Source organism: Gorilla gorilla, chromosome 6 (assembly GCF_029281585.2).
Source record: "Gorilla gorilla gorilla isolate KB3781 chromosome 6, NHGRI_mGorGor1-v2.1_pri, whole genome shotgun sequence".
Lineage (NCBI taxonomy): Eukaryota > Metazoa > Chordata > Mammalia > Primates > Hominidae > Gorilla > Gorilla gorilla.
Window position 1 is genome coordinate 75,674,397 of NC_073230.2, and position 121,896 is coordinate 75,796,292.

A 121,896-nucleotide genomic window follows, 5' to 3' on the forward strand; every position below is an offset into this window, starting at 1 on the left:
TAAGGACACAGTGGTGGCCAAGGGCTGTCCCCTAACCCCAGTTCCGAAAGACAGTGTGGAAGTCCGTCAGCGCGGCAGCCCTGGAAGCGCTCTGCTGGTCCGGCCGCGGCCCCTCCCCTGTGCACCCCCACCTGCTGTGAAGCTCCCCAAGCTCCTTCTTGCCCAAATGCTTCGGAAACTGCCAAAGGACACTCAGAGGCCAGGGAATGTGACAGGCAAGCATAAATATGCAGAAGAGATGGCACCAACATAGCAGGCACGCAGGGCCGGCGCTCGTAGGGGTCGGGGATCTGGAGCCAGGCCTCCTACGCAGCGGCCGCGCCAGCGGTGCCAAGACCGAGCAGGCGGAGCCGACGCACACCGGGTACCAAGTCTGCAAAAGGGGCCCTGAGCGGACTGCCGGACATCTCGCAGACTTCGGGCAGCGATCGTGGCGGCCGCCTCCCCGGGGCTCCACGGCCGACCTGCCGCCTGCCGCGGCCATCCCCGGCCCGCTCCTGCCAGGCCCCGGAACGGAGCCCCGGAGGCACCCGCTCTGAGTGGCCGCGCAGCCGGGCTGCATGGAGCCCAGCGCGGTGCCCCGGCTGGCCAAGCCAGACACGGCGCAGGAAACCGCCACCCACCAAGGCAAGGGCAGGAAGAAGATGGCGGCGGCTGTGGCGGCCGCGACAGCGGTGGCCTCAGCTCAATATTTTTTTCTCAAAGGCATATCATAGTTTTAGCTTTGCTGCAGCCATTTCATCCATAATCACTTGCTGTGGCTGGGTAAAGTGATACACACATACTGGTTTAGAGAAATACATGCGCACACTGGTTTAGAGAAATACAAAACACAATGCCTAGACCTGAAATGTATTTATTTAGATTTGTTAGATGGTGCAATCAAGTAAATATTTGTGTTATGCTTTAAGCTTTTAAGAAATCTCTTGTATCTAAGATATAAGACACATATGTAAATGACATCCAACTAAGCTGGATCAGGCCAATGTACTGAAAAAGGGCTACCATATGTTGCTACAGGGCCTCACCTGTTGGCCAGGCTGGTCTCCAACTCCTGAGCTCATGTGATCCACCCACCATGGCCTTCCAAATTGCTGGGATTACAGGTGTTAGCCACCACGCCCGGTCTAAATTCTCAACATAAATAATAAAAGCCAGAAGATAATTTGACAGTGCTGAAAGATTCTAAAGTATGATGGCTTTTAAAAAAAAAAAAAAAAAAGGTGAAAGAAGAAACCTGCCCACCTAGCATCCAGTGCTCAGTAGCTGTTTCCTTTAAAAACTGATGGCAAAGGTCTGGCGCAGTGGCTCACACCTGTAATCCCATCACTTTGGGAGCCCCAGGTGAACAGATCACAAGGTCAGGAGATTGAGACCAACCTGGTTAACATGGTGAAACCCTGTGTCTACTAAAAATACAAAAAATTAGCCGGGCATCGTGGCGCGCGCATGTAATCCTAGCTACACGGAGGCTGAGGCAGGAGAACCGCTTGAACCCAGGAGGCGGAGGTTGCAGTGAGCTGAGCTCGTGCCACTGCACTCCAGCCTGGGAAACAGAGTTACACTCCATCTCAAAAAAAAAGAAAAAAAGAAAAACATAGCCCAGCGCAGTGGCTCACGCCTGCAATCCCAGAACTTTGGGAGGCAGAAGAGGGTGGAAATGAGGTCAGGAGTTCGACCAACCTGGCCAACATAGTGAAAACCCCAACTCTACTAAAAAGACAAAAATTAGATGGGCGTGGTGGCGCACGCTTGTAGTCCCAGGTACTCGGGAGGCTAAGGCAGGAGAATCACTTGAACCCAGGAGGTGGGGAGGTGGAGGTTGTAGCGAGCCAAGATTGCGCCACGGCATACCAGCCCAGGCGACAGCGGGAGACTCCGTCTCAAAAAAAAAAAAAAAAAAAAAAAAGATGGCAAAATAGACATTTTCAGATGAGAAAAAAAAAATTGTTATGCGAAGACATCCACTGGAAGAAATACCAGGGGGAGCTCTTCAAACTGAACGGAAAATTACCCTACCCCAACTGAAACACAGAGATGCAGAGGGAGTCTGGCCCAAAATACAACTTTTATATCCACTGGGTAACACAAAAATTTGTGTGACTCACTTTATTGCAGTGGTGTGGAACCAAACCCGTAATATCTCCAAAGTATGCCTGTAATATTTTACAGCAGCCCTAGGGAAAAAAATATACCTTCCAGTAAGAATTGTTGAAAACTCTACAAATAATTAGAAGTAATGAGTTTTCCACAAATTTACATCGAACTCTGGGTTCACAGCATCATTCATTCTTTACAAATAGGGCAATCGTACATCCCAGTTAGCAAGCAACAGTCCTGGCCTATAAAAGCACCCCCTTTGATTCTCAAAAGTGACCTCCTTTGGATAATAAGTTGCATGGTCATCCTATGTATGAACCCATTTAGAATACCCTTCTGTCTGTTCACCTTCAAATCCTACCCTGTTCAAGGATCAAGGGACACCTGACTCCCTCTTCCCCACTCACAGGATAATTTTCTCTCCAGTACCTGTAGCTTTTTATAAATACAGCCATTATAATACTCATGTCCTATTACAATTACTTGCTTACATGTCCACCCCATGCTCTTAGCCACTTAGCACAGTGCCAGGAACTGAGCAGGTGCTCAACAGATGTTTTCTAGGTTTCTCAAACGATTCATCAGAAGACTGACAAAGTACCTGCAGAGACAGTGTTCTCTCACTTTTGTCCCTTCCACACTCTCCAGGGCCCAGTGAAGGTGGGAGTAAAAAATTAGCGAACAACTAACTTGACAAGCAGTAGTTCTCAGACTTGAATGCACATCAATATCACTTGGAAGACTAGTTAAAACACAGAGTACTGGGTCCCACCCCAGAGTTTCTGATTCAGCTGGCCTGGGATAGGGCCTGAGAATTCAAATTTAACAAGTTTCCAGGTGATACTGCTAGGAATTACCTTTGAGAACCACTGCTATAAAGAAAACACCACAATTATGAAAATGCCCATTTCTTCTCATGACTTTATTCCTAATGGGAGACTCCCTTTTCTGAATATGAGGGAATATCATCCCATGACAGAAAAAGATCATCCCATGGCAGAAGGCAGAAGGACAAGAGAGTGCCAGAAAGCAAGAGGGCAACAGGGGCTGAACTCTCTTTTACAATAAGCCCACTCTTGTGATTACTAATCTATTACCAAAATAACAACATTAATTCATTAATGAGGGCTCTCTTATTAGGCCCCACATTCCAATTGTTGCATTGAGGATTGAGTTTCCAGCACATAAACTTTAGGGGACACATTTAAACTACAGCAGAGCTTTTATGTAAATTCAACCAACAGGAGATGGGAAAATCAAAGGCATGAGAAAGACAGCAAGGGTGAGCAGAGAAGTATGTGCAGGTTAAGGGAGAAAGTCACAATGAATCCTCTAGTGCAGACTACTTTATCAAAAGCACCTAAAAAAGATCTCATTAACTCCCCGAACTCACCTCCACCCACATCTAAAGAGCCACACACAGCACCACCAAAGGCAGCACAATGAGAACAGCGTTCTCCTCAACAGATAGGCTGTGAGTATCCAGACAGACACCCGACCTCAACAGCTCCAGAACAGCCCCAAGACAGCTCCTCCCTAACCACCACTCAAGTAACCAGCTGGAAAAGTATTCAGAAAACCCGCATCCTGACACACCACTACCAAACAACTTAAACAGCAAAGAACAACCCATTTAAACAGCAATGCCAGCTGCCAGGAAAAGTAGGGACAATAAGTAGAGGAAAAGCAGACTCCTTGGGGTCCGCCAAGACACAGTCTCTCAGCATCAGCACTTTCAAATGTAGAATCCACACACCCCTGGGGCCTGCGGAGCTCCACAAGGCATGCTGTCCTCAAAGATAAATGAGCAGGCAAACTGGACAGAAAACCACTCAGGGTATTACTCTTTAAAATATCTTTACAGGGTCAAAGACGAATGGGTCTACAGGCTATGTGTATTCCCAACAGATTCTGAGAATGATGTCACTATCCCTTTCAAGACGTGTTTAACATATCTTATGTTAAACAAGATGTGGACACTTGTATTCCTGCCACTGAACACCACTGCTTTGCTAATTTGAACTGATTCCAGCTAACGCTGACCCCAGCTCCCTGGATCTGGTTACCATTAGCCAAGATTGTCATCCATATTGTACCCTTTTAAAGAGTCCTAAAAACTACTCTTCCAAGACAAGTAAAAATATCTGCCAAAGAAATGAAGAAAAAAGATTCAGAGAGAGAACAGAATTAACATACTACCAAGAGAGCAAAAAGTGAAGGAAGAGGAAAAACTAGGAAAATCATATGTGGACTCACACCTATTTCCAAAGTGGGCTAATATCCTTTTGCTTGTGTCTAAATGAGGTACCAATTTTAAACTGCTACTGAAAAAAAAAAAAAAAAGAGAGAGAGAGAGAGAAAGAAGCAGGCCCAGGCTCAGGCCCAGGCCCAGTGGCTCACACCTGTAATCCCAGCACTTTGGGAGGCCAAGGCAGGTGGATCACCCAAGGTCAGGAGTTAAAGACCAGCTTGTCCAACACAGTGAAACCCCATCTCTACTAAAAATTTTAAAAAACTAGCCAGACGTGGTGGTGCATGCCTATAATCTCAGCTATTTGGGAAGCTGAGGCAGGAGAATCATTTGAACCCGGTAGGCGGAGGTTGCAGTGAGCCAAGACAGTGCCACTGCACTCCAGCCTGGGCACCAAGAATGAAACCCCATTTCAAAAAAAAAAAAAAAAAAGAAGCAGGCCCAAATCGTAAAGTAAAACTTTTAGCATAGAAAATAAGAATTGGTGAGAATTCCATTCCCTGGTTACTTACCCCATAGGCTGAAGAGCTGCCTCTGCATCTAAGGATCAGGGCATTCTGTGTTCGATGGCAGAATCCAAGTCAGAATGCAGCACAATCCCTGAAAAGTGAGAACATCAGGGTGAGTTATCCTGACCTTGAGATTGCTTCTCTAGCTCTTTCATTTAAAAAAAATATAAGAACCAAGAAGGAGATCCCCTCTTGCCACCTCAGTTATTTGAACTCAGCTACTCAAGTTCTATTTTGTCAAGATCAAGGGCTCCCGTGAGTGACTGTGAGGGAAATCTGATCACTCAGAGGGCTAAAGCTAACCTTATGAAACCTGAAGATGTGAAAGGAGAACGTAGCTGCTGCTCAGAAACTCCACTAGCCCATCTTGAAAAGAAATCATCTACAAACAGAGTAATTCCCAGTTTCCAATTCTAGTTTTGTTGGGTGTCCCTAAACTTTTCTGCCTTTTTGTGTTTTTTTTTTTTTGGAGACAGTCTTGCTCTATCCCCCAGGCTACAGTGTAATGGTGCAATCTCGGCTCACTGCAACCTCCGCCTCCTGGGTTCAAGCGATTCTCATGCCTCAGCCTCCCAAGTAGTTGGGATTACAGGTACACACCATCACACCCAGCTGATTTTTGTATTTTTAGTAGAAATGGGGTTTCACCGTATTGGCCAGGCTGCTCTTGAACTTCTGATCTCAGGTGATCTGCCTGCCTCAGCTGCCCAAAGTGCTGGGATTACAGGCATGAGCCTCCGTGCCCAGCCTTCTGCTCATTCTTATTTCGCCCACCTAATGTAAGAAAACTAAGCTAAAATACATTTTGTAACCAAACCAAAAGGAAGCTCTCTAGGAGGTATGGCTACTAAGGAGATTTGAACTTTCCTTGACCCAAAAATGGCTATCTGGAAGTCAGCATCCTCAGAGTACATTAATGCCGGGTGCGGTGACTCACACCTGTAATCCCAGCACTTTGAGAGGCTCAGGCAGAAGGATCACCAGAGCGAAGGAGTTTGAGACCAGCCTGGCCAAAACACAAAATACAAAATTTGGCCAGGCATGGTGGTGCGCGCCTGTAATCCCAGCTACTCAGGAGACTGAGGCTGAGGCAGGAGAATTGCTTAAGCCTGGTGGCAGTTAGCCAAGATTGCACCACTGCACTCCAGCCTGGATGACAGAGTGAGACTCTGTATCAAAAAAAGGAAGAAAGAAAAAAAAAGCTTGAGTGATCCCTACACTGCACATGTTCATATTGATAAATCAAGGAGTGCCTGTATTGAGCTTCAGCAAAAGATTTTTTGGGGAGGTGAAGGAAGGAGCAGTTCCATCAAATTAAAAGATTAATTTTTAAAAGCTTAAAGATTAATCTGTGCTTTTAAAAAGGATTTCACAACTATGTTACCTGTTGTATTTGTTCTAGGCTGAGTAACGTCAGTTGTATTGTAAGAAGTTCTGATCTGTAAAAACACAGTTGATATTAGTATTATAATAAAGCATTTAGAAGAAATTTATAGGCCTTTCTCACACAGCTGTGCACTGCTAATAATAATTATTATTATTATTATTGAGATGGAGTCTCATTCTGTCACCCAGGCTGGAGTGCAATGGCACAATCTCGACTCCCTGCAACCTCTGTCTCCCAGGTTCAAGCAATTCTCCTGCCTCAGACTCCCGAGTAGCTGGGACCACAAGTGTGCCCCACCACACCCAGCTAATTTTTGTATTTTTAGTAGACACAGGGTTTTGCCATGTTGGCCAGGCTGGTCTCGAACTCCTGACCTCAGGTGATCTACCTGCCTCAGCCTCCCAAAGTGCTGGGATTACAAGCATGAGTCACTGTGCCCAGCCAATTTTTAAACATGGTCCACTCTGCCTTCATTTTACAGTGAAAAAACTCATTCTGGTGACTTGAATTTTGAAAATAGCAATTTTCAGACACTCAGGTGAGACCATCTAGATGTCTCCAAAGTCATCTTTTTTATAAGATAAATATGCAAAAGTCACTTTTCCCCCAAACCAGCTCAATTCTGTTTCTGAATCTTGGATGAACTGTCCCACAGCACAGCCAGAAGCAGCTTGCATCATCTTAAACCTTTCCTCTCCCTTATAACTCAGTCCCAACAAATATACACAGATACACAACCCCAATCAGTATACAAGACTCTTCCCACTTCAACATTCCTTCCATGAGTAGAGAGAGGCCTTCTGTTCCTACCCCCCACACTCAAACTACCCACTGTGTTATCCTTCAAAATCAACCCAGAATAATCTTTCTAAAGGACAGATCCACATTATTTTAAGAGAAAAGTGCTATGAGACCATTTAATGACTGCCACTGCTTTTGTAGGATCTAAGGCCTTCCTCCACTTGGCCAGCCAAGTCTATCTATGCAATCCTACAATGCCCACGTGGCACTCCTCACTCCACACAGAATAGGTGAGGTATGTGAACATGTGAGCATACCTGACACCTCCCTACCTTTACTCATATTTGAAACACGTTCCCTCCCTTCTGGATGCACAAGTGACTGATTGGGGTGTGCCACCTACCTCCTGAATCTGGTTTATCAAGTTGTAAATCTTCATGTGTTGAATTCATAAGATCATGTCTGAAAGGTGAGAATAAATAATATTCACTAGGCAATATTCAGCAAATATCCGCTAGTATTTATTTAACATTTAATCACATTTAACATTTCATCACCAAGGGTGGTTTTGAAAAGAAAAGACAGGCTGGGCATGGTGGCTCACGCCTGTAATCCCAGCACTTTGGAAAGTAGAGGCTGGCAGATCACAAGGTCAGGAGTTCGAGACCAGCCTGGCCAACATGGTGAAACCCCATCTCTACTAAAAATACAAAACTTAGCCAGCCATGGTGGCAGGTGCCTGTAATCCCAGCTACTTGGGAGGCTGAGGCAGGAGAATTGCCTGAACCCAGGAGACAGAGGTTGCAGTGTGTCAAGACCATGCCACTGCACTACATCCTGGGTGACAGAGCAAGACTCCAAATCGGGGAAAAAAAAAATTAAGAAAAGAAAAGACAATCTGGATGCTTGAGCACCACTAAATCTTCATTTGAGGTTTCTACAAAGTAACAAAACAAAGTAATAATTGCAAATTGTCTCATAACGTGCTTCACAGAGCATGTGTCCTCAAAAGTAAAGTGGTAACTTTGCAACCCACAGGTATTTGAAGCACATTACAAAAATCTTAAATGGGATCCTTTAATATCACACTGCATTCAAGACTATCTTCCTCTACACATCTAGAAAAACAATCATATATTCCCACATATGCTTTAAAAATCTCAGGCCTAAAAACAAGACATGGATACTATTCTATTTTTAGCAAAAGTAACAGAAAATTGTGAAAGAAAATGTCAGTTGCACGCCAGTCAGGTGCGGGCAGTGTTCATGTTTCGAAAGGTAACACTGGCATGACTGACTCAATGTTGGACCCAGGTAAATTAAAAAGTGGTACATAAAAATACATAAAATAGGCTGGACGCAGTGGCTCTCACCTGTAATCCCAGGACTTTGGGAGGCCGAGGCAGGCGGATCACCTGAGATCGCAAGTTAGAGACCAACCTGACCAACATAGAGAAGCTCTGTTCCTAATAAAAATACAAAATTAGCCAGGCTTGGAGGCGCACACCTGTAATCCCAGGTACTCAGGAGGCTGAGGCAGGAGAATCTCTTGAACCCAGGAGGCAGAGGTTGCAGTGAGCCAAGATGGCGCCATGGCACTCCAGCCTCGGCAACAAGAGTAAAAACTCCGTCACAAAAAAAAAAAAAAAAAAAAAAAAAAAAAAAAAAAATTCCTGTGGGAAGGCCTTCTACATAAAGATCTTCAACATGAGACTGGAAAAAAGGGGTGGACCTTTGGCTTTTACAGCTTGAGCTATAAGGGCAAAAAGAAAAAAGGATATCATTTAAACACAATATGTAGAAAAAAATATTAAATCTGTATTGCTCTTTAATTTTTATAATCTGAACTTTACTTCTGTTTTTGTAATTGAGTCAAAAGAAAAATATTATGAGTAAAATAAAAACACCACCAAAAATGCTAATATTCTGTTTATCAAAGTCTGCAGTGAAATATCCCATTACAGATGGGTGCAGTGACTCACACCTGTAATCCCGGCACTTTAGGAGGCCAAGATGGGTGAATCAACTGAGATCGGGAGTTCGAGACCAGCCTGGCAAACATGGTGAATCCCCGTCTCTACTAAAAATACAAAATTTAGTCAGGCAAGGTGGCAGGCACCTGTAATCCCAGCTACACGGGAAGCTAAGGCAGGAGAATTGCTTGAACCCAGGAGGCACAGGCTGCAGTGAGCTGAGATCACAGCACTGCACTCCAGCCTAGGCAACAACAGTGAAACTCCATCTCAAAAAACAACAACAACAACAACCACAACAAAAAAAACAGTTAAGAGAATCGTGGAGCTGTGTCCTACTCATTGTATTAACTTTCCTAAAATAAAACAACATTATAGAAAACATTATGACCAGGCGCAGTGGCTCAAACCTGTAATCCCAACTCTTTGGGAGGACGAGGCAGACGGATCATAATATCAGGAGTTTCAGACCAGCCTGGCCAACACGGTGAAACCCCATCTCTACTAAAAAATTACAAAAATTAGGGCCGGGCGCAGTGGCTCACGTCTGTAATTCCAGCACTTTGGGAGGCCAAGGCAGGTGGATCATGAAGTCAGGAGATCAAGACCATTCTCGCTAACATGGTGAAACCCCATCTCTACTAAAAATACAAAAAATTCGCCGGGTGTGGTCACAGGTGCCTGTAGTCCCAGCTACTTGGGAGGCTGAGGCAGGAGAATGGTATGAACCCGGGAGGCGGAGCTTGTAGTGAGCCAAGATCGCACCACTGCATTCCAGCCTGGGCAACACGGCAAGACTCCATCTCAAAAAAAAAAAAAAAAAAAAAGTACAAAAATTAGCCAAGCATGGTGGCGTGCACCTGTAATCCCAGCTACTCAGGAGACTGAGGCAAGAGAATTGCTTGATCCTGGGAGGCAGAGGTTCCAATGAGCCAAGATAGCAGCTCTGCACTCCAGCCTTGGTGACAGAGGAAGACTCCGTTTCAAAAAAAAAAGAACAGCTAGCAGGTGCCATTTGCTATGGGGAGACTAGGGATATGATCTTGCTGCAATCCTTCCATTTTAGTAAATCTTAACAGTGTGATTCCATTGTTTTGTCCCCATTTCACTCCAGAAGCAAAACAAGTATGAAAACCAATTCTACTTCTATTTCTTTCAAAACACATCTAACGAGAGATGAAAAAAAGAAAATGAGTTCACTGTTTTAGAGAGTATTCGAATTTTGACAACGTGAGGCCAGGCGGAGTAGCTCTCGCCTGTAATCCCAGCACTTTGGAAGGCCGAGATGGATCACCTGAGGTTGGGAGTTCGAGACTAGCCTGATAAACACGGAGAAACCCCGTCTCTATTAAAAATACAAAATTATCCGGGTGTGGTAGTGCATGCCTGTAATCTCAGCCACTCGGGAAGCTGAGGCAGGAGAATTGCTTGAACCCAGGAGGCAGAGGTTGCAGTGAGCCAAGATTGTGCCATTGCACTCTAGCCTGGGCAACAAGAGCAAAACTCCATCTCAAAAAAAAAAAGAATTTTGACAACATGAATTCTCCTATCCTGGAACATAATTAATAGTTACAGGCATATTATTTCATGTGGAAGGTACCATTTTAAAAAAAAAACAATGTTAAGCATTAAATAATTATTGCACATAATCTTTTTTTTTTTTTTTTTTTTTTGAGACAGAGTCTTGCTCTGTCGCCCAGGCTGGAGTGCAGTGGCGGGATCTCGGCTCACTGCAAGCTCCGCCTCCTGGGTTCATGCCATTCTCCTGCCTCAGCCTCCCGAGTAGATGGGACTACAGGTGCCCGCCACCACACCCATCTAATTTTTTGTATTTTTAGTAGAGATGGGGTTTCATCCTGTCAGTCAGGATGGTCTCCATCTCCTGACTTCGTGATCCACCCGCCTCGGCCTCCCAGAGTGCTGGGATTACAGACGTGAGTCACCGTGGCCGGCCTGCATATAATCTTCCAATCTGACTTAAGATTGAAGACCTACCTCCTGAAGCTGGTTTATCAAGCTGTAAATCTTCACATCTTAAATTCATAACTTCATGTCTGAAAGGTGAGAATACTTAATATTCACTAGGCAATATTCAGCAAAGTAACATCCACTAGTACATATTTAACATTGAATCACCAAGGATGGTTTTGAAAAGACAAGACAGGCTGGGCACGATCACTCACACCTGTAATCCCAGCACTTTGGGAGGCCGAGACTGGCAGATCACAAAATCAGGAGATCTAGACCAGCCTCGCCGACATGATGAAACACTCTCTCTACTAAAAATACAAAAATTAGCCGTGTGTGGTGGCAGGTGCCTGTAATCCCAACTACTCGGGAGGCTGAAGCAAGAGAATTGCTTGAACCCAGGAGGCGGAGGTTGCAGTGAGCCAAGGTCATGCCACTGCACTCCAACCTGGGTGACAGAGCAAGACTCCATCTTGGGAAAAGAAAAAAAAATAAGAAGAGAAAAGATAATCTGGATGCTTGAGCCCAACTACACCTTCATTTGAGGTTTCTACAGAGTAACAAAACAAAACAATAATTGTAAATTGTCACATAAAGTGCTTCATGGAGCATGTATCCTCAAAAGTGGTAACTTTGCAACCCACAGGTCTTTGAAGCATATTACAAAAATCTTAAATGGGATCCTTTAATATCACACTGCATTCAAAACTATCTTCCTCTACACATCTAGAAAAACAATCATATATTCCCACATATGCTATAAAAATCTTAGGCCTAAAAGCAAGACATGGATATTATTATTTTTAGCAAAAGTAGCAGAAAATTGTGAAAGAAAATGTCAGTTGCACGCCAGTCAGGTGCGGGCAGTGTTCATGTTTCAAAAGGTAACACTGGCATGACTGACTCAATGTTGGACCCAGATAAATTAAAAAGTGATACATAAAAATACATATAATAGGCCGGACGCGGTGGCTCAAGTCTGTAATCCCAGCACTTTGGGAGTCCAAGGCGGGCAGATCACAAGCTCAGGAGTTCAAGACCAGCCTGGCCAATAATGGTAAAACCCCGTCTCTACTAAAAATGCAAAAATCAGCGGGGCGTGTTGGTGGACACCTGTACTCCCAGCTACTCGGGAGGCTGAGGCAGGAGAATTGCTTAAAGCCGGGAGGTGGAGGTTGCAATGAGCCAAGATCATGCCACTGCCCTCCAGCCTGGGCGACAGAGCAACACTCCATCTCAAAACAACAACAACAACAACAAAAAACATAAAATAACTCAAACTTAATTAAATATAACCCTAATGGTGAATGAATATTTGTCAACAATAACAAAGATATAGTACTCAGAACAGAGATAAGAGTCCAACAAGAATCCAAGAGTCTTACTTTTTAATCACAAAACGAATCCTTTCCTTTCCAAGTAATATCCTCTCAAGGCCAGGAATTCTGTAAGTAGATAGCCTTCTTAAAAAACATTCCTGGCGGGGCAAGGTGGTTCATGCCTGTAATCCCAGCATTTTGGGAGGCTGAAGCGGGAGGATCACCTGAGGTCAGGAGTTCAAGACCCACCTGGCCAACATGGTGAAACCCCAAATCTACTAAAAATACAAAAATTAGGAGGGTGTGGTGGCGGGTGCCTGTAATCACAGCTACTCAGGAGGCTGAGCTAGGAGAATTGCTTGAATCTGGGAGGCAGATGTTGCAGTGAGCCGAGATCACACCACTGCACTCCACCATGGGTAACAGGAGCGAAACTCTAGCTCAAAAAAAACAAACAAATAAATAAATAAAGAGAAATAGCCTATTGCTTTAAGGCAATGTAGACACAGCCAGACTTTCTAAAAAAATCTGAACCACATTATAAAGCCAAAAAAAAAAAAACCGTCTACTTTTATTTAACACATATAGTACTAAATGGAAGAGGTAATATTTTCAAAACATAAACATTAGTGTAACCTTATTGGACTTTTACAAATAATTTTTTAAATAACAGAAGAAGATTCTCATGAACTGCAACATTTCAGCGAGCATTTATTTACTCAAGATTAAAATAATACAACAGCTATAAAGAGTCAAGAGCTCACCAGGTGTGGTGGCTCATGCCTGTAACCCCAGCACTTTGCGAGGCCAAGGCAGGTTGATCACCTGAGGTCAGCAGTTTGAGACCAGCCTGGCCAACATGGTGAAACCCCATATCTACTAAAAATACAAAAATTAGCCAGGCGAGGTGGCACTCGCCAGTAGTTCCAGCTACTGGGGAGGCTGAGGTGAGAGGATCGCTTGAACCTGAGAAGTGGAGGTTGCAGTGAGCTGAGATGGTGCCACTGCACTCCAGCCTGGGTGACAGAGCAAGACTCTCTCTCAAAGAAAAAAAAAAAAAGTCAAGAGCATGAGAAGTATTAAAATCAAACATAATCAACGGTCTCCCATCAGAACAGCTCCATTTTTTGCTATCATTATGTGTCAATGTGTATTTGCTAAACATCGATATCTATACTAAAGTTTCAAGTGTACTATAACACATTAGTGCTGACTTAGGTTTAATATCCTTTGCTGTACACTAAACTTCAGTATCATACTTATATATCACAACAAAACTATCTTTCTCTAAGGTAATTACCATTAATATTGCTTTAAAATTATGAAATGTGAAGATGGTTTTGGAATTTCACAACAGCTGAACATTATTGTCTTTAAACAAAATAATCTAATAAATCACCATCACAACAAAAGCCCCACAACATTAATGTTTCACCTTACAAAAAGCATTGACATTTATAAAATTGTCATAGTCAATTTATAAGACTGTAATAGCAAATTATTTTTACTCAGAATAGTACTAAATTAACAATATAATAAAAACATAGGCCAGGTGTGGTGGCTCACATCTGTAATCCCACTTTGGGAGGCAGGTGGATCACTTGAGGTCAGGAGTTTGAGGCCAGCCTGGCCTACATGGAAAAACTCTGTCTCTACTAAAAATACAAAAATTAGCTGGTATTAGCTGGGCGTAGTGATGCACGCCTGTAATCACAGCTACTTGGGAGGCTGAGGCAGCAGAATTTCTCGAACCAGGGAGGCAGAGGTTGTAGAGAGCTGAGATAGTGCCACTGCACTCCAGCCTGGGTGACAGAGCAAGATTCTGTCTCAATCAATCAATCAATCAACCAATAAAAACATAAGAAGGAAGCATTTACTATGTATTTATATGCCTGGTATTATGTGAAGCACTTTACTATCTTATCAAATCTTCGGGATAGATCTTCAGTTCTCATGAACACAAAAGAGGATACTAAGGCTCAGGAGATGTGGCCAGGCTGTGTCCCCAGAGCCTATGATCTCACCACTAGGTTACAGTGCTTCCAAATAACACGTTATGAGGTTTTTGCTTTAAAATGAACCAATAAAAAACAAAGGCAAAAAAGGCATAAGCTATTAAAAAGTAGGAGAAACACTAAAAGAGCCTTAAGCACATAACTAAAAATATTATGGAAAAGTTATTAATTAGCAAATTTACTCTAATTCTAGACTTTCATTGAGGGGTACGTTATATTACTCATGATGAAGAGAAAATGTTCACTTCAAGTATATTAACATAAACACCATTAATATGGTTTATCATGTTTAAATGTTCACTTAAAGCACTTCAGTTAAAATTCTGAGTATCACACAATTCTATAGCTTGCTAGTAGACTGCAAAGTAAATAGTCATTCAAATAAAAACGGCAAAACACATGATGTTTTTCGCCAGTTGTTGCTATTTTTAGGTAAGCATTTGCTATATACCATCAAAGAGATAACAACAAATTGCTAATTTCTTTCATCATTATATAAAGGTGGCTTTAGGATAGAATAGTATAAGGGCAAAGAAGAATTTGAAATCTAATGTCAACTCGGCAATGCATCAAGATAAAAGTAGAGACAATAGGGGCATCTTGATGAATATCGAATTTTTTTTTTTTTAGACAGAATTTTGCTCTTGTTGCCCAGACTAAGAGTGCAATGGCGTGATCTTGGCTCACCACAACCGCCACCTCCCAGGTTCAAGCAATTCTCCTGCCTTGGCCTCCTGCGTAGCTGGGACTACAGGCATGCGCCACCACACCCGGATAATTTTGTGTTTTTAGTAGAGATAGGGTTTCTCCATGTTGGTTAGTTTGGTCTCGAACTCCCATCTCAGGTGATCCGCCCACCTCGGCCTCCCACAGTGCTGGGATCACAGGCATGAGCCACCATGCCTGGCCAAATAACAAATTTAACAAAGCAGATTGAGAGAAACAGTTAGTTTAAAAAAATAAAAAATGGCCTGGCGAGTTGGCTCACGCCTATAATCCCAGCACTTTGGGAGGCCAAGGTGGGTGGATCACAAGGTCCAGAGTTCAAGACCAGCCTGGCCAAGATCGTGAAACCCCACCTCACCTAAAAAACAAAATTAGTGGGGCGTGGTGGTGGGCACCTGTAATCCCACCTGCTGAGTAGGCTGAGGCAGAGAATTGCTTGAACCTGGCAGATGGAGGTTGCGGTGATCTGAGATCGCACCACTGCACTCCAGCCTCGGCGACAGAGTGAGACTCCATCTCAAAAAAAAAAAAAAAATATATATATATATATTTATATATATATATATGTTCAATTAAATCCCTAAGATCCAGGGATTTGCAATAAATATGTAAATAAATCCCAAATATCTATGCTGAAAGTTTAAAAGAATTGCTAATTGATAATTAGAGAAATACAACTTTTCCTTAGCTTTCTAGTAATCTAGAAACAAAGAATGTTTCTAATATTTAGACAGACACTACAAAGTACCTTACAAGGAGAGACGTGTAAGGATGACGTGACTCACCAGCAGCCCTGGGCTTGTCCACAGTACCCCCATGATGAACAGTAACTCCATTGTGTAAATGCTCATGAACAAACTATTACAGGACTTTTCCAGTTTAGACACACTGTATTTTCTTTCAGACAATTCTTCAACTTGTTTACATAGATCAGCAATAAGATTATTCCATTTCTCTGAAAATTGACCAAAAGTTGATTCTCAATACTTCCTATGTCAAAGCAGCAATAACATATAATGACTTATTTTCTATATTTTACATCCTAACAGACCATATCATTTTACTGCTTTCGAAAAAAATTTTCCCCTTTTTGGTGGTTCTTAGAATTACTTTAAAGGGAGACTATAAGAGAAGTTTCAAAGTTCAGTACCTCTTTTTAGTCTTTTAATTCTGAAAAGCAGAAGGGCAGAGAAGATCAATCAAATTAAACACAACAGCAGGGAGGCCACAATGAGGTCTCCAGGGGTCTTTTAGCAAACTTCCTAAAACATGTCTCAGCTGTGTGGAAATAAGATTTTACAGTGGTGGTGGTGCAGGCCTGTAATCCTAGGACTTCGGAAGCAGAGGCAGGGCAGATCCTTTGAGCTAAGGTCAACACAGCAGAAACCCCCCTCCCCTCCCCCACCCCCCAGTCCCACCCCCGTCTCCACCAAAAATACAAAAGTTAGCCAGGTGTGGTGGCAGACAGCTGCAGTCCCAGCTACTTGGGAGGCTGAGGCAGGAGAATTGCTTGAACCCAGGAGGCAGATGTTACAGTGGGCCGAGACGGTGCCACTACCAGCCTGGATGACAGAGCAATACTCCGTCTCAAAAAACAAAAACAAAAACACCGGGTTAAGAGAGACCCCAGACCTTACAGATACAAGTTTAACAGGGACCCCAAAGCAAAAAATCCCAACCCTTTTTCTCCCAATCATTGAAACACCAGGAGGGTGTAACAGTTTTGCAGCCTAGCTGTAGCAGGCTGATGCCCCCAAGATACCCACATCATAATCACTGGAACCGGTGAACATGACCTTATATGGAAAAAGGGGCTTTGCAAGTATAATGAAGTTAAGAGTCTTTGGCCAGCTTGTCCCCACAGGGTTTATGTACTCACCTGGATCCTTATAAGAGCAGAGCAGGTGATGGAGAGCGGTGGGAGGTGTAGTGATGAAAGCAGGAAAACTCGAGTCATTCAAGAAGGGCAGCACAAGCTGAGGAGTACAGGCCGCCTCCAGGGCCAGGAAACGGATTCTCCCGCAGAGCCTGGGAAGGCACTGACCCTGCTCCCACCTTGACTCAGTGGGACTGACTTTAGAATTCTGGCCTTCAGAAATGTAAAGGAATACCTCTGTGCTGTTTTAAGCCACTAAGTGTGTGGTAATTTATTGCGGCAGCAACGGGGAACTAGTATTGTAGTGAAGCCTCAATACCCACCTGAAGGGGCCAGGCGCAGTGGCTCACGCCTGTAATCCCAGCACTTTGGGAAGCCCAGGTGGGCAGATCACTTCAAGTCAGGAGTTCCAGACCAGCCTGGCCAACATGGTAAAACCCCGTCTCTACAAAAATTAGACAGGTGTGGTGGCGCAAGCCTGTAATCTCAGCTACTCAGGAAGCTGAGACATGGGAATCACTTGAACCCGGTAGGGGGCAGGGGAGGGGGTGAAGGTTGAAGCGAGCCAAGATCATGCCACTGCACTCCAGTCTGGTAGACAGAATGAAACTGTGTCTCAAAAAAAAAAAAAGGAAAAAAGAAAATGGCTTTGGCAGAGGGGCTGGCCTGGCAGTGCCTTACCTTGGGTTTCTCCTGGGTAGGCCTCTGCCATGAGGAGGCGCTTCCTTCTGCCTGTCCATGGCCCACAGCAAAGGAATGTCTGCTTCTGGGGGTTGGGTGGGGGACTGCTGGCAGAACTGGAAACCTTCTTCAGGTGGGTTTTTTTTTTTTTTTTTTTTGAGACGGAGTCTCACTCTGTCACCCAGGCTGGAGGGCAGTGACACAATCTCAGCTCACTGCAACCTCTACCTCCCCAGTTCAAACGATTCTCCCGCCTCAACCTCCCGAGTAGCTGGGATTACAGGAGCATAGCATACCTAGCTAATTTTTGTATTTTTAGTAGAGACAGGGTTTTGCCATGTTGCCCAGGCGGGACTCGAACTCCTGGCCTCAAGTGATCCATCTGTCTCAGCCTCCCAAAGTGCTGGGATTACAGGCATGAGCCACCACCCCCAGCATTCGTCAAGGTCTTTGATGGCAGGTTTTTCCAGGTGATCAGTCCTTGTCTGGTCTGGCTCTGTCCCACTCTCCCTCTCACCAAGTTTGAACCCCTAGCTAGTTTTCAGAGGAGTAGAGTGTGTACCCCAATCCCAACTGGGTATGGTTCAGATCTGCATTTAACTCATGAAGCCTGGCTGCTCCGCAGGTCCTGGAGAAAAAGAGTCTCGCTGCAGGTATGATACAGGACAGGCTTGTCCCCAGGACCCGCCTGTCCCCAGGAAGAGGGAAGCCCAATGTCCCACCAGGTTGGCAGGGCTGGGGAAGGGAAAGTGTTATAGTAGCCCCAAGACTAAAAAGAGGCAGCAGAGGGAGCAGGACAGTGCTCCCATGGAACTCAAGCCGCTGCCTGAGTGAGGTGAGGGAAGAGTGCACCCACTGACGTCAGGGGGCAGAGAGGTGCGGTTCCAGCGCGGCTTTTCCCCTTGCGTCTTGCCATGTTACTCTGATCCCCTCTAGGTGAGCCTGCCCACTTTGGGCCCAGGGTTGCCGCTGGGGCCTGTATCCAAAAGCAGCCCCCCATGGCCATGGCCCCACTCCCAGGAGTGCGGCAGAGCAGGGAGGAGTCCTGGAAAGAGGAGACGCAGGGACAAGAAGGAATGGGCCTCAAACTCCAGGAGGGGGACCTTCTCATGGGTCCTGTTTTCTGGCCTCTCCTCGCTTAGCCCTGGGCTGATCACCCTGGGAAGAACTGAGCCAAGGTTTCTCACCCTCAGGTCCAAGGGGTTCAATTACCGGGCCCTTAGGGAGGTGCGAGCCCCCTAAAACGATGCAAAGTGCCTGGCCTAATTTTTATATTTTTAGTAGACATGGGGTTTCACCATGTTGGCCAGGCTGGCCTCGAGTTCCTGACTTCAAGTGATCGGAATGCCTCGAGCCCACAAAATGTTGGAATTTACAGGCGTGAGCCAACGTGCCCGGCCAGCCCTATTTATTTCAGCCTATACATTTTGCACTTGTTAAAAGTACTTGAACATACAATTATCATGTTTTCTTTAAGCAGTCCCTCCCTGTTGTACACTTGGATAGTTTATTTTTTTAGACAAGGTTTACCTCCGTCTCGCAGGCTGGAGTGCTGTGATGGGATCATAGCTCATTGCAGCCTTGAACCTTGGGGTTCAAGTATCTGGGAAGCTGAGCTGGGACTACAGAGATGGGGTCGCGCCATGTTGCCCAGGCTGCTCTTTAACTCCTGGCCTGAAGGGATCCTTCCGCCTCGGCCGAGCCCGGACATAGTTTTCTAGTTTTGACCCACAAAAACACTGTGCTGGGTCGGAGTTTGTCAACCACCCTTCTCCAGCCAGCAACACACAGAACAGGACGGGGAAGTCGCCGTTACCAGGCTCCACTACGAGGAGAAACCAGCCCAGCTCCAAGCACTGTAGCGTCACTGTGACGTCGCCGAAGGCCGATGCTATTACGACGCCGGAAGGCCCGCGCCCGTGACGTCAGCTGAGGCGCGCCCCTGTGACATCGCACAGGCCCGCCCCTTCTGTAGAACCAATCGGAACTCGAGGCGCGGCGGCTGGGTATTCCAGGAGAGCGCATGCGCAGACGCGTGGCCACAGACTGCCGGTAAGTGGCAGCAGGCGGTGGGTTACGGTCCGCAGGCTCAGACCAGGCCGCCGACACCAATAAGCTACAAGGAGGAGCTTTACCGCTGCCTGTACTACTACTACCTGCGCGACTTCCCAGTCTGCGGCGTAGGGCGCAGCAAGGGCATGACGCTTAGCGAGCAGGCGCTGCGCACCAAGCGGCTGTCGCCTGGAGGGCACGTTCAGGCAGAAGCTCCTCAGTGGCCACCACAAGTCCGCTAGCTCCGGCTACAGCCTTTGCCGCACACTCGAGTCACCTGAGCCTGTGTAGGTGCGCCCCCCAACTCCTCCCCCAGCCAGGTCCCGGGGACGCCGGCAGCGTCCCCCACCTCTGGCGCCGCTCATCCTGGGCAGGATCGGCCCCGTCTGAGGCTGCACCGCATTAGGGAGCTGCACCCCTCGGCTTGACCTCTGATGGCCGTTGCAACAACATCAAAGCCTTTGGAACTTTGTAGGGGGTACGAGGGGCTAGGAAACGAAGAAAACATCTTTTTAAAAATATAAGCGATCGGGCCGGGCGCGGTGGCTCACGCCTGTAATCCCAGCACTTTGGGAGGCCGAGGCGGGTGGATCACGAGGTCGGGAATTCAAGACCATCCTGGCCAGCATGGTGAATCCCGTCTCTACTAAAAATGCAAAAATTAGCCGGGCGTGGTGGCGGGCACATGTAATACCAGCTATTCGGGAGGTTGAGGCAGAGGCAGACAATTGCTTGAATCCGGGAGGCAGAGGCTGCAGTGAGCCGAGATCGTGCCACTGCACTCTAGCCTGGGCGACAGACCAAGACTCCGTCTAAAAAATAAAAAACTATATATATATATATATATATATATGCGTATATATATATACGTATATATATATATACGTATATATATATACGCATATATATATATATACGTATATATATATATATGCGATGGAGCCCGGGAGGTTGAGGTTACTGTGAGCCGAGATTACACCACTGCACTTCAGCCTGGGTGACAGAGGGAGACCCTGTCTCTAAAAAAAAATATATGCAAGTGAGAGCTTTTCTTCCAGTGCTCATGCTCAGACTGAAGAAAGTTATTGGGCCGGCCCAGTGGCTCACACCCGTAATCCCAGCACTTTGGGAGGCCTAGGTGGGCGGATCCCTTGAGCTCAGGCGTTCCAGACTAGCTTGGGCAACATGGTGAAATTCGGTCTCTACAAAAATACAAAAAATTAGCTGGGCGTCGTGATGGGCGCCTGTAGTCCCAGCTACTCAGGAGGCTGAGGCAGGAGAGTGGTGTGAACCCGTGAGGCGGAGCTTGCAGTGAGCCGAGATCGCGCCACTGCACTCCAGCCTGGGCCACAGAGCGAGACTCCATCAGACACACACACAAAAAATTAGCTGGGCATGGTGGCACAGGCTTGTAGTCCCCTCTGCTTGGGGGACTGAGGTGGGAGGATCGCTTGAGCCCAGGAGGTGGAGGCTGCAGTGAGCGGTGATCTCGCCACTGCACTCCAGCCTGGTCGACAGAGTGAGACACTGTGTCAAAAAAAGAAAAAAGAAAAAGAAAGTAACTGATCTGTGTTTTTGTCTGTTTTCCTACAGGATACCGAAGGACCTGTTCAAAGTATTTTCTGTAACTCCAACTGTAACTTGGTTCTAGGAGGAGAGAATCCATGTTTGGTCAACAGAACTTTTCGCTGCCACTTAAGTTTACTGCTTCAATATCTTTTCCTTACTAATTGATTGTTAATTAAGTAGTGTCCAAGTGAGTTAGCCTTTTTAGGGTTTATTAATTAAAAGAGCAGCAAGAATGGCATTTTAACTCTTCTGGTTTTGGGGGATTTTTTTTCAGTTACTATGATAACTCTTTTCAAGTCCACAAATGATTTGTTCTTAGCTGTAAAGAAGAGGTCAGAAATGTAAGTGGGGAGAGAACAAAGATAGGAATATGTGTAAGATTTCTACCTAAATGTTGGCAGGGCACGGTAGCTTATGTCTGTAATCCCAGCACTTTGGGAGACCGAGGTGGTCGATCGCCTGGAGTCAGGAGTTCGAGACCAGCCTGGAAAACATGGCAAAACCCCATCTCTACTAAAAATACAAAAATTAGATGGGCGTGGTGGTGGGCGCCTTTAGTCCCAGCTACTTGGGAGGCTGAGGCAGGAGAATCGCTTGAACCTGTGAGGCCAATGTTGCGATGAGCCAAGATCATGCCTCTGCGCTACAGCCTGGGCGACAGAGCAAGACTCCATCTAAAAAAAAGACTTCTACCTAAATGTCACAGACTACTCTGAAGGTTAATATTTGGTATTGTGATGTATATTGCACAGTGTGTCAACCTCAAATAATCAAAAGGGTCAGAATCTAAAGGGAGTTTATTCAGGCACAGAGTTTAAGGAGAGCCACCCGGGAAGCACAGGTACCCAAGGGTGGAAGACAGTGTTCCAAGGCTTAGAAGTTTGGGATCACTTGCATAGACAAAGTTTAGGGAAGCTTAGCAGAATTTCAGCATCTCTCCGTTTAAGGCTTAATACATAGTTAAAACAATCTGATTGGTTCAGGTGGTCTTTCTTTGACTCTGTCACCCAGGCTGGAGTGCAGTGGTGCAATCGCAACTCATTACAGCCTCAGCCTCCTGGCTCAAGTGATCCTCCCACCTCAGCATCCCTAGTAGCTGGGACTACAGGTGTGCACCAACACACCTGACTAATTTTTGTATTTTTTGTAGAGACAGGGTTTCACCACATTGCCCAGGCCAGTCTCAAATTCCTGGGCTTAAGCAGTCCACTCACCTCGGCCTCCCAAAGTACCGGGATTACAGGCATGAGTGACCGCGCCCAGACTAGGTGGTCTTTTTTCTGGGAAAGGTGTATTTTACCTTCTACACTGAAGATGTAAGTCATGGGGTCTTTTGTGCCATCTGGTGTGAGGTACAGAACAATAAAGGAGGCAGTTAATGTGTAATAAAGATGAGTGATTGGAAGGAGAGTAGGACTAGTCTCTGGTCTCTCATAGTCATTTACCGAATGAAAATAGTAAGGAAGGAATAAATTATAATTTAAGAAGCAGAAGTGGCCGGGTGGGGTGGCTCACACCTGTAATCCCAGCACTTTGGGAGGCTGAGGCGGGTGGATCACGAGGTCAGGAGATCGAGACCAGCCTGGCTAACACGGCGAAACCCCGTCTCTACTAAAAACACAAAAAATTTGCTGGGCTTGGTGGCGGGCACCTGTAGTCCCAGCTACTTGGGAGGCTGAGGCAGGAGAATGGCGTGAACCCGGGAGGTGGAGCTTGCAGTGAGCTGAGATCCTGCCACTGCACTCTGACCCGGGTGACAGAGCGAGACTCCGTCTCAAAAAATAAAACAGAAGCAGAAGTTGCAAACATGCTATGTGACTCGGTCAGGGTGTAACTTCCCTCCTGGCATGATAAATTTATAGAGGGTCCTGAAACTTTTTTTATTTTATAGTTGCTAGGTTCTCTGCACTGTCAATCCCATAACAATTCTTCGAGGTAGATACTGCTATCCACTTTTTGTTTGTTTTTGAGACAGAGTCTTGTTCTGTCATCCAGGCTGGAGTGCAGTGGCATGATCTCGGCTCACTGCAACCTCTGCCTCCTGGGTTCAAGCAATTCTCCAACCTCAGCCTCCCCAGTAGCTGGGATTACAGGTGCCCACTACCACACCCGGCTAATTTTTGTGTTTTTAATAGAGACCACGTTTCACCTTGTTTACCAGGCTGGTCTCGAACTCCTGGCCTCAGATGATTCACCCGCCTTGGCCTCCCAAAGTGCTGGGATTACAAGCATGAGCCACCACACCCTGCCCACATTTTAGAAAATGAATTCTAAGGCACAGAGAGTTCAAGTACCTTTCCAAAGATGACACAGCTAATTAGACAGCAGACTAGGTGACCTGACCCCAGGACTTTTGCCCTTGACCTCTACACTACCTTGTTGAGCAGAGCAGTAAATATTTCATACATAGCTTTATCCAGAATTTTCCTGTTGGTTGTGGTAAACCATGTTTTGTTGTTTTGAGACAGGGTCTTCTTCTGTTGCCCAGGCTGCTGGTGTGCAGCGACACAAACACTGCTCACTGCAGCCTTAACCTCCTGGGCTCAGGCTATCCATTTCAGCTTCCGGAAGTGCTGGGATTACAGGAATGTGCCATCATGCCTGGCCTCACACTACATTTTAATGCTTTTTTTGAAAATGAAAACTTTTGGCCAGGCACAGTGACTCTCGCCTGTAATCCCAGCACTTTGGGAGGCTGAGGCGGGCGGATCACAAGGTCAGGAGATTGAGACCATCCTGGCTAACATGGTGAAACCCCATCTCTACTAAAAAATACAAAAAATTGGCCAGGCATGGTGGCAGGTGCATGTAGTCCCAGCTACTCGGGAGGCTGAGGCAGGAGAATGGTGTGAACCCGGGAGGTGGAGCTTGCAGTGAACCAAGATCGTGCCACTGCACTCCAGCCTGGGCAACAGAGTGAGACTCCATCTCAAAAAAAAGAAAATGGAAACTTTTACCAGTGATTCCCTTCCTTCAAACTAATGATAAGGAAATGATGCTGTTCTGTTTTGTTTTCTTTTTGCATGTTTTTTTTTCTTTTTTGAGAGAGGGTCTTGCTCTGTTGCCCAGGCTGGAGTGAGGTGGCGCAATCATGGCTCACTGCAGCCTCGACCTCCCAGACTCAAGCAATCCTTCCCCCAGCCTCCTAAGTAGCTGAGACTACAGGTTGTGCTACCACAGTTGGCTAATTTTTGTATTTTTTGTAGAGACAGGGTTTCACCATGTTGCCCAGGGTGGTCTCAAACTCCTGGGCTCAGCTATCCTCCACCCTCAGCCTCCCAAAGTGCTGGGATTACAGGCATGAGCCACTGTACCTGGCTGATGCTGTTCTTTTCAAACGCATCTTTACTTTTTTTTTTTCTTTTTTTTTTTTTTTGAGATGGAGTCTCACTCTGTCTCCCCGGCTGGAGTGCAGTGGTGCAATCTTGACTCACTGCAGCCTGGTCTTGAACTCCTGACCTCAGATGATCCATGTGCCTTGGCATCCCAAAGTGCTGGGATTACAGGTGTGATCCACCACACATGACGATTTTGCTCATTTTAGATACTAGAACTTGTTTTTTTTTTTTTTGAGCTGGAGTGCAGTGGTGTGATCTCGGCTCACTGCCACCTCCGCCTCCTGGGTTCAAGCGATTCTCCTGCCTCAGCCTCTCGAGTAGCTGGGACTACAGGCACATGCCACCATGCCCAGCTAATTTTTGTATTTTTAGTAGACAGGGTTTCACCATGTTGGCCAGGATGGTCTTGATCTCTTGACCTCGTGATCCGCCTGCCTCGGCCTCCCAAAATGCATGAGCCACTGCGCCCGGCCAAAAAAAATTTTTTTTGAGGCAAAATCTTACTCTGTCATGCAGGCTGGAGTACAGTGGCACAGTCACAGCTCACCGCAGCCTCGACTTCCTTGACTCAGGTGATTCTCCCACCATAGTCTCCAAGTATCTGGGACTACAGGTGCACGCCGCCACCACACCCAGCTAATTTTTGTTTGTTTATTTTGTTTTTTGAGATAGAATCTCACTCTGTTGCCCAGGGTGGAGTGCAGTGGCGCGATCTCGGCTCACTGCAAGCTCTGCCTCCTGGGTTCATGCCATTCTCCTGCGTCCACCTCCTGAGTAGCTGGGACTACAGGCGCCTGCCACCACGTCTGGCTTAATTTTTTGTATTTTTAATAGAGACGAGGTTTCACCATCTATTAAAGCCAAAATGGTCTTGATCTCCTGACCTCGTGATCTGCCAACCTCAGCCTCCCAAAGTACTGGGATTACAGGCGTGAGCCACCGCGCCCGGCCCACACCCAGCTAATTTTTTTTTGTATTTTGTAGAGAAAGTGTTTTGCCATATTGCCCAGGCTGGTCTCAAACTCATGGGCTCAAGCGATCTTCCAGCCTCAGCCTCCTAAAGTGCTAGGATTACAGGCATGAGCCACTGCTCCCAACCTTTTTAATTCAATTTAAATTATAAATGTGATCGCTATAGAAAATACGTGTATTATTTATCTGCTACTATGTAACAAATTACTCCAGACCTAGTGGCTGAAAATAAATACTTAGGGCCAGGCACAGTGGCTCATGCCTGTAATCCCAACACTTTGGGAGGCCGAGGTGGGAAGATCACTTGCGTCCAGCAGTTTAAGATCAACCTGGGCAACATAGTGAGACTCCATCTCTACAGAAAATGCAAACATTAGCCAGGTGTGATGGTGCACACCTGTGGTCCCAGCTACTTAGGAGGCTGATGTGGGAGAATCACTTGAGCCAGGGAGGGAGAGGTTACAGTGAGCCAAGATCACACCACCACACTCCAGCCTGGGTGACAGAGTGAGACTCTGTCTCAAAAATAAATAAATAAATAAATAAATAAAATACTTACTTAGGAACTCCATTTCTGTGAGTCAGGAATTCAGGAGTGGCATAGCTGGGTCATCTGGGCTCAGGGTGTCTCGTGACATTGCAGTCGAGCTGTCCTCTGAGACTGCAGTCACCTAAAGCCTGTTTCCAAGATGGCTCACTCATGTGACTGCTGACCGGAGGCCTCAGTTCCTGTCACATGAGCCTCCCTACAGGCTGCTTAGGTGTCATGGTGTGACAGCTGGCTTTCCCAAGTGAGTAATCAAAGAGTGAGCAAGGAGGAAGCCGTAGTACCTTTTCTGATGTAGTTTGCAAAGTTGCAAGCCATCACTTTTGCTTTTTCCTATCTGTCAGAAGGGAATCATGTAACCCAGCCCACACTAAAAGGGATAGGAACTGGGCTCTGCCTTTTGAAGAGAGTATCAGAGAATTTGGGGACATATTTTAAATGACCATACTATGTTTAATTATTGCAAGTACGGTCACTGTAGAAAAATTGGAAAATAGGGACAAGCAAAAAAAACAGTCACTTGTAATTCCATGAATCAATGGATAACATTACTAGTTGGATGTATATAATTCCAATATTCAAAATATATATTTTCTCAAAATATAAATACACTATATGTACTGTGGTGTAATCTGCTCTTTCACTTAATGTATGTATTATAAAAAATACCTTTCATGTCAAATATTCTTTCCTTTTTTTTTTTATTGAGACGGAACTTCATTCTTGTCACCCAGGCTAGAGTGCAATGGTGCGATCTCTGCTCACTGCAACCTCTGCCTCACGGGTTGAAGTGATTCTCCTGCCTCAGCCTCCCTAGTAGCTGGGATTACAAGCATGAGCCACCAAGCGGAGCTAATTTTTTTTTTTTTTTTTTTTTTTTTGAGACGGAGTCTCACTCTGTCAGCCAGGCTGGAGTGCAGTGGCGCAATCTCGGCTCATGGCAAGCTCCGCCTCCTGGGTTCACCCCATTCTCCTGCCTCAGCCTCCCGAGTAGCTGGGACTACAGGCGCCTGCCACCACGCCCAGCTAATTTTTTGTATTTTTTAGTAGAGACGGGGTTTCACCATGTTAGCCAGGATGGTCTTGATCTCCTGACCTTGTGATCCACCTGCCTCGGCCTCCCAAAGTGCTGGGATTACAGGCGTGAGCCACCGTGCCCAGCCAAGCTAATTTTTTTGTATTTTTAATAGAGACAGGGTTTCACCATGTTGACTAGGCTAGTCTCAGACTCTTGACCTCAAGTGATCACCCACCTCGGCCTCCCAAAGTGCTGGGATTACAGGCATGAGCCACCGCACTTAGCCCCTCATAACATTTTTTAATGGTTGCATACATTTCATCATATGTATGTATCATAACTTATTTAATGAATTCTATTATAGGACACTTAGGTTGTTTACAGGTTTTCCCTGTTTTATACATTTTGTTAAATGAACATCCCTACAGCACATTTATGTGTACAATCATGACTGTTTCTTAAATCCCTAGAAGTGAAATTTTTGGAACACAGTTTGCATAATTTTAAAACTTCAAATGCCTGTTACCTAATTTGAGCAGAATTTTTACTGCAATAATCAAGAGTCCATTTGGCCAAATTTCTTATCTATGACAACACCTGCAAAAGTTCAAATACTGATAACTATAAGTGAATTTGTTGAGAGTGACTGAAATCACTATGGAATGAGAAATTGCTATAAAAATTTTACTAAAGAGTGAACTGGCTGGGCACAGTGGCTCACGCCTGTAATCCTAGCACTTTGGGAGGCGAGGTGAGCGGATTGCCTGAGCTCAGAAGTTTGAGACCGCCCTGGACAACATGGTGAAATCCCATAAGTACTAAAAATACAAAATTAGCCAGGCGTGGTGGTGGGCACCTTTAATCCCAGCTACTCGGGAGGCTGAGGCAGGAGAATCACTTGAGCCCAGGAAGCAGAGGTTGCAGTGAGCCGAGATCACACCACTACATTCCAGCCTGGGCGACAGAGTGGGACTCTGCCTCAAAAAAATAAAATAGGGAGATCTGAGTGTGTTACCAACACCACCACACACTACCAAACAGTTTTCCAAAGTGGGTACACCAATGTAAACTCCCATTAGAGCTGTATGAATTTCTGTTACACCACATCCTCCTAATCTTTGGCATTGTTAGTGCTTTCAGCTTTAGGATTTTTGGTGACTCTATAGAGGGATCTATTAGTGGGTATTTTGTTTTTCGTTTTTGTTTTTGGGGTTTGGGGGTCTTTTTTTTTTAACAAAATATGTTCCAATTTAAAACAGTTCATTTCAGGAGAAAGATATGAAAAGTCAACTTCCATCGGTGTCTGGATTAAGGGTCAAGGCCAGTGGCCATGGGAATTGACACTGAGTCACTCCTCAGCCCCTCGCATCCCCCAACATGCACGACACATGCATTTCAAATGGTAAACGGTGTAAAAACAGCATGGTATAGAATATTCTTTCTTAAATAAGGTTGAAATTGTCTGAAATCAGGACAGTGTAATATATAACTATCACTGGATCCTGTCTGCCAGGCCAGCCGCAGGATCTGCTGCCACCACTGGGGGACATTGGCACAGGAATGCTCTTCTATGGGAGCCGGGGGGACCCAGGGTGTGGCTCTTGCGATGGCCAGGGGCTGCTGCTGCCTGGGCGTGACATGGTCAGAGAAGGTGGTCGGCGGTAACGAGAAAGCATTGGCAGGTGAGATTCACCAAGGTAAAAACACACACCCCACACGTGGCCCCACACATAAGGATGGGGGTCGGCTGCCGCTTCCCTGACATGAGGGTGTCACTGGCACGAGAACCACTGCCTGGGACTCTACTGGGACAGGCACCCCTGCCCCGGGCCTGCAACACCCACCTCTGCTTTTTTGAGGGGTCAAGGGATCAGGCAGTCAGACCCAGAGGACCCAGGCCAAGATGGTTTGGTGGCCTCAGCCTGGCTCTGGGATGCTTGGCACGGCCCCCTCCCCTGGAAGGGCTAATACTTAGCCCGGAAGCGCCCCAGCTTGCATGCTAGGCGATTCCATCCTCCAGCCGGGTTCGGGTCCCCTTGTGCGATCTGGGCCCTCAGAGATGCCGCAAGCCCAGGCCCCCTAGAGGGGTCCGCTGCCAGCAATGGATGCACCAGCCCCGCCAGGGGTGGCACCATGTGCTCCCCCAGGGCACCTCCGGGCCCCAGCACTCACCATGGGGGGCTTCTGGTACCAACCCTCTTAAGTAGACACTTGGCACAAAAAAAGGACGCTTCCAGGAGAGACAAAAGAGGAAAAGTGGCGTGGGGAAGCGAGGGGAGGGGGGGCACTGCCCCGTTTCCCAGTGGGGCTGATCACCAGAAATGTACCTGCCCTGACCAGCATGCGTCTCCCCTGCCCCCTCCACAGGGCTCCCCCTCTTCTCCCCCCAGAAGCCAGCAGACAGCCCCTGTGCACGAGGAGTCCGGGGCAGGCCTGACAGTGGCAGCTGGGAACTGCTGGTCCGGGTGGTCTTATTTGGGGGCTATTTCTTTTGTAATCTGTCAAGGCCAGAAGCAGCCGTGCAGGGTCCCGGAATGGCAGCAGGCGAGGGTAGCACGGGCGATCCATCCCTGGGACAGCTATGAGAAGCCCAGACCCACAGAGCGCCACAGTGTTCAGTCAACAGCAGATGAAAAAGCCACCTCCCCAAAAAGAGTCCCCTCGTTCCCCACCTTCCGAGTCTTTCGGGGAGAACCAGTCTGGGTACCTCAGTGCCTAAAGGGGTCCCGGGAGGCAGTCCCTGGGGCTGTGGCTCAGTGCGCAGCCGTGGCCTGGCGGGCTCCCCATCAGACCATGGCCATGGCCAGCCAGGCCTGGAAGCTGCCAGGGCCAGTGCCTGCCACCACCTTCCATGCGCCCCTGGCCCAAGTGCAAGTGCTGGCTTCCCGCTCCTCGGGGGCGGGCACAAGTGCATGGGACAAGGCCATGCACGGAGCTGCCTGCCATGTCCCTCTCTCTACCTCTCAGGTACACACCTGAGAATATTCTGTAAAAGTCCCCACCCCACCCTCACTGTTTCCAAATTGGGGACAACACAAAGCAGAACAAAACGAAAAGAAATGCCCCCATCCAAGTGGCCTTTCTCTGGGTGTTACTGGGGGACCGTCCCTCCAGCAGCTAAGCCCACGTGAGCTCCAGTGGGGTGCACTCCAGCCGGGACAGGGTGGCTGTGCAGCCCTCTGGAGCCCCCCGGCAGCCCCAAGCTGCCAGTGTTGCCCCTGGAGGCACAGCCCAGAGGAGCCTCGAGCCCCTGTAACTCCAGCCCAGGGACCCTTCCCAGCCTCTGCAGAGGGACGGGGTACCCGGCCATAAGACAGGACCCTGGGCATTTCTTGAACCTGTGCAGTGAGGCGTTCTTTTTACTAAAAAAAAAAAAAGTTTAGGCACTTCCCAGGGTGGGCGACTGAGGGAGTGCCCCACCCCCTCTTCAGGAGTCCAGTGGGCAAAACACAGCATTGAGTTGTGAAGAGGAGAGGCGCACTGGGCGTCAATAACTTAAAAAAGGGGGGAAAATATCAGTCCCTGAGTCTCCACGCCTTTCGTGTTGAAGAAGAAAAGAAGTGGGGAAGAGAAAGAAAAAGCATGTGGGGTTGGAAGGACAGCCACGGGAGGCTGCGGGGTGGGGACCCCCATGCTGGCTGGCAAGGGGCTCTGTGAGGCCCAGAGTCGCTGGGGACACGGGGCGCACGTGTGTTTTAGGTTTCGTTGGGTTTTTTCTTTTTCCTTTTTTTTTTTTTTAGAAAAAAGCGAACCGTAAGTCAAGGCCAGAAAAAGGCTCCCTTTGACGTTGACAAAAGGTGAGAAGGTGCGCGAAGTGTGCAGACAGATATACATCCCCTGATAACTGTGAAATAAAAACCATTTGTTAAAAATGTTAAAAAAAAAAATCCTCCGCGGGCAGAGGCCCCGCCCGGGCTCAGCAGCGCCGCCTGGCCGGCAGCCGCGGGTTGGGTGTGAAGGAAGGTTTGTCCCGGCCCTTGTCTCCGTCCCGTCTCCCTGGGCCTGGGCGCTTTCAGACCAGGTTGTACTCCTTGAGGCTGAGCTGCAGGATGGTGTCTTTCACGGCCGCGAACACGAAGCGGATGTTCTTCGTGTCGGTGGCGTACGTGAAGTGGGAGTCGATGATCTTGTCGCCGTCGGGGTTCATGTCCACTAACATCTTCAGGATGAACTTCCGCGCCGCCTGGGCGTCCTGCTGGGGCCCGTCGAACTCGGGGAAGTAGTCCACCACGTGTGAGTACAGGATATTGTCCTCCAGCAGGTCCTTCTTGTTGAGGAAGGGGATGACGGAGGAGTTCTGGAACCAGGGGTAGTCGATGATGGTCCGGAACAGGGCTTTGCTCTCCTCCATCCGGTTCTCGTTGTCCGACTCCACCAGGACTTGGTCGTATTCACTGAGGGCGACGAGAAACAGGATGGACGTCAGGTTCTCAAAGCAGTGGATCCACTTCCTCTGCGCCGACCGCTGTCCCCCAACATCCACCATCCTGAAGATGATGTTCTCCAGGTCGAAAGATGCCGGTGGTGGGCACGCGGACCCGCAGCACGTCCTGCTGGGTGGGCAGGTAGCTCGAGGTGGCGATGCAGTCTACGTCGGTAAAGCAGTACTTGGCCGAGTCCGAGAGCTGGTACTCGCGACTGCGGTCGTAGCACTCGTGGATGCCGGGGTCGTCCCACAGGGTCTTGATGGCGCTGACGTACGGATGCTCAAAGGTGGTCACCTTCTCCACGTCCACCTCTCGGATCTGGAGCGCATTGGCCTTGTTCTGCTCCTACTTGTAGAGGATCTTCAGCGTCTCCATGGCCCGGATCATGGCCTGCATGGCGGTGAAAATGTTCTAGCAGACGAGCTTGGTGAAGCCCCTTTTGTCCTCCTCCGAGTACCCGGCGCCATGGATGATGCGCATCTGCTTGATGAAGGTGCTCTTCCCGCTCTCGCCCGTGAGGAGCAGCAGCAGCTTGAGCTGGCGCCGGGCGTCGCGCTTGTCCCCCGCAGCTGCTTCTGGATCTCGGCGTTGATCCGCTTGGATTCCTTCACCTTATCGCTCAGGCAACACGCCATCATGGACTCCAGAGTCATCGTCCCGGCCACGGCCGCCACCCACCGGCCCCCGGCCCGACCCTGGCCGGAGCCGCCTCGGTCGCCGCCCGCCTCGGCCCTCAGGCTTCAGCCCCGGGCCCTTGGCCCCCGGCCGGCCCGCCCCGCCCCGCCTCGGCCGATGCATGAGAGCTCGAGGTGGCCGCCGCAGCCACCGCCAACCGCAGCCGCTGCAGCCGAGCGACAGCACCCGAGTTGGGTTTTTTTGTTGTTGTTTTTTGCTTTTTTTGAGACGGAGGCTGGAGTGCAGTGGCGCGGTCTCGGCTCACTGCAATCTCTGCCTCCTAGGTTCCAGCGATTCTCCTGCCTCAGCCTCCCAAGTAACTGGGATTACAGCCGCCCGCCACCACACCTGGCTAATTTTTTTGTATGTTTAGGAGAGACAGCGTTTCACCTTGTTAGCCAGGATGGTCTCGATCTCCTGACCTCGTGATCCACCCGCCTCGGCCTCCCAAAGTGCTGGGGTTACAGGCGTGAGCCACTGCACCTGGCCTAATTTTAGGATTTTTATTAGAAACTGGGTTTCACCGTGTTGGCCAGGCTGGTCTCAAAGTCCTGACCTCAAGTGATCTGCCCGCCTCAGCCTCCCAAAAAGCTGTGATTACAGGCATGAGTCACCACGCCTGCCAAAAGTTGCATTTCCCCACCCCCTGGAGAGGAGTCTCACTCTGTCCTCCAGGCTGGAGTGCAGTGGTGTGATCTCGACTCACTGCAACCTCTCCCTCCCGGGTTCAAGCAATTCTCCTGCCTCAGTCTCTCGAGTAGCTGGGATTACGGGCGCATGCCACCATGCCAGGCTAATTTTTTTGTATTTTTAGTAGACACGGGGTTTTGCCATGTTGGCCAGGCTTGTCTTGAACTCCTGACCTCAGGTGATCCGCCCGCCACAGCCCCCCAAAGTGCTGGGATTACAGGCATGAGCCACCACGCCTGGCCCCTTTTTCTATTTTTTTAAGAGAGGGAGTCTCACTATGTTGCCCAGGCTGGATTCAAACTCTCAGGCTCAAGCAATCCTCCTGTATCAGCCCCCACAGGAGCTGCGATGACATGCACATGCCACTGTGCTTGGCAACTTTTCATATTTTTTCATTTCCACTGAATTGTAAATAAACTGAAAGCAAGGTCCAGAACCTGTGTGTTCTTGCAGGCTCACCAGCACTATAGATATGTAGCCTGAGCTGGACATATATTTAGGGCATAGAACTTTATTTTCATTTTATTTTTTGTAGAGATGGGATCTCACTATGTTGCCCAGGCTGGTCTCAAACTCCTGGGCTTCCAGCCATCCTCCTGCCTCAGCCTCCCAAAGTGCTGGGATTACAGGTGTGAGCCACTGTGCCTGGCCTTAGGGCACAGAATTAATGTGGTGTGAAAGGAAGTGCATCTAGCCCAGTCCCCCACTGATGGATTCATCTACATTCACAAGGTAGGGAGTTTAGGATGAGTTGCTATTATTTTCAAAGTGATGATATTTCCACTTGAAATCATGGTCCTGTGCATTCATTCACCCCTCTAACTTTTCAAATCAGGAGACGGTGACTAGAGGCCCTGCCCACGGCCCCCACAGCAAATGTCATGAGAATTTCAGGTCCATCCTGACAACCATCCCCTCTCAGTGCCCGGGTGAGTTTCCCTGGCATTTAAGAATGCTAACCAGTCTTATGGCTTCCACCCTAAATCCAAGAAGTAGATTTCTTTCAGCTTTATTGACTTTTCATTAAGGGAGCAAGCAATTTTCTCTGGCAGTGAAAGCATTCTGCAGATGTGCAGTTCTATAGAGGAAATGTAACCAGACACGTACCCCGCAGACAACTCACATTTATTTATGTATTTATTTATTTATTTATTTATTTATTTATTTATTTTGAGATGGAGTCTGGCTCTGTCACCCAGGCTGGAGTGCAGTGGTGCAATCCCGGCTCACTGCAACCTCCACCTCTCAGGTTTCAGCGATTCTTCTACCTCAGCCTCCCGAGTAGCTGGGACTACAGGCGCATCCCACCACGCCTGGCTAATGTGTTTTTTTTGTATTTTTAGTAGAGATGGGTTTTCACCGTGTTAGCCAGGATAGTCTCAATCTCCTGACCTTGTGATCCACCTGCCTCAGCCTCCCAAAGTTCTAGGATTACAGGCATGGGCCACTGCATCCGGCCCAACTCATTATTCTATTAAGGAGGGACAAGTCTCAGAACCTGCCAAGAGGGGGTGATTCTACCCCTATAGCAAATTTAGAAAATATTAAAAAGGAAAATTAAAAGCACCTGTAACCTTCAAATCCAATAGTAACTACTGTTAAGATTTTGCTGTCTTTTTTCCCATTTTCTCTTTTCTTTCCTTCCTTCCTCCCTCCCTCCCTACTTTCCTATTTCTTTCCTTTTCTCTCCTTCCTACCTTCTCTGCTTCCTTTCTTTCATTTTTCTTTTTCCTTTCCTTTTTCCTTCCTTTCTTCTTTTTCTTTCTTCCCTCCCTCCCTCTCTGCCTCCCTCCCTTCCTTCCTCCCTCTTCCTTCCCCATGTTTCTTCCTTCCTTCCTCCTTTCTTTTCTTTCTTTTTTCTTTCTTTCTCTCTTTTCTTTCTTTCTTTCTCTTCCTTCCTTTTTCTCCTTTTCATTGTTCCTTTCTTTCTTTCCCCCATCCTTCCTTCCCATCTGCCTGCCTTCTGTTTGCTTTGCATCAGATTTTAAAACACATTGGGAATGATGCTTAACATTATGCTAGGACAGTTTTCTATATAGTTATACTTCAAAAATTTTTTTTAAAATAAATAACACAAATGGGTGTACCATAATTTAAACATTCACCTGTACAACTTAAATGCTGAAATTTTTTATTCTTATAGTCAATATTTGTATGTGCATTTTTATATGTTGATTATTATCTTAGGATAGATGTCTAGGGGTGGAGTTAGTGTGCCAAAAAGTAAATTTTTTTTCTTTTTTCTTTTTTTTTTTTTTTGAGGCAGAGTCACTCTGTCACTCAGACTGGAGTGCAGTGGTGTGACCAAAGCTCACTGTAGCTTCAATCTTCTGGGCTGTGCAAGCAATCCTCCAACCTCAGCCTCCTGAGTAGCTGAAACTACAGGTGTGTACCACCATGCCCAAATAATATTTTTTAAAACTTTCTGTAGAGATGAGGTCTCACTATATTGCCCAGGCTGGTCTTGAACTCCTGAGCTCAAGTGGTCCTCCTGCCTCAGCCTCCCAAAGTGCTGGGATTACAGGCATGAGCCACCACTGCTCCCAGCCTAAAAAGATTTTTAAGGCCTGTGACACATTGTACTGAATTGCTCCCTGGAAATGTTACAATTTTTGCTTATCAGGGAGGTACATTTTTCTGTACACTCATAGGCATAAAATACAATCCTAAATTTTTATCTTGGCCCCATGTGGTGGCTCACACCTATAATCCCAGCATTTTGGGAGACCAAGGTGGGAGGATTGTTTGAGCTCAGGAGTTTGAGACCAGCCCGGGCAACGCAAGACAGGGAGACCTCATTTCAAAAAAAAAAAAAACCCAAAACTAAATTTTTCATTTTTGACAACTTCACAAATCTCAAATGACATTTATTACTAATGAAGATGAATATTTGTCATCCCTTCTTGGCCCTTTGTATGTCTAAATGGTGAATTGTTCATTCATGTCCTTGGTGCATTATTTAATGTTTTAAATGTTTTTTCTTTTTCTTTTTCTTTTTTTTTTTTTTTGAGATGGAGTCTCGCTTTGTCACCTAGGCTGGAGTGCAGTGGGGAGATCTCAGCTCACTGCAAGCTCTGCCTCCCGGGTTCACACCATTCTCCTGCCTCAGCCTCCTGAGTAGCTGGGACTACAGGCACCCGCCACCATGCCCGGCTAATTTTTTGTATTTTTAGTAGAGATGGGGTTTCACCATGTTAGCCAGGATGGTCTCAATCTCCTGACCTCATGATCCGCCCACCTTGGCCTCCCAAAGTGCTGGGATTACAGGCATGAGCCAATGTGCCCAGCCTAAATTTTTTTTTTTTTTTATTTGAAGAAGTTCTTTATATGTGAAGCTCATTAACCTTTTATCTGCCACATGGAGTTTGTCATTTGTCTTCTTGTTTTTGATTTTAAAAACCTCTTCATTCCTAGATGGGCATTACCCTTATTAAACAACGAATAGAATATGATATCCAATGATACATTTAAAACAAGACAACCAATATCTTGATGTACATAAAGACAAACTTCAGAAGACAAATATTAAATGTTTTAACATACATTTGAATAAACTTTACTTACAAATTGTTTAATTGGAAAAGGAATTTGTGTTCAAAAAATGTTTTCACTGATGGAAAAATAAATCTAACAAAACCAGTATGTGAAAACATTGATTTACAAAGCCAAAATATATCATATCTTAGTTTCATTTGCTGTATACCTTTAATGAGGTCCCCTCTTTTTTTTTTTTTTTAACAGAGACGGAGGTCTCACTATGTTGTCCAGGATGGTCGTGAACTCCTGGCCTCAAGTGATCCTCCTGCCTCGGCTTCCCAAAGGGTTGGGATAACAGGGCTGAGCCACTGTGCCTCGCTGAGGTTCTCATTAAAAGAAAATAGGCCAGGTGCGGTGGCTCACACCTGTAATCCCAGCACTTTGGGAGGCCAAGGCGGGTGGATTACGAGGTCAAGAGATTGAGACCATCTTGGCCAGCATGGTGAAACCCCATCTCTACTAAAAATACAAAAAATAGCCGGGCATGGTGGCGGGTGTCTGTAGTCTCAGCTACTCAGGAGGCTGAGGCAGGAGAATGGCATGAACTCGGGAGGCAGAGCTTACAGTGAGCTGAGATCATGCCTCTGCACTCTAGCCTGGATGACAGAATGAGACTTCGTCTAAAAAAAAAAAAAAAAAAGGAAAAGAAAATAAAGGCCAGGAGCGGTGGCTTACACTTGTAATCCCAGCCCTTTGGGAGTCTGAGGCGGGTGGATCACCTGAGTTCAGGAGTTTGAGACCAGCCTGACCAACATGGTGAAACCCTGTCTCTACTAAAAATACAAAAATTAGCCAGGCGTGGTGGCTCACATCTGTAATCCCAGCTACTCAGGAGGCTGAGACAGGAGAATCGCTTGAACCCGGGAGGCAGAGGTTACAATGAGCCGAGATGGTGCCACTGCACTCCAGCTTGGGCGACAGTGTGAGACTCCATCTCGAACAAAAAAAAAAAGAAAGAAAAAGACCCTTGCCTGTGGGGAGAGTGGGCTGGGTGGGCCCTGAGGGACTGTGACAGGAGTATGACAGGCAGAAGACACCCATGTCATTTGGAGTTTTGTCTTCAGACCCCTCGCCAACCTCTGAGGAAATGACAGACTTGATGCCTGGGCACCTGCCATCGGAGGATTCTCATTATGGGATGGAGATGCTGACAGGTAAGAAATGGAGCTGGGATGGTGGTGCTTGGGACTCATCTCCCCAGGGAGCAAACGGAAAGCGGGGGACCAGGCAGGCCTCAGGCTTTTCTTGATTTTGACCGCCTCTAGTAGAGGAAACCCAATATATGCCTGACCCCAATCCAAGGCTGGGTTCCTTTTGGAAACCTCAAGTAGGCTCTATTTATTTATTTAAAGACCTTGGCGCGATCTCGGCTCATCGCAACCTCCACCTCCTGAGTTCAAGCAATTCTCCTGCCTCAGCCTCACCATGTTGGCCAGGCTGGTCTCAAACTCCTGACCTCTGGTGATCCACCTGCCTTGGCCTCCCAAAGTGCTGGGATTATAGACATGAGCCACTGTGCCCGGCCTTTTTTTTTTTTTTTTTTTTTGAGATAAGGTCTCCCTCTGTTGCCCAGGCTGGAGTGCAGTGGTGCGATCACAGCTCACTGCAGCCTCCAACTCTTGGGCTCTAGTGATCCTCCTGCCTCAGCCTCCTGAGAATCTACACTGACAGGCACACACTACAGGCACACATTACAGGCACGTGCCACCACGCCTGGCTAATTTTGTATTTTTAGTAGAGACAGGCTTTCGCCATGTTGGTCAGGCTGGTCTTGAACTCCTGACCTCAGGTAATCCACCTGCCTTGGCCTCCCAAAGTGCTGGGATTGCAGGCGTGAGCCACCACGCCCTACCATAGGCCCTATTTCTAACAAGGCCCAGCATGCTTCCCAGGAGCCACCTGTTGTGATTAATGTGTCCATTTATCCAACAACTATTTATTGAGCATCTATTGTGTACCAGGTCCTGTGTAAGGGGCTAGAGACAAAGCAGTGAACCAAGCAGAAGTCCCCACCTCCTGGGGTGCACATCCTCCTGTGAAGAGATAGATAAATAGTAATCAAATAAGTAAAATAGGCAGGCTAAGGTGGCTCATGCCTATAATCCCAACACTTTGGGAAGCCAAGACAAGGGGATTACTTGAGGCCGGGAGTTCAAGATCAGCCTGGGCAACACAGAGAGACCCATCTCTTAAATTTTTTGAGATGGAGCCTCACTCTGTTGCCCAGGCTGGAGTGCAGTGGTGCGATCTCAGCTCACTGTAACCTCCGCCTCCTGGGTTCAAGCAGTTCTCCTGCCTCAACCTCCTGAGTAGCTGGGATTACAGGTGCCCACCACCACGCCTGGCTAATTTTTTTGCATTTTTAGTAGAGACGGGGTTTCACCATGATGGCCAGGCAGGTCTCAAACTCCTGACCTCAAATGATCCTCCTGCCTCGGCCTCCCAAAGAGCTGGGATTACAGGCGTGAGCCAATGCACCCTGCCTCAACAAATATTTATTGAGCACCTACTGTGTACTAGGTCCTGTGCAAGGGGCTGGGGAAAAAGCAGTGGACCAAACAGATGTCCCCACCTCCTGGGGTACACATCCCCGTGTGGAGAGATAAGCAGTAAGCAAATAAGTAATATAGGCAGGGCAAGGTGGCTCACGCCTGGCTCACCTCCCAGGAAGGCCCTCAAAAGGACAGGCAGCTTTGCCCCCTACACAGGCATGGGACACAGGGGTTGAGATTCCTGGCCCTGTGGCACCGGCTGGACTTACAGCAGCCATGTCTCTGCAGCCAAGGCCACTGGCATCTCGGAACCCATCAAGGTGCTGTACTCCAAGTTTCTGATGCACCCGGAGGAGCTGTTTGTGGTGGGGCTGCCCGAAGGCATCTCCCTCCACAGACCCAACTGCTTCGGATCGCCAAGCTCTGGAAGATTCTGGAGGCCAGCAACAGCATCCAGTTTGTCATCAAGAGGTAAGGCCTGACCAGGCCCATGGGAGACAGCACCAGGCCTGCTCAGCACCCAGGGGCAGGAGCAGCACCAAATTGCCATCAAGCGATTCTTGTGCCTCAGCCACCCGAATAGCTGGGACCACGGGTGTGTGCCACCATGCCCAACTAATTTTTTGATTGATTGATTGAATCGATTGATTTTATTTTTTTAGAGATAGGGTCTGGCCATATTGCCCAGACTGTTCTCAAACTCCTGGACTCAAGCCATCTCCTGCCTGGGCCTCCCAAAGTGATTACAGGTGTGAGCCACCGCGCCTGGCCACTATTTCTTTCTTTTTTTTTTTTTTTTTCCTGTAGACAGAGTCTCACTCTGTCTCCCAGGCTGGAGTGCAGTGGTGCAATCTTGGCTCACTGCAACCACAGCCTCCTGGGTTCAAGCGATTCTCCTGACTCAGCCTCTCGAGTAGCTGAGACTACAGGTGCCCGCCACCACGCCCGGCTAATTTTTGTATTTTTAGCAGAGACGGGGTTTCACCATGTTGGCCAGGCTGGTCTTGAACTACTGACCTCAAGTGATCTGGCCACCTCAGCCTCCCAAAGTGCTGAGATTGCAGGCATGAGCCACCGCACCAGGCCTCCTTTCTTTTCTCCTTTTTTTTTTTTTTTCTTTGACAGCAAGGTGTTAGATGGGGTTTGGCTGCAGTTGGCAGACATGAGGCTCCCCAGGGCTGCCAGACCCAAAGCCACCGAGCTGACCCCTCTTGCAGTCTCAGGAGAGCAGTGTTCAGTTGGCCCAGATGCAGAATGGGAACGTCCCATCAGCTCACGGGTTCTCCAGGCTGGCGTGTTGGTGTCCTGGGCCAGGGACTGGGGGCAATGCCCCATCGTCCCAGGATGAGAAAGTCCAGCAGCGGCTTCTCCAGGCTCTTTCTGTTTCTTTGAGCATGTTGCGTTTTTGCCAGTGAGGTCCCGGGGCAGCACGCATGGATACACTCTGTGTGCCTAGCTGGGATAAAAAGTCCCTTTGGAGAAGGCGGTGGCAGTTATTGAGTAAAAATGTGGTTGGGGGATTTCAGGAACAGTGGTTCATGCCTATAATCCCAGCACTTTGGGAAGCTGAGGTGGGAGGACTGCTTGAGCCCAGACCAGCCTCGGCAACATAGCAAGACTGTGTCACTACAAATTTTTTTTTTAAGCTCTGGTGTGGCAGCACATGCCTGTAGTCTCAGCTACTCAGGAGGCTGAAACAGAAGGATCACTTGAGGCCAGGAGTTCAAGACTAGCATGGGCAACATAACGAGACCCCATCTCTACAAAACAAATTTAAATTAGCTGGGCATGGTGGTGCACACCTGTAATCACAGCTACTCAGGAGGCTGAGGTGGGAGGATCACTTAAGCCTAGGAGGGGTTTGGAGGCTAGAGTGAGCTATGATTGCACCACTGCACTCCAGCCTGGGTAACAGAGCAAGACCCCTCCTCAAAAAAATAAAAAACAAAACAGGGAACGGGAAGATGATATTTCCATTTTGTGTTTGTTACTTCTGTGTTACTGTAATTGCATACATTTAGGCTTGGTTTATGGTTGGGCACGATGGCTCACGCCTGTAATCCCAGCACTTTGGGAGGCCAAGGCGGGCAGATCACTTGAGGTCAGGAGTTCGAGACCAGCCTGGCCAACATGGCGAAATCCCATCTCTACTAAAAATACACAAATTAGCCAGGCGTGGTGGCTCACGCCTGTAATCCCAGCTGTAATCTCCCTGTCATCAGGAGACTGAGGCACGAGAATTACTTGAACCCGGCAGGCGGAGGTTGCATTGAGCTGAGATCGCTCCACTACACTCTAGCCTAGGCGACAGAGGGAGACTCTGTCTCAAAAAAAAAAAAAAAAAAAAAAAAATAGGCTTGGTTTGGTTGAAAGCGGCAAGAAAGAAGAAACTCTTAAGGGTTTGTTCCTCCAGGGGAATAGATGGTTCTCAAACTGGGAGCCTCACAGCGTCATTTTTGCATACAGTGGTGAGGAGATCCGCTGGGACAGGGAGTTCTTCTGCAGGGCCTGCTCTATGCCAGGAGGGAGTCTGCTGCAGATAGCAAAAAGCTACACAACAGGGCTGGAGAGCAAGAGTTGTGATCCTGCAGTAGAATCAAAGGCTTCAGCAGGCCAGGATGAAATGCAGCCACATGCCCGGTGTGTCTGGGCATATTAAAAGGAAGATTGAGCCAGGCATGGTGGCTCATGCCTGTAATCCTAGCACTTTGGGAGGCTGAGGTGGGCAGATCACTTGAGATCAGGACTACTGAAAATACAAAAATTAAGTCCGGGCGCGGTGGCTCACACCTGTAATCCCAGCACTTTGAAAGGCCAAGTTAGGCAGATCACCTGAGGTTGGGAGTTTGAGACCAGTCTGACCACTATGGAGAAACCCCATCCCTACTAAAAAATACAAAATTAGCCGGGCGTGGTAGCAGGTGCCTGTAATCCCAGCTACTCTGGAGGCTGAGGCAGGAGAATTGGTTTGAACCCAGGAGGCAGAAGTTGCAGTGAGCCGAGATCACGCTGTTGCACTCCAGCCTGGGCAACAAGAGCAAAACTCCATCTCAAAATAAATAAATAAAATTAAAAGGGAAGATCACATTTCAGGTGGTTTAAGGATAAACTCATGATAGACATATGGCCCATCAGATGTGTGAAAACATACAGAAATAAAGATTCACAAGAGATTATGTATAATTATAGTATAGTAATTGGCTCTACTGTATACATGTATAGTACTGTACTGATTGAAGGAACGCTTCATTCAACAAATTCCCAGCCTGAGCAATGTGGTGAAACCCCATCTCTGGGGGAAAAAAAAAAATTAGCCAGGCTTGGTGGTGAGCACCTATAGTCCCAGCTACTCAGGAGGCTGAGGTGGGAGGATCACTTGAGCCAGGAGGTCGAGGCTGCAGTGAGCCGTGATCGCACCACTGTACTCCAATCTGGGTGACAGGGTAAGACCCTGTCTCAAAAAAAAAAAAAAAAGTAAATACATTCTGGCCGGGCATGATGGCTCATGCCTGTAATCCCAACACCTTGGGAAGCCCAGACAGGAGGATCGCTTGAGCCCAGGAGTTTGAGACGAGCCTGGGCACTGTATTGAGACCCCATCTCTACAAAAAATTTTAAAAATTCTCACACCTGTAATCCCAACACTTTGGGAGGACAAAACAGGAGGGTCGCTTGAGGCCAGGAGTTCGAGACCAGCCTGGTCAACATAGCAACCCCATCTCTATTTGATTATTATTATTATTATTATTTTTTTGAGACAGAGTCTCGCTCTGATGCCCAGGCTGGAGTGCAGTGGCAAGATCTCAGCTCACTGCAAGCTCCTCCTCCCAAGTTCATGCCATTCTCCTGCCTCAGCCTCCCCAGTAGCTGGGACTACAGGCGCCTGCCACCACGCCTGGCTAATTTTTTGTATTTTTTAGTAGAGACGGGGTTTCACCGTGTTAGCCAGGATGGTCTCAATCTCCTGACCTCGTGATCCGCTCACCTCGGCCTCCCAAAGTGCTGAGATTACAGGCATGAGCCACTGCGCGCGGTCAATCCGAAGCTTTTTCTAGCTCCTGAGATTGTGGTTCAAGGCAGGGCTATACTTCCCCCTCCCAGCCCTGGCCCCGTGACCCCAGCTCTGTGCCTGGCTCTGTACAAAAGCCTAAGAGATGCCCACTGCCAGAGCGGGCACCAAATCCTCATCTACTGGGGACCCAGGGAGTACCCTCCCTGAGAGTTTGGCCTTTGGGCTCACTCCCGGGCAGAGACTCCTCAGTGCTGCTGCTTGATTACCCCTGTGACAGAGAGCTCATTACCTCTCCAGGCCCATTACCTCTCCAGAGAGCTAATTACCTCTCCACCCCATGGCTCACCCTGCCATCCCCTGACAGCCCCCTTCTGGCCAGCATGATTTTCCCAGTGTCCTCTGCCCACCACAAACCCCAGCCCCCCAACAGGCTTGCTCTAACAGGACAAGTTGTGCTGAAGATGGAGACTTTAGAAGCAGTGCGGTATGATAAAGAACGTTGACTCATGTCTGGACAGGGCTTTTTGGAGTCTGTGGAGCTAAAGACATTAGTATAACACAAAGCTGGGCTTGGTCACTGGCGCTTCCGACTGCAGTGACACAGCAGCTCTCATATGTGAGCCGTAGATCTCAGACCTTTCCAGAAGCTTGGAGTTCTTGCTATGTAGTGGGCCCCAACTGTTTCTACTCCTTTTCTTTTCTTTTCTTTCATTTTGAGACAGAGTCTTACTCTGTCACCCAGGGTGGAGTGCAGTGGCGCTATCTCAGCTCACTGCAACCTCCACCTCCTGGGTTCAAGTGATTCCCCTCCCTCAGCCTCCCGCGTAGGTGGGATTATAGGAGCCTGCCACCACATCCAGCTAATTTTTGTATTTTTAGTAGAGATGGGTTTCACCATGTTGGTCAGGCTGGTCTCAGACTCCTGACCTCAAGTGATCCGCCCTCCTCGGCCTCCCAAAGTGCTGGGATTACAGGCGTGAGCTACTGCACCAGACCTTGTTTCTACACTTTAAACCAGCTCCACGGGAGGCCCCCTGAGGCCGCCTGCTCCAATCCCAGGCAGTGACAATCATGCAATGTCCCTGGAGCAGGAGTGAGATAATCAGACAGACCTGTTCAGGACTGGGCAGGTCTCACTCCTGGCTGGATCCTTCAAGCCCAGGGCAGCCCCCCAGTTTCCACACGTGGGGCAGCAGGGACTCCAGGCCTAACTGTGCGGAGCCAGGAGGGTCCATTGCAGGGATGTGCAGACTGAGGCCCAGAGGGGAGGGCTGGGCAGTCCCAGAGATGCTTGGAGGCACCTCTGTGATAGCCCCGCTTGTGTTGTCCAGGCCCAAGCTGCTCACTGAGGGAGTCAAAGAGCCCATCGTGGATAGTCAAGGTACCCAGCATGGGGTCGCGGGCCATGGTACGGGTGGGCAAGGGAGGGCCCCAGGCCTCTGCCACCAGCCCCTCCTCCTGCTGCCTCTGTCCTGCTCCCACCCTGACCCTGGCATTCTGCCCCCACACCCGCATTAGGTTTCCCCTAATGATGCCATCTTGGGTCCCAGGAACTGCCTCATCACTTGGCTTCTCTCCCCCGGCCCTGCCCCCAGAGAGGGATTCCAGGGAGCCTCTGGTGGGCGAGAGCCTGAAGAGACAGGGCTTTCAAGGTAAAGTTGAGCTCAGGGGGAGGTCTGTTGTCCCAGCACCAGGACCTTGACCTGGTTTGGGTTTGGAGGGCCAGGCTGGAAGTGGGGAGGAGCTGGCCCCCAACTTCAGGGCCTAAGGGACCAGGCAAGCCAGGTTGGCAGCCCAGGCCCGGCTGTACCCTGTCAGCTCTGTGTTAGAGACTCCAGGGGAGAGGGGGTGCCTACAGGTGGACGGTGGGGGAAATTGGGGGTTGGGAGGCTACAGGGCGAAGGAGCCTGCCTGCCCCCCTCCAGGAAGGTAGCTGACATGCCCACTCCTTATTCAGCAATCAGCTGTGGTCTTAGTGCTTTGAAATCAGAATAAGAGCCAGGCGCGGCACCTCACGCCTGTAATCCCAGCACTTGGGGAGGTCAAGGCGGGAGGCTTGCTCAAGGCCAGAAGTTCGAGACCAGCCTGGGCAACATAGAACCCATCTCTAGGTCTATTTTTAAGAAAAGAAATCAGAGGCTGAGTGCAGTGGCTCACACCTGTAATCCTAGCTCTTTGGGAGGCCGAGATGGGTGGATCACTTGAGGCCAGGAGTTCAAGACCAGCCTGGCCAACATGGCGAAACCCCGTGTCTACCAAAAAAATACAAGAATTAGTCAGGCGAGGTGGCATGCACCTGTGATCCCAGCTACTTGGGAGGCTGAGGTGGGAGAATCACTTGAACCTGGGAGGCGGAGTTTGCAGTGAGCCAGGATCGTGTCACTGCACTCCAGCATGGGCAACAGAGCAAGACCCTGTCACCCTGTCTCAAAAAAAAAGAGTTGGGGGAGAGAGAAATGGTGGTCTAGGATCCCTCCGGCACATGCGGGCACTTGTCTTTTTTATTTGTTTGTTTGTTTGTTTGTTGAGATGGAGTTTTACTCTTGTTGCCCAGGCTGGAATGCAATGGCGCAATCTCAGCCCACTGCAACCTCTGCCTCCTGGGTTCAAGCGATTCTCCTGCCTCAGCCTCCTGAGTAGCTGGGATTACAGGTGCACGCCACCACACCCGGCTAATTTTTGTATTTTTTTTAGTATAGACGGGATTTCACCATGTTGGACAGGCTGGTCTCGAACTCTCGACCTCAGATGATCTGCCAGCCTCAGCCTCCCAAAGTGTTGGGATTACAGGCATGAGCCACTGCACCCAGCTTTTTGTTTTTTGTTGTTGTTGTTGTTGTTGTTGTTTCTGAGACAGAGTCTTGCTCTGTCATCCACGCTGGAATGCAGTGGTGTGATCTCGGCTCACTACAACCTCCACCTCCCAGGTTCAAGGGATTCTCTTGCCTCAGCCTCCCAAGTAGCTGGGATTACAGGTACACACCACCATGCCCGACTAATTTTTGTAGTTTTTTGGTAGACACGGGGTTGTAGAGATGGGGTTTCACCATGTTGGCCAGACTGGTCTCCAACTCCTTCCTTCAGGTGATCCTCCCGCCTCGGCCTTCCAAAGTGCTGGCATTACAGGCATGAGCTGCCGCGCCTGGCCACACTTGGGGGTTTTTAATGAACACTCTCTGGGTGAGGGTGGCTGGGTGGCTCATGCTTGTAATCCCAGCTGAGGCAGGTGGATCATTTGAGCTCAGGGGTTCACAGCCAGCCTGGGCAACATGGCGAAGCCCTATCTCTACCAAAAACACAAAGAAGAAATTAGCCAGGCATGATGGCACACAGCTGTGGTCCCAGCTACTCAGGAGGCTGAGGCAGGAGAATTGCTTGAGCCTGGGAGGTGGAGGTTGCATTGGGAGCTGCCAGGCGCGTCCCCTGTGTCTGTGGGGACTGCCCGTCCTCCACCATCTGCTGGATCAGCTGGGCTTCCGTTCCCTCCTTTGTCTCCAGCCCCCCAGTGACTTCATGAAGCCCATACCCCCTGCCTGCCAGCCCAGGGCACAGGACTCTGCACTCTATGGTGTCCCTCCCCTCCGGGCTTATTTATTGATTTGGTGGTTTTCAAATGTCAACAATTAACTGAATTTCCAACTCATCACTGTTGTGGCAACAGTGCGTGTCCTTCTGGAAAAAACACATCCCCATCAAGACGTTGGTGCTGAAGGACCTGAGGGGCCCACTCCAAAGATCCGTTAATTGCCAGAGAAGTTCCCCATAATTAGAAAATCATCTTCCTTAAAAGTCACCAAGTGCCTTTTCACTGAACAGCCCAAACCCATAATCATTTTGCGCTTCGCAGAAAATTACGACGCGAGGCTCTTACGGATTGATATTGCCAACACGCTAAGGGAGCAGGTCCAGGAGCTTTTCAATAAGACATACAGTAAGCAGCGCAGAACCCCTGGGGAGGGACATGTAGCTGCTGTGGACAGAGAAGTGGCAGGTTTCCCAGTTCCAGCCGAGGGGATTTCTGGGGAAACGATTCACCCCTTTACATGTATTTCTTGAGCATTTACTATGTGCCAGGCACTGTCTCAGGCACTGAGGATATTGCTGTGAATAAAACAGACAGTCCCTGTACTCATGAGCCTTGCAGACCAATGACGTGAGACACACTTTCAACAACTACACACAGAATTTAATAGACAGGGGCCCGGCTTGGTGGCTCATGCCTGTAATCCCAGCACTTTTGGAGGCTTGAGCTCAGGAGTTCAAGGCCAGCCTGGGCAACATGGTGAAACCCCATCTCTACCGAAAATACAAAAAAGAAATTAGCCAGGTGCAGTGGTGCACACCTGTGGTCCCAGCTACGCAGGAGGCTAAGGCAGGAGAATCGCTTGAGCCTGGCAGGCAGAGGTTGCAGTGAGCTGAGATTGTGCCATTCCACTCCAGCCAGGGCAACAAAAGCGAAAATCTGTCTCAAAAAAAAAAAAAAAAAGCTGTTCTTCGGTGGAGACTCCGGGAAAAACCTGCCTCCCAGTCTGCCCTCTCTCCGTCTATGAAAACTCTGAGTTTCAGAAGAATTAAATGACATCCTCCCAAAAGAGAGACAGTATAAGAATCCAAGTCAACCTGAGTCCAAAACCAGTGGCTCTTACACTGTGTGGCTTTATGGACGACATGGAGTTTAAGTTTACCTTCAAGGAGGAGCAACACTTTTCTTCAAGCAGAAAAAGAAGGGAATGGGTGAACAAGGTCCCAGGGTCTCACTCTGTCACCCAGGCTGGAGTGCAGTGGTGCGATCTCGGCTCACCGCAACTTCCGCCTCCCAGAGTCTTATTAAAACATCAGACCACCAGCCGACATCCCATCTAGGAAGTGAGGAGCACCTCTTCCCGGCCGCCATCACATCCTGGAAGTGAGGAGCGTCTCTGCCCGGCCGCCCATCGTCTGAGATGTGGGGAGCACCTCTGCCCTGCCGCCCCGTCCGGGATGTGAGGAGCGTCTCTGCCCGGCCGCCCCGTCTGAGAAGTGAGGAGCCCCTCCGCCCGGCAGCCGCCCCGTCTGAGAAGTGAGGGGCCCCTCTGCCCGGCAGCCACCCCGTCTGAGAAGTGAGGAGCGTCTCCGCCCGGCAGCCACCTCGTCCAGGAGGGAGGTGGGGGGGCCAGCCCCCCGCCCGGCCAGCCGCCCTGTCCAGGAGGTGAGGGGCGCCTCTGCCCGGCCGCCCCTACTGGGAAGTGAGGAGCCCCTCTGCCCGGCCAGCCGCTCCATCCGGGAGGGAGGTGGGGGGGTTAGCCCCCCGCCTGGCCAGCCGCCCCGTCCGGGAGGGAGGTGGGGGGGTCAGCACCCCCGCCCGGCCAGCCGCTCCGTCCGGGAGGGAGGTGGGGGGGTCAGCCCCCCGCCCGGCCAGCCGCCCCGTCCGGGAGGTGGGGGGCGCCTCTGCCCGGCCGCCCCTACTGGGAAGTGAGGAGCCCCTCTGCCCGGCCAGCCGCCCCGTCCAGGAGGGAGGTAGGGTGGGTCAGCCCCCCGCCCGGCCAGCCGCCCCGTCCGGGAGGTGAGGGGCGCCTCTGCCCGGCCGCCCCTACTGGGAAGTGAGGAGCCCCTCTGCCCGGCCAGCCGCCCTGTCCGGGAGGGAGGTAGGGGGGTCAGCCCCCCTGCCCGGCCAGCCGCCCCGTCCGGGAGGGAGGTGGGGGGGTCAGCCCCCCGCCCGGCCAGCCGCCCCGTCCGGGAGGTGGGGGGCGCCTCTGCCTGGCCGCCCCTACTGGGAAGTGAGGAGCCCCTCTGCCCGGCCAGCCGCCCCGTCCGGGAGGGAGGTGGGGGGGTCAGCCCCCCGCCTGGCCAGCCGCCCCGTCCGGGAGGTGAGGGGCGCCTCTGCCCGGCCGCCCCTACTGGGAAGTGAGGAGCCCCTCTGCCCGGCCACCACTTTGTCTGGGAGGTGTACCCAACAGCTCATTGAGAACGGGCCATGATGACAATGGCGGTTTTGTGGAATGGAAAGGGGGGGAAGGTGGGGAAAAGATTGAGAAATCGGATGGTTGCTGTGTCTGTGTAGAAAGAGGTAGACATGGGAGACTTTTCATTTTGTTCTGTACTAAGAAAAATTCTTCTGCCTTGGGATCCTGTTGATCTGTGACCTTGCCCCCAACCCTGTGCTCTCTGAAACATGTGCTGTATCCACTCAGGGTTGAATGGATTAAGGGCGGTGCAAGACGTGCTTTGTTAAACAGATGCTTGAAGGCAGCATGCTCGTTAAGAGTCATCACCACTCCCTAATCTCAAGTACCCAGGGACACAAACACTGCGGAAGGCCGCAGGGTCCTCTGCCTAGGAAAACCAGAGAACTTTGTTCACTTATCTGCTGACCTTCCCTCCACTATTGTCCTGTGACCCTGCCAAATCCCCCTCTGCGAGAAACACTCAAGAATGATCAATAAAAAATAAAAAATATATATAAAAAAATCATAAAAAAAAAAAAAAAAAAAAAAAAACACATCAGACCAAGCAGATTGGACAGGATCCAGCAACATCTTTGGAGAACAGCGTTTTGTCAAACCGTACCCTCAGCTCACCTCTCCGGATGGGCAAGGGACCTTAACTTCATTCGGAGAATCCTGAGCTTGTACCTTGGGCCTATTAGAGATCCTGTAGAGAACATCAAGGAAATTGCAGCCACTTTATCCAGATCTTGATTAAATCTTGCAAGTAGAAAAAAAAAAAAAAAAAAAAAAAAGGAGCATACGACATGGGAGCATATTGGTGTGGCTTTTTCTTTCTTCTCTTTTCTTTCTTTTTTTTTTTTTTGAGACAGGGTCTCACTCTGTCACACATGCTGGAGTACAGTGGCGTGATCATGGTTCACTACAGCCTCAAACTCCTGGGCTCAAGCAATCCTCCTGCCTCAGCCTCCTAAGTGGCTGGAACTACAGGCATGCACCACCATGTCCAGCTGTTTTTTAGAAATTTGTAGTAGAGACAGGATCTTGCTATGTTGCCCAGGCTGATCTTGAAATCTTAGACTTAAGTGATCCTCCTGCCTTGGCCTCCCAACATGCTGGGATTACGGGCATGAGCCACCATGCTGGCCTTTTTTTAATGTTCTGATCAAATAGCTTAGATTGTAATGCCTATACCTTTCCACAATGCTACATAAGAGCTTTCTCGTACCATTCACTCTCCTGCACGCATGTCTTTCCATCACACCCCCGCAATCCCATGTACACACACCCCATGCTGCCTCTCACTCCTGACGGGCAGGACCCTGCCTCTCACCCACAGGGGAAGCCTTGGGCATCAAGTACCCAGTTCAGGTCCCCTACAAGTGGATCAAGAGTAACCCTGGCTCCATGATCATCGAGGAGCTGCCACCAGGAATCCTGTTCCGAAAGCCCTTCGGCTCCCAGAACCTGGAGAGGATTCTTGCCATGGCCAGCAAGATCACGTTCACAGTCATCAGGTACTCAGGGGGAAGGGTGAGGGTGAAGAGGCAGGACTAGCTCAGATGGGGGCTTACACCTGCGAATCCTTAGCCTTTCCCTAGGTCCTGCCCTCCCCACTGGACAAGGTGGCTCTCCTGGCACCATCCTGGGTCCTGGGGGTGGCCAGAAAGGGACTGCAGGCCAGCCTGAGTGCAAGGTGTCCTTCAGAAGTGGGACTGGTCACCCCACCAATGCAAGGGCAGCCTTCGAGGGCATCTTCAACCTGTTCAGCAACACCTGCTCACTGTACCCCCAGCCCCCAGGAAATGCCTTTAGCCCCCATCAGAGGGATTTGCCCAAGGTCTTGGGGCCAGCCAGGGCAGAGCCTACCCAAGGCCCAGGTCTGCATCCTGCAGAGTGGCACTGCCAATGCCAGCACCCTGCCACATCGTGTCAGTGTCCCACGCACACAGAGCCCCAGGGCAGCTTATTAAAATGCAGATTCTGCTGCCGTAGGTCTGGGGTGCTCCCAGGGGAGACTGAGGCCACTGCATCCCAGGGGTGTCTTCCTCATCCCCAGGCCCTTCCCCCTGACACCCCTGCCTCTGTTTCTCTTCTAGGCCTTTCCAAGGACTCATCCCAAAGCCTGGTAAGAGGCACTGGCTGTGGAGGGGTCACTGGGAATAGGGCCAGGTCATGGTGCTGGGGGCTGGAGCTAAGCCTGCTGTGGGGCACAAGTTCTGGGGTCTGGGAACAGAAGCCAGGCCCCTGCCCTTCTTTTTTTTTTTTTATGAGGCAGAGTCCTTTTCGGTCACCCAGGCTGGAGTGCAGTGGTGTGATCTCAGTTCACTGCGACCTCCACCTCCTGGGTTCAAGTGATTCTCCTGCCTCAGCCTCCTGATGACAGGGAGATTACACGCAACTGCCACCATGCCTGGCTATTTTTTGTATTTTTAGTAGAGACAGGGTTTCACCATGTTGGCCAGGCTGGTCTCAAACTCCTGACCTCAAGTGATCCACCCACCTCGGCCTCCCAAAGTGTTGGGATTACAGGCGTGAGCCACCATGCCCAGCCTGGGCTCCTGCCTTTCTGTTTAGCCACCTCACCTGGGCACCTGCCCCAGATAGATGGAGGAAGGCTAAGCTTGAATGTGGCCCCACATCCTGGGGCAGAGAAAGGAGTGTTGGTGTCAGTGACTTCTAAGTTTTACCCAGTCTGGGTTCAGGAGGGAGGGACCCGGCCGGGTCAGTGCACCCCCTCCTCCTGATAAAGGGGGTGTGGTTGACCTCAGTGAATAGATGAGGTTGGAGGCGAGTGGGTTCCTAACCACAGAAGGAGGGGTGTCTGCATGGGAACCACAAGCGTGGTGGTAAGATGTGGGGGGTGTCTACCCCGCCTTAAACAGCGCAGTGCTTCTCCTGACCCTTTTTTTTACATTATATATATATAGAAAGAGAGAGAGACCAAGTCTCACTTTGTTGCCCAGGCTGGAATGCAGTGGCACGATCTCCGTTCACTGCAACCTCCACCTCCCAGGTTCAAGCGATTCTCCTGCCTCAGCCTCCCGAGTAGCTGGGATTATAAGCACATGCCACCATGCTTGGCTAATTTTTGTATTTCTAGTAGAGATGGGGTTCCACCATGTGGCTAGGCTGGTCTCAAACTCCTGGCATCAAGTGATCCTCCTGCCTCGGCCTCCCAAAATGCTGGGATGACAGGCATGAGCCACCTTGCCCGGCCTCCTGACCCCTTTTAAGCCACCCATCCACCTCCATCTCCACCAAGGGCTGTGTTCTGGCCTCCCAAACCCAGATTTGCAGGGGCTGTCCCTGCAGGGCGACATGCCACATGGTGAGCACTAAGGGCTGGCCAGAGCCTTCAGGGTGGGCCAGGCATGGTGGCTCACACCTGTAATCCCAGCACTTTGGGAGGCCAAGGTAGGAGGATCACTTGAAGTTGGGAGTTCAAGACCAGCCTGACCAACATGGTAAAACCCCGTGTCTACTTAAAATCCAAAAATTAGCCAGGCATGGTGGTACGCAGCTGTAATCCCAGCTACTTGGCAGGCTGAGGCAGGAGAATCACTTGAACCCGGGAGACAGAGGTTGCAGTGAGCCGAGATAGCACCACTGCACTCCAGCCTGGGCGACAGGGTGAGACTCTGTCTCAAAAAAAAAAGTACTTAGGGTACAGTGTTGTGGCAGCTGCCGACAGGCCACAGGAGCCCCCAAAAGGGGGATCAGGAGGGTGAGGGGTAGTTGGAGAGGGTTGCCTGGAGTAAGGAAGGCCCTGCTTGGGCCTCAGGGGAAGATGGGACTTTGAGAGGCAGAGAGGAGGGTGGGTTTGGCGGGGTGAACAGCAGGGGTTGGGGGGTCACTGGATGCCATAAGTGTGTTTCCAGAGCTCTCAGAGGGGCAGAATGGTCAGATGATGTTGGAAAGGTGGAGACAGTGGAAACTGCAGCAGCACAATGCAGTGAGTGTGCCTCCAGTGGACACCCGGCTGAGAGGTCACTGGGTTTCTGGCCCTGCACTGGGTGCTTTATGCAGGTGCCTTTCACACATATTTCGGGAGATCCTGCTGGGGCAAGGTGGTATTCTAGGAACTAGGGTTACAGCAGAGTGCAGACAGAGGAGGCATCTCATTTAGTCTTCACACCTAGGAGGTAGACGCTAGAGCTCACCTTACAGAGGGGGAAACTGAGGCTCAGTGTGAGTGACGTATTAATACTCTGTGTCCCAGGGCTAGCAGGTGGCCGTGGCCCCAGCCCTCAGGGATGGACCTGCCAGCCCCTTTCCAGGCGTTGGCACCCAAGCCAGGTATCCACCTGGAGAACCAGCTCCACACTTACTCATGCCACTAGTCATGCCGGGCTGGGAACATGTCCAGGCTCCTGGGAGTCTCGGAGGGTTCACCAGAAGTCTTTGAGTGTTATTCCTGCACCAGAATGGGCTTTTCTCAAACCCTCCCTCACACAGTGCCCAAAGCCTGGCCTGGGCCAGCACCAGCAGTTCCGAGGTGAATCGGAGTGGAAGCTGGGGTCTGCTGGGGGAGGCAGAGGCAATAGCAGGCCCCTTCATCTGGAGGCAGTTGTCCCAGGGCAGGTGGAGGGGTGGCAGATAGTTGCAGAGAGGCAGATGGCTGGGGACAGTGTCCAGGAGTCAGCCTTCAGGGTCTTAGGCAGCATGTGGGCCATGGGAAAGTGCCCTCTTGTTCAAGTCCCTGTACCTGCCTGACTAGCCATGGGAATCTGAGCCTTCACTTCCTTACCGCCAAGATGGACAAGCATACCTGCCTCGCCATGTGATCTGAATATGGAAAAAGATGGGCAGTGCTAGGTGAGCTGGAAGGACTGTTTTCCCCCAATTGCCTTTTTTTTTTTTTTTTTTTTTTTTTTGAGATGGAGTTTAGCTCTTATTGTCCAGGCTAGAGTGCAATGGCATGATCTCGGCTCACTGCAACCTCCACCTCCCAGGTTCAAATGATTCTCCTGCCTCAGCCTCCTGAGTAGCTGGGATTATAGGCGTGTGACACAGCATCCGGCTAATTTTTGTATTTTTAGGCACCCTAACATGGTGAAAGGCCAGGCTGGTCTCCAACTCCTGGCCAGCCTCAAGTGATCCACCCATCTTGACCTCCCAAAGTGCTGGGATTACAGGCGGGCGTGAGCCACCGCGCCCAGCCACCTTTCTTTTTGTCCTCCTTTGCAAATACAGAATGGACCTGAGTCTGCAAACTCAGAAGTGCGAGACATGTATTTTTATTTTTATAAAATTGAACTGGACTCCTACCAAAAGCCCCCAGTGCAGAGTGGCAGAAACTTTATCGGAGTCCATTTTGGATCATCATTTCCCTTGGGCTTGTACCAGGGCCTGGAACCTTCTGTGAGGCCCACCCAGTAGACACTTCCACACCACAGAGAGACTGAGCATGAGAAGGTCCGTGCTTGAAAAAGGCCTAACAGTGGGATCTCGGTGCAAGGATGGGAGAGTGGAAACCGAGTGGTGAAGAGATGACTGTGGCACTTAGCAGGGAATTCCTGGGAGGGTGAGGCTTTGGGAAGTTTCCAGGGGGACAAACCCTGTTAAGAATGGCTCTAGGGCCAGACGTGGTAGCTCATGCCTATAATCCCAGCACTTTGGGAGGCCGAGGCGGGCAGATCACGAGATCAGGAGTTCGAGACCGGCCTGCCCAACATGGTAAAACCCCGTCTCTACTAAAAATACAAAAAAATTAGCTGGGCATGATGGCGGATGCCTGTAATCCCAGCTACTCGGGAGGCTGAGGCAGGAGAATCACTTGAAACTGGAAGTCGGAGGTTGCAGTGAGCCGAGATCATGCCGTTGCACTCTAGCCTGGGCAACAAGAGTGAAACTCCGTCTCAAATCCACAAAGCAAAAAAAAAAAAAAGAATGGCTCTAAACCAGGAACAGTGGTTCACCCCTGTAATCCCAGCACTTTGGGAAGACAAGGTAGGAGGATCGCTTGAGGCCAAGAGTTTGAGGTCAGCCTGGGCAACATAACAAGACCCCGTTTCTACAAAAAATTTAAAAATTAGCCGGGCATGGTGGCATGCACCTGTAGTCTCAGCTACTCAGGAGGCCAAAGCAGAAGGAAGGCTTGAGCCCAGGAGGTGGAGGTTGCAGTGAGCTGAGATTGTGCAACTGCACTCCAGCCTGGGTGACAGAGCATGATGCTGTCTGAAAAAAAAAAAAAAAAGGAATTGCTCTGAGATTTTTTTTTAGGTCACTTATTGAAGGTTCCCATGGAAGCCTTTCCTAACAGAACCACACCAAGAAGGTAAAAATTCTGAAAGAGATTATGCTTTTTTGTTTTTATTTTGTTTTGTTTTGTTTGTTTTAAGATGGAGTTTCGCTTCTTGTTGCCCAGGCTGGAGTGCAATGGCACGATCTTGGCTCACTGCGATCACCACCTCCCGAGTTCAAGTGATTCGCCTGCCTCAGCCTCCCAAGTAGCTGGAATTACAGGTGTGCACCATGACACCTGGCTAATTTTTGTATTTTTAGTAGAGACAGGGTTTCACCCTGTTGGCCAGGCTGATCTCAAACTTCGGACCTCAGGTGATCAGCCCGCCTCAACCTCCCAAAGTGCTGGGATTACAGGCATGAGCCACCACGCCTGGCTGAGATTGTGCTTTTTTGAAGATGAATCAGTCATTAAATTGCAAGAGCCCCACTGCACCCTGGAGCTGTGGGCCTCCCCAATGTACGGTGAGAGTACAGCCACTCCTGGACTGGTTTTGTTCTGGGTCAAAAGAGATGACTCAGGCCAGACATGGTGGCTTATACGTATAATCCCAGTATTTTGGGAGGCCAAGATGGGAAAATCACTTGAGCCCAGGAGTTTGAGACCAGCCTGGGAAACATAGCAAGATCCCATCCTGCAAAGACATTTTTTTTAATTAGCCAGACATGGTGGGGACGAACACCTGTACTCCCAGCTACTCGGGAGGCTGAGGTGGGAGGATCCCTTGAGCCTAGGAGTTGGAGGCTGCAGTGAGCCATGATTCCAGCGTGCATGACAGAGTGAGATCTTGTCTCTAAAAAAAAAGAGAGAGAAGCCCAGAATGTCTTTAATGTTTTCCCAACTGGGGACATCACATCTGCCCTCAGTGCCTCAGTTTCCCCATTGAAATCTAGAGGCCCTGCCTGCTCTGACATGCTGAGTGGCAGGCAGGCATCTGGCTGGAGAGGAAGGCATACTTGGACTTGGACCAAGCCTCAGGGGGCAGTGGGTCAATTTCAGGCCTCAGGTCAAGGGAGCTGTGGGCCAGGGATTTCTGGGGGCCAGGGGTGCTGGAAGGCACCAGGCTGAACCAGAGGGGACCTGGTGGGGGGCCTGGGGTTGCAGAGGGATGGGGGAGCTGGGTCCCCTAACTCGTACCAGAAGGAACTCCAGCCCTGCCTGCAAGGGGCTGAGACAACCCATGCTCGACCCTGAGGGCTGAACACCATTGGTAGCTGGTAGCTCTATACTGCCCAACCAGGCCACACCCCACCTGCCCGCAGTGGCACTGAATTAAATTAGGGAGACTCTGCCAGGTGCAGTGGCTCACGCCTGTAATCCCAGCACTTTGGGAGGCCGAGGCGGGTGGATCACGTAAGGTCAGGAGTTCGAGACCAGCCTGGGCAACATGGTGAAACCCCGACTCTACTAAAAATACAAAAATTAGCCGGGTGTGGTGGCGGGCACCTGTAATCCCAGCTACTTGGGAGCCTGAGGCAGGAGAATCGCTTGAACCCAGGAGGTAGAGGTTGCAGTGAGCTGAGATTGCGCCACGGCATTCCAGCCTGGCAACAGAGGAGACTCTGTCTTCAAAAAAAAAAAAAAAAGGAGAGACAGGTGGAAAGCCCACAGGTGAAGAGGTGAAGCCCAGGGAGAAACTTACTAAAGGAGGTGATTGGTTGCACCAGCCTCTGCTGGGAAGTCAGTCCTAACGCCTGAGACTAGATGGAGGGGCTAAGCAACAGGTTGCAGTGCGACGGTTCAAAGCAGTTTTGGGGGAAGTGGTGGGGACCAGAGTGGAATAGTGGGCTCAGGAGAGAATGAGAAAGGCAAGTGATTGAATCTGCCAAAGACAGATCACCTTTTAGAGGGCAGGAGAGAATGAGCAAGAGTGGAGAGTGGAATGGATGCAGAGAGGGCTTTATTTTTTTGGTGGAGGGAGGGGACAGAGTCTTGCTCTATCACCTAGGCTGGAGTGCAGTGGCGCAATCTCGGCGCACTGCAACCTCCGCCTCCCGGGTTCAAGTGATTCTCCTGCCTCAGCCTCCCAAAGTGCTGGGATTATATATGTGACCCACCACACCCAGCCAAGAGAGGGTTTTAGAGGCAGGAACAGCAGCTGCATGATCTTCAGCAGATTCAGTAGAGAAGGAAGTGAGCTGTGGGAGAGAAAGGAGGATGGGGGGAATGGCAAGAAAAGGAGCACCCTGCTTAGAAAGGGAACGGAGCCGGGTGTGGTGGCTCACGCCTGTAATCCAGCACTTTGGGAGGCCGAGGCAGGAGGATCACTTGAGCCCAGGAGTTTGAGACCAGCCACATAGCAAGACCCCATCTCTATTTTTTTGAAAAAAAAAAAAAAAAAGAAGCAAGCAACAGGATGGGTGGAAGAGAGTTGCTGAAGGCTCTTGCAAGATCCTCTCTGCCTGCTCCTTCTCTCACAGAGGGACAGGGGAGGGTGATGAGTCAGTGGACTGAATGTCCCCATGGGGATGAAGGATGGTTGGGGTCAGGGTCCTAGGAGGAGGGCTGGAAGGAGGGAAGGAGATGGCCAGAGAAGGATGTAGGACACAGAGGTGCCGCCGTGGATCACCAAGAGGTTCAGGACTGGCCAGAGGAAGGAGAGGAGGTCAAGGCAAGCATGAGGCACTTGGGAGATGCATCTGTGCCTGAACACAGCTGAAATCCCCAGGAAATAAGACGGGAGCAGGGTGGGTTTCTGCAGCCGAGGTGAGACCAAAGTGCCAGCTCACTGCCACCAGTAAAGACTAACTTGCCCTTCCCCACAACTCCCCTCCCAGAAGTAGCTTGCTCTCCTCTGCCTGCCACACATCGGGGGGCTCAGAGAAAGCTCCCCCTCCCTGGACAGCTGGTGTTCTCTAGGCCAAGGCCAGTCCCTGCAGAGATGAGGAGCTGGGAAATCCCCTCCTCCCATCCCGCACGTCCACGCGTGCCAGATCCTGTGCTGCGGGCTTTTCACACACAGCCTCTTAGCCTGTGAGGCGGGTGCTGTTGTCCTTCCCATTTTGCAACTGAACAAACAGCCTGAAAGAGACAAAAACCAGGTAGTTAGCATGACCCCAAAACCACTCCCTGGTCTACGCTGTTCTGCAGCCTGAGCCTGGGGTGGCCAGGTGGGGTTGTGCAGTGGGGGGAAGGAGAATAGCCCCCAGAAATGCTGCCGGAATGGTAAAGGGCCTGGACTGCAAAGCTAGTGACTTGAGCTTTATTTTGTGGCACTGGAGGTTTTCCCAGTCATTGTAATGATACAATCAGATTTGCGTTGTCTTCAGGTTACCACGGTAACCGTACTTCCACCCACCAAGAGTGGATTGGAGAAGGCAAAACTAAGGGCAGAGAAGCCAGGGAGTGTTGAGAAGGTCTGAACCCAGACAGTGGGCAGCTGGGCCCCAAGATGGATGGGGGACTCCAGAAGCGTGGAGCTGGCAGAGAGAGACCTGCCCGGGGCATCAGAGAAAAGGGCGACTGTGCAGGAACAGAGTAGATGAGGTGGGGGAACCTTTGGGTAAGAAGAGCTGAATCAGGAGCATTGAGGCAGTGGTTTTCAAACCTCAGAAGCAACAGCAGGGCGGGTCGCAGTGGCTCAGCCTGTAATCCCAGGACTTTGGGAGGCTGAGGCGGGTAGATCACCTGAGGTCGGGAGTTCGAAACCAGCCTAGCCAACATGGTGAGACCCTGTCTCCACCAAAAAATACAAAAATTAGCCAGGCATGGTTGGCAGACACCTGTAATCCCAGCTACTCGGGGGGCTGAGGCAGGTGAACCCGGAAGGCGGAGGTTGCAATGAGCCGAGATCACGCCACTGCACTCCACCCTGGGTGACAGAGCGAGACTCTATCTCCAAAAAAAAAAAGGCCAGATGCAGTGGCTCACGCCTGTAATCCCAGCACTTTGGGAGGCCAAGGCAGGAGGATTGCTTGAAGCCAGACCAGCCTGGGCAACATAGTGAGATCCTGTCTCTACAAAAAATGAAAACAATGAGCCAGTGTGGTGGTGCACATCTGTAGTCTCAGGTACTCAGGAGGCTGAGGAGGGAGGATTGCTTGAGCCCAGGAAGTCAAAGCTGCAGTGAGCTATGATCACACCACTGCACTCTGGCCTGCGAGACAGAATGATGAGACCTTGTCTTTCAAAAAAAAAAAATTCTAGAATTGTTCTTGAATAGCAGTGGTTAACATCTTTTAAAAACTTTGGAAGGTAGTGAACTCCCCATCACTGGAGGCATTTAGCAGAGGTTGAGCTGCCACTCACCAGAGGCCTCTTCATATAGGGCTTGCTGCAGGAGAGGAGAAAGGGACAGGAGAGCCCCACCTGTTTGCGAGGGGCTGCGGGGAGGACTAGAACCAAGGAGGGGCCCCTCTACCCACCAAATCCACTTCTCTTTGCTGCCCCGCCACCAGCTCCCTGCAGCTCCTCCCTGCGTATGGGCCCAGCTGCCCCTCTCCAGCTCCCTTTTGGGCAAACACGAGGTCTCTCCCTGGACCCAGGCCAGCTTCTGCTCCTTTTAGTTCTCCTCTGACCCTGGGGGTACAGCCGTCCCTGCCAGCTTGAGGGGACTCTGGGAAGGCAGTGCCCCACCTCTCCTTCCCCAGACCAGGGGCTCCAGATCCCAGGGATGGAGCAGAGCTGCCAACTTCCTGTGTGACTCCAGCAAGTCAGGCTTGCCTACCTGGGCCTCAGTTTCCCTACTTGTGAAATAGGAAGAGGCTGAGGCAGGAGAATCGCTGGGACCCAGGAGATGGAGGATATTCTGTGTCAAAAAAAAAAAAAAAGGGTGTCAGCAGGGCTGGGTCCTTCTGGAGGCTCTAGGGGAAAATGTTTCCTTGTCTTTTTTTTTTTTTTTTTTTGAGACAGAGTCTTGCTGTGTCCTTCAGGCTGGAGTGCAGTGGTGCGATCTCGGCTCACTGCAACCTCTGCCTCCCAGGTTCAAGCAATTCTCCTGCCTCAGCTTCCTGAGTAGCTGGGATTACAGACACGTGGCACCATGCCTGGCTAATTTTTGTATTTGTAGTAGAGACGGGGTTTCACCATGTTGCCCAGGCTGGTCTCGAACTGCTGACCTCAAGTGATCTGCCCACCTTGGCCTTCCAAAGTGCTGGGATTACAGGCGTGAGCCACTGAGCACCGCCCCGTTTTAAGGATTAAATGAATCCATGCAAAGATCAAAGAGCAGTGCCTGGCACAGAAGAGCTCAGGTTCTCTGAGTTACCAAGTGCCCATGAGGGGTCGAGCATTTTTTTTTTTTCTGAGACGGAGTCTTGCTCTGTTGCCTAGGCTGGAGTGCAGTGGCACGATCTCAGCTCACTGCAAGCTCTGCCTACTGAGTTCAAGCGATTCTCCTGCCTCAGCCTCCTGAGCAGCTGTGACTACAGGCGCGCACCACCTCGCCCACCTAATTTTTTGTATTTTTAGTAGAGACGGGGTTTCGCCATGTTGGCCAGGCTGGTCGTGAACTCCCGGCCTCAAGCGATCCACCTGCCTCGGCCTCCCGAAGTGCTGGGATTACAGGTGTGAGCCACCGCGCCCAGCTGGGTTCAGTAATTCTTAGCATATTGCCATTTTCCCTGCTCTATCTCTGTCTCACACACACACACACATACACACACACACACACACACACACAAATAATTTCTTTTTCTCCATTTGAAGTTGCAAACATCTTGACTCTTCATGCCTAAATATTTCAATGCACATCTCCTAAGAAAAACACTATTATCTTACGTACTCACAACAGTATCATCACACTTATAAAACTGAGTAATTCCCTGTCATCTAATATATAGTCTTTATTCAAATTTCCAAAAACGTCTTTTGTGCCTGTTCTCATTCATGATATAATCATTTTTCACTGGTTGATTTTTTTTAATTTTTTTTTAAAGACAGTCTCCCTCTTGCCCAGGCTGGAGTGCAGTGGCACAGTCATAGTTTACTGCAGCCTGGACCTTCTAGGCTCAAGCCATCCTACCACCTTAGCCCCTCGAGTGGCTAGGACTACAAGCACACGTCCTACCATGTCCAGCTCATATTTTATTTTTTATTTTTGTAGAGATAGGCTGGAGTGCAGTGACACTATCACATAGCTCACTGTAGCCTCCAACTCCTAGGTTCAAGCAATCCTCCCGCATCAGCCTCCCGAGTAGCTGGGACTACAGCCGGGTGCCACTGCACCTGCTACTCTTAAATTTTTTGTAGACAGAGTCTATGTTGCCCAAGGCTCGTCTCCAACTCCTGTCCTCAAGTGATCCTCCTGCCTTGGCCTCCCAAAGTGGTAAGATTACAGGCGTGAGCCACCACACCAGGCTCACAGGTTAATTTTTTAAAATTATTTTACTGCGTATAATGTTTGCATAAACAAAAATTATTTCATTTTGCTTATAATTTTACTTTTTTTTTTTTTTTGAGACGGAGTCTCGCTCTGTCGCCCAGGCTGGAGTTGTGTGATCTCAGCTCACTGCAACCTCCACCTCCGGGGTTCAAGTGATTCTCTGGCCTCAGCCTCCCAAGCAGCTGGGACTATAGGCGCCTGTCACCATGCCCAGCTAATTTTTTGTATTTTTAGTAAAGACAGGGTTTCACCGTGTTAGCCAGGATGGTCTCCATCTCCTGAACTCATGATCCACCTGCCTCGGCCTCCCAAAATGCTGGGATTACAGGCGTGAGCCACCACGCCCAGCCTATAATTTTACTTTTATAACAAAGGCATGTTATTGAATAGAATCTGGGTCTTGCTGTTTACCACTTAGCTCTGGTTGACATAATGTCGAAGTGTGTAGCTGTAGCCTCTTAGTTCTCATGGCTCTATAATCTTCCATTGAGTGGAATTTTACCATGATGCAATTCCTCACTCTCCTCTACTTGGGGATTGGGCTGCTTCCATTGTTTTGCTGTTACTAAGAATGCAATTAACACTTATAGCCAGGCGTGACGGCTCATGCCTGTAAACCCAGCACTGTGGGAGGCCGCGACTGGAGGATCCCTTGAGCTCAGGAATTTGAGACCAGCCTGGGCAACATGGCAAGACCCCATCTCTACTAAAAATACAAAAAAATTAGCCAGGCATGGTGGCACGCTTGCTACTCAGGAGGCAGAGGTTGCAGTGAGCTGAGATCATGCCACTGCACTCCAGCCTGGGCAACAGAGCGAGATCCTGTCTCAGAGGAAAAAAAAAAAAAAAAAGCAGCGCAAGAGAAGCACAGATCCATTAAAAAGTTTAAGGCCCAGCCTGGTGGCTTACGCCTGTAATCCCAACACTTTGGGAGGCCGAGGGGGAAGGACTGCTTGAGGCCAGGAGTTTGAGATCAACCTGGGCAATGTAGCAAGATCCTGTCTCCACAAAAATTTTAGAATTAGCCAGACATGGTGGTGTGCACCTGTAGGCCCACATACTCAGGAGACTGAGGCAGGAGGATGAGGTCAAGGCTTCAGTGAGCTAGGATCGCACCACTCCATGGGTGACAAAATGAGACTACATCTCTAAAAACATAATTTTTGAAAAGCAGAGGAAGAAGGCCGGGTGCAGTGGTTCACGCCTATAATCCCAACACTTTGGGAGGCCGAGGTGGGTGGATTGCTTGAACCCAGGAGTTCAAGACCAGCCTGGGCAACATGGTGAAACCCCATCTCTACTAAAAATAGAAAAATTAGCCAGGCATGGTGGTGCACGCCTGTAATCCCAGCTACTCGGGAGGCTGAGGCAGGAGAACCGCTTGAACCCGGGAGGCAGAGGTTGCAGTGAACTGAGATAGTGCCACTGCACTCCAGCCTGGGCAACAGTGAGACTCCATCTGAAAAAAATAAAATAAAATGCAGAGGAAGAGAAGTGGAGATTCCCCCATTCCAGCAGCCTCCTTCCCACCCCCACTGGAGTTTTGGATTTGGGGGTTTGATGGCTCTGGCATGTCTAGGCCCTAGAGGGGTTCAGAAGGAGGGGTCTTGGGGACACAGAGAGTACTTCAACAATCCCACTTTAAGACAGTTCCCTTTGGGCCGGGCACAGTGGCTCACACCTGTAATCCTAGCACTTTGGGAGGCAGAGGCGGGCAGATCAACTGAGGTCAGGAGTTCGAGACCAGCCCAGCCAACATGGTGAAACCCCGTCTCTACAAAAAATACAAAAATTAGCTGAGTGTGGTGGCTTGTGCCTGTAGTCTCAGCTACTCGAGGGGCTAAGGCAAGAGAATTGCTGGAACCTGGGAGGCAGAGATTGCAGTGAGCCCAGATCATGCCGCTGCACTCCACCCTAAGCGACAGAGCAAGACTCCATCTCAAGAAAAAAAAAGACAGTTCCCTTTGTAAAATGGGTCAAGGCTTAAGGGCCCCTCCTGCACAGTGTCCAGGCTCAGCCAGGTCTGATGGCAGAAGCAGCACAGACTCATGATCACTGGCCTGGGCACAGGTCTCTGCCCCACTGCAGCTTGGCCCTCCTCTCTCCAGGCCTCAGTTACCTCATCCATGAAATGGAGCTGAAGGAATTCCTGCTAAACCTGTGCACAGGCCCTACAAGCAGTTAAATGCTGAACCTGAATGTACCTTTATTTTTTCAAGACTGAGTCTCACTCTGTCACCCAGGCTGGAATGCAGTGGTGCAATCGCTGCAGCCATGAACTCTGCCCCGGCCTGGCAGTGAGTTGGGGCTCTGTGAAGTGGTTCAGGAGGGGAGAGGAAGGCTATTATCCCACGCTTCTGCTACAGATCACAGTCTCTCCCCTCTAAACCGCCCTTGCCCTTCGCTGGCTGCGTCTCCCTGCTGTGAATGGTCATAATTACCAATATGAGATCGTCGGTCTGAGCTGAAGACCTCTAACTAGGCAGGGAGAGGCCAAGGCTGGCCAAGGCTCTTGCACTTTGCCCCAGGAGAGAGCCACAGAGCCAGCCCAGGCATCACCCCAGCCAGTTGGTTTAAAATTGTGTACATAGCATGGCTGTGATTCAGTGAGCTTGGTTGTCTTTTTTTTCCCCCTTCACAAAATTCAGTTACTCCTTGGGCTAACAGACAGCAGGTTGGAAAAGATAAGCTGAGAGTTGCCCAGGCAGTGTTAAAGAGAGAGGAGACCGAAGAACAGCATGAGCAGGAAGGGGCAGGAAAAATGTCAAGGGAAGGCCTGTCCACCAAAGGCGTCACTGTCCAGGGGCAGTGGGCAGGAGGTCACTGCTGCAGGGATGGGTTCTTTCAGCAGGACTTTCTGCACAGCACTAGGGGCAGACCATGAGGTGAACCCCCACATACGCTGAGTTCTAACTATGACATTTCCAAACAGAACACTCTGAAATGTTTGCAGCCGTGGGTGTCATTTACAGCCAGCCTGGGTTCAGGAAAGCTCAGGCAGGTGCCCCCAAGAATAGGTTTGCTGACTTGGCGTTCAGGACAGTAAACTAAACCCACTCCCCTGACCCCCCCCCTTTTTTTTTTTTTTGAGATGGAGTTTTGCTCTTGTTGCCCAGGCTGGAGCACAGTGGTGCAATCTCGGCTCACTGCAACCTCCGCCTCCCAGGTTCAAGTGATTCTCCTGCCTCGGCCTCCCGAGTAGCTGGGATTACAGGCACCCGCCACCACGCCCAGCTAATTTTTTTGTATTATTAGTAGAGATGAGGTTTCACCATGTTGGCCAGTCTGGTCTTAAACTCCTGATCTCTGGTGATATGCCCACCTCAGCCCCACAAAGTGCTGGGATGACAGGCATGAGCCACTGCGCGCCTGCCCATTGCTGCTCTACAGATGAGGACATCGAGTGGTTCAGGGACTTGCCCAGGGTCGCGAGCTGATAGCAGAGCTGGGATTTGAACCCAGGCAATCAGTCTTGGGTAGACCATTGGGCTTGTGGCCCTGGCCTTGCAGGGCCTGGTATTGCGCCTGCCCCCGCAGTGTTCTCAGCAGCTCTCTGAGGCGGTTCTCTGATCCGTGTTTTTCCCGTGAGCAGATTAGACTCAGAGGTGACCAGGCATGCTGGAGCTGCCCTGCCCCACCCGAGGCTGAGGCCACCACTGCCCACAGCAGTCCTTGGGGAGCTCCCTGGTGGTGACAAGATGAGGGTGGCAGGAGCCTGGCTCTGTTGGGAAAGGGGACTCATGACCCACCTGCAGCTCTCTGAGGTGCTCAGCTGGTCTGGGCATGGTGGCTCATGCCTGTACCTCAGCACTTTGGGAAGCCAAGATGGGTGGATTGCTTGAGCTTAGGAGTTGAAGATCAGCCTGGGCAACATAGTAAGACCTTGTCTCTACAAACAATACAAAAATAAGCCAGGTAGTGGCACACACCTGTAGCACCAGCTTACTCGGGAGACTGAGGATGGAGGATGGCTTCAGTCCAGGAGGCGGAGGTTACAGTGAGCTGAGATTGCTCCACTGCACTCCAGCCTGGGCAACAGAGCCAGATCATCTCAATTAACAAACAAACAAACAAACAAAAAACGCCTGGCTGGGGCATCTAGGTTAGCAAGGATCTTAGCATTCTCCCTCCCTCGGGGCTAACCAGAGTGTGTGGGCGAGCTGTCTCGGTTGCAGCGGTGGCCACGATTCCTGTCGGGAGAGACTGGCACCAGCCTGCACACCTCAGAGCCCCAACAGGAATAGCTGTTCAGATCGAGATGTTGCCCTTTCCCCTGCAGGGCACGGCTAGAGCACAGACACAAACCCAGTGTCAGGTCCCCAGACACGGCAGGGGACAGGGGAGTCGGTCTTCACCTGTGGTTCAGGTTCCCTCCCAGACAGTGAGTCACTTATGTGCCCAAGGAGCTGCCTCTGGTGCACTCACAGTTCCCAGAAGAGCTGGGATGGGACTACAGGTGTGCACCACCATGCCCAGGTTTTTTTTTTTTTTTTTTTTTTTTTTTTTGGTAGAAACAGGTTTTCCCTATGTTGCCCAGGCTGGTCTCAAACTCCTGGCCTCAAGCAATAGTCCCACTTCAGGCTTCCAAAGTGCTGGCATGACAGACATGAGCCACTATGCCCAGCCTGTAGTGCTTTTTGCTATGTGAGATTAGACCCAGCAGGCCCAGAGTCTCAAATTAGGAAACAGAGAGGTTGAGTGACTTTCCATACACCACACAGCATTAGGGGTTAGAATCAAGATTGCCTTCCTGTCTAATGAGCCAGGGACCTTCCCCATCCCTGGCCCTGGGGATCCCCCTTTTCCCCAGTGTATGCAGGAATTCAAGCAGGAGCTCGAACAATCCAGCCCCTACCAGAGCCTGCCCTACCCCATTTCCTTCAGAAACTCATGATTTAAAAAAATGTAACCTGGGCGACATGGCAAGATCCCATCTCTACAAAAAATGGAAAAATTAGCTGGGTGTGGTGGCCTGCACCTGTAGCCCCAGCTACTGCACTCCAGCCTGAATGACAGCAAGACCCTGTCTCTAACAAAAACAAAAAAGTAATCCTCTTTCCTCTAAATTAAATAAAGAGGTAGGAAAATGCAAGAGCAGCTACAGAGAAAAATCAGTGTTCTTCCAGAGCTTGTTGACTGAGCTAGAGAATCCCATGGACAAGGTATACTGTGGGCTTTGCACAGTGTCTGCACATAGTATGGCCAAGCTTGTTTTTTATTTTTTAATTTGTTTGTTGTTAGTTTGAGACAGGGTCTAGCTCAGTTGCCCAGGCTGGAGTGCAGTGGTGCAATCATGGCGTACTGCAACCTTGACTTTCCAGGCTCAAGCGATCCTCCCACCTCTGCCTCCCAAGTAGCTGGGATTACAGGCACACACTACCATGCCCAGCTAATTTTTGTTTGTTTTTTTGTAGAGACAGGGTCTTGCCATGTTCCCCAGACTGGTTTCAAACTCCTGGCCTCAGCCTCCCAAAGTGCTGGGATTACAGGCATGAGCCACTACATCTGGTCAGTTCCTGGTGTTATTGACAAAGGCATTTAGCCCCACTCCACCCCTCCCACACTCTGGAGGTGGTCAGGACGCCTCCCCAAACCGCCAGCCCCCTCAGCCAGCCCAGCCCCACTTTCCTGACATGTACACTCCCGCCACTTCTGGTTCACCGCCTGGGACCTGTGCCTCATGTAGAGCTGCCATAGTGTGCTATTGATTGCCCTGTAGTGTCACTGCTGGTTAGCCGCAGCCTGGTTTAGGGTTGCACTTCTCCCCAGACCAGGCAAGACTTGGAAGGAACAGGGGAAGTTTCCTGATTGGCTAATGAGTGTTAAGCACCTGAAACTACAGGATACTACAAGTTTCCTTGTGTCTTACTTGCCGCTCCCAACTGCCTTGGAGGTCTGTGTGATGAGCCCCAGAGTGCAGATGAGCCCACATCCTTGGAGCTTTGGGCCCCGTGTGGTGGTCACCTCCTCTGGGAAGCCCTCCCTGCTATAGGCTCCAATGGGCCATGTAAACCAGAAAGTGCCTGAAACAGGTCTCAATCGATTTAGAGATTTATTCTGCCATGGTGGAGGACACAGCCAAGAAAAAGAGACTCAAGCTGCAATAGGGTCTGTGGCCTGTGCTTTTTTCCAGAGAGGATTTTGAGGACTTTGGTATTTAAAGGGGAAAGAGGGGCTGGGCACAGTGGCTCACGCTTGTAATCCCAGCACTTTGGAAGGCCAAGGCAGGTGGATCACCTGAGGTCAGGAGCATAATGGGCAGCATAATGAAACCCCATCTCTACTAAAAATACAAAAAATTTGACACGCGTGGTGGCGGGTGCCTGTAATCCTGGCTACTCTGGAGGCTGAGGCACAAGAATCACTCGAACTCAGTAGGCGGAGGTTGCACGGTGAGCCAAAATCATGCCACTGCACTCCAGCCTGGAAAACAGTGAGACTCTGTCTCAAAAAAATAAAAAAATAAAAGGAGAAGAGGAATAGTTAATGATGTATTCATCCTGTGCTCAGTAAATCTGCATTTTACATAAGATAATGTAAACAGAATAGAGGAAGTTAAATACGTATTTGTCTTGGGTGGACAGAGCGATGATTTCTATTCTTGTCTTTGTCCCCTGCCTGTGAAGATAAGCTGTGAATTTACATGACCAGGGTGAAGGAAGCCACCCGGGAGATAGGTGACCTTCTGTCTTACAGCCATCTGCTTAGGGACAAAAGGCTATTGCATGACTCAGTTCCCAAGCTTAACATTTCCCTTTGGCATAGTGAGTTTGAGGTCCCATGTTTTTTGTTTTTTCTTGAGACAGAGTCTTGCTTTGTCACTCAGGCTGGAGTGCGGTGGCGCGATCTTAGCTCATGCAGCTTCCACCTCCCAGTTCAAGGGATTCTCCTGCCTCAGCCTCCTGAGTAACTGGGATTACAGGCACGCACCACCACACCCAGCTAATTTTTTGTATTTTTAGTAGAGACACGGTTTCACCACGTTGGCCAGGCTGGTCTGGAACTCCTGACCTCAAGTGATCCACCCACCTCGGCCTCTCCACCCGGCCTGGGCCTCATCTTTGAGGGGCCTGCTAAGCTTCTTTCTATCCTGCAGGCTTCGTAGAGCTCTGACTTTGAGTCTTGCTCTGTCCTGGCATAGGAGAAGACAGAGGCGTGGCACTGTGGGCTGAAAGCAACAGATTTAGGGGAAACTATCTTTAAGACTAAGCCTTCTTTCTATAGCTGCTGTCAGGGAGGCAGGCCGGGCATGGTGGTTCACATCTATAATCCCAGCACTTTGGGAGGCTGAGGCGGGCGGATCACCTGAGGCCAGGAGTTCAAGACCAGCCTGAGCAACATGGTGAAACCCTGTCTCTACTAAAAATACAAAAATTAGCCAGGCATGGTGGCAGGCACCTGTAATCCCAGATACTCGGGAGGCTGAGGCATGAGAATCAGTTGAACCCAGGAGGCAGAGGTTGCAGTGAGCCAAGATCATACCAATGTACTCCAGCCTGAGTGACAGAGCGAGAGTGAGAGAGAGAAAGAGAAAGAAAGAAAGAAAGAAAGAAAGAAAGAAAGAAAGAAAGAAAGAAAGAAAGAAAGAAAGAAAGAAAGAAAGAAAAGAAAGGAAGGAAGGAAGAAAGAAAGAAAAGAAAGAAAGAAAGATAAAAAAGAAAGAAAGAAAGAAGGAAGGAAGGAAGGAAGGAAGGAAGGAAGGAAAGAAAAGAAAGAAAAACTGTAGGGGAATCTGAGACACCAGGAAACCCAGGGCTCATGGTAGAGTGGAAAGGAAAGACCAGGGCTTTGGGGTCGACACAGAGTACTCTTGGTGCTTAGTGGCTGTGTGACCTTGGGCAAGTTTCTTTACCTCTCTGAGCCTCTGTGTCCTTGGCTGCAGTGTCTAGGAAAGCATCTGCACACAGTGATGTGTGTGGTCCAGGCCATCCTTTCTCTGTTCTGTGCACCCACGGCCATGCCTGCTGAGAATCCTGCCACCAAAGATTCCTCAGTGGCATGGGGAGAGATGGAACGTGCCGTTGCTTCCCTGCAGGTTCTAGGAGCTGGTCTTTGGGCCCAAGACTCCAACACCGTTGTCTGCACGGGATTTGGACAAGGGTGACCTTGATCCTTCCCACATCCCACTGCTGAAAGGAAGGGCCATGTTGGGCCACAGGAGATGAGGGTTCTAGGGGATGTGGAGCGTGGGGTCTTGGTGTGGCTGAATTAGAGGCATTACTCCATGAGACAGGGACATGGGAGGAGGACGTTGTCTGGAATGGCTGATATTTGCGGTGTCTCTGGGTACCCAGGGGGGCTGGCGGGCTGTGCCTGAAGACAGATGCAGCAACTCAGAGATGTGCGGAGATTCCTGAGTGTAGGTGTGGATGGACCAGGCCAGGGACCTGCAGGGTTTGGGAGGACCTGAGGGGGTGGGTGTTGGAGCCCTGGGAAAAGGAGGAACCAGGCCAAGCAGGTGCCCAGCCTCTGCCCTGTGGGAAGCTCCCTGCTCTTTGGGGCAGCCCCCACATTGAGAATGGGGCCTCCATTCTGGCAGCTTGTGCACGGGAGGCCAAGCCACCCAGATAGGGTCTGCAGACTCCAAGCAGCACAGAGCACCAGCCCAGGAGATGCAGTTCCCAAGGCAGCCTCCTAAACAGAAGTGAGCTCTTCCCAGAGTTTTCAAGATTAAAAGAGCCAGGCACAGTGACTCACAACTGTAATCCCAGCACTTTCGGAGGCTGAAGCAGGAGGATCACTTGAGCCTAGGAGTTCAAGAATAGCCTGTGCAACAGAGAGAGATTCTCTCTACAAATAATTTTTTAAAAACTTAGTCTGGCACGGTGATTCATGCCTGGAGCCCCAGCTACTAGAGAGGCTGAGTGGGGAGGACTGCTTGAGCCAAAGAGTTCAAGGCTGCAGTAAGTCATGATGGCACCACTATACTCCAACCTGGGAAACAGGGTGAAACCCTGTCTCAAAAAACAGGAGCCAGGCTGGGCACCGTGGCTCACGCCTGTAATCCCAGAACTTTGGGAGGCCGAGGTGGGCAGATCACCTGAGCTCAGGAGTTCAAGGCCAGCCTGGACAACATGGCAAAACCCCATCTCTACTAAAAATACAAAAATTAACCGGATGTGGTGGCAGGCGCCTGTAGTCCCAGCTCTCAGGAGGCTGATGCACGAGAATGGCTTGAACCTGAGAGGCAGAGGTTGCAGTGAACCGAGACTGCGCCACTGCACTCCAGACTGGGCAACAGAGTGAGACTGTGTCTTGGAAAAACAAAGAGAAAAAAAAAAAAAAGGAGTCATTTTGTTCCAACAACTCATCAGTCTGCTCTGCCCTGCCTCATCCGGCCCTAGCTCCCTGCCTGCTTCTAGCTTCACCCCCCTCAACATCTCACCCTTACCCAACCTGCCTGCCCCAGAGGCCCAGCCCATGTGACCCCATGCTTCTCAAGAGAGATTTCCTGTTGGACATGCAAGCCAGCCTTCCTGCAATCCCAGCCCCATCCTCAACCCTGGCACAAACCCACAGGCTGCTGCAGAGCTCTGCCCCAGACCCCATCTCCAGCCCAACCACCCCTCAGCCTTACAGCCCAGCTCAGGCCCCGTCTCCAGGGCTAACTGACCCCAGCAGCAACTCTAGGCTACAGGGAGGGGAGAGCGGAGCACGCCGGGGCTCAAGCAGCAGATAAGCCGTGACGGTTGCCAGGGCAGTGAGCAGGGAGAATGCATAGCCCCCACACTCCCAGACACAGTCTGTTTCCCATTCACAGACCTTGGCCAGCAAGCAGTCAGGGGATTTCCAACAGCCCGGCACAGTGACACCAGCCCCTGTGCACGGACCCCGCTAGGCCCATCAGTTGTCTCCCCTGTACCACCCCCAAGTTCAGCCACTTCCAGGACAAGGGATCTTTCTTTTTTTTTCTTTCCTTTTTTTTGTTTTTTGGAGATGGAGTTTCGCTCGTCGCCCAGGCTGGAGTGTAATGGCGTGATTTCGGCTCACTGCAACCTCTGCCTTCCAGGTTCAAGCAGTTCTCCTGTCTCAACCTCTTGAGTAGTTGGGATTACAGATGTCCGCCACCACACTCGGCTAACTGCTGTATTTTTAGTAGAGATGGGGTTTTGCCATGTTGGCCAGGGTGATCTGCCCGTCTCAGCCTCCCACAGTGCTGGGATTACAGGCGTGAGCCGCCACAACTGGCCAGCATAGGATCTTTCACCCTTGAGTGCCTGTGCATGGCTGGTCCTTCTGCCCCAGTGTCTTCGCACTGCCACTCCATCCTTCACAAACTCCTACCTGCCTTTTCAGAGCCCATTTTTTTTGTTGTTGTTTTCATTTTTATTTGAGACAGGTCTCTGTCTCCCAGGCTGGAGTGCAGTGACATGATCTCTGCTCACTGCAACCTCCACCTCCCAGGCTCAGGCGAGTCTCCTGCCTCACCCTCCCGAGTAGCTGGGACTACAGGTGCCTGCCACCACGCCCAGCTCATCTTTTTGTATTTTTAGTAGAGACGGGGTTTCACCATGTTGGCCAGGCTGGTTTTGAACTCTTGGCCTCAAGTGATCTGCCTGCCTCTGCCTCCCAAAGTGCTGAGATTATAGGCATGAGCCACCAATGTCAGGCCTTGAGAGCCCATTGAAGCATCCTGCTCTCCTGGGGGAGGTCTCCCCAGACTTCCCCAGACAGGATGGGCATCCTCATTCATGCCCCTTGTCTCCTAAGTGTGTCTGTTGTACTTTGGTGACCAGGTGACACCCCCTCTGGCTGGGAGACCCTTAGGGGAGCAGCCCTGCCTCTTTAGGTTGTTTTGTGCCCAACACAGGGCCTATGCTGGGGACACTGATAAGAAAATGTCGGATGGGCTGGCCACCGTGGCTCACACCTGTAATTCCCGAACTTTGGGAGGCCAAGACGAGGATCCCTTGCGGCCAGGAGTTCAAGATCAGCCTGGGCAACATAGTGAGACTCCATCTCTACCAAAAATTCAAAAAATTAGGCATGGTGGCACACATCTGTATTCCCAACCACTCAGGAGGCTGACGCAGTATGGATCACTTGAGCCTGGTATTTGGAGGCTGCCGTGAACTATCTGATTGCCTTCCAGCCTGGGTGACAGAGCAAAACCATGTCTCAAAGAAAGAAAAATGGATGGATGGACAGACCAACAACTGGGGCTAGAAACCAGCTACAGCCAGGCACAGTGGCTCACGCCTGTAATCCCAACACTTTGGGAGGCCAAGGCGGGTGGATCACCTGAGCCCAAGAGTTTGAGACCAGCCTGAGCAACATGATGAAAACCCGTCTCTACTAAAAAATACAAAAATTAGCTAGGCATGGTGGTGCAGTGCCTGTGATTCCAGCTACTTGGGGGGCTGACGCAGGAGAATCACTTGAACCTGGGAGGTGGAGGTTGCAGTAAGCTCAGATCACGCCGCTGCACTCCAGCATGGGCAACAGAGCGAGACTCTGTCTCAAAAAATAAATTAATTAATTAAATAAAATAAATACATAACTAAACAAACAAACAGCTGCATGGGAGTAGACAGGGACTGCAGAGAATGTTTTGGCAGGTCAGGGATGCCTGGTGGGAGAAGCAGCAGGTCTGGTGGCCAAGCCAGTGCCAACTCTCATGCCCCCTTGTCTTCCTCTTTAGATGAAGATGATACCAACAGACTTGGGGAGATGATCCTGCAGGAGCAGGTGAAGGAACTCTTCAACGAGAAATACAGTCAGTGTCTGTGGTCAGGGTCAGCACACCAAGCCCTCCTCCCGGGAAAAGGGGGAGGCCCTCCCTCCCTCTGCAGCCAGCCTAGCCTTCAGGAGCCCCCAGCTGGCCTGCCTGCTCCCTGGGGACACGGCTGCTCTACCCATGACCCACATTTTGTGTATGTTGGTTTTCTTTTTCTTTTTTTTAAACAGGGTCTCACTCTGTTGCCCAGGCTGGAGTACAGTGGTGCAATGTCTGCTCACTGCAGCCTCCACCTCATGGGCTTAGGCAATCCTCCTGCCCCAGCCTCCCAAGTAGCTGGGACTACAAGCGTGCGCCACCACTCCCGGCTAATTTTTCTATTTTTAGTAGAGACGAGATTTCACCATGTTGCCCAGACTGGTCTTGATCTTCTGGGCTCAAGCAATCCTCCCGCCTTGGCCTCCCAAAGTGCTGGGATCGCAGGTGTGAGCCACCACCTGACATCCCTTTCCGGAACCCCAACACGTACAACATCCACTGGCTGGAGAAGATCCTGAAGGCCCGAGAGCATGTCCACATGGTCATCATTAACCAGCTGCAGTGAGTGCCCAGCCTCTGGAACGGGGAACAGAGAGGGTGAGGCCATGGGGAGGGTGAAAGTCAAGGTCATGGTGGGTCAGCTGGGATCCAGACCCAGGTGTACTACAATAGTTCCTGCCTCTTTCTCCTGAAACATACAACCTCAACACTTATGGACATTTACTTATTTTTAAAGATTTTTTTTTTTTTTAGATATTATATTTGTTCTCTGGGGAAGAAACAAAAACATGTTTTAATTAAATGACTGTTTCTGACTATACAATTCTGATTTTTAACATTTAAATATAAATACGTTTGTATTTAAATATCAATGTTTAAATATAAATATGAATATTTATTATATTTTTAAAAATAATTATAATTCCATAGTCTCAGTGATTACTTTTTCTTTTTTTTTCAGACAGGGTCTTGCTCTGTCACCGAGGCTGGAGTGCAGTGGCACGATCTCAGCTCACTGCAACCTTCACCTCCTGGCTTCAACCCATTCTCATGCCTCAGCCTCCCAAGTAGCTGGGATTACAGGTGTGCACCACCACATCAGCTAATTTTTGTATTTTTTGGTAGAGATGGAGTTTCACCATGTTGGCCAGGCTGGTCTCGAGCTCCTGACCTGAAGTGATCTGCCTGCCTCAGCCTCCCAAAGTGCTGGGATTACAGGCGTGAGCCACTGCACCCAGCCTCCGTTATTACTACTATACCATATATCCTTACAGTCTTTTGGGTTTTGGTTTTTGTTTTGAGACAGGGTATCACTCTGTTGCCCAGGCAGGAGTACAGAGGTATGATCCTGACCCACTGCAGCCTCAACAGGGTCTCACTGTGTTGCCCAGGCTGGTCTTAAACTCTTAAGCTCAAGTGATCCTCCCACCTTGGCTTCCCAAAGTGCTGGGGTTACAGTCGTGAGCCACCACACCCAAACTGTGTGGCACAGTCTTTTTTTTTTTTAATACAATAGATGATTCGCTTATTTTCAGAAGAATACACAAAGCAACCTGGAAAATATGAAAAGATAGAAGAAAAGAAGATAGCTGTAAGTCTCCTACTGAAAGTCAACACTTTGATGATGCATTTCTTTATATTTTTAAATTATTATTTTATTAATATATTATTACTTTCTTTTTGAGATGGAGTCTCATTCTGTTGCACAGGCTGGAGTACAGTGGCGTGATCTCAGCTCACTGCAACCTCCACCTCCCAGGTTCAAGAATTCTCCTGTCTCAGCATCCTGAGTAGCTGGGACTACAGGCACATGCCACCACGCGTGGCTAATTTTTTTAAAATATTTTTAGTAGAGACGGGGTTTCACCATATTGGTCAGGCTGGTCTCGAACTCCTGACCTCAGGTGATCCACCCGCCTCGGCCTCCCAAAGTGCTGGGATTACGGGCATGAGTCACCGTGCCCAGACGCTTTTTTTTTTTTTTTTTTTTTTTTTTGTATTGCACAGGTTAGTCTCAAACTCCTGGGCTCAAGCCATCCTCCCACATCGGCCTTTCTTTTTTTTTTTTTTTTAAGATGGAGTTTGCTTTAGTTACCCAGGCTGGAGTGCAAAGGCACGATCTTGGCTCACTGCAACCTCCACCTCCCAGGTTCAAGCAATTCTCCTGCCTCAGCCTCCCGAGTAGCTGGGATTACAGGCATGCACTACCACCCAAGCTAATTTTGTATTTTTAAGAGATGGAGTTTCTCCACGTTGGTCAGGCTGGTCTCGAACTCCCAGCATCAGGTGATCTGCCTGCCTCAGCCTCCCAAAGTGCTGGGATTACAAGCTTGAGCCACTGCACCCAGCCCGCCTTCAATGTTATATTACATGTTTTGTTTCTTTGTTTTTTGAGATGAGGTCTTGCTCTATCACCCAGACTGGAGTGCAGTGGCACCATCTTGGCTCACTGCAACCTCTTCCTCCGGCATTCAAGCGATTCTTGTGCCTCAGCCTCCCAAATAGCTGGGATCACATGTGCCCGCCCCCACACCCGGATAATCTGTGTATTTTTGTAGAGATAGGGTTTCACCATGTTGGCCAGGCTGGTCTCGAACTCCTGACCTTAAGTGATCCACCTGCCTTGGCCTCCCAAAGTGCTGGGATTACAAACATGAGCCACTGTGCTGACCTACATGTTTTTTTAAATTAAGATAATATTTGCATGTGTCAAAAAAACCCAAATTGTTCAAAATCAAAAAGTGGAGGTTTCCCTTTCTCCCACAGATAGTTCACCCCCCGAAGTAACAACTAGAAAATGCAGGAAAACGGCCAGGTGTGGTGGCTCACGCCTGTAATCCCAGCTACTCAGGAGGCTAAGGCAGGACAATCGCTTGAACCTGGGAGGTGGAGGTTGCAGTGAGCTGAGACCACGCCGTAGCACAACAGCCTGGGCAAAAGAGCAAGACTCCGTCTCAAAAAAAAAAAAAATTAATTAATTAAAAAATAAATTAGATGGGCATGGTGGTGTGCACCTGCATTCCCAACTACTGGGAAGCTGAGGCAGAAGGATTGATTGAGCCCAGAACTTTGAGGCTGCCGTGAGCTAGGATGGCACCACTGAACTCCAGCCTGGGCAAAAGAGTAAGACTGTCTCAAAAATAGTAATTGATAATAATGCTGTGATGACTATCCACTTGCATAAATCTGGGCACACGTTTCTGATCCCTTGGTCAGACAATATCCTCGCTTTATAGATGAGGACAGCAGACCTGGAGGAATGATTTGCCAGCCCAGGTCCATCGTCCAGGGCCTATATGGGGAATGCTCTGTGGGGACGGCGTGTTCCCCATTTTTATTTCGGTGTTACCAGGCTCCTGCAGCAGCAGCAGCAGCAGCAGCAGCAGCACATCTCAGACAGCAGGTGAGAAGGTGGGGAAAACGGCCAAACGCAATGGCTCATGCCTGTAATCCCAGCACTTTGGGAGGCGGAGGCAGGCAGATCACCTGAGGTCAGGAGTTCAAGACCAGCCTGGCCAACACGGCGAAACCCCGTATCTACTAAAAATATAAAACTTAGCTGGGTGTGGTGGCGGGCACCTGTAGTCCCAGCTACTCAGGAGGCTGAGGCAGGAGAATGGTGTGAACCCAGGAGGTGGAGGCTGCCATCAGCCAAAATTGTGCCACTGCACTTCGGCCTGGGTGACCAAGCGAGACTCCATCTCAAAAAAAAAAAAAAAAAAAAAAGGAGGGGAAAACCTCATTTTCTAACTGCCACCTCATTTCTTTCTTTTTCAGACCCTTTGCAGAAATCTGCAATGATGCCAAGGTGCCAGGTGAGTCGGAGGTAAGGAAGCCACCCTTCTGCCCCGTGGGGACTAGACTGTTCCTTTTGAAAAAAGGTAGAGCCGGGTGCAGTGGCTCACGCCTATAATCCCAGCACTTTGGGAGGCAAGCAGATCACTTAAGGTCAGGAGTTCAAGACCAGCCTGAGCAACATGGTGAAACCCCATCTCTACTAAAAATACAACAATTAGCTGGGCGTGGTTGTGGGCACCTGTAATCCCAGCTACTTGGGGGACTGAGGCAGGAGAATTGCTGAACCCGGGAGGCGGAGGTTGCAGTGAACTGAGATCACGCCCCTGCACTCCAGCCTGGGAGACAGAGCAAGACTCCATCTCGAAAAAAAATGAAAAAGACAAGAGACACCAGGAGTTGGAGGCTGCAGTGAGCTATGATTGTACCACTGCACTCCAGCCTGAGCAACAGAGCAAGACCCTGTCTCTAAAAAAAAAAATTTTAATAAATTTTTTAAAGGCAGAGATAGATGTGGTCCAGGTGGGCATGCAATAGATGGCTTACCACCTTGAAAAAAATATAGCCCCTCTCCACCCTGGTGCCTCCCCAGGGAGCCTGAGGTCTCCATTAACAAGGACAGGTATCCCCAAGAGGCCCCCCGAAACCTGCAGGTGCCCTACAGAGGAAAGGCCCTGCCATAGCACCAATGAGTGTATGAGGTCAGCTAGAAGGACAAGAGGCAGGCTGGGCCTCAGGGAGGATCATGGGGGCCTCCTGGGTAGCAGAGGGGTAGCATGTGACCGACAGGGGTGAGGCAGGCGGGCACTGCCAGAGACTGGCTGGACCCCCTCCGTTCTGCTGGCATCTGCAGGGTATACAGAACCTTTCACCAGGCACCTGGGGGCCACCTGGCATGATGGTTCTGATTAAGGTGCATGAGAGGACTTGGGAGAAATTACTCACGGGTGACTATGATGTGCACCCGATTAAGAAACACTGTATCCCAGCACTTTGGGAGGCCGAGGCAGGCAGATCACTTGAGAACAGGAGTTTGAGTCCAGACTGGCCAACATGGTGAAACCCTGTCTCAACTAAAAATAGAAAAATTAGGGCCAGGCACGGTGGCTCACCCGTGTAATCCCAGCACTTTGGGAGGCCAAGGTGGGCGGATCACCTGAGGTCAGGAGTCGGAGACCAGCCTGGTAACATGGCAAAACCCCATCTCTACTGAAAATACAAAAATTAGCCAGGCATGGTGATGCATGCCTGTAATCCCAGCTACTAGGGGGGCTGAGACAGGAGGATCACTTGAACTTGGGAGGCAGAGGTTGCAGTGAGCCAAGACTGTACCACTGCACTCCAGCCTGGGAAACAGAGCAAGAATCTGTCTCAAAAAAAAAAAAAAAAGAAAAAAGAAAAAGAAAAATTAGCCGGCATGGTGGCGCACGCCTGTAGTCCTAGCTACTTGGGCGTTTGAGGTGGGAGGATCGCTTCAGCCCAGGAGGCAGAGGTTGCAGTGAGTCGAGATCACACCACTGCACTCCAAGCTGGATGACAGAGCAGGACTCTGTCTCAAAAAGAAAAAGAAAAAGAAACACTGATTGGCCAGGTGTGGTGGCTCACGTCTCTAATCCCAGCAGTTTGGGAGGCCTAAGTGGGAGGATTGCTTGAGTCCCGGAGTTTGAAACAAACCTGGGCAACATAGACCTTGTCTCTACAAAAAGTTTTTTCTCCCATCCAACTACTAACCAGGCCCAACCCTGCTTCGCTTCTGAGATCAGGCAAGATCAGGCGCATTCAGGGTGGTATGGCCATAGACCAAAAAGTTTTTTCTAAAAATTAGCCAGGCGTGGTAGTAGGCATTTGTAGTCCCAGCTACACAGGAGGCTGAGGCCGGAGGATCACTTGAGCCCAAGAGTTTAAGGATGCAGTGAGCTATGATTATGCCACTGTACTGCCTGGATGACAGAATGAGACCTCATCTCTTCTTTTTTTTTCCCCCAAGACAGAGTCTCGCTCTGTTGCCCAGGCTGGAGTGCAGTGGCACGATCTCGGCTCACTGCAACCTCTGCCTCCTGGGTTCAACTGACTCTCCTGCCTCAGCTTCCCAAGTAGCTGGGATTACACGCACCTGCCACCACGCCCAGCTGTTTTTTCTATTTTCAGTAGAGACAGGGTTTCCCCATGTTGGCCAGGCTGGTCTCGAACTCCTGACCTCATGATCCGCCCACCCTGGCTCCCCAAAGTGCTGGGATTGGAGGTGTGAGCCACTGCTCCTGGCCTTTTTTTTTTCCCAAGACAGAGACTCGCTCTGTCGCTCAGGCTGGAGTCAATCTTGCAATCTTGACTTACTGCAACCTCCGCCTCCTGAGTTCAAGCGATTCTCATGCCTTAGCCTCCCAAGTAGCTGAGACTTCAGGCATGCACCACCACACCCAGCTAATTCTTTGTATTTTTAGTAGAGGCGAGGTTTCACCATGTTGGCCAGGCTGGTCTCAAACTCCTGACGTCAAGTGATCCTCCCACCCCAGCATCCCAAAGTGCTGGGATTACAGGTGGGAGCCACTGTGCCTGGCTGAGACCCCATCTCCTAAGAAATAAAAAAGAAGAAGAAAGAAAAAATACTGATCTAATCTTACCCCACCTCATTGTACAGCTGGGAAGCTGAGGTGCAGAGATGCCAGGGACTTGCCCAGGCCACATAGTGAGTCAGACGCTGTGCAGACCGTGCTGTCAAGACCATCCATCTGAACCATAGACCACTGCGGCCACAGGCCCCAGTATGGCTGCTCAGCAGGGACAGTGATAGGATTCAGCAAGGCCACGCCACAACCTGGCCTGAGACCCTAGGCCCTGACTCCTGTCAGGACCAGGTTCACCTGGAACTCCACAGCCTGGGGTGGCATAGCCCAGCTAGAAGCCACCTCCTTCCATCAAGAGCTGATCACAAACCTGGGCCATGTAGTGAGACCGCCCCCGTCTCTGCAAAAACATTAAAAATTAGTCAGGCGTGGTGGCGCGTACCTATTGTCCCAGCTACTCAAGAGGATGATGCAGGAGGAGTGCTTGAGGCCGGCAGGTGGAGGCTGCAGTGAGCTATGACTGCGCCACTGTGCTCCAGCCTGGGCGACAGGGTGAGACACTGTTTCCCAAAAAAAAAGAGCCAGTTACAAGGGTCAGGCCTGGCACTGAACATACAGATCTGGAGGCGACCTGGTTTGCTCTCAGGTCAAAGGCAGAGACAGGCCGGGCGCGGTGGCTCACGCCTGTAATCCCAACGCTTTGGGAGGCTGAGGCAGGGAGGTGGGTGGATCACCTGAGGTCAGGAGTTCGAGACCAGCCTGGCCAACATGGTGAAGCCCCGTCTCTACTAAAATCCAAAAAAAAAAGATTAGCCGTGGTTGGTAGTGGGCACCTGTAATCTCAGCCACTCAGGAGGCTGAGGCAGGAAAATCAGTTGAACCCAGGAAGTGGAGGTTGCGATGAGCCGAGATCATGCTACTCTACTCCAGCCTGGGGAACAGAGCCAGGCTCTGTCTCAAAAAAAAAAAAAAAAAACAAACAAACAAAAAACAAAAAACATGGCAGAGACACAGAAGGCCACATAAATGCCTCAGGAAGATTTGGGACAGATGCCCAGAGGGTGGATACTGTCACCCACATCCACCACTCCCTCCAATATGGCCTCTCTCATGGTGACTCAAGGATGGCCACAGCCCATGGACCAGTCTGAGACAGAGGGTGGGGCAGCATCTGACTTCTTTTTCATGTTGAATATCCCACAAAAATCCCTCTGACTCATAGCCTGGGCTCCTCCTGCCTCCAGGGTCTTCTCTTTCCCAGGGTCTCTATGCCACATCACAGACCCCTAGTTTCTGACTTTTCTCCACCAATTGAAGAGACATTTGCCCCATGGACCGAGCCTGCCCTTACTCTGTGTCATTAAGACCCTTCTGGTGGGCTGAGTGCAGTGGCTCACGCCTGTAATCCCAGCACTTTGGGAGGCTGAAGCAGGAGAATTCTTTGAGCCCAGGAGTTCAAGACCAGACTGGGCAACATAGACCCCGTCTCTACAAAAAATTAGCCAGGCAGGGTGGTGTGCACCTGTAGTCCCAGCTACTCAGGAGGCTGAGGCAGGAGGATCGCTTGAGCTTGGGAGATGGAGGCTGCAGTGAGCCAAGACCACACCACTGCACCCCAGCATGGGTGACAGAGTGAGACCGTGTCTCAAAAAAGACAAAAAAAGCCCTTCTTTATCGGGCTGGGCGAGGTTTCCATGCAGCAACCCATCCAATCAGGATGTGCTGCTCAAAGTCTTACATCTTCACCTCAAGGAAATTCAGCAACCGCAAAACACCTGCTGACTCCTGCCGAGATCCCGCCACTGCACTACAGCCTGGGCGACAGAGCTAGACTCCGTCTCCAAAAAAAAGCATTCTTTTTTTTTTTTTTTTAAAGAAATGATCAATTAAAAAACCTTTAATGCTCAGTTTTCACAAACACAATCAAGTCTATCAAATTTCCGGATTTACAGCAAAATGTGCCAGCTAAAAAGGTGTACATTCTTCAGTTTCTCCTATACTTTTTTTTTTTTTGTGCCTATCTTTCAAAACTGAGCACTGGGTATTTTTAACATAAGCCATGTCATATGTACAGTTTAACTATGTTTCAGGAATAAACGAAATCCATGATATGAATTTTCAGTAACTCATAGTGTATTTATAAAATGAAAAGTTCTCTATCAAAATACACTTTTCACTGGGAAAAATAAATAAAATAGACAAATGGACCTACACAAAGTAAACATTAACTTTGGTAGAGTTCAGTGTAGTTCACAACAAGGATATTTGCCGTTATTCCCCCAGAGCTGCTCAACTACCAAGAATTTTTAAAATGTTTTAACAGAGATTTTATTATGTTGACATTTGTTTCTCATTCCACATCATCTTCAGCCAAGCTCTGAGCACTTAGAATTCTCTAATTGTTGGGAGCTTAGTCAAAAGCATCTGGAACACTGCTGGTGGAAGAGTTTGCTGTAAGGCCTGCAGTAACTGCTGTGGCTGTCCACACACAGCAATTGCATTTGTCAGATGGTCTACGCCCTTCTCATATTCACCTTGAGCTAGTAACTCTTCACCAAGCTGTATTTCTTCAAGGAAGAACTTCTGAACAGCTTCAGCATCTTTAAGGTCAGGTAACTTGGAAAGCCCAGCTCTCTCCTTGGCAAGCTTCTGTTTCTTTCTTCCATCTCAAAGCCTGTTCTTGAAGTTGGGGTCACTTCGTCTTTTGTGGTCGAAGTAGATGCAGTACCCAATAAAAAGGGCCCCAGCACTCATTCTTTAATTAAACTTCATTTAGCTGCCATCTGTCTCGGTTCGAAATGGCATTATTAACTTATATATAATTTGCCTTATTCATGGTTGAAAAAGCCCTGCCAAGTGAAGGACTCTTCTACCCAGGACCGTGGGGAGTGATGCCCAACACATGTCATCTGTTTCCGTAGGATAAACACAATCTCTGATCAAGTGCTGGGAGGCGGAGTGTCTGTACGGCCTGGTCCTTGTGCTCCCTGATGCAAAGTGAGCTTCCTCAGCCATGCTGCCTTCTCACACAGAAGCATTCACCTGTCATGGGCCTGAGTGACCTGTCACATCCCCAAAACCACCACCTTCCTAGTCCTTCTCCGCAACGCCAAGAACTCACTTACTCACCAGATTGGTGAAATAGTAGTCATCCTCTCCAGTCATCAGTCGGCTTGGATTGCAGAAGTGCGTGATATACTGGATATTAGACTGAAGGCGTGGGGGGTTGCCCTTCAAAACAATGTAGATGAGGGTGGGGAGGAAGTCATCTGCTGACGCCGGCTTGTTCTTGGTGATCTTGATGGCATTGAAGATGTGCTTGCTGCACTTGGTGATGCAGGCCAGCTTGTCTCGAGGCACACGCCTGGAATCCATTTCAATGATATCTACAAAGCAGAAAAGACAGTATTTCCCATGAGAAAAGAATTCACAAAAAAGAAGCAATAGGAAAATCATGTTTCATCTCTAAAGTTATGAAGGAATCCTCACTCACCCCCTTTCCAGCAGTTAACTTAGTGTATAATAACTTAGTAAATATGATCTCATACTCACGGAAAACAGACCCATAAGCCAAGTACTACACAGTGTACCCTACAAGCACATTTCTCTAATCCTAAGATTATGCAATAGATACTCTTATTTTTTCTTTCTTTTTTTTTTTTTTTGAGATGGAGTTTCGTTGTTTTTGCCCAGGCTGGAGTGCAATGGTGCAATCTTGGCTCGCCGCAACCTCCACCTACCAGGTTCAAGTGATTCTCCTGCCTCAGTCTCCCGAGTAGCTAGGATTACAGGCATGTGCCACCATGCCCAGCTAATTTTGTATTTTTAGTAGAGTTCGGGTTTCTCCATGTTGGGCCAGCTGGTCTCAAACTCCCGACCTCAGGTGATCCGCCTGCCTCAGGCGGCCTCCCAAATTGGGATTACAGGCGTGAGCCACCACGCCCGGCCACAATGGATACTCTTATTAATATTATCCATTTTAGTGATGAGGGGGCTGAAGTTCAGAGAAGTTAAATGATTTGCCCAAGATCATACAGACAGCAGGTAGCAGGGTGGGAATTTGAAACCATGTCTATCTGACTGTAAAGCCCACAGTCTTTTTTTTTTTTTTTTTTTTGGAGATGGAGTTTCACTCTTTGTTGCTCAGGCTGGAGTGCAGTGGCCTGATCTCTGCTCACTGCAACTTCTGCCTCCCAGGTTCAAGCGATTCTCCTGCCTCAGCCTTTCAAGTAGCTGTGATTACAGACGCCTACCACCACGCCCAGTTAATTTTTGTATTTTTAGTACAGACAGTGTTTCACCATGTTGGCCAGGCTGGTCTAGAACTCTTGACCTCAGGTGATCTGCCCACCTTGGCCTCCCAAAGTGCTGGGATTACAGGTGTAAGCCACTACGCCTGGCCAAGCCCACATTTCTAATCACAACGTAAGCTGCCTCTGAGCTCCACGGAGAAGGAAGAAGTTGTCTGATAAAAGAATCTTTGTATTGCTTCTGTGCCTCTGTTACATTTTAGAATGTTTTCGACAATCTCAATTTGCATACCGCTTTTTAGAAATGTGGGGGCCAGCCGCCCCGTCCGGGAGGGAGGTGGGGGGTTAGCCCCCCACCTGGCCAGCCGCCCCATCCCGGAGGTGAGGGGCGCCTCTGCCCGGCCGCCCCTACTGGGAAGTGAGGAGCCCCTCTGCCCGGCCACCACCCCGTCTGGGAGGTGTACCCACCAGCTCATTGAGAGCGGGCCATGATGACAATGGCGGTTTTGTGGAATGGAAAGGGGGGAAAGGTGGGGAAAGGATTGAGAAATCGGATGGTTGCCGTGTCTGTGTAGAAGGAGGTAGACATGGGAGACTTTTCATTTTGTTCTGTACTAAGAAAAAATTCTTCTGCCTTGGGATCCTGTCGATCTGTGACCCTACCCCCAACCCTGTGCTCTCTGAAACATGTGCTGTATCCACTCAGGGTTGAATGGATTAAGGGCGGTGCAAGATGTGCTTTGTTAAACAGATGCTTGAAGGCAGCATGCTCGTTAAGAGCCATCACCACTCCCTAATCTCAAGTACCCGGGGACACAAACACTGCGGAAGGCCGCAGGGTCCTCCGCCTAGGACGGGAAGTCGGAGGCTCACCATCACCAGCTGCGTGGACTGCGGCCTGCTGAAGCAGATGAAGGAGCTGGAGCAGGAGAAGGTGGTGCTGCCGCAGGGTTTGGAGATGATGGCGGGGCCGCGACTGGTACCAGCAGCGGCTGCAACCAGTGCAGGAGCGCCAGTGCCGCCTGGGCCAGAGCAGAGCCAGTGCCGACTTTGGGCCTGCGGGGAGCCCCCACCCACTGGGGCGGCTACTGCCTAAGGTACAGGAGGTGGCCCGGTGCGTGGGGGAGTTGCTGGCTGCCGCCTGTGCCAGCCGGGCCCTGCCTACGTCCTCGGCCCCTCTGCCCTGCCCTGACATTCACCTCCTTCCTGGGGTGGCAGCAGCAGACTATCCTTATGCTGGCAGCAGCAGACTATCCTTATGCTGAAGGAGCAGAACCGACGCCTCACCCAGGAGGTGACCGAGAAGAGTGGGCGCGTCATGCAGCTGGAGCAGAAGTCAGCGCTCATTAAGCAGCTGTTTGAGGCCCAGGCCCTCAGCCAGCAGGACGGGGAGGCCTCTGGACTCCACCTTCATCTAGCCCCTTTGGGCTGGGCGGACCCCCAGGGCAGTTCGGTCACTCAGCCCTTCGAGGGCGGACGCCCCGTCTCACCCAACGTCTCTGGCTGGAGACCCCCTGCAGGCCCAGGCAGTCCCGGAGTGGGCGCCTTCCTGCCCCACTTGCCATCCAGGCTTCCCAGGCCTGCCCCCGGCTGGTCCCCGCACCGAGCCCTTGACTCGGTTTTGGCTCCTGGTGCTGACATGGGCTGGGGCTCTCTTGAGTCTGCATGGTCCGCAATTACTACTGCCGCTGTCAGGAACAGTGGGGGGACTCCCTGTTTCCAGCGGTGCTGCTCTGGGTCCCATCTCCAGGGAAAGGCAATGCTCACGCCGGGCTGCACTTCCGACAATGGCCAGTAGAGGGGGGCCGGGCAGCTCTGATGCGGCGCTGAGGCTGCGCCCGAGACCAGGGGTGCAAGGACAGCTTCCTCCCCTCAACCAGGGCACCAGGACAAGGTGGCTGTCGCTAGGGCCTGGGCAACAACAGAGTTAGACTCTATCTGAGGAGTGTGGCTAGCAATAGACACTTAGTGCTATAACATTATAGAGTCTATAACATTATTGATTCTTTTTTGTTTTTGTTTTTGTTGTATAGCATAGTGTTATAGACTCTATCTCAAAAAAAAAAAAAGCCTAGGTACTACCTTTAATAAAGTTTAGATATTTCACTATATTAAGCCCTTATTTATATTCATGACTTCCCACTGTTGCCATCTACTTTATCTGATTTTTATTTTTTATCGCACAGACTTTTAAAAAGTTAATACTATTAAGCCTTTTACCCGGTCATTAAAAACAATTCTTTTGGCTGGGTGCAGTGGTTCACGCCTGTAACCCCAGCACTTTGGGAGGCTGAGGCAGATGGATCACCTGAGGTCAGGAGTTTCAGACCAGCCTGGCCAATAGGGTGAAACCCCATCTCTAATAAAAGTACAAAAATTAGCTGGGCGTGGTGGTGTGCACCTGTAGTCCTGGCTACTTGGGAGGCTGAGGCAGGAGAATTGCTTGAATCCAGGAGGCAGAGGTTACAGCGAGCCGAGATGGTGCCACTGCACTCCAGCCCGGACAACAGAGTGAGACTTCATCTCAAACAAAACAAAACAAAACAAAACAGAAACAAAAACCAACTTTTCAATTTTCTTTAAAAAAAGTAATAATAATAAGATAAGGTCTCACTGTGTTGCCCAGGCTGGTGTCAAACTCCTGGGCTCAAGTGATCCTTCTGCCCTGACTTCCCAAAGTGCTGGAATTACAGGTGTCAGCCACTGTACCAGAGCAAAACAATTTTTCGATAGTTCAATTTTAGCTCCTCTCCACTGCTGAAATACATGTTCTAATCTACTCCCCAACCCCCACACACAGTCTTGCTCTCTCACACAGGCTGGAGCGCAGTGAGTGGAGTGATCTCACTGCAACCTCTGCCTCCCAGGATCAAGCGATTATCCTGCCTCAGCCTCCCAAGTAGCTGGGATTACAGGCATGAACCACTACACCCAGCTAATTTTTGGTTTATTTTGTTTGTTTGTTTGTTTGTTTGTTTGAGACAGTCTCGTTCTGTCGCCAATGCTGGAGTGCAATGGTGGGATCTCGGCTAACTGCAATCTCCGCCTCCCGGTTCAAGTGATTCTCCTGCCTCAGTCTCCTGAGTAGCTAGGATTACAGGCACCTGCCACCACGCCCGGCTAATTTTTGTATTTTTAGTAGAGACGGGGTTTCACCATGCTGGCCAGGCTGGTCTTGAACTCCTGGCCCCAAGTAATCCGGCTGTCTTGGCCTCCCAAAGCTCTGGGAGTAAAGGCATATATCCTAACTATATACCCAGCCTATATCCTAACTACTTTCTTCTCAATTTTTTCATGTTTAGCTCTTTGATTTGGCTGGAATGTAAGGTGCATGGTACGAAACACAGAACTAAAATAAACTCTATACAGGTATCTGTCATCATCAACAGTAGTTAGTAAAGTGCGATCTTGTTCCCCCTCGTCCTCCCAGTTGTCATATAAATTGCTCCTCAGAAATTAAATCTATTTCTGAAATCTCTGGTTTATTTCACCATTCTATATTTTCATTTTTTACCCAAATCTCATCTAGGTGTGATGACTTTCATTTTAGAATATATTTAAAAGTCTGCTGAATTTAGAAGCCTCCCTGCTTCACAAATTCTTGCTTTTTACCCCTCACAAAAAGAATCATATGGTATTGTTTGTTTCCTTGTTTTCATAGAATAACGTAACATTATAACTTAAATGATATTTTAAGTGTTTATACTGACCTGCAAAGTACTTTTCGTATTTTTCTTTTCTTTTCTTTCTTTTTTTTTTTTTTTGAGATGGAGTCTCGCTCTGTCACCCCGGCTGGAGTGCAGTGGCATGATCTCAGCTCACTGAAACCTCTGCCTTCCAGGTTCAAGCGATTCTCCTGCCTCAGCCTCCTGAGTAGCTGGGACTACAGGTGTCCTCCACCATGCCTGGCTAATTTTTGTATTTTTAGTAGACACAGGGTTTCATCATGTTGGCCAGGCTGGTCTTGAACTCCTGACCCCAAGTGATCCACCCGCCTCAGCCTCCCAAAGAGCCAGGATCACAGGTGTGAGGCACCATGCCCCACCACCATCAAACTGTCTTTTAATTCTTTAGATGAACTTCTAATTTGCTACATTAAATTCTCAATATTTAACATTCTTTATTGCTGTTGTCTTTAAAAATTACTATTTTAAAAAAACATGCTAGGCTGTTTAATTTTCTTATCACTAGTATGTACACTGTAAGTAAATTTTTTAGACTTATCTTGCCATGTTGCTATATTTGTACTTTTATCACTGTTCTGTTTTCCCTTGGATTTTCCTAAGATTCTTTCTTTCCTGGATTTCCTAAAGATTACATTTGCATTCCTTCTAAAAGCACTCATTACTCATTACATGATTAGTAGAACTCAAGCCACTGTACGAATTCTATAAAAAGGTCAATAAAATGATCAGATAGCTTTCAATTTAAATGGGAAGACTGAATGCAATCATTATAATATTCTATAATTACAAACAAGAAGGACAAAGTACTGTGGGGCATACCGTCAGTCTCACTTTGTCTTACTGGAGCTGTCTCCTTCTCTAGATAGGTACTGTGGCAGCAGCAGTTAAGTGTGCTTATTTTATACTAACGCCTGTTGTGAGATGGTGGTGACCAGATCTTTCTAGCGATGCTCGCGAGAAAGATTGTTACCTTCCTGCTCTGCGGTGTGAACCCAAGTAGATCCAGAACTACTCTATGAGAAAAGTCCTGATGTTACCCACCCTACCACTACAGTTGACTGTGAAAGCAGGATGAGCCTCGATCTGAGCATGCTCTGTACGTCAAATGCACAGGTTTTCATTACCACCACCCCACATCTCTATTTCCAGTTCTCCAAAGAGACTTCCATCTACCCCTCATCTATGAATTAATGAAATACATTTACCTTATAAATTCTCTAAGTTTCATTTCTGACAAATACATCCATGGACTACACTTTAGATCTGCTGGAGATATTTTTTCAGAGAACTAGTTTTAGTTTTATGCCTGGGATTTTTTTGTATTTTTAGACAAGAGTCTTGCTGTGTTAACTAGGCTGGAGTGCAGTGGTGCCATCTCGGCTCACTGCAACTTCGCTTCCCAGGTTCATGTGCCTCAGCCTCCCTTGTAGCTGGGATTATAAGTGAGTACCATTGCACCAGCTAATTTTTGTATTCTTAGTAGACATGGGGTTTTGCCATGTTGAACAGGCTGGTCTCAAACTCCTGGCCTCAAGTGATCCTCCTGCCTTGGCCTCCCAAAGTGCTGGGATTATAGGCATGAGCCACCACGCCCAGCCTATGCCTGGACTTCTATGTAGGTAATCACAATAGTAGCTACATGAAGAACATGTCCATAAGAACATGTTTATCAACTCCAAGTACCATCAAATTATGACCCCGTTCTCTCACTCTTGTTTTAAATTCATTCTGTAAACCTCAAATCCTTTCAATAAGTAGAATGGGTCTGTATAACAAAAGGACTACCATTATGGAGTGTGACATTTTTTCTCTCTCTTTTTTTTTTTTTTTTTTTTTTTGAGGCAGAATTTCGCTCTTCTTGCCCAGGCTACTAGAGTGCAATGGTGCGATCTTGGCTACTGCAATCGTCACCTCCTGGGTTCAAGCAATTCCCCTGCCTCGGCCTCCTGAGTAGCTGGGATTACAGGTGCCTGCCGCCACGCCTGGCTAATTTCTGTATTTTTAGTAGAGATGGGGTTTTACCATGTTGGCCAGGCTGGTCTTCAACTCCTGACCTCAGGTGATCTGCCTGCCTCGGCCTCCCAAAGTGCTGGGATGACAGGTGTGAGCCATCACGCCCGGCCAAGATGAGCTTTTTTTTTTTTTTACTATTAAGACCTCAAGTCTAACTTTAATATGGGTGACAGCATTTCAACTGATATTTGAATTTTCCTTTATGGTGCTATAATTTAACTTCTTATTGTTTAATTTATTTATTTTTCTTTAGAAGTGGCATTTCACTACATTGCCTAGGATGGAATGTAGTAGCTGTTCACAGGCGTAACTGTAGCTCACTGCAGCCTCACATTCCTAGGCTCAAGCAATCCTCCTGCCTCAGCCGCCTCCTGGGTAGTGGGGACTACAAGTATACACTGCAGTGCCCAAATCTGTCCTTTTAGTTCATGTATTTTCTGCAAAACTTATGCATTCATTCAGTATTCTTAGGTAGTTTACAGATGGTTTTACACCTTTCTTTTGCACTGAATTTTAGCACTTAACTTAGAAGAAACTATATTCATTCTTGTGATTATTATTACAGGTTTGAGCATTCCTAACCCAAAAATAAAAAATCTGAAATGCTCAAAAATCCCAAATTTGTCAGTGTCGATATGACACCACAAGTAGGAAATTCCACACCTGGCCTCATGTGATCGGCTGTAGTCAAAAAGCAGCCAAAACTGTTTCATGCACAAAACTGCTTAAAATGTGGTATAAAATTACCTTCAGGCTATGTATGTAAGGTATATATACAACAAATGAATTCTGTGTTTGGACTTGGGTCCCAGTCCCAAGTTATCTTATATATGTGTAAATATTCCAAAATCTGGGAAAACTCCAAAATCTGAAACACTTCTGGTCCCAAGGCTCTCGGATAAGGGATACTCAACCTGTAGTGCTCGCTTCCAACTAGAAACCCTCTGAGCTCCTTTTAGAGACCCGAGAGGCCTGTCTTATTGGTGTCAAGGGATCATGTTCTCCTCCCCCAGCCCAGCACAACCCCTGTAATTTTACAATATAATGCAGAAAACTCCTTTTCTATTCCTACTGCAGTTTATGCTCCAGTACAGTATTGCTCTCATAATGTAAAAGAACTCCCCTGCCACTCTCTCATCCTGCTTTCCATTCTTATAGGACTTACCACTATGTAACAGATCTCTTTATTGTCCATTTCCCCAACTAAAATGTTAGCTCCACGAGGGCACTGTTCACCACCATATCCTCATGCCTAGAACAGGGCCAGGCACATGGTTAGTGCTCAGTATGGGTTGACTGAATGAATGTGGACATTTATTACCATTCCTCCCTTTATAAGATGCTGAAGACAATTCTCCATAGATTTCTTTCTACCTATCTGTGAGCAGAGGCAATGACTGCCTTTGTTTTGCAACATCTTTTCAAGGATATCTGTATAACAAACAGCTTTGGGAGACAGAGTGCCTCCCCTTCAAGAGAAAATGGTAGACTGCTTACTGTCCAATAAGGATCCCTAAGTCCAAGGTTCTTCTCCTCTAATACAACTTGTGTTGGTAAGTTATTTTAGGCTCTATAAAACTCCAAAAGGTTTGTCATAGTTTTCCAAGAAAAAAGGATAGTAGAGCAGTGAAAGTAAACCCTTTTCCTCAAGTACTCTCTAATCATTGTATGGGATCATCTTTTCTATAACATCTGAGGTAAAGCTGTCATTTTATATTTCTAAAATAAATTTTTTACTTTGTGATTACAACATTGACAGTTGGGTGTCTTTCTTTGACTATTATGCTGAGAGGCACTCCGTACACTTTCTTAATGGTCTGGCTGAGATCTTTGTTTTCACCTCCAGTTTTGAAAACCTTTGACTATTTTCCTTAACTATGTTTTCTGTGTATTTCATCTGGAACTCCTGTCATTTCAATGTGAATCACCACAATCGATTTTCTGGGTTCATTAAGTTTTGTCTGTACTGATGTTAACTGCTTCATCTATTTAGGTTTTAGTTTTGATGTCCTTTTTTTTTTTTTTTTTTTTTTACCAATTTGTGCTGCCTTAAGTAGTTTTTTAAAGGAAAATAAACATATGAGGGCTTTAATCCTCTTGAAAAATGAAACGCTAACATTTCAAGTGTGCCAGGCATGCAGTCCTCATATTCTGAGAAAGTCCATCTCACCAGGGAATATATCTTGAGGTCATCAGTACCTAGCAGAACACAGATTTAAACATTTCCACATTTAGATGAAGAAAACAGGGCAAAACTAACTGATTTTCTCAAATTAAATTACTGGCAAAATATAGGTGGTGGGAACCGTTAAGGTACATATGCTCATTCTGCATCTCCGAAAACAAACCAACCAAAAACCAGAAATCCGTCATTTTTAGCAGCTAGACAGTGTCTAAGGAACGCACATGTTCTTCACAAAGGTCATCATAAAATTATTTTTAGCGTAAGAAATGTTTCAACCCTTGCTTTCCCTTTACTGAATGAAATGTGTAGTGGGCTAAGAAATCCAGTAACTCCCATGTTACAAGTTGCACAAGAGACACACAGTGCAGACAGGAATGTCCAGATTGCTAAAAAGCAGAATTCCCAAAGACATTTTGTTCATTTAAAATACTTTGATGTCACTAGAGTCTGAGGAGATACAGCGTGATTCATGAAACCTGTAGTGTCCTATTGGCCATTTTTTACTAAGTAAGTGGAATTATTAAACATGTGGTACTAAAAATCAGAGGACACACTCCTGAATAGGAGTTCATTAATGCAACTGTGAGATCAGCTTACTTTGCTATTTACCTGCTGGTTACTTCAGGTTTCTAACCTTGGGGAAAGTCAAAAGTATTCATAGATGAGAAAAGATGAACCAGCTTTTCACGAATTATGGCAAGTGATTTAAAGAAAAAAAAATCTTGTAAGAGGCAGCTAAGCTTCCTTCACCACATCAACAAGGGCGGGGCTAAGGGGCTGCCCATGCTTGAACCTCACTTTTGTAATTAGAACCACTGGGCTCAGCTCTTTCCCCTAAACCAGCATGTGGAACAAGACCGCTTGCTGGATCTTTCTGTGGTTCATAAGTGTGATGACTGAGTTTTCACACTGGGTTTTCATGTGTGAGATATGCCTCCCTCAAACCTTGTTACAACCCTGGCACATTGCCTGTCGGATGTGAAGAAAAATGAAAAAAAGACTTCATGCTCATAAGGGTGGAATTTGCTCTGACAGGGTTCAGCTTGGCAGTGCTTGCCGAACACTTCCTGAATCTGGACTTCACTCATTGTGAGAGTCTCACAGAGGTTCTTCAGGTGAGGGTTATTGTCTTTAACTTCTTCTGGAACACACTGTGTTACTGTCTCCAAAACATCTGCAACCTCTAACGAGTACTTGCAGAAGCCCTGAATGCTATACATATTTGCCTCCTCCACCAATTTTTGGCTGCTCTGCTGCGAGCCCTCAATATCTGCCAATGCTTGCTTATCTTCTTCCACAGCCTCCTTCAGCTGCTCTTCTACTTGACTTCTTCCATGAGTATCTTGTCTGTAGAAGGACTATCTGTCCCCCATTTGGTTTGGATCCACGTCCTCTTCCAAGTGTTGGCAACTGTTCTTTTGTTTTGTAGCTGTGTGCAGAACTGAGGAGAAGGCCTGGAGACAATGCCAACACCGGGAGACTGCGTGGCACCAGCCTCACGCATGGAGCCACCACGGCTGCCCCGGGATGATGATTTAAGTTTCCCCTCGCCTATCACCATATCCTTCTATGACACGTTTTTAATTTTTTTATTCCTTCAACATAATTATCAAATACATCTTTCATCTACTTTTCTTCCTTATGACTTATAGATGCTGAGAGCTCAGAGCTATTTCCACTGCCTCACTTCTCATCCTCAGTGCTTCTAGTTTTAAAATTGGGTCCTGGGTTGCTACGCCTGCTGAAGTTCTCACAATAATTAAAGCCTATTTGCTGGTTAAAGTTGCTCTGTTTTGGATACATACTTCTGTTCTTCTAACAGTAATTACATAGTAGGGCAAACTACTCCTTGCATAAATATATAGTTTAGAACAGTGGAGTCATTATAAGGTATAGGAAGACACTTATCTTTCTACTTATTCTGGGAAAGAACATGGGAATGAAGACATAGCGGTGTCTTCAACTTGTATTTTTTGTCCTCATTCAGGTACAAAGTTTTAAGTCCATATAATATAATCAGTATCAGATTTTTTTTTTTTTTTTTGAGACAGCGTTTTTTCCTCCTGTTGCCCAGGCTGGAGTGCAATGGCACAATCTTGGCTAACTGCAACCTTCACCTCCCAGGTTCAAGCGATTCTCCTGCCTCAGCCTCCCTAGTAGCTGGGATTATAGGCGCCCGCCACCACGCCCAGCTAATTTTTTGTATTTTTAGTAGAGATGGGGTTTCACTATGCTTGCCGGGCTGGTCTCGAACTTGTGATCTCAGGCGATCCACCTGCCTCAGCCTCCCGAAGTGCTGGGATTACAGACATGAGCCACATAAATAAATCAGGTACAATCTAATTCAAAACAAAAAAGGCAACATCTCCTCTAAAATATTTTTTATCTCAATGGAAAACCAAAGATTGTGCTGGCATCGGTATGATTAGAAAAAAATTCTTTAGTGTTTGGAAGTGAATCCTGCTCTGTCTGATAATTCTGCTTCTAGTCATGATGGAATACTCTGATGGCATCAGGTTTACCCTACTATTTAAAAAATTTGAAGGTCAGACAAATATATGAACTAAAGATTTTCAGACACTGGATGACAGGCAAACAGCAGATTAACTCCTGAAAGAAGGGAAACAAACACAGTCTGTCCTAGAGTGTCCCAGCTCACTGCTGGGAGAGTTTTAAAGTCATGGCACAGGGAGAGGCCAGAGCCTAGCTGACTTGCTGAATTGAGGAGATAGCATTTGGAGTTCAGGGAGGCAATGTGACCTGAATTTGCATGGCAAAATATCATGCAAACGCTACGGAGGGGAGACGGCTACACAGAAAAAGCTCCAGTTATCTGTAGAGGGTTCCCTTGAGTGTGGCTGACTACTGCACATGCGTATGAGGAAACTACCCAAGATGAGAGAAGGAACCACTGAGGCGGGCGGATCACCTGAGGTCGGGAGTTTGAGACCAGCCTGACCAACATGGAGAAACCCCGTCTCTACTAAAAATACAATAAATTAGCCAGGCATGGTGGTGCATGCCCGTAATTCCACCTACTCGGGAGGCTGGGGCAGAAGAATTGCTTGAACCCGGGAAGCGGAGGTTGCGGTGAGCCGAGATCATGCCATTGCACTCCAGCCTGGGCAACAAGAGCAAAACTCTGTCTTTAAAAAAAAAAAAAAAAAATCGCATTAAATATAAGTGCTATAAACAGTCTGATTAAATGTCACAGATTATCATATTAGATTAAAAAACAAGACCCCACTTCATGTTGTCTGTAAGAAATTTACTTTAAATATGTAGATATATATATGTTAAAAACTAATGAAAGGAAGAAGATACCCTGAAACAATGAAAAAGAGCTTAAGTGGTTATACCAATGTTAGACAAAGTAAACTTAAGGACATGGACCATATTACCAAGAACGGAGAGGGATATTTCATCATAAAAAAGGGGTTAATTCCTCAAGAAGACACAGCAATCCTAAATATGTATATACTAATAACACTGCTTCAAACCACATAAAACAAAATTTCACAGAACTGAAAGGAGAAACAAATTCACAATGACACTTTGAGATTTCAGTATTCCTCACTTAGTAATTGATAGACAGGTGATTTTTAAAAAGTCAGTAAAGACAGAAGACTTGAATGATGCTATCAATCAACTTGACCTATCTGACTCTGATAGAACACTCAACCCAATAAAAACATAATACGTATTCCATCTGACAAAATAATAATGGTAGTAACTTACATATAGATAATTGCCTATTATGCACTAAGTACTTTTACAATGCTATTTTGTATAATCCTCACAAGTCTATCAGATAGTACACTTATGATATTTATAAATGAGGAAGCTGAGGCCTGAATATGTTAAGTAACTTGAATAATGTTGCAGTCACTTATAAAGACTGGAATTTGAACCTGGTGTACGCATAAATCCAAAGCCTGAGCTGTTGACTATGCTACAACTACCTCAGTAAGCCAAAGAGAGGACTGAAGACTGTTCAGAAGAACACCAGTTCCTCTGACTTTGGAGGTCTGTAGGCCGGTCAAAGACAAGAAAACCCTACTCATTTCCTTTATTGTTTTGCTTATGACATGCTTCCCTCCCACACATACTTATCCAAAGAGACAATTTGCTTTAAAAAAAAAAAAAAACCCTTTAAAAATATAAATGACACTTAATTCTACTAGCTAGTTATGATCATAGAAGTTACTAAAGTCAACACTTGGTTGTTTTTCTCTAAGTTTTCTAAAAATCAACCTCTGTGAAAAAGAAGGAAATATGGAAAAGGACAACCTCACCCACATTACAGTTTATAGTTCTGGCTAAGGCTCAAATGGCAAGTGCTTGCTCTTCAACTTAAAGTCACCTTGTGTTTGTATTTTTGTTTTGTTTTTGTTTTGTTTTGTCTTAATCAAGGTCTCACTCTGTCACCCAGGCTGGAGTACGGTGGCCAGATCACAACTCACTTCTGCCTCAACTGCTCAGGCTGAAATGATCCTCCAACCTCAGCCTCCAGAGTAGATGGGGCTACAGGCACTAGCCTAGTTAATTTTTTTTTTTTTAAGAGATGGGGTCTCAAAAAAAAAAAAAAAAGAGATGGGGTCTCACTATGTTGCCCGGGCTGGTCTTCAACTCTTGGGATCAAGCAATCCTCCTGCCTCATTTCAGTCTCCAAAATGCTGGGATTACAAGCATGAGCCAGTGGACTCAGCTTCACCTTATGTTTTTAATATAGAAACAAAGCTTGTGTTTCAGGTACAGCAAGTAGACCATGATTGTCAAGCCTTCCATTGCCCAGTATCTCTCTTTTTTTTTTTTTTTTTTTGAGAAGGAGTCTCACACTCCGCTGGCCAGATGGGAGTACACTGGTGCAATCTCGGCTCGCTGCAACACTGCCTTCCAGGTTCAAGCAATACTCCTGCCTCAGCCTCCTGAGTAGCTGGGATTACAGGAACAGGCCACCATGCCTGGCCAATTTTTGTATTTTCAGTAGAGACACGTTTTGCTATGTTGGCCAAGCTGGTCTTGAACTCCTGGCCTCAAGTGATCTGCCCGTCTCAGCCTCTGAAAGTGTTGGGATTACAGGCGTGAGCCACTGCACCTGGCCTGTCTCCATGCTTCTTCCACAGCCTGCAGAACGGTGAGCCAAATGAACCTGTTTCCTTTACAAGTGACCCAGCCTCAGGTATTCTTTTGTAGCAATGCAAAGGGATTAAGCCATTGTTTTATGTACCTTACAGGATAGTTACCAAATTCAGGAAAATTTACATTGATACGATACTTTTACTAAATTGAAAATCCATATTCCAATTTTCTCAATTGTTCACAATGCTCCCAGCCTTTGTTTCTCTCACATGACATTTCTGAAGAACACAGGCCAGGTATCTTGTTGAATGCCATTTAGATTGGGTTAGCCAGTTGTTTCCTCATGACTGGATTCAGGTTGTTAAAACTTTTCGGCTTAGATATTTCATAAATGATGTTGTGTTCTCAAAGTGTCATGTCTGAAGGCACATGACATCTATCCTTGCCTCACACATCCCCATTTTATAGTTACCATTTCTCTATTTATAATTAATAATCTGGCTGGGCATGGTGGCTCACACCTGTAATCCCAGAACTTTGAGGCTGCAGTGGTGGGATCACTTGAGGCCAGCAATTCAAGACCAGCCTGGGCAACATAGTGAGACCCACCTCCAGTCTCCACAAAAAAAAGGAAAAAAAGAAAAATAAATAAATGATTCATAGGCAGTTAATTTGAGATCACGTTCATAACTTGTTCCCTGGGAAACTCCCTCCCCTCATCCCAGATTTAGCACCCAGATAAACTTTACTTGAATCAATTTTTACTACTAACATGACAACTTTTTTTTTTTTTTGACATGGAGTCTCGCTCTTGTTGCCCAAGGTGGAGTGCAATGGGATGATCTCAGATCGCCGCAATCTCCGCCTCCTGGGTTAAAGCCATTCTCCTGACTCCGCCTCCCAAGTAGCTGGGATTACGGGCACGCACCTCCACACCTGACTAATTTGGTATTTTTGGTAGAGACGCGATTGTGCCATTTTGGCCAGGCTGGTCTCAAACTCCCGACCTTAGGTGATGTGCCCGCCTCGGCCTCCCAAAGTGCTGGGATTATAGGCCTGAGCCACCGTGCCCGGCCTTATTGTTCTTATTTTGCCACTCAAATTTATCCCAGACTTGGCCAGTGGAAACCCCTCCAAGCTGGCTTCTGGATCTTCTGAAATGTCCCCAAAATATTGAAGGGGCCCTTTTTTCCCTGGCCCAGCCCCAGAATCAGTCATTTCTCCAAAAAGCCCCGGTTCACTTTAATGAATAATAGTATTTAGAATCTAAGGTCTGGGTGGTATTGGTATTTTAACTCTAAAAAAGAAAAGATATGCTTTGGAGGATCACTGTTTTCAGATCCATTTGTGAAAGAAGTACACAAGATTCTACTTGGGATGACAAGATTATAGGAGTTCTGAAAGAAAAGGGCACTTTGGAATGTATAAGCAAGTATCTCAGCTTGGCCAACCACTATGACTTCCTCTATACAGCTCACTCACTCTGACAGTGGAGACTAAAACACTTTAAGTCTTTACAGTCAAGATAGTCCATTTACTTTCTCTGACGACATATCCCACTCTAAAAGAATGTAAAAATATTCTTCAAATTCCTTAGAAGGTTATTTGTATTTTGTCTGCTACCAAGCTGCTATGTATGGCATAAAAGCTTTCCTTTTTACTACTAACAGAAACAAGTAAAATACCAAGAGCAAGGGGATCACGGACTAAAGAAGACAAAGAATACAGAATCCAAAAAGTCTGTTTCTAATCTAGACCCAATACATTAAAACTGCACTGAGGCTAACCTTATCCAAACACAATGGCCAAACAAGTAATCAGTGTGAAATGCAAAATTTACCTGTCTAAGTTATATTAAGTGATCTGTGAAACAAAGACATAATGGAATCTTCTCTTCTAACATAAATTTTTAAATACTTTAAGGTCTTTATCCCCAAAAGCTTTCTACTGACAAAAAGCAACTAAAGAACAAAAAATCAAAAGTACAAATCTACCATTCAAAAAGATGGGGGGTGGGGAGAAACAAGAACAAAGGTAAAAACCATTCTGCATACATATTTTTAAAATAAAAGTCACTTGGCTATTTCTTTTTTAAATTAATTTTTTTAATGTTGGTGTCTCACTCTGCTGCCCAGGCTGGAATACAGTGGCACAATCACAGCTCACTGCAGCCACTAACTCCTGGGCTCATGTAATCCTCCTACCTTAGTCTTCCAAATAGCTTGGATTATAGGTAGGTAGAAACCACTGCACCCGGCCCCAGAATTGTTTCTTTTTAAAGTACAGACTGCACTAACTTGTATATCTTCTTTCCATAGTATCATGCACACCGTACAGAGGCTTTTGAGACACAGGTTTTTAAAACCACCAAGGAGAGTCAGTGAATATAAATGACAATTATGTACTTAAGTAACAGAAACGTATTTATATATATATATATATTTACTATTTATTATATACATTAAATAACCTACGTTTCTGAAGTATACACATTGAATAAAGGAATACAATGGAAAAATATTGACCCAGGAGTTAGGAGACCTGAGTTCTCATGTGCAAACTCATTGTGCAACCTTGGGTAAATTAGTTAACCTTTATGGACTTTCATATTGTCATCTGCAAAATGAGGCTATTAGAGCTGATAATTTGACAATTTTTTAAATATTTCATCTGTTATCATAAATACTTACCACTTCACTACATATCAGGAAGAAACAGACTTTAAGCTAAATAGGAATGAAGGATTTTAATAATAAATGGCCTTGAGCTCCCTGCAAGATTATTCTATCAGAAGAATAACTTGCATTTTAAAAAGCTAACACTTACTGGAGATCTACTGTGTGAGTCAGGCACTGTGCTAAGCTCTGTACATGTGTCAACTCATGAAATCCTCATCACATGTCTCTGATAGGTATTACTGTCCCTCAGTGTGGACAAGACTTGGAGTGGTTAGTCCACCCAGGGTCACAAAGCTGGTAAATGACAAAGCTAGGACTCAAACCAGGAATGACTCCAAAGTCACCTGACTAACCACCTGGAAATTTCACCTCCTAATAGATAAATCATGAGCTGAATACATTCTTATTTAATCTCTGGCAGGTACTAATTTTTCCCCCTTTTTAGTAGAGACAAAATAGCTACAACTGGCAGCCAACCAAGAAACAACTTTAAATTAATCATGTGAACAAAGATTTATTACTTAAAGCTAATCAATCTTTCTTTTTTCTTTTCTTTCCTTTTTATTTTATTATTTTTTTTTGTTTTTTTAATTTTGAGACAGGGTCTTGCTCTGTCACCCAGGCTGAGACTACAGGCACATGCCACTGTGCCTGGATAATTTTTTTATTTTTTGTAGAAACGGGGTTTCACCATGTTGCCCTGGCTGGTCTCAAACTCCTGAGCTCAGGTGATCCACCCGTCGCGGCCTCCCAAAGTGCTGAGATTATAGGTGTAAGCCACCACACCTGGTATCCATGTTTTAAAGAGAAGTATGTTTTTGGTTATATGCAATATTTCCTTTTAATTCCTTATAATAAACCAAAAGAAAACAGCAAAAGTCACAAAACCTAGAGGACTGGCAAGGATCTTAAGGGATAAAACTGTCTTATTATTCATTCCCCTGCCTCCAGCGGAGAAGATCTCATTACAATTACCCCAGGGTAAGAACTGGGGAGCAAGTGAGGGGGCTCCCAGAGAACAGGTTTTCTGACAGCATCAGTGTTGGTTCCCAGTCTCCCTCATTACTTCACATTCACTGCATAACTCAACATAAATTTTCAAAGACCGAGTACCAACATAAATTTTCAGAGACCAAGGCCTAACAACAGAGATTCTTTCTTGCTTCATATTGGGCCACTTCAACTGGGTTGTCTGCTCAATGGTAGAACAACTGTGACTTAAGTGACAATCCTCTTGATGGTTATATGGCATTTTAAGAAGCCGGGTGAATATGATCACCTACATACAAATCCATGCACTGGAAAATAGCTACTATGGCTCACTTTCATCCCTCCAGGAGCCCAATGTGGGCCTTTTCCTATATGTTCTCAATACAATTCCTCATGACACAAGCTGTCTCTCAAATAAGCTCTCAGGCAGAAAATCTCTCAGATGACTTTCAAGGCTAGAAATTGCCATTTCTGACAAGCTATGAACAATGAGGGTATTATACTACAGAACAAACCACGATCCACAAATAAAAGGCGCATTTGGATAGGGATGAATTTCATCCCTAGTCATTTGGATAGGGATGAATTTCATAAACAAAACTACCTATTTCAATTCTCTTTATTCCTCCTATAGAGTAAACAAATTTCTCTAAAACACAATATCTTTCAACCAAAGAGAGTATTGGTTTCATATACTGTCTGACCCTCAAACCCAATTTCAGTGTCAAATCTGAGCTGATGTTCTCAAAAAGTTGACAGAAATTACAAAGCTGAGCCTATGAGCATTGGGGATCTCCTCTGTGTCTCATTCAGGCAGAGAAGAAAAAAAAGAGTATCACAACATTACCCTTCTTTGATCCGACCCTGGAAGATGCACTGAAGATTTCTTCACTGTGGTAACCTTGCGGGTCTTCTCGTTGGTTTTCTTTCCTTCAAACTTGGAGAATGTGAGGGATTGGGCCCCTTGGCTGCTCTGACTGCTGGCAAAGGCCTCTTCTTCCTCCCGCTGGAGTCTGCAATTCAAGAGAGGATTAGAATGATCTAGATATTCTCCAAGATTTCTCTGTATCTGAAGGTTATTACTCCATTAATTCAGGAGGATCTAAAGATTTTAGACCTAGAGACTAAATATGCCAAATCAGTCAGAGGTCTCACATAGCTACAGGATGGATGGCTCTTCATGCACTACAGATTTCAAATGGGATCCTCTCATGCTCATTCAGCAACTGCTCTAGGTTACACGAAAGAAATCAAGTCTAGTCCTTTTCCCCAACAAGCTCAGTGAAATAAATAAAGTCTAGTCCTTTTCCCTAACAAGCTCAAGGCTGGAACAGACGAAAAGGTAAGTAAACAACTGCTACATAATGGGACAGCTGCTACATCAGAGAGTAAAAGTTGAGTGCTGTGAGAACACAGGAAAGAACAACTCAATCTGCTGGGGGGGCGGGGGGGGCGGGTGATAAGGCTTTACAACGGTGATGTTTGGGTGGGGTCTTAAAGGATAAATAGGATCCTTTTTTTTGTTGTTTTTTATTGAGACAGAGTGTCACTCCATCACCCAGGCTGGGGTGCAATAGTACGATCTCGGCTCACTACAACCTCTGCCTCCCAAGTTCAAGCAATTCTCATCCCTCAGCCTCCCAAGTTATTGAGACTACAGGTGCACACCACCACGTCTGAGTAATAAGGCTGACTAGGATTCTAAGTGAAAGGACATTCCAGAAAGAAGGAACTACAAATGTGCAAGCCTGTGGTTTGCTTCACAACAAGCTGAATGTAGCCAGAGCACTGGGCATGTGATGAACTGTGATGCTGGCTACACAGGAAGGCTCCAGAGGGTAGGGAATCTTGATTGCTGAACCCACTATTCTGGATTTCATCATGTGGTGGGGAAGCAAGAAAGACTGTAAATCCAAGAAGTTATCGTTGTCAGATCTGTACTTTAGAAAGATCATGCAGGTAGCTGTGTGAACAACTTGAAGGGCAGAGAAACTAGAGACAGGAACAAGAAGAGTACATTATAAAGGTTTAAGTAAAAGAAAATAAGCACCTGGAAAATAGGAGTACAAAAGGTAAAATTCAAAAGACTTTTCTGAGTTGGAAGAAACAGAACTTGGTCAAGTTGTAGGTAGCATGGGAGATGAAAGAGAAATCAACAATGAAACCAAGGTTTTTTAGCTAACTTGGTAAATAGTGATGCCATTAATTGACTCAGGAGAAGGGTTAGGAGGAAAATGTTCAGAATGCGGAGAATAATAAATAAAAGCAATAAATTTGGCTTTGGATTAGCTGCATTTGAACCATCTGTAATAATTCCCAAACACAGGCGGGGTACAGTAGCTCACGCCTGTAATCCCAGCACACTGGGAGGCCAAGGCAGCTGGATCACTTGAGCTCAGGAATTTGAGACCAGCCTGGGAAACATGGTGAAACCCTGTCTCTACATAAAATACAAAAATTAGCTGGGCGTGGTAGCATGCTCATGTAGTCCTAGCTACTTGGGAGGCTGAAGCAGGAGGATCACTTGAGCCCAGGAAGCAGAGGTTGCAGTGAGTCGAGACTATACCACTGCACTCCAGCAGGGATGACAGAGCAAGACCCTGTCTCAAAAAAACAAAAAACAAACAAAAAACTCAAGCACTATCTATAAGACAGTGGTTCTCCAAGTGTGATTCCCCAGACAGCAACAGCAGCAACACCAGGCAACTTGTTAGAAATGCAAATTCTCTAGTCTTACTCCCAAACTACTAAAATCAGAGATTCTGAGGGTAAAGTCCAACAATCACTGCTTTTACAAGCTTTCCGAGAGATTTAGCCGAGTCACAATTAAAAGCAGTAAGAAATAGAAACAAAAATCACAGGTGGAGGTGCTAAGTCTGAGGATGGAATCGGGACACCTCTTTCTCTGGGACAGACAAGAAGTTAATATAAAGGTATTAGTACATTTTTATGTGGCCAGGGGAGGAAGCTGAGAGAGTTTGTGCCTAGTGGCCTCTACTCTGTTTTCGAAACAGGGTCTCCTACTGACAGCATGAGGCATGCAGTCGGAAGCCTGAGGAGATCACTCACGTTCTGGGTTAAAATTTTCTCTCTTTGATTGACCACAGTCACTGAAAGCAATGTGTAATTTCTAATTCTCTGGGTTTACCACAGATACCAGCAAAGAAGTCAACTCAACAAATATTGGCTGACTGGATGGAAAAAAAAAAAAAAAAAAACTAGCAAGAGTTAGCAGAATTCCATTTGCCTTTCTTCTGTTGAAGCAGTTTTAGAATTTCTAGAATGCTCTGGCAAAGAATTAACATTATTTATGGCATTTTACTAGTTCCTATGCTCACTAGCCATCCCATCATTTAATTTTGTTTTTTTTTTTGAGACCAGAGTCTCACCTTGTTGCCCAGGCTGGACCGCAGTGGCATGATCTCAGCTCACTGCCATCTCCGATACCTGCATTCAAGGAATTCTCCTACCTCAGCCACCCAAGTAACTGGGATTACAAGCACGTACCACCACATCCGGCTAACTTTTTAAATATTTTTAGTAGAGATTGGGTTTCACCATGTTGGTCAGGCTGGTCTCGAACTCCTAACCTCAGGTAATCCAGCCGCCTCAGCCTCTCAAAGTGCTAGGATCACAGGCGTGAGCCACTGCGCCCGACCCATCATTTAATTTTTAACATCACTGTATATCCAGATAATACAAACTGCCTTTGAGTAACCTAATTTTTAAGGAATAAATTTCTATAATGCAAGGACTATGTATATGAGTCACCAGATTTCTACTACTGTTTTATCACTGAGCTACATGCCATGCTGAATATAGTAAAAGAACGAGAGAAATAATGCTTGATGAGTGCCATCTGCAAGCCCTGCGCTGGGTACATCATATTTATTAGCTCATTTAATCTTCACCATGAAATATGCCTGTCTCCATTCTCCCACTCCAAGGAATTTGTCTAAATTTGAGAACTAAGACTAACACAATCCAAAGAAAATAACCAGAAGTGAAGACAAACACAAAATAAAGAAACTACTGAAAGCTGTTCATTAAAGGTTGACTGAGAAGAAGAGGGGAAAACATCCTTTTCCTTAATATTAAACTGACTTGCTGATAGCTGAATGCAGAAGAGAAAAAATGTATTTGCACGGTGACAGAACTATGTATCCAGTCACATCACTGATCAACCGCCCCTAGTTAAGTCCTTTTACCGTTCCACCAGCTCCCAGTCCTCCTGAATCTGCTTCTGCCTGGCTTTGTACTACTCTTCCCTCCAGCACTTGGAGCAGAAACCCTGCCAGGTAGGGTTGCCATAGTAACCACATCCTTTCTTGCACAGGATCCACATGAATTCCTCGGCGTTCAGACTTAAGGCTCATCTTCTTCCTGCTAACCAATGAACAAACAAGAAAGTGCTGTTGAAAATGAATTATCATCCTGCTAACTAAAACCTTACCAGTTACGAACAAAACCTGAGTGATTCCATTATCTTCAAGCCGTAAGAGAGGGAAGGAGGGAATGAATGAGGAAGGGAAGGAGGGAGGGAAAGAGGGGAGGAAGGAAGAAGGAAAAAGTTAAATATAGTATATTCCTGACAGTTACATTAAAGAAAGACTTATTCCCTGCCCAAAATACAAAGAACTCATTAAGAAAGGGCTAACATTGGATTAAAGACCTAAATGTATAGGCTTGAAACTAGAAAACTCCTAGAGGAAAACTTAGGGGAAAAGCTTCCTGACACTGGATTTTGCAATGACTTCTAGGATATGACACCAAAAGCACAGGCAACAAAGGCAAAATCAGACAAATAAATTACATCAAATTTTAATATGTCTGCACAACATAGGAAGCAAATGACAGAGTAAGAAGGAACAATATACAGAATGGGAGAACATATCTGCAAACCACATATCTAATAAGGAGTTAATATCCAGAACATAAAGGAACTCTTACCACTCAGTAACAAAAAAACCAAGATAATCCGGTTTACAAACGGGAAAAGGACTGCAATAGACAATTCTCCAAAGACATACCAACAGCCAATAATCACGTGAAAAAGTGTTCAACATCATTAAATCAGGGAAATGCAAATCAAAACCACAATGAGATATCTCTTTGTACCCATTAGGATGGCTACTACAAAAAAAAATTTGCAGTTTTTGACGTGGTGGCAAATAAGCACATGAATAGTTGATCAACATTGTTCAATCATTAGAGAAATGCAAATTAAAACCACCATGAGATATCACTCAAACCTATTAGAATGGCTAAAATAAAACATACTGACACAGCCTGGGCAACATGGCAAAACCCAGTCTCTACCAAAAAAATACAAAACAAAAAATTAGGCAGCGATGGTGGTGCATGGCTGTGGTCCCAGCTACACAGTAGGCTGAGGTGGGAGGATCACTTGAGCCTGGGAGGTGGAAGTTGAAGCAAGCCAATATTACACCACTGCACTCCAGCCTGGGTGACAGAGTGAGACCCCACCTCAGAAAAAAAATAAATACTGACAATACCAAGGGGTGGCAGGGATGCAGAGCAACTAAAACCCTCATACCTTCCTAGTGGAATGCAAAATAGTACAGACACTACTAGAGAAAACACTTTCATAGTTTCTTAAAAATGTGTAACATACAATGACCATCCAACCATGCAATCCCTCTCCTGGGTATTTCCTCTAGAGAAATAAAAACTGCTATTTACAAAATTCTATACACAGTTATAGTAGCATTATTTGTGATGACAAAAAATGACAACTAAAATATCCTTCAACGGGTGAATGAATAAACAAACTATGGTACATCCATACAACAGAATGCTACTCAGGAAAACAACAACAACAGGTATCAGTACACCCAACAACTTTGATGAATCTCAGAGGCTTTATGCTGATAGAAACCAGCATCTTAGTTCCTTCTGGCTGCAGTAACAAAATACCATAAACTGGGTAGGTTATAAAAAACAGAAATTTATTTCTCACATTCAGGAAGCTGGCAAGTTCAAGACCAGGAAGTCAACAGATGTTGGTGTCTGGTGGTTCACTGAAGGTACCTTCTCCCTGTGTCCTCACATGGCTAGGCTCTCTGCGGTCTCTTATAGGTGCACTAATCCCAGTCATGAGGGCTCCACTTTCATGAACTAATCACCTCCGAAAGGCTCCACCTCCTAGTAGCATCACCTTGTGGATTAGAATTTCAACATATGAATTTGGAGGACACACAAAGATTCAGACCATAGCAGCCATCTTAAAAGTTTACATACTGTAAGATTCCATTTAAGAACTAGGGATAGGAAAGAATGTGACTTATAAAGGATTAGCACAAGAAAGTTTTTAGGGGTGATGAAACTGTTCTGTATTCTGATTGTGGAGGTGTTTACATAAATCTATTAAAATTTAGAAATTTGCAGAACATTATATTCCTCCCAAATGAATTTTACTCTATGATTAAAAAAAAAAAAAAAAAAAACCCAACCTCAGCCGGGAACAGTGGCTCACACCTATAGTCACAACACTTTGGGAGGCCGAGGCAGATGGATCACCTGAGGTTAGGAGTTCGAGACCAGCCTGGCCAACATGGCAAACCCCGTTTCTATTAAACATACAAAAATTAGCCAGGCGTGGTGGCAGACGCCTGTAATCCCAGCTACTCAGGAGGCTGAGACACGAGAATCACTTGAACCAGGGAGATAAAGGTTGCAGTGAGCCAAGATCACGCCACTGCATTCCAGCCTGGGCAACAAAGCGAGACACCATCTCAAAAAAACAAAAAACAAAACAAAACACTTGAGAGGCAATTTCTAGGTTGGATTAGAGAGAAGTACAGAACAGGAGACACGGATACTGACCAAGACACAACTACAATCAAGGACTAGAGGTAACACAGTGGGTAGCTAGGTGTGGTGGCGCTTGCCTGTAATCCCAGCTACTCGGGAGGCTCAGGCATGAGAATCACTTGGACCTGCAAGGCAGAGACTGCAGTAAGCCAAGATCCCACACCAGGGCACTCCAGCCTGGGCAACAGAGTAAAACTCCGTCTCAAAAATAAATAAATAAATAAATAAATAAATAAATAATCTTGCCATTATCATCCTGTGTCCCTTTTCTTCCCTTTCAAGAGAAATGGGCAAAAGGAAATACTTATTTTTTCGCATAGATCAATTATGTTTTTTAAATTTTGTACTGTTAAGTATGATAGTACTACTCAATGTTACTAAAATGAACATAAGTTTGGGGAGTCTGCCTAGCATGTGCAAATACCTCCTGTGTATCAGGAAACTGTCCTCTCAATCCACAAATATAAGCTGGCAGCAGCTATATTTGTATAAGGTGAATGGTCCCCCAATTCAGGGTCACAGCTGATTGCCTCCAAATGTGTTAGAGTCTGTTGCTTGGAGTTTTGGAAATGGGACTAAGTCACAGCTGTTCTCTTGAATGATGGAGCTGTGTGACATGATCATCTTCCATCCAGTGGTCTGAGAATCAGGACAGTCTACAGAATGAAATAGACATACCCCAAGAAGCAGAGAAAAGTAGAAGGTCCTGTACGTCCTGAGTGATTTCAATCTCCCAGTTCCAATCCCTGACTAAGGTTTAGGTGCATGCCCACCCTCAGATTCTGAGTCACACACCTGGTCCCCTGTTTTTTTTTTTTTCTTAAGCTGGTTCCAGTAGAGCCTATTACCTATCCAAAAGACTTCTACAGATGCTCTTTAAGAGCTAGAAAAACATAAAGGAGTACTCTGTGGATTACCTGGCATACATTAAAAGCTCAGTATTTATTAGACAGAAACAATAACAACAGCTCTGAGTCTAAGAAGACTGATTTGGTGTGGACCATGAAATCACAGAGATCAGTCCTATCTGCACTCCAACCCCAGCTCTGCCACGGACTGGAAATGTGACTTTAGGCAAACTATGTAACATTTCTGAAACTCCCTTTCCTATCTCCCTCTCCAACCTTACTGCTCCTATCATTCTCTACCTTTTCACCAAACTAGGCCTCATAGGACCTGTGCGCCCACGACCTTCACTCTCTGGTGCTACACCTGTGATTACGTCACCTTACACTGCAAAAAGGACTTTGCAGATATAATTAAGTTGACTAATCATTAAAATAAGGAGACTATGCTAGATATCTAGATGGGCCCAATGAAAGCACATGAACCCTAAAATGCAGAAGAGAACAAGGACCCAGAATGGCCAAAACAATCTTGAAAAAGAATGTAAGAAAACTGACATTTCCTGATTTCAAAACTTACTACAAAGCCATGGTAATTACTACAGTGTGGTACTGGCACAAGGACAGTCATAGAAATCAACGGAATAGAATTGAGATTCCAGAAATAAACCTACAATTCTTCTGTCAACTGATTTTCCACAAAAGTACCAAGACCATTCAATGGTGAAAAGAGTCTTTTCGGCCGGGCGCAGTGGCTCGCGCCTGTAATCTCAGCACTTTGGGAGACCGAGGCGGGCAGATCATGAGGTCAGGAGATCAACACCATCCTGGCAAACATGGTGAAACCCCGTCTCTACTAAAAATACAAAACAATTAGCCGGGCGTGGTGGTGGGCGCCTGTAGTCCCAGCTACTCGGGAGGCAACCACCTCAGACTCCCAAAGTGCTGGGATTACAGGCATGAGACACCACGCCCAGCCCCAGGCTTTTGTTATAAGGCTGAGTGTGTTAGGCCTCATGGGCAGCCTCTCTGACTTTCTCCTGCCCTCCTTTTACCTGCCCCAAGGCAGGACTCTACTCTGGATTGGTCTTAAACCCTCCCCAGAGAGGGTCCAGCTCTATACTCTGAGGGAGGAATGCTGATGTCAGGAAGCCTCCATAAAAACCCAAGAGAACTGGGCCCGGGAAGCTTTCAGATAGCTGCACAGTGGAGGTTCCTGGAGGGTGTGCGCCCAGCGAGGGCATGGAAGTTCTGCACCTTCCTCCATTCCTCGCCCCCATCATCTCCTTCACCTGGATCCTTTGCAATATCTGTTGTAATCAACCGGTAAACATAAGCATCTCCCTCAGTTCTGTAAACCACCTCAGCAAATTAATTGAACCTAAAAAAAAGGCAGCCATGGGAACCCCAACTTGAAGCTGGTCAGTTAGAAGTCCTAAAGGCCCGGAGTTGCAACTGATGGGGGTTAGGAGGGGCAGTCATGGGGACTGAGTCCTCACCCTGTGCAATCTGACCCTGTCTCCTGGTAAATAGTGCAGGAACTGAACTAAAAGACACCCAGTGCAGAAAGTGAACTAGAAGACACCCAGCTGGTGTGTTGTGTAGGGGAAGAATCCCCACACATATGGTCATGGAAGTCTTCTGTGTTGATGACTGCTGTGGCATGAGCAGAGGAAAAATACAGTTTGAGGAGTTTTTTCCCTGCACAAATGGGCGTATCATAGGTTCTCAAATCTTTGTTGCAAGAACAATAACTGAATGAATAAGGTTATTGTAGAGACTATAGAATAACATGGCTAAAAAGCAATGATACACACTAACTGCTTAATAAATACAAAAATCCCTTCCCCGGGGCCAGGTGCAATGGTTCACGCCTATAATCCCAGCACTTTGGGAGGCGAAGGTGGGAGGATGGCTTGAAACCAAGCGTTCAAGACCAGCCTGGGCAACATAGCAAGAACCTGTCTCTATTATTTAAAAATGTTCAAAAATCTCTTCCCCTCATGAGTGATTAGTCATTTCTTCCCCTCATGAGTGATTAGCCATTACGTTAAAATTATACATGCTGGATGGGCGCGTTGACTCACGCCTCTAATCCCAGAACTTTGGGAGGCCAAGGTGGGCAGATCACAAGGTCAGGAGTTTGAGACCAGCCTGGCCAACACAGTGAAACTCCGTCTCTATTAAAAATACAAAAATTAGCCGGGCATGGTGGTATGCGCCTGTAGTCCCAATTACTCAGGAGGCTGAGGCAGGAGAATCACCTGAAACCAGAAGGCAGAGGTTGTGGTGAGCTTAGGTCGTGCCACTGCACTCCAGCCTGGGCAACAGAGCAAGACACTATCTCAAAAAAAAAAAAAAAAATTATACATGCTAACCAACTTTACAAGGGAAAATAAACATCATCTATGGGATGGTTAAATAAACTGGGGCATGATCACACGAGAGAATACCTAACACCAAAAAGAACAAACTATTAACACATGTAAAGACCTGGATGCTCAAGAGCAAAATGTTGAGTTTTTTAAAAAGTGCATCTTAAAAGGTCACATACTCTAGGATTTCTACAACCTTTCCAAATGACAAAACCACAGATATGGAGGACAAATTAGTGCTTTTTCCAGGTTAAGAGTGGCGAAGGCAAGGGAGAGGAGGGGAAGGAAAATGGTGTAAGCAGTTAACCCAGCAGGCCTGAGTTGCTCAAATGATGCATTCTCAGACAGGCCTGCTTGGTCAGCTGGGTTAGACTGGCCCTTGGTCAGCTCCTAGAAACTAAGGTCTTGTACTAGCCCTATGCCCTAAATGATAAGGGTGTTTTGTATGGTTACGGTACTGAACCACACTGTCCAGCTTGTCTAGATATTTTGTGCAAACTGTATGATTTATGGTAAACATCTGCTTTCCTTCTGGAGTTGCTCTAAAAGTGATAGCCACAAAGGGACTATATTTATGTGATATGGTTTGGAACTGTGTCCCCACCCAAATGTCATGCTGAATTGTAATCCCCAATGTTGGAAGTGGGGCCTGTGAAAGGTGATCTGATCATGGGGCAGTTACTCATGAATGGTTTCGCACCATCCCCTGTGGTTCTGTGCTTGTGAGATCTGGTTGTTTAAACGTGTGTAGCACCTTCTCTCTTGCTCCTGCTCCCACCAGGGGAGATATTTTGCTCCCCCTTTGCTTTCCACTATGATTGGAAGCTTCCTGAGGCCTCCCTAGAAGCAGAAGCTGCAATGCTTCCTGTACAGCCTGTAGAACTGTGAGCTAATTAAATCTCCTTTCTTTATAAATTACTCAGTCTCGGGTATTTCTTTATAGCTATGTGAGAATGAACTAATATACTATGTGACCAGTCTCCAATAAAAACCCTGGATTCTGAGGCATACATGAGCTTTCACAATAAAAAACACTTCACACATGTTGTAGAGTTTAAGGCTGGGGAAGTAAGCACATCCTGGGTAACTCTGCTGGGAGAAGACTCTTCGAATCTTAACAATGCTGGTGTCCTGTATAATCTGCTGAATGCACAACCACCTTTTATTAATCCTGCTTTGCATCCCCTCACTGTAACAAACCACAGCAAGGAATAAATATGTCCTGTGAGAGCCTCAAGTGAATTACAAAACCTGGGGGCAGCCCTGGGGACTGCTGACACAGGATGTAACTAAAAGGGCACGAGGGAAGTCTTTAGGGTAATGGAATAGTTCTGTATTTTGACTATGGCGGTGGCTACAGGAATCTACGTATGAGATAAAATGTGCATGACACTATACACACACATTGCACAAATATCAATTTCCTGGTTTCACATTATATTATAGTTACGTAAGATGTAACCATGAAGCAAACTAGAAGAGTACACAGGACTTCTCTGTACTATATTTATAGCTTCCTTGGCTTTGAAGTTATTGATTATTCCAAATTTTAAAGTTTTGTTAAAAATCACACGAGGCCGGGCGCGGTGGCTCATGCCTGTAGTCTCAGCACTTTGGGAGGCCAAGGCAGGCAGATCACGAGGTCAGGAGATAGAGACCATCCTGGCTAACACGGTGAAACCCCGCCTCTACTAAAAATACAAAAAAAAAATTAGCCGGGCATGGTGGCAGGCGCCTGTAGTCCCAGCTACTCGGGAGGCTGAGGCAGGAGAATGGCGTGAACCTCGGAGGTGGAGCTTGCAGTGAGCCGAGATCGTGCCGCTGAACTCCAGTCTTGGCGACAGAGCGAGGCTCCATCTAAAAAAAAAAAAAAAAAAAAAAATTCACACGAACTTTTTAATAAAAATAAACACCTATCATGGGACCAATGTGTATCAGTTAAACACAACACTCAGATCATTCTGCTGCTTCTAAGTATAAAAAGAGAGCAAGGGTACCACCAAAAGAGAGTGCCATCATTTGAAAGGCTATGTGGTGGTGGTGGTGACAGCTGTAATGGTAGAAGGTAGGACAGTCGGCACACCCAGATTGGACATCAGAGCTACAGACAGCATATCCTGTAAACACAGGAAGAAACATGGGGGATCGACTGCATGAGACTCAACTCTTTCCTGGGCAGACAGACCTGTCCCTAGACAGGTAACCACCACCAGCACTGCTTCCAGGAGGGAGCTCCGAGGGGCCGCACATCGCTCCTGTTGGAGCACTGCACTGCAATAAATAGGAGCTTGATTGAGCAACCTGGACATAAAGAATGCACAATTCAATTGGTCCCACCTATGTCAGGGAAGACAGAGTAAAAATGATCTCTGCTGCTGGGACAGTTAGGATTCTAAATTATGCCCCAGGGCTGGGATTTATTCTGGGTCCATGTACCCTAAAAAGGACAGACAGGTACAAAGCGTACTTACAAAGCTCACAGAACTATTAGTGTTCTTTCTTAAGGCTCTGGATGCAAACCAGTTTCATCTCAGAAAAGCAAAACGAAAACACTTTGCAGATATGAGTATTTTCCCTCTATCCTTCTCGAGCGGGCCCTGCTTCCTATTCCTGGGTTCAATGTCATGCCCTCACAGGTCACTCCTATCTCCAGGCAACTCATCTGGGACTTACAGGAAACATCCAATCAATACTAGTAAAACAATAAGTTATCCATTGACCTCAGTTAAGGAATAAAACTTATGGGTGATTTTTTTCCCTTAAATTTTTTTTTCCAGTTAGAAAAGTAAAGAATACTCATTATTTACAAAACCTGATAATATATAGACAAGTAGAAAAAAAATGTGTTAATCATCATCCAGAGACAGTTACTATATGTAGTACATATTCCTACAGTGTTCCCTCTGCACTCATTCACCAAATATTTATATACTGATTGATTACTGTACGACAGGCACTTGGGACACAGGCACTTGGGACAGGCACTTGGGATACAAATGTAATTAAAAATAAATCGAACAGTTTGCTAGAAACAGAAACGGAATGCCAAAGGGTATGTGCATTTAAAATTTTGACATATACCAAACCGGTCTGACAAAATATACTATTTACATTCCCACCTACAGTGTATGAGAATCTGGTTTCCCATAACCTCATAAGCATAACATTATTGAACTTTAATTTGTCAATCTGACAGGCAAACAAAAAAAAATCATTTAACGTGCATTTCCCTAAGGTTAGCCATCTTTGCAGATATTTATTGGCATTAATATATTTTCTTTGAAGAAATTAACTGATTTTGCTCATTTTTCTATGTCATTACTATTTTCTTTCGATTTATAGGTACTCTTCTCATATATCTTTCAGTCCTCAACTTCATGGTATGAAGACGCCATCATTCTAATAAAAGACATAAATTAGCATCTGCAATCTGTAATCCAAGTTTCACCAACTTTCATATGATTAAGTATAATGCTTCCAAAATGAATGTGAATGTCAATGTCAGAGTTTTAATGCTAAATATAACAAAACATTATTTGTCCAAACATTAGCCTTGGAAAATAATTCCAAATGATAATCAACTCCCTAGAATACAACATAGAGTTGATTGCTGCTGGAATGAGCAGAGCAAGCAGGGGAGCATTCTCAAGGAATGAGTTCTAGCCAACAATCTTCTATTGTACTAGATCACACCCTCCTTGGTTAAGCAAAATTGTAACTCTAATCTGAGCATGTCATTCTCCAGACTAACAGCTCAAAATTACATACAAGATAATCTGGCTACTGCAGCCTACTTTGTACCATTCTCTATGCCCTCGCCCAGGGAAGTAGCACATATGGTCAATTTATTCACTAAGTCACTAACCAAAAATTATTTATCTTAACTCCACCTAAAGTAACAGCAACCTGCAATACATGAGATGGTCTCTGTTAAAGGCATTTATTTTCTTAAGTTTCTTTTCTTTTCTTTATTTGACATATGGTCTCGCTCTATAACCCAGGCTAGAGTGCAGTGGCATGATCACAGCTCACCATAACCGTGACTGCCCAGACTCAAGTGAACCTCCCCACTTTAGCCTCCCAAGTAGCTGGGACTATACGTATGCACCAACAACCCTGGATAATTTTTTTTTTTTTCAGACTGAGTCTCACTCTGTCGCCCAGGCTGGAGAACAGTGGCGCGATCTTGGCTCACTCCAAGCTCTGCCTCTGGGTTGATGCCATTCTGCCTCAGCCTCCAGAGCAGCCGGGACTACAGGCACCCGCCACCATGCCTGGCTAATCTTTTGTATTTTTATTAGAGACGGGGTTTCACCATGTTAACCAGGATGGTCTTGATCTCCTGACCTTGTGATCCGCCTGCCTTGGCCTCCCAAAGTGCTGGGATTACAGGTGTGAGCCACCGCACCTGGCCAACAGAGACAGGATCTAGCTATATTGCCCAGGCTGGTCTCAAACTCCTGGCCTCAAGCAATCCTCCCATCTTGGCCACACAAAGTGCTGGAATTACAGGCATGAGCCAATGCACTCAGCTCAGAATTTTTTTCTGAAAGGCATATCATAGTTTTAGCTTTGCTGTAGCCATTTCATCCATACTCACTTGCTGTGGCTGGGTAAAGTGATACACACATACACACACGCCCACACTAGTTTAGAGAAATACAAAACGCAACGCCTAGACCTGAAATGTATTTATTCAGATTTGTTAGATGGCGCAATCAAATATTTGTGTTATGCTCTAAGCTTTTAAGAAATCTCTTGTATCTAAAATATAAGACACATATGTAAATGACATCCAACTGAGCTGGACTAGCCAATGTACTGAAAAAGGGCTACCACATGCTGCTACAGGGCCCCACCCTGTTGGCCAGGCTGGTCTCCAACTCCTGGGCTCATGTGATCCGCCTGCTGTGGCTTTCCAAAGTGCTGGGATTACAGGTGTAAGCCACCATGCCCGGCTTAAATTCTAAACAGAAATAATAAAAGCCAGAAGATAATTTGACAGTGCTGAAACAATCTGAAGTATGATGGCTTTAAAAAAAAAAAAAAGCTGAAAGAAAAAACCTGCCCACCTAGGATACAGTTCTAAGTGACCACTTCCTTTAAAAGCTGATGGCAAAGGCCTGGTACAGTGGGTCACACCTGTACTCCCAGCACTTTGGGAGGCCAAGGTGGGCAGATCACGAGGTCAGGAGATGGAGACTGTCCTGGCTAACACGGTGAAACCCAGTCTCTACTAAAAATACAAAAAATTAGCCAGGCATGGTGGCATGCGCATGTAGTCCCAGCTACATGGGAGGCTGAGGCAGGAGAATCGCTTGAACCCAGGAGGCAGAGGTTGCAGTGAGATGAGATCGTGCCACTGCACTCCAGCTTGGGTGATGGAGCGAGACTCCGTCTCAAAAAAAAAATGGCCTGGTGAGTTGGCTCATGCCTGTAATCCCAGCACTTCAGGAAGCAGAGGCAGGTGGATCACAAGGTCAGGAGTTCAAGACCAGCCTGGCCAACATAGGGAAACCCCATCTCTACTAAAACTACAAAAATTAGCCGGGCGTGATGGCGTGCGCCTGTAGTCCCAGCTACACAGGAGACTGAAGCAGGAGAATCACTTGAACCAGGGAGGGGGAGGTTGCAGCAAGCCAAGATCTCGCCACTGCATACCAGCCCAGGTGACACTGTGAAACTCTGTCTCAAAAAAAAAAAAAAAAAAAAAAAAAGGCTAAATAGACATTTTCAGATGAGAAAAAAAAATTGTTATGCGAAGACATCCACTGGAAGAAATACCAGGGGGAGCTCTTCAAACTGAACGGAAAATTACCCTACCCCAACTGGAACACAGAGCTGCAGAGGGAGTCTGGCCCAAAATACAACTTTTATATCCACTGGGTAACACAAAAATTTGTGTGACTCACTTTATTGCAGTGATGGAGAACCAAACCCATAACATCTCCAAAGTATGCCTGTAATATTTTACAGCAGCCCTAGGGGAAAAAAACATACCATCCAATAAGGATTGTTGAAAACTCTACAAATAATTAGAAGAAATGAGTTTTCCACAAATTTACATCGAACTCTGGGTTCACAGCATCATTCATTCTTTACAAATAGGGCAACCATACACCCCAGTTAGCAAGCAACAGTCCTGGCCTAAAAGCACCCCCTTTGATTCTCAAAAGTGACCTCCTTTGGATAATAAATTGCATGGTCATCCTATGTACGAACCCACTTAGAATACCCTTCTGTCTGTTCACCTTCAAATCCTACCCTGTTCAAGGATCAAGGGACATCTGACTCCAACTTCCCCACTGACAGGGTAATTCTCTCTCCAGTTCCTGTAGCTTTTTATAAATACAGCCATTATAATACTCATGTCCTATTACAATTACTTGCTTACATGTCCACCCCATGCTCTTAGCCACTTAGCACAGTGCCAGGAACTGAGCAGGTGCTCAATAGATGTTTTCTAGGTTTCTCAAACGATTCATCAGAAGACTGGCACAATACCTGCAGAGACAGTGTTCTCTCACTTTTGTCCCTTCCACACTCTCCAGGGCCCAGTGAAGGTGGGAGCAAAAAATTAAACAGCAAACAACTAACCTGACAAGCAGTGTTTCTCAGACTTGAATGCACATCAATATCACTTGGAAGACTAGTTAAAACACAGAGTACTGGGTCCCACCCCAGAGTTTCTGATTCAGCTGGCCTGGGAAAGGGCCTGAGAATTCGAATTTAACAAGTTTCCAGGTGATACTGCTAGGAACTACCTTTGAGAACCACTACTATAAAGAAAACACCACAATTATGAAAATGTCCATTTCTTCTCATGACTTCATTCCCAATGGGAGACTCCCTTTTCTGAATATGAGGAACCATGAGAGAGCTTTTGGAAAATACGAAAATCAAGACTTTTTTTTTTTTTGAGACAGAGTTTCACTCTTCTTCCACAGGCTAGAGTGCAGTGGCGTGATCTCGGCTCACTGCAACCTCCACCTTCCGGTTTCAAGTGATTCTCCTGCCTCAGCCTCCCAGTAGCTGGGATTACAGGTGCCCACCACCACAACAGGGTTTCACCATGTTGGCAAGGCTGGGCTCGAACTCCTGACCTTGTGATCGGCCCGCCTCGGACTTCCAAAGTGCTGGGATTACTATAGATGCGCGCCTATAGTCCCAGCTACTCAGAAGGCTGAGGCAAGAGAAGCCCTTGAACCCAGGAGGCGGACCTTACAGTGAGCCCAGATCGCGCCACTGCACTCCAGCCTGGAGGACAGAGCGAAAATCCATCTCAAAAAAAAAAAAAAATCAACGAGGCAAGCTAAATTAGTAGGTGGCAGGCCTGTGGTCCCAGCTACTTGGGAGTCTGAGACAAGAGGATCGCTTAAGCCTGGGTGGTGGAGGCTGCAGTGAGCTGTGTTCCCGCCACTGCATTCGAGAGAGAGAGGGACCCATTTTTTTTTTTTTTTTTTTTTGAGACGAAGTCTCACTGTGTTGCCCAGGCTGGAGTGCATTGGTATGATCTCGGCTCACCACAAACTCCACCTCCTGGGTTCAAGCAATTCTCCTGCCTCAGCCTCCTGAGTAGCTAGGATTACAGGTAGGCGCCATCACACCTGGCTAATTTTTGTGTTTTTAGCAGAGGTGGGGTTTCATCATGTTGCTCAGGCTGGTCTCGAACTCCTGACCTCGTGATCCAACCGCCTCAGCCTCCCAAAGTGCTGGGATTACAGGCGTGAGCCACAGTGCCTGGCCAGAGAGACCCATTTTAACCATAAAAGGACCCAGCTAAAAACTCTTCCCTGGTTCTGTCACCATCAGATGAAACCTAAGCTCCTACATCTCTGTCCTGCACTTTTTCACTTTAATAACCACCCTCCAGGCTCGGTAGCCCATGCCTGTAATTTCAGCACTTTGGGACACTTGAGGCGGGAGGACTGCTTGAGTCCAGGAATTCAAGACCAGCCTGGGCAACATAGCAAGACCCCATCTTTACAAAATCTTTAAAAATCAGCTAGGTGTGGTGGCACGCATCTGCAGTCTTAGGTACTCAGGAGGTTGAGGTGGGAGGATCACTTGAGCCCAGGCAGTTGAGACTTCAGTGACTCGTGATCGTGTCACTGTACTCCAGCCTGGGTGACAAAGTGAGACCCTCTCTCTCAATAAATAAATAAATAAGCACCTCCTTGTAGTTACTGGCCTCCTCTCCTTTGGTTCCCCCCTCTCCGTCACCCCACCCTGTTAGTATGAATGTTACTCATTCTTTAAGACACATGCAGAAAGTATTCCCTGATCCCTTCTAGGCTCCACACCCAACAGCACGGCCTAAATGCCCGGCTCCTTCCTCGGTGCTCCATCTTAGCTCACACTCATTACCACACTGTTTTAAAAGTATCTTGACTGTCCCTTCTCCTCAACTGGCTAACTTCTAAAGAGCAGAAACATGACTGCTTGGAAAGTCATTAAAAATTCAAATCCTGAACACTTCTTAATCCTGCAGATATGAATCAGTAACTCTTAAAAGCAAAATGTTATTTATCATTAAATATTAACAATATAATCACATTTTCTTGCATCTCTGGCAAGTTTCTTGGTACAACAATTTTAAGGAGCAGACTCCAACAGCAGTTAAAGCCACGCGATGGCTCATGCCTATAATCCCAGCACTCTAGGAGGCCGAGGCGGGAGCATCGCTTAAGGCCAGGAGTTTGCCACCTGCCTGGGCAACACTGTGAGATCCCATGTCGAAAAATATAATAAATAAAAACAAAGCAGTTTTAGGTTTAGAGGGAGGAAAGTAGCTCTCCAAGCCAAAAACCAACTCCCAAGGTGCTCCGGTAAACTCGTCCTGGGAAAATCGCCTATTTAATCTCAAAGGCAAAACGAGCCCACGGGCGCCCACAACACATTTCCCAACCGCAAGGATTGGTCACCGGCGCTGAGACACCGCCAGCTGCCTATGACCTAGCCTCCAAAGCGGCAGAGTCCCCCCTTCTCTCTCCCTAAACTGCCGTGATGGGCACCCCTCGGCTCTCCTCCCAGACGGTTCGAAAGCAGGGACTTCTGCTCCTAACCCCAGCCCCGCAGCCTCGCCCTCAGCCACGGGGTGGAAATCAGGACCACAGGCTTCAAATCCCCTCCCAACTCCGGGACGCTTCTGTCCCCCAAGGGCAACGCGGGATCAAGTCCCGGCGCCCCTGCCGCGGCCGGGGTCTGTGGTTTGGGTCCGAGAGTCCCATCCCGGAGCGTTCCGGGGATGTTCTGTGGGAGGCCCCGCGCGACCACAAATGTTGCTTCGGAACCAGCGTCCTGGACGGGGAAGTGGGAGCCGGGCCGAGGGAAGCCGCCGGAGAGGGAGGCGGCCAGGAAATGCTCCGCCTCACGCCTTCGGGGCTTGGCCGGCCGCTGGAGATGCCGGCAACCAGCGCCTGAGACGGAGAAGCCGCGCACTGGGAGGATTAAGGGAGCCGAGGGCGGCCTGGAACGGGGCAGGCGGGGCTGACGGGGCTGGAATGTGGGACGAAGGACAGCGGGAGGCACCGACGAGCAACCGCCCCCGCCGCGCGGACGGCACAGACCAACCGCCCCCGCCACCCCGGCCCGAGACGCCCCGCCGCCCCGCTCCCGGAGCTGAGAGCCGCGCTGCTCTTGGCCCCAGTCCTTCCGCTCCGTACCTCGCCTGCGTCTCCACCGGCGTCCAAAGCCCCGCTCCCCCGCGTCGTTCGGGTAGGTCTCGGCTCCGCGGTCCGCTACCGCCTCATACCCACCCTCCTCCTCGCCCCGCTCCCGGCACCGCCAGAATGCACGTTACGCACGGCGTGCAAACGTCACTTCCGTGGCCTTTGGCTCAGGACGGGAGGAGGTACGGATCCAAAGGTGGCGCGTGCCTGTAACCCCACCTACTAGAAAGGCTGAGGCAGGAGGATCTGTTGAACCTGGGAGGCAGAGGTTGCGGTGAGCCGAGATCATGCCACTGCACTCCACCGTGGGTAAAAGAGAGAGATTCCCTCTAAAAAAACGAAAAAAAAAAAAAAAAAGAAATCCAAGATAAGATCACAGAACTGGCAGGTTTGGTTTCTCCTGAGGCCTCTCTTCTTGGCTTATAGATAGTCACTGTCAGGCCTCTGAGCCCAAGCTAAGCCATCATATCCCTTGTGACCTGCATGTATACATCCAGATGGCCTGAAGTAACTGAAGAATCACAAAAGAAGTGAAAATGGCCTGTTACTGCCTTAACTGATGACATTACCTTGTGAAATTCCTTTTCCTGGCTCATCCTGGCTCAAAAGCTTCCCCACTGAGCACCTTGTGTCCCCCGCCCCTACCTGCCAGAGAACAACCCCCTTTGACTGAAATTTTCCTTTACCCACCCAAATCCTATAAAACAGCCCCACCCCTATCTCCCTTCCCTGACTCTGAATCCCTTCCAGGACTCAGCCTGCCTGCACCCAGGTGAAATAAACAGCCTTGTTGCTAACACAAAGTCTGTTTGGTGGTCTCTTCACACGGACACGAGTGAAAGTGACCTCTTCACTGTGTCCTTACATGGCCTTTTCTCTGTGAACATGCATTTTTGGTGTCTCTGTGTGTGTCCAAATTTCCTCTTTTTATAAAGTCACCAGTTGAATTGGATTAGGGCCCACCCTAATGGCATCATCTTAACTCACCTCTTTAGAGAACTTGTTTCTAAATACAGTTGCATTCTGAGGTACTGGGATTAGGACTACAACATATGAATCTGGTGGGGATCACAATTAAGCCTATAAGATAATCATAATTACTTAAAAAATAAATAACGTGGTGATATAGAATAACCAGGCAGGAGTGAGGGTTAGGGAGGCTAGGGAGATCGTGATAAGATGATGGCTCCAAGTTGAGAGCATGAGGGACTGTGAGGGTGAAGCCACGTGAGAAGGAAGAGGAGAAGGAAGATGCCAGCTGTCCTGGAGTTTAGGCGGGACTTAAGTGACTTTCAGACTGATCACTTATCCAAATATGAAAACTCTCAGGATTCAGAAAATGATACGACTGAGCAACAGTGCAGCACCAGGGCAGATGTTTTGGCTTCTTCTTGTGTAGCTCATCTCATATCTCCAGTTAGAAACTTTCCTTTTTATTTTTTTTTTCTGAGACGGAGTCTCACTCTGTCACCCAGGCTAGCGCAGTGGTGTGATCTCGGCTCACTGCGAGCTCTGCCTCCCAGGTTCTCGCCATTCTCCTGCCTCAGCCTCCCGAGTAGCTGGGACTACAGGCGCCCACCACGCCCGGCTAATTTTTTTGTATTTTTAGTAGAGATGGGGTTTCACCGTGTTAGCCAGGATGGTCTCGATCTCCTGACCTCATGATCCGCCCGCCTCGGCCTCCCAAAGTGCTGGGATTACAGGCGTGAGCCACCGCGCCCGGCCAAGTTTCCTTGTATTTAATGTAGAATCTGATGGGAACAGGCCCCCCAAAATCTGGCCATAAACTGGCCCCAAAACTGGCCATAAACAAAATCTCTGCAGCACTGTGACATGTTCATGAT

At 47.8% G+C, this 121,896-nt stretch overlaps 1 protein-coding gene and 4 pseudogenes across 6 annotated transcripts; 1 reads left to right on the forward strand and 4 right to left on the reverse strand.

The window, feature by feature from the left end:
- Positions 1-562, reverse strand: part of LOC101148449 (uncharacterized) — a 2,879-nt pseudogene extending 2,317 nt beyond the window's left edge.
- A 30,320-nt stretch (positions 563-30,882) lies between these two features.
- LOC101149997 (guanine nucleotide-binding protein subunit alpha-11-like) lies at positions 30,883-32,122 on the reverse strand (annotated as a pseudogene).
- Positions 32,123-56,648: 24,526 nt separating this feature from the next.
- LOC129523667 (rab5 GDP/GTP exchange factor-like) lies at positions 56,649-120,473 on the reverse strand. 6 transcript variants are annotated; one of them, XM_063708582.1, is made up of 7 exons: positions 120,047-120,473; positions 112,165-112,238; positions 101,175-101,340; positions 82,573-82,829; positions 74,514-74,637; positions 73,575-73,660; positions 56,649-59,793 (listed from the first exon to the last, which is right to left on the reverse strand). In XM_063708582.1, the coding sequence occupies exons 4-7, from the start codon at positions 82,816-82,818 to the stop codon at positions 59,548-59,550; spliced, it is 702 nt and encodes a 233-aa protein (XP_063564652.1). In that variant the 5' UTR covers positions 82,819-82,829; positions 101,175-101,340; positions 112,165-112,238; positions 120,047-120,473; the 3' UTR covers positions 56,649-59,547. The 6 variants fall into 6 exon arrangements, 5 of the variants coding, with proteins under 5 accessions (XP_063564652.1, XP_063564650.1, XP_063564649.1 ...); XM_063708580.1 differs by lacking the exon at positions 112,165-112,238 and adding an exon at positions 104,536-104,710 and having other exon boundaries at positions 120,047-120,468; XM_063708579.1 differs by lacking the exon at positions 112,165-112,238 and adding an exon at positions 104,536-104,713 and having other exon boundaries at positions 120,047-120,467.
- On the reverse strand, positions 82,836-92,797 carry LOC115935374 (uncharacterized; annotated as a pseudogene).
- Positions 92,446-92,556, forward strand: LOC115935504 (uncharacterized; annotated as a pseudogene).
- Positions 120,474-121,896: the final 1,423 nt, after the last annotated feature.

What these genes read in the sequence shown, in the direction of transcription:
- LOC129523667 (XM_063708581.1), bottom strand. Translation starts at nt 82,818, where the DNA reads ATGGATTCCAGGCGTGTGCCTCGAGACAAGCTGGCCTGCATCACCAAG. An exon ending in CAGCACTTTGGGAAGCCAAG is followed by an intron (nt 73,661 to 74,513) that starts GTGGGAGGATCA and finishes TCCCCGTTCCAG; the next exon opens with AGGCTGGGCACTCACTGCAG. An exon ending in TTCTCCAGCCAGTGGATGTT is followed by an intron (nt 59,794 to 73,574) that starts GTACGTGTTGGG and finishes TTTTTGACACAG; the next exon opens with AATATCCTCCATCTCCTGGG.